The sequence below is a fragment of the Uranotaenia lowii genome, chromosome 3, assembly GCF_029784155.1.
Source record: "Uranotaenia lowii strain MFRU-FL chromosome 3, ASM2978415v1, whole genome shotgun sequence".
Lineage (NCBI taxonomy): Eukaryota > Metazoa > Arthropoda > Insecta > Diptera > Culicidae > Uranotaenia > Uranotaenia lowii.
The window spans coordinates 214,696,665-214,818,560 of record NC_073693.1 but is presented as its reverse complement, the minus strand read 5'-3'; the positions used below and the strand labels follow the sequence as shown (position 1 = coordinate 214,818,560).

At 34.8% G+C, this 121,896-nt stretch overlaps 1 protein-coding gene across 3 annotated transcripts; it reads left to right on the top strand.

The window, feature by feature from the left end:
* The first annotated feature begins 14,614 nt into the window (after positions 1 to 14,614).
* Positions 14,615 to 120,856, top strand: LOC129758595 (fructose-bisphosphate aldolase-like). 3 transcript variants are annotated; one of them, XM_055756142.1, is made up of 6 exons: positions 14,615 to 14,771; positions 48,733 to 48,901; positions 57,351 to 57,594; positions 71,443 to 71,633; positions 80,616 to 81,044; positions 120,006 to 120,856. In XM_055756142.1, exons 2-6 carry the CDS (start codon positions 48,767 to 48,769, stop codon positions 120,096 to 120,098), a joined length of 1,092 nt encoding a protein of 363 aa, XP_055612117.1. In that variant the 5' UTR covers positions 14,615 to 14,771; positions 48,733 to 48,766; the 3' UTR covers positions 120,099 to 120,856. The 3 variants fall into 3 exon arrangements, with proteins under 3 accessions (XP_055612117.1, XP_055612115.1, XP_055612116.1); XM_055756140.1 differs by lacking the exon at positions 120,006 to 120,856 and adding an exon at positions 91,657 to 92,360; XM_055756141.1 differs by lacking the exons at positions 14,615 to 14,771; positions 120,006 to 120,856 and adding exons at positions 38,489 to 38,625; positions 91,657 to 92,360.
* Positions 120,857 to 121,896: the final 1,040 nt, after the last annotated feature.

Sequence of the window (121,896 nt, the reverse complement as noted above, 5' to 3'; positions counted from 1 at the left end):
CGCGTTTGAAGTTTCTGCTCTTGCTTTCTTGCAGTATTAGATAGGAGGAGATAAAGGCCTATAATTTCTACAGTTTTGCTTCAATTGACTTGAAAATTTGACACAACATTCTTGAAATGTTTTACAATAAGAAAATAAAAAAATAAAAAAATCGATTTTTTGAAAGTGTTAGACCCTACCCCCTCCTTAAAACTCAATTCCTTAAAAACCCAATTTAATAAAATGTTAAAAATTATTTCTTTTGCAAAATCCAAGCTTTAAAAAGCTTCAAACTGGCGATCCAGAATTGAAAACTTGAATCATATTATTTTTATTTTGTATTCTCATTTTATTTTAAATTTGCAAGTCGTATGGAAGTTATAATAACAATAATAAATTCTGATTGAAATCCTAAACCATCAGAATTAAAATTATTGGTTCATGGTTGAGAGTCTTAAACAAATTCAAATTCACGCCTTGTAATGGAAATGCCGATTTGGAATCCAAATTCAGGAATAGTTTTATTATATATCAGAAATCGCATTGAAATTCGAAAACAACTCTAAAATTCAAATTCTGAGTTCAGGTGCCGAATGAAAATTTAGAATTAATACTCAAAGTGTTTATTCAGATTCAGCTCGTTAACGAGTTTTACAATCAAAATAACATAATCAAAATGACTATTACATTAAGGAATTTATCTTGTAAGAGATCGAATACTTATAGTTTTGATTGTTAATTTTAGATCATAATATCAAATTCTTCATCAAGTCATTTCGAAAACATAATTCAGCTACAAATAACAAATTTAATATAAAATTCGAGCTAGTTTTGTCTTTAGTTAAGGGGGGGGAGGGTAGGGTCTAACACTTTCAAAAAATCGATTTTTTTATTTTTTTTATTTTCTTATTGTAAAACATTTCAAGAATGTTTTGTCAAATTTTCAAGTCAATTGAAGCAAAACTGTAAAAATTATAGGCCTTTATCTCCTCCTATCTAATACTGCATCATTTTTAGAGCAGAAACTTCAAACGCGTTTTTCTCGAAAACACATTTTTAAAGTCCGTGGACTTCGTCATTTGAAAACTACTTATCCTATTCTTTTCCAATTTGGAACATATTTTCTCCATATAAAATACCAAACCCCAACGTTTTTCTTTTTTTTTTTTACTTTGGGGAGATTTTACAGATAAAAAATGGCAGATTTTTTCGTGAAAAATCGTAGTTTTTACTTCAAACAGCCACAAAAATTTAATAAAAAATTTTTTAAGTTAAATAAAAACGTTGGGGTCCAGAAAAACATCTATTAAAAATATTTTGCTCTGATTTTTTGACTTCAGATGATTCTGTGCTGAGATACAGTGTCCACCTCAAATCCTGTTTTCTAAAAGGCATCCTCGAAAGTGCTCCGTCACCGGCTCATTTTTCAATATTTTTCTACGAAAAAAATACTAAATGTTCTTTCAATAATGCTTTGTATAATGCAAAAAATTTGAATACATTTGTTTGAACGATAGCTCTAGAAAAAAAATCTTGAAAATGGTGTTTTTTTACCCGTTAGACCCTACCCCCCTCCCCCCCCTTAAGGAAAACCCGATTTTTATTTTTCTTAAAATTATCTACAGAGTTCTAATTGTGGAATTGATTTTCGATGAAAAATATTCTCTGTTATCATCCTGTAAATAAATCGCAGGGAATTCCATATTTTTGTGTGCTTCACAACATTGCAGTTGCAGTTTTTTCAAAAGCCAAATTTCAAGCTTAAATTTAAAACTTGGAATGTGTTAACCAGAATAACATTTGAAACAAAAATTTTTCATATATTACTTTAACTTTTGAAAATTTAATTTATTTTGAAAGGTTTCTCGAAATAAAAAAAATAGTGTTTTTAAGCCAATTTGAAGATTTAATGATGTATTTTTAAAATTTACTACTTAATACGAAAATCTGTTTATGTAAAGGACTTAAAATTGAATTATCAAACTGTATGAAAAGTTCTTTTTTATTTTTCTTATCCGTGCATTGAGCAAAAATATCGTTGTAAAAAATTGGTAACCACCCCCCACCCCCCATCCCCCATCCCCCCCCCATTTGAGTCGGTTCTTCCTACGGCCCTGGGTACTACTCTTATTTTGCACCCCTTTTTCACATTTTTGGTCCTCAACGCCAATTGGTAAGTTCAAAAAAAGTAAACTTATGCTTGATTTATCCATTAAGCAAATCAGAAAAAACTGTAAAAGAAAATTTTCGGGACTTTCAATCATTCATATTTTAACAAGCAAAAAACATAGTGGTACTATTCTTATTTCGCTCACTGTGTATTCAAGGTTTCCTGTTTTAGTGATTTAGTGATTTAGCAGTGAAATTTTTCTATCAGACATTTATCCCAAAAATTTAAAAAGTATCCATCATTAATCTGCATGACTGAGATAAACCCGTTGATCTCAGTGGGATATCTATCGAAAGGCCTTAACTGAGTACAATAAAGAAGTTCGAAAGTCGAAGCGAATGCATTGGAAAAACACATGCGAAACTATAGAAAACACATCAGAGGTAGCACGGCTACAAAAAGTTCTTTCAAAAGATCACAGTAATGTTTTAGGAAAAACGTAAAGATGGTACATATAGTGATAATGTAGAAGAGACCCTAAAAGTTTTGATGGAAACACACTTTCCAGATTCAATATTATGCTCTGATTATACTAAAAAAAGCTTGTTCAGAACTAAGGACAAACGAACATAATGAAATGGAAGAAACCTTACACAGTAAAACCTCAACGATAGAAACAATCGTTACTGAAGGCCGTCTGAAATGGGCCATTTCTACAATAGAACCATACAAATCTCCAGGAAAAGATGGAATTTTCCCAATTTTGCTCCAAAAAGGAGTACAATTTGTTATTCCAAGGCTAGTTAGTATTTTGAAAGTCAGTCTAACACTTGGGTATATTCCAAGGTCATGGCAAGAAGTAAAAGTTATTTTTATACCCAAAACTAATAAAAAGACAAAACATCACCTAAGTCGCTTAGACCAATAAGCCTTTCATCAGTATTTTTGAAAATAACTGAAAAATTGTTACATGTTTTTATTAAATTTAATTACTTAGCAGCATATCCTTTTAACAAATATCAATTGGCATATCAAGCAGGAAAATCGACAGTAACTGCTTTACACACTATTGTATCTAAAATAGGAAAGTCCGTGGAATCTAAGGAAATAGCTCTTGCCACGTTTCTTGACATAGAAGGAGCTTTCGATAATGCTTCTCATAATTCAATGCGAAGAACAATGCTTAATCGTTGTTTTGACTCTTTTTTCTTGTGCAATGGATTTGTACAATGCTGTCTGATCGAAAAATTACTGCCTGTTCAGGAAGCTCTTCATTATCAATTAAAACAACTAAAGGCTGTCCTCAAGGCGGGGTACTGTCACCGCTCTTTTGGTCGTTGATAGTAGACGATCTTTTATCGAGCCTAGTGAATCTGGGCTACGAAGTTATTGGCTTCGCAGATGATATAGTAATTCTTGTTCGCGAAGAATATCCTGAAATTTTAGTGAACAGAATGCAAGCAGCACTGAAATATGTGTCAAAGTGGTGTGATCGAGAAGGACTTATTGTGAACCCCGCAAAAACAACCGTTATACCATTTACAAGGAAAACCAAACTTAATTTGGGCACCCTAACACTGAATGAACAATCCCTAAGTTATAGTTCTGACACTAAATTTTTAGGCATTGTGCTTGACAAAAAGCTAAATTGGAATGCCCATATAAAACAAATAATGGATAAAGCTCTAAAGCCTTATGGATTAGTAAACAAACTTTTGGCAAAAAATCGGGTTTGAAACCAAGAATAATACATTGGATATACTCGGCCATTGTGAAACCAAGAATAACATATGCAGCTCTTGTGTGGTGGCCTAAAACCGAAGAAAAGACTACACAAAAACTTCTCGGAAAACTACATAGAACGGTTCTATTGTGCATAACTGGTGCTATGCGTAGTACCCCTGCAAAAACTATGGAAGCGATTCTTTGCATTCTTCCTATTCATCAATGTGTGCAGCTTGAAGCAAAGAAGCAAGCTCTGAGACTTGAAAACAATATATCACTTACAGGGAAAGCCAATAGTGGTCACCTAAAAATTCTCGACAAATTCAAAATCAATCCAATAATTTGTAGCAATAGAGATTGGGTCTTGGCTAAACCCATTTTCAAACATTCTTTCAATGTTCTAGAGCCTGATCGAATTACATGGAGCTCAGGTGGCCCCGAGGTACGATTGTAAAATCCTTGATCTGCACTACTGCACGTTCCTATCAAGACTCAGCCTCGCTCTCGTCCTTCCTCATTATTTATACTTCTCTATACTCGTGTGTCACTGCTCTCATTTATCTCATTATTTGAGATTGCCATATTCTTCAGGATACCACATCCTCCCTTTGCACCAAAAGCTTTATGATGGTATCTTTCTAATTCCAGGTATTCTTGATGCAAGATTCACCTAAAGCTTAAAACAACTCCTATAACTTCTTCACGATTGTTTTTTGCTAGCTATCTTTCGGACTTACTTCCTTCTCTTCCATCTTTTTTTTTTGTTTATCTCTTCCTTGCATATTCAACATGTTTCAACTGTATACTCTCTCTCCCTCGTTCCGTTTATTTCTTTTTCATCATCATAATAATGTTTTTTTTTTTCTATTTTCTTAGTGGATTTTTTTTATCCATACACTTTTTCTGCTTCCTGTTTATTTTCATCTCTCAACTTGGTTTTTCCGCTCTTCAGTTTTCTTTTCTTTGAACTAAACACTTTTAGGAAATCATTATAGTTAATCGATTTTCGTCTCTCAGCTCGTAAATTTTCATTTGATATTAATCTCATTTCGATATTCCACTTTTACTCTGTCTGGCCATGGCTACACTCTGACTCAGAATTGTTTTATTTCTTCTTTCTATTCTCCTTCACCTGACCTTGAGCTTATACTCGGATTCAGGACTCAATCCGTTTTCTCACTATTTTCTACTTCTGACCGGGATCTTATACTCTGGATCAGACAGTACCAAATTTTACCTGACCGTGAGCTTATACTCTGATTCAGGAGTTTTCCAAATGATTCTGACCATGAGCCAATACTCAGATTCCGGATTTTCCCACTGTTTAACCTGACCATGAGCCAATACTCAGATTCAGGATTTTTTCCACTGTTTAACCTGACCATGAGCCAATACTCAGATTCAGGATTTTTTTCACTGTTTAACCTGACCATGAGCCAATACTCAGATTCAGGGTTTAGTCAATTTATCCAGACCAAGAGCTTTTTCCTTTTCGGCCTCTATACAACTTTGTGAAATAGAGAAAATATCGATCGTCACACCAAATCACCTGGCATCCCTATTTGTTTGTTGTTAAAAATCTCTCTTCGTCGATTTCCTCCTCCCACGAATCTCTTCGAGCGAGATATTGTTTCGCCGACCGTACCAACGTCGGCCAGCTAGCAACTAAGTGCGGGCTGGCTGATCACAATCATTCGCGAGTACCGACATGTCCCGTACACCTTCTTCGTCCTGCCACCACCTTTGTCGTTGCACCATCGTCGTTCGGGCACCGCTGTTGAACTGGTCTAGCCTTGCCACCATCAGCATCCTAACACTGCCCCTCCCTCGAATCGAAAATGATTCACTATTCTTTTCTCGAGGAAAAGGCAGCGCTCCTGGCAGGATCGCCAATGTAAAATCCTTGATTTGCACTACTCCACGTTCCTATCAAGACTCAGCCTCGCTCTCGTCCTTCCTCATTATTTATACTTCTCTATACTATTTATACTTCTCTATACTCTATATCTCATTATGTGAGATTGCCATATTCTTCAGGATACCACAACGATCAGGATCTTTATTATTCTATACAGACCAAAATGGACAATGAAGCTAGTGCAGGGGTAACTGGTCCCGGCGCAAATATATCGTTATCAATGGGAAAGTGGGTGACAGTTTTTCAGGCCGAAATCTACGCTATTCTCGAATGCACAAACCTTTGTTTAAAAAGAAGATACAAACATGCAAATATTGAAATTTTTTCAGACAGCCAAGCTGCACTTAAGTCATTAAAATCACTTAAATGTACATCACAACTGGTATGGGAATGTATTGAGGCACTTGAAAATCTTGCACAGAACAATTAAGTTACATTGAAGGAGCAAGACAATCGAAGCGAATGATTGTTCCAAATATTTACAAATCGAAAAAGATTCGAACAATATCAAAAAAAAGATTTAGAAACTTTTACAGGATTGGTTACAGGACACTGTGAATGTCGATATCATCTAAAACTCATGGGAAGAAGTCAATCTGACATTTTGTCAGGCTGAGAAGGAAACATCGGAGCACCTTCTATGTGAACGCCCTTGTCTTATATCAAAAAGAACTAATCTACTCGGTAAAGGAATTTTAGATCCTTCTGATTTATTTTCTGTAGGTTCCAATAAAGTTGTTAACTTCATTCGTGTTGTTCTTCCAAATTGGGAAAATGCTGATCAACAGGAAAACGACACTACTGTATTCAATCAGAGTGATCTATCTTGAGAAGCTACAGTAAATAGGGGAAAAACCACAAAAAACTAATAACTGGTCGCAGTGGTGGGGACCCAACAAACAAAAAAAAACCCCGTTGATTCCGTTCATGAATCACCAGAAGTTGCATCGAACCTTTCATCAGAATAGTACAATTTTTCATCATCGCGCACATCTCTATAAGCGAGGCGTTACGCTTTTTTCACGTTTCCATCTGGTTCCGAAAGAATACGCCACTGGTACTGTGTTTTGCCTGCTTGATAAAGTAACTAGATATGCTGTTATTGAGCTACAATAAACAAGTCATAAAACCTCTAAATCACAACAAATGGAAATTTAAAAAATTAAACCGGAACAATTCAAACCGTTCAAAGCAGCTTTGAAAGAGATGAATATTTATTCCTTCAATACATGACTTTTTTAAAGTAATAATTATTGAGATAGAGAAATAATCACATTTTAATTCAAATAAATCAACTGAACAGGTTTTAAGCCGTTATCTTGAGTCTTTTCAGAGTTATGAACCATCATAGTTGAAAAATAATTTTTGAAGTTATTAATCTTTTTCGAACCATTTTGCAATTTTTTTTGACGTAGAATTACGTCTTACGGCAACACTATAGGGGGGCAAATTGAAATTCGCGAACGGACCGACCGTCACGAAAAACGCCTCTTTCAAAGACATCTTTTCCATACATCATTTTGGGTCGGCTATGTGTTGGTACACCAATACTAATTCAGCGCAAATACGAATGAAAAGGAAATCTTCCCCACGAAGTTATAAAAAGAAGTGCCTTTCACTGCCTCAAATTCCATTCGTGTTCCTGCTTTCAAGGTGGAAACATCGTGTACCAAGGATACCGGAGGAAAGTCTTCCCACAAGCAGCTGGCGACCACGGCTGCCCGAAAGTGTGCTCTAGTGGCTAGTCACCGGAGAAGTGAAGAATCCGCATCGTTTCCGGCCTGGAATCGTTGCCTTGCGTGAGATACGGCGTTTCCAGAAAAGCAGTTGATCCGCAAGCTGCCTTTCCAGCGTCTGGTAAATGAGATCGACGGAGAGACGGATCTGCAATTCAAAAGCTCATGGCACTGCATGAGGACACCAATCTTTTGGTCTTCCACATCAAGCGGGGGACTATCATGCCGGCCGAAGAATATTCAGCTGGTTCGTCGAATTCATGGAAATTTCTTCTCTTGCTTCATTCAACAAACGGCCCTTTTCAGGGCCACTAGTTTATGAAAGAGAGGCTGAAAAATGTCATCGCTGTGGATGCGTGTTGTTCCGTGTCGCGATTCTAGCTGCTGCTCCTCCAGTTACTACTAAAAACGGAGCACATCGAAGCAAAAGAACATTTAACACATTCGCCGGTCAACGCATGGTCCTGACGATGACCGCGTAAACTTTGAATGAATAGTCTTTGCCGGGTGACCTCCATTGAGAAGGCAGTGGTGACGAAGACTTCTAAGAACAAGAAGGCTAGAGCTTCGGGATCTGCATAGGAAGAAATAATCAGTTCAGTAGTACCTAAGGGGCTGTTCACATACCACGTGGTCAACTTAGGAGGAAATGGGGGGATGAAAATGTCCACGGAAAGGGGGGTATGACTTTGGGTCTTGTCCACGTGGACATACGTGGTATCTGAATGGCCTCAATTGGGTAGCCGTTTTTCTGTATCTCCAAGAAATACACTCGTCTTCGTCTCCCGAAAACGGGTGCAGTCACTGCAGTTTCGACAAACGGCAAATTTGAATCCATCCAAGGAAGCGTTGATTTTGGTACAACGAAGAATCAGAAAACCCAGGAAAAGCAACAAAAAAAACTCGCAGCGTTCCACAGGAAAAAAGTTCATAAAAAGGCGGCAAAAGCCCCATCAGCAGCTTATCATTTCTTCGCTCGACCGTTGAGCAGTTCAGTTCACTTTTCGTTGTCGTTGCGTTTCGATTGCTAGCTGGAGCCGAAATTAGAAAGAGTTGTTCTTTTCAGAACATTATTTCGTGCTTCAAGAGGCATTGTGAATCGTGGTTTTTTTTTCAAACCTGTAATTAAGTTGCGTTCCCCCGCCCGCCCAAGATGGGCAAAGGGAAAAACAGTAAGCGAAAAAAGGGGCCCGACCCTGATGGTGGCAAGCAGTCTTCGGGTCGCGCGTCACTTCAGAGCGAAGGCTCTCCAAAACGAAAATGCCCCCCAAGCCATGTTCGCTCGAGAAGCGACCGTTCATCACGCGGATCGGAGAGCATGGATTCCGCTAGTGTGACCAGTGCATCTGTTTCACACTACACTCCCAGCGTGGCGCAGCCGCGCTCTCCAGTTCCCAAGCCTGCCGGAAACCTGCCTACTCCAACCAAAATAAAGCTTCCGCCACTGGTGGTGAAGGATGTCCCCCTCAACAAGCTGGTCAGCACATTAGCATCAGTGAACGCCCACGCCGAGTACAAGCTTACGTCGATTGGCATAAAAGTTGTACTTTATGTCAAGGACGATTTCGTTCGAGCCACGAAGATTCTCAAGGATTCCAATATGGAGTTCTTTACCCACGACATCCCTGGTGAGAAACCATTCAAGGTGGTTATCCGGGGGCTTCCTAACATCAAAACCGACGTGATTGCGGCCGAAATCACAAACCGATACAAGCTGGTTCCCACTGGAGTTTTCCGCATAACGCGGAAAAATGAAAGCACCCGAAAACACCCGGATTGTCTTTTTCTGGTCCACTTCCAGAAGGGGACAGTCACCCTCAACGCTTTACAAGCTGTCCGTTCCCTCTTCTCCATCATCGTCCGGTGGGAGCCGTACCGTGGTGGTCATCGTGACGTCACACAGTGCCAACGGTGCCTAGGCTTCGGTCATGGCACTCGAAATTGTAACATCGCTCCAAGGTGCAGCATCTGTGCCCAAAATCATTCAACATCTACCTGTCCGGTGGCGGAAGCAGCGGTGTTTACATGCGCCAATTGCGGAGGTGCGCACCAAGGTTCGGATCGCCAATGCCCCAAACGCGAGGAGTTCAAACAGATCCGAAAACATGCATCAACCAACCATCAGCCTGGTCGAAACAGAAAACGAACCCCCCCGGCGTTCACTGAAGCTAATTTCCCTGCCCTCCAGACCCGCGGTCTGGACCCCAAACCATCAATCAACCCCCCTGTTGGCCAACAATCACCCCCCCCTGGCTTCCGATGGCAACCAACTCCCTCAAACAACAACTCCGATCTGTTCTCTGCGGACGAACTGATGGAAATCTTCGTCAACATGTCCGGCGCTTTACGCAAGTGTCGCAGCAAACCGGAGCAAATCCAAGTGCTCGGCAAATTCATCATCCAGTATGGCTGCTAAACCATTAATCATATTCACCTGGAACGCTCGCTCCATCAGAGCGAAAGCAATCGAGCTTGCTGATTTCCTCCGCAAGCACAGCATCGATGTGGGCCTCTTGACGGAAACCCACCTAAAATCAGGCGACAGCTTCTGGTTGCCAGACCACAACATCATCCGACTTGATCGCACCAGCTCCAGGGGGGGTGGTGTTGCGATCATCGTGAGAAAGGGTATCCGGTACCTTATCCTGCCACACTTCCGCTCTTCGGTGATAGAGTCCCTTGGTGTGGAAGTGCAAACATCATCTGGTAACATCCAAGCCATCGCTGTGTACTGTCCCCGACAGTGTACAGCCAGCAACGACCTAGCGGCCAAATTCAAGCGTGACCTGACGGCCATCACTCGCAACAGTTCCCGTTTCGTCGTGGGTGGCGATCTGAACGCTCGCCATGCAGCATGGCGCAATTATCAACAGAACCAAAACGGGCGCTTGCTGTTTGACCACTCCCAGCACGGACTGTATACGGTGCAGTTTCCAGACGATCCCACTTTCATCTCTCCGGCGGGAAATCCTTCCACGCTGGATTTCTTCTTGACGAACATCAGCGTTACCAAGCCGGTAGCGCACAACGACCTAAGCTCCGATCACCAACCGGTGGTGGCTGAAGTCGATGTCAACATAGCTCCAACCCCAAGATTCCAGCGGAAGGACTACCACCACGTGAACTGGGTGCATTTCGGTCGAGTGGTGGACGACAACATCAGCGATGACCCGACAATCAACTCTACAGAGGACATCGACGAAGCCATTCAAGAGTTCCAACGTGCCATAGCAGTGGCCGAAACGAGGTGCGTTCGACAAGTTCCTGTGAGGGGTAAGTTCATCACCTTAGATTCCCATACCCAGATTATGATCCGATTGAGAAACATCCGTAAACGCCAGTTTCAAAGATCTCGAAACCTTGAAATCAAACGTGAAGTAATCAATTTGAATAAGTGCATTGCATCCCGTATGGCTACTATCCGAAATGAAAACTTCGAAAAGCTTGTGCAAAGTCTCGATGAACGATCTAGACCATTTTGGAAAGTAGCGAAAATCTTGAAAACCCACCCTAAGCCCGTTCCACCTTTGAAAATAAATGATACTCTTCTCATCACTCCGAAGGAAAAAGCAAATGCGATTGGTGACCACATCTTGACTTCGCATCTTCTCGGTTCGAACATCCAAAGTCCACTCGAAAATCAATGCAATCAATGTATCCACCAACTAGAAACCACCCCTTGTGTCATATCAGATAGAGACAAAGTAACCACTGATCAGATTTCCTTTGCGCTGAAATACTCCAAAAATATGAAGGCTCCTGGCTATGATGGAATTTTCAACCTCATTCTCAAGAAACTCAACATCAAAGCCCACTCGTTTCTATGTGCTATTTTTAATAAATGTTTGGAGCTTCATTACTTCCCAAACACCTGGAAAGTAGCCAAAATCATCCCAATACAAAAACCTGGAAAGGACCCAACATCACCTTCAAGCTATCGACCCATTAGCCTCCTCTCATCGTTGAGCAAACTTTTTGAAAAGCTCATTCTTAATAGGCTTCTTAACTTTGTTGACGACCATAACATCCTGCTTTCCGAACAGTTTGGATTTAGGAAAGGCCATTCAACAACTCATCAACTGATTCGGGTGATGAATAACATCAAAAGTAACAAAGCTGTTTCCAAGTCGACGGGAATGGCCTTATTAGACATCGAAAAGGCATTCGACAATGTCTGGCATGATGGACTCATATACAAGCTTAGAAATTTCAACTTTCCACTTCACCTCATCAAGATCATCCAAAATTACCTTCAACAAAGGTCCTTCAGAGTATCCTTAAACGGTTGCTTATCGGACACGTTCACCATCCCAGCAGGAGTTCCACAAGGTAGTTTACTGGGCCCGATCCTATACAACGTCTACACATCCGACATTCCTCCTCTGGGTGATGACGGAGTACTCTTCCTTTTTGCTGATGATACAGCAATAACCGTCAAGGGTAGAATTCCTCGTGAGATCACGAACAAACTCCAAAGATGCCTCAATGCCTTCGTCGAATACACCAATACGTGGAAAATTAAAATAAACGCAGCCAAAACAAAAACAATAATGTTTCTACACCGACAATCTCCGAAACTAAGACCTCCGCCTACATGTACAGTGGTTATGAATGGCACAAGGGTCGACTGGTCCAGCGAGGTGACATACCTGGGAGTACTGTTTGATGAGAAGATGTTATTCCGCTCGCATATCGAAAGGGTTTTGATCAAATGCTCAAGTCTTGTTCGGTGCCTGTATCCTCTCATATGTCGAAGATCAAAGCTCTCACTTACCAACAAACTGGCGATCTATAAACAAATCTTCACACCGGCGATACACTACGCATCTGCGGTATGGGAATCCAGTGCCCAAACTCACAGGAACAAACTCCAAGTGGCGCAAAATAGGACCCTAAGAATGATCTTGAATCGTTCCCGCTACACCATGATTTCTCATCTACATGAAGAAGCAGACATTCAGTTAGTGGACCAGCGAATATCCGACACTAAAAACAGATTTGTACAAAAATGTAACACATCCGAACACACATTAATTCAAAATTTGTATATATTAGATTAGAGTGTAAATAGTATGATAGGTTGTAAATAGTAGTATTAGGTTCTGTACATAGTAGATATAAGTAGCTTTTTGAAAATTTCAAAACTGAACAATTCCACAAGATTGGACAAAACTTTTTGCAAATATTTAAAATTTTGTAAATATAGAACAATCTCAAAACAACATTTCCACTAAAGCTGAAAAGAAGATTCTGTATCACTTAAAATTGAATATGTAACCACACAAAAATCCCTGAATAAAGATTAATTTAAAGTCAAAAAAGCAGCTTATTTTGCGATTGAGTTCTGTACCACGCGGTAGCAATCCAGCGACCGACCCAAAAATGAATGAGGGTCCAGATTTAATTTCAGACTACTTGCCTGGTCTCTGCTCGACCTACGTACACTTTGAATTGTACTAGACGGTTTTTACACTGCACTTACACAATTCTAATTCCTTTTCCATTTGTAAAAACAATTATTCTTATAGCGATGCGAGAAGCTGTTAAGAGTTATTGTTTTTACAAATGAAAAAAACTCGAAAGTTGGGTGAAATTATATTAGCATTGCAATGCTTGCACACGTTCACAGCCAAGCCCAAATTAGCTGGCTTTCGTGAGAGGCCGAAGTCGTATTTTTCACTTTTTCGTTGGAAAAGTGCTACATTTAAAAAAAAAACTGGTATTATTTCTATATTTATTTATTTGATCATGGTGTTCCTCAAAATCTACAGTTTATCCTAGTTTACATCTTGGTTTCAGTGACATGCATTTGACCGTACTAAGGCAAATAAAATTTAACAGTGGATATTTCAATCCGTCAAAGCAAGCGTTGATTTTGGTAGAACGAGGGAGAATCAGAAAAACCCGGAGGAAGCAATAAAACATAAACTCGTGGAGTCCGCGGTGTAAAAAGTTGATAAAAAGGCGGCAATAGCTCCGTCAGCAGCTTATTCTATGAGTGCGTTTCAAACCATGCGGTCGAAATTAGACGACAGTGGTCTTATGATGATCTAAAAAGAGATTTCTCAGGATTAATTTTAGACTGCCCGCTTGACCTGCTTCATGCACTATGATGCAAAATTAAACGCCTATGCACTTCAAACGTATTAAACGATTTTTACGCTGAACAAACAGTTTCGATTTTATCCTTCCATCCACTGTTGGTGAAAGGCAGAGTTAGACTGATAATCACTTTGATATCTTGCAGAACATACTAGAATGTACGGCACCCTCGTTAACAATAACTGTCTTGTTCATCTATAAATTTTACACAAATTTACATAACAGACTAATCCATTTCTAAACCCCAGTTCAGTTTTCGATTTAATATAGATCTATATAGTGGAACAAAACAGAATATTGTAATTCTACGTAAACATTGCGGTCGTGTCGCGTACACAACCTCTTCTACTTTTTTCCAATCATTGTTTATTAGGTGCAAGAAGATGTTTGTAAAGCTTGAGATTAGAACGTTTGGTAAAACTTACAAATTTGAAGAGATAATAGCAATTTGAAAAAAAAAAAACAATTTTGAGTAAAAAACTTTTTCTGCATACATTCTTCGGTATCTCATACAGTCCTTAAAATATCGTGATGAAAATACTACGGGCTGATTTCTTTTATTCCTAAAAACATATGTTATGAATATATAACTCAGTTATTGCCACGCGTTTCCGTGATAGTTTTGTTTAGATAAGTGTGGTTTTGAATGAATTTACAGAATAATAAACTCTCAAAGTATTTAAAAAAAATTAAATGTGTATTTTTCAAAAAATTGAATGTGACACAATTAAAAAAAATCAGGTAATTTTGTTTTGAAAACTTATCAAAATTGAGTTTTATTATTTTTCCAACGGTTTTAAAAACATATGTGTTGTTGACATACTTCAACGTCAATATAACTATCCAATCACACCGAGTTCTTTTACCGAGGGGACACAATCAACTCAACCATACCCGAGCACGACGTAACACGTCTAGCGAGAGCTTACCATGGGTCGTGACGTTTCCCCACTGTCATTCAAGCTCGGCTGACAGCGCGGGCTAGTTCTCCCCGTTTTCCGCCAGATGGCAACCCGCGAACGACCTTCATATGACCCTTTGACGTCTCGCGGTGATACTCGGCACCGAAAACCTACTGGCCCGTGTTGGTCCTCCGATTCGAGCGATTATACCGTGTGTGCACGCCTTCCAGTAAAGGTCGTCTCTTCTCGCCAACGAGTTTAGTGCAATCTTTGTGCCGAGTCTCTTCGCTGTGTCAGTGGTGCGTATAGAATCTTTTTTTTCTCTACTTCTTCCTTGCTCTGGTGGTGAGTGATAAGAATTATATTTGGCGATCTTTTCGGATTTTTGTAAGCTGGATAATAGGCAGCTGATGGGTTTTTGCAATTGTTTTATAAGGAATTAGAGGGGGATTTTTTCAGTGTTATCTAACTAAAGAGAGTGCAATTTAACCGGTTGGTGGCGTAATTGGTCGCAATTGAAAAAATTTTGGAGAACTGTTGAGTTTATCTAGGAAGAAAAGTGCTAATATGTTTTATTGATGGTTTTAAACGTCTTTGAGGGTTGTTTTGGGAAGAAAAAGGTAACCAAAGAATTTTATCAGCCGAAAATTCGTCATTGGGTTAACCTTGGAAGAAACTGAAAGTGTCTGGGGAGGAGAAAAGTGATTCAAAACCAGACAGAAGGTGAGTGGAAGAGAAAAGTGGACGTTCTTTTCACTTCCAGTGCGGTTGGAAGAGTCATTGCTCTCATATCTTTCAAATGACCTCTAGCTCTAGGCAATCGATGCGGGTGAAAAATTGTCCGCCGAAGGGATCGTCAAATCTGGATTTCACAACTGACCGAGACTTCACTTTGAAGTTGCTCAGAAGTCGAACAAGCAAACCTGAGCGATCGTTCTAGTGTGATAAATATAGCATGAACCGAATCGTAATTCCATCCCAGGCAAAACCAAAAGCAGCTTCTGCGCATCCCACAGCCTAAAATCGATTGCTCGAAGACTCACTCTCGATTTCTAAAATTCTTCCTATCAGTTTTGATATGTTTCTTAAATGTTTGTCTAAATGACTAGTATAGATTGTGATCATGTTGAAGATTGTTTGCAGAACTTATTTACTAGTACTTGAAACACTGAAGCACGTGTCAGAGCAAACTGACATTGTTTCTTATCTCTGTCGTTAAATTAAACAACGGAAAATTTCAATCATTGAATTTCAATTTTGAAAACAAAATCAAACAATTTCCAAAAACCGATAACAACTCCCCCCGGAGACCGAAAGCCAAACTTTCGATTTCTTTGACATATGTACATGTTGGGAAGTACGTACCCAGATGACGACCGTACGTAATCGTTACAAACATAAACGTTATTCGCTGATAGCATGTTGACCTTCGGGGCCCTGGGATCGGGTCAAGTTCAGTGCGGTTACCTACAAATGAGTAGGAAACGACACCGAATGTGAGCCGAACGCTGACTGCCGACTCGAGTCGGGTCCTACTCGTGCCTATTTGGCAGCCGGCAGCGCTTCGAACTAATTGTTGTTGTGGTGGCTGATCGCCATCGCGTACCTACATTGAGTAATAACACACGAGCAGACAGACCGATAAGGCAAAACTATTTTCAAACCGGAGATCAAGTTCGCTCCTAAACAGGTTCAATGCAAAGGTTGTTATCTATTTTGCTTCCGTCAAAACAAAAGAACCGATTGTTTACGGATGGATCGAGTTAAAATAGAAAATTAGAACTCTTTGAATGTCATATGAATATACCTTGCAATGTTTATCATAAGGGTGTAATATACGCTTAAGGGATTAAAGGCGTCTACAGGCCTCGAAATGACGATTGTTGAAAAATTAAAATTGCCAATCATTTGTTGTGCATCATTTGTTCAAAAACAAATTGAAGAATTGTATGGATTTTCTAATACCTTCTTTGTTTTACAGATTGAACTTTTCAAACTATACGTACAGATTTACTGAACATTAATGTTAGTAGATTTTGTTTCTATTTCAATTGAAAATAAAAAAAATAAATCAACAATTTTTGTTATAAAAGGTATATTTAGAGCAAATTCACTCGTGTTGGGAAAAGTGGTGGAAATGTTGACACTTGTGGCACATTTTGAAAACTTTACCATGCAAAAACATTCTCAAGCTCTGCGGCCGGCCAGGATAGCTAGATTCTTTAGGTATGCTACTCCGTTGCTTGCATATGTATTAGTAGGCCAACCAAAAAATAGTAATAGAAATTCCACAAAAATGTATGGAATTTTTTTTAAACTATTGGATTTCTAAAAAAAAACTACTAGTTTTAAAATTCTGCAAAAAATATAAAAATGTTAACCAATGTATTTACAATTCATTTAACACTTATGCGGTTGAAAAACATAATTTTACGTGGATTTTTTATTGAGTTAAAAAAAATTGCTTTTTGCTAAATTCCTTATAACTGATTGTTTTTAAATTGTGTTGGACCTAAAATAAAGTAGCATTCATTACAAGTTGCAACAAGTCATTATTTAGCATATCTTTACAACTATATTTGCAAAAATGCTTTCCAAAATTCGAATGTTTTGCACAAATACTGCTTAATTTCCAAAAAAAAACTGTCTCGTAGTCAGAATATTGAAAGCATTAGAATAAAAACTTTACTAATTTCAACACATGTTATTTCAAAGAATTCGACTGTATATATATTTGAACAAAAAGACCTCGCAATTTTCCATAAATTGTAATTTTGTTTCAAATCCCATACATATCGTTCGAAATTCCGTAACTATTTTTGAACCTGCGTTTACACGGCTCCGTCGATTGAGGTTAAGCGCAATGTTTTACCTTCTTCTCTACCTATCTTGGCGGCCGTCAAGTTTTTTTTTACAACACGTGTTCTATTCTAGCATGCTGTGATGCAAAAATATTTCGATTTCTACCATATACGGCTGAAAAAGACACATTGTTGTAAAAACTTACAGCGGATTAAGATCTATAAAACATTTTACCATGGTAAAATTTTCAAAATGTGCTACACGTGTTGAAATCTGTCTCTTATTCCTAAGAGCAAGTTCACTGGTGTTGGGGGAAATTGGTAGAAATTTTGACACTTGTAGCACATTTAGAAAATTTTATCATGCAAAAATATATTCAATATCTTTAAAAGTTGTATTTTTTTTTAACAATACTGTTTCTTTTCCAGTAGAAATATTGCTATTTTTACATCACAGCATGCGAGACAACACGTGTTGTAAAAACTCTTGAAATTCACACATTTTGAAATGTTTTCGCATGCTTAGGCCGGTCCCAACGGTGTATGGAAAACATGGTTTTGGACCATGCTAAAACAGTTCGCCAGGCACCGGGGGCGTAAATTGCTGTTTTAGCACAGTTTTAAAATTCCCAACCGTTAAACGCCTTTGTTCCAAATTCATGCAAATTTGAAACAGGATTCTAAAAAATACGACTGATCGATTTTGCCGTTTGGGGTTCACGGTGAGAAAATTTTAACCAATGATGATTATTTTCACACATGTTTGGGTAAGATTGAGTGTGATAGTTGTTTCTTTTTGAGATTAGTATTTTTTTTATTCCCGCTTCAACTAGCCTATAGGAACATAAATTGAGAAAAGAGGGTAATGAAAATTTTATCAAATATAAAAAATCTATTTCACATATTCTTGACTAAGGACTGGCTTTTGCCTGGCACTGGCATTTGGGTTCAACGAAATAGTGAGCCCAGTCAGCCATTATCAAGCTCATACAGAAAATGAATAAGATAAAAAAACAGCAGAAATATCTTAGTGAAAAAAAACGCAACACAAACACAAAACTTTAAAAAAATTATATATAAATAAAAAAAATCAGTGAAAGGCTATTTATCTCAAAAGTTGAAATCGATTTTATCCATTTTTGTCGCTGAATCTCTAAACTGGAGTCAATTTCAGCGGTGGCGATATTCACTGGTGACATTTTATGTTGACCAGACATCTAGCAATCATCTTCCAAATGTTAGACTAGTACAACAGTAAGGTTGGCCGATTGCAAAGTTCATACAGTTATCAGACATTATATGACATTTTTCATCATCGCTGGTTTGCAGGGTCGCCGATCATTAACATGAAAGCTTCGGATTGCAATTGCATAGGCAAAATTTATTATAACGAAATTTCACGATTTTCGACATTGCAAACAACTGTTGAGCTAATAATTTGACAAAAAAAAACTTAAGAGATCTCTGTGATTAAAGTAACATGTTCGTCAATCTGCACACAGGGGTAAATGCACCTATTTAATAAGCGATCAAAATTATTTGCGGACGAACGGTAAACGGTAGACATTTGATGTCTTCGCAACATTTTTATATTTTTAGATGATCTATCAAATTCTTGAAAGAAAAAAGTAATTTTTCAACCTGGAAGAGAGGTAAAAAAAGTATTTCTTGAAACAATTAGTTTCGAGACTTGATGTCTCCACAAAAGTTGTACATCTTATTATTTTAAGCAACTTTGTTGAAGACACCATCAAGATCGCATGAAAAGCAAAAAAGTTACGAGCATTTTAAAAATAACGAGCATTTTAACAAGTAATTTTGAGTTTTTATTTAATATCTTTTTTAGTATTCGATTTACAAACTTGGTATATTTGAAAAAGTTGTTCAAATTGTTGAAACACAATTTTGTAGAACATTTCAACTACATATTTCAACTAAGAAAGGAGATATACTCCAAAATATTCAAAATAATGCCTTTTTCAGTAAGTTATAACTTAAGAGTTCGGACGAGTTTGGATAATTTTTTGAGTGGGTTTTGTAGGTCAAGTTATTAGCTTTCCATTGATATATAAATTTAACATTAGCTTTGGATAGATTTTTTGCAAACTAGCAATCAAAAATGCGCTTTTTCCTCTAGAAACACTTAAAATTCGAAGAAAAACAACCCCAATTTTTCCCGTTTTTAGAGGAAAAAGCGCGTTTTTGATTGCTAGTTTGCAAAAAATCTATCCAAAGCTAATGTTAAATTTATATATCAATAGAAAGCCAATAACTTGACCTACAAAACCCACTCAAAAAATTATCCAAACTCGTCCGAACTCTTAAGTTATAACTTACTGAAAAAGGCATTATTTTGAATATTTTGGAGTATATCTCCTTTCTTAGTTGAAATATGTAGTTGAAATGTTCCACAAAATTGTGTTTCAACAATTTGAACAACTTTTTCAAATATACCAAGTTTGTAAATCGAATACTAAAAAAGATATTAAATAAAAACTCAAAATTACTTGTTAAAATGCTCGTTATTTTTAAAATGCTCGTAACTTTTTTGCTTTTCATGCGATCTTGATGGTGTCTTCAACAAAGTTGCTTAAAATAATAAGATGTACAACTTTTGTGGAGACATCAAGTCTCGAAACTAATTGTTTCAAGAAATACTTTTTTTACCTCCCTTCCAGGTGGAAAAATTACTTTTTTCTTTCAAGAATTTGATAGATCATCTAAAAATATAAAAATGTTTCGAAGACATCAAATGTCTACCGTTTACCGTTCGTCCGCAAATAATTTTGATCGCTTATTAGGTGCATTTACCCCTGTGTGATCTGTTTGGTCCGTTCGAATACTCATATTTTTCATCTTAAACATTAACATTAACTTTTTGAATAATTTTTTTTCCAATGTTTTTGGGTTGAAAATGTCACATTTCCTTTATCAAGTCATCAATAAATTGAAAAGAGATCAAGGCCGTGTGAATGGGGGGGGGGGGGTTTAGGGGTTTAACCCCCCCACCCCATGGAGATTTTTTCAATTCAAATTTTCAGTACAAAAAATGAATTTACCGAGAAATCAGTTGATCCCAAAAGGTGTTTAAAAATAATTGTTAACAAACATGTCAGAAAATTGGCTAGCCTCCGGCGGAATTCAGTCTTAAATCTAGTATCGTTGACTTTATAACACATTACTTTGATTCCTTAAAAATGGTAAAAGTAATCTCAAATTTTAAGCTGGTATGAAATATTTCTCAAGAAACCAATTTTATCCTCAATTGTATTTCCTGTTTCTCATTTTTCTGAATCCATAACTTCATATTCAAAATAGATTTTATGAATTACTCAAGGCCTCAAATTTCACATTTTTCCCAGGTGCAAATAATTTAAAAGCTTTTTTTGATTAATTAATAAAAATTAATCCTTTGAATCCAAATATGCAAATAGGTTTTTGTCAAACAGCTTTGGTTTTTGAAATCACTTTTGAAAATAAATTAAAATCATTTAAGTAGTTTCTTTTTTAACAAAACTTCAAAACATAAAAAAAAGTCTTCAAATCAATTATCAAATTTCCCCAAGTTCGCAAGTAATTTTCGATTCGGCGGAAAAAGTTTAAGCAGTCTCCTACTTGTTCACTTTACTTCATTTATTTTTTTTATTAAATATTTTACCACTTTTATCATAAAGTCCGGAAAAATCCGGGCATTTTATTTCAAAATTGTCGTCCAAAATCCGGGCATTATCCGAGCAAATTTTGTCAAAACCTACTTATCAAAAATCAAGGAAGAAAACTTTTTAATTTTTTTTATCTAAATTAATCAGCAGATTTTGATTCGTATTTAAGATTTTCAAAAAACTTTTCATACGTATATTTTTGTAACTTGCTCAATTTTTTTTTCATAATTTTCACATAAATTTAATTATTTTAATGGCAAACCACTTTTAATTTATTTAAATCAATTTAATATGTTTCCCATTGTTTTTAAATTATGATTTTTTTTGTGTTCTGAAGAAAATAAAAACGTAGTTTTACTCTTTGAAACATTTTTAAAGCTGAGAACTGGAAGAATTTTAATATAAAAAATGATTTTTTAACTGATTTCAATCACTGGAACTCCTGAAATTTATATTTAATCATCAAGTAGGTAAATGTTTTGAATAAATTCTATCGAATAAATGTTTTGAATCTTTGATTTAGATTCTCTTTAAATGTGGGTGATTGTTTTTTAATTGTATTTCTATGATTCTTTTGTCCGAAACTTGAAATTCTGGTTTTTAATAAAAATTTTAAATCGCATTCGTTTTCTGTGATTTCGGAAAAACTGAAGTTATATTTAAAAACTTGACTTCTTAGTTTTTATTTTCAAGCAAATGTCTAGTTCAGGATAAGGAACATCATTTTAAATACATTATTGATGACTTGCCTGAAAAAGGAATGATTCTTAACTTTGAAAATCTGAATTCTGAATTTTGAAACCCCGCTCCCCCCCCATGAACGAGTCCTTCGCTGATTCAAAGAAATTTGAATTTAATAAATCACTCAATTCATGGCATTGATAAACTGTGTACGATAATTTCAAATTTTATTTTACATTGGCGGTCAGGGCAAGATTTTCTCACGCAATTCAATGCACTTGCTGTAAATTTTCTGTACAATGATCAACTTTGAGTCAAATAAAAAGATTTCCAAATGGATTGATCTTGTATCGGTGTGAATCGTTGAATATTTGGCATTTTTTATAACAGACCATTTGTTTTGTTATTCATAGTCAAATTGACAGAAGTTTGTGTACAAATTTAAGTAAAGCATATTTTTTTGGTTATCATCGTGAAGTGAAACGACACCTGTTTTTAAAATTTTTAAAAACCGGCAATAACATTTTTGATAATTTTGGACTGTTTTCTTAAATTGAAAATATTTTCGATCAACAAGAGGCGTAGAGAGCTCCACACCAAATAATTTTCAAACCGTTTATCACAGTAAAAAAACTGTCTAAAAATTTTGAATAAGCTTGATCATATTTTGAAAGAAGTAAGTGGAATTCAAAAAATCTGTCAAAATGTATTGATAAGAGAAAATTTTTGTTGTTCCACTTCATAAATTATTCATCCTATTTACTTTCAGTCATCTGTATGGGCATCAGTTGTATCTTGAATAAATTTGCAAATTAGTCGATGCAATAGGGATCATACTTAGAGAAACCAGCAGGCCTTGTTGGGACTATCATATTCATTAATAGGATAACTTTAATACCAATTGCTGCCAAAAATGCCTCCGAGATTAAAATAGTAGTTTCCTTAAGAAATATAGAGAAGCATAGGAGGTGTAGGGAAAACCAAAAAGATCACACCATTTTCCAAAGTGGGTCCTGCCTTTCTTGATTAACAAAACGCCCTTCCTTAGGTACTTAAATATAGATTCGCAGGCATCCCACCAAACATGAAATCGTATTAGAAATGATAACTTATTCTTTACAATGGTGCTGCGAATCACAATTCTAACTATATAGTGAAAAGATCGTTTAAAATGTCGTGTAAAGTCAGTTCAAATCGGATACGACGGAAGTTCGCCATGTTGGTGAATTTCGAAATGAATTTGCTCCCGCGTGGGCTTCGAGTGAGAAAATCATGGGTATGTTCTCTTTGAAACCAGCAGTGCATCCAGATGACTTAAAATCATATGGGAATTAAGTAATATAAACCAATAAGAGAACTAATATTGTCGCTGGCAAAGATTTGAAGGCAATGAGAGCAAAATCTTGCACTCTCTTCCATTCTTCCGATAGGTACGAATAAGGTGTTGGATAACGCTCAATTGGTGTAGCTTTCGTCGCTTAAGAAAGAAATGATATTTATGTATGTACCTATATTTCTTCCACTTTGGTAGGTTCATAAATGCTGTTTTTATAAACTTTCATGCAATCTTTCCCTAATGTATGTGGAACGATTTTCAAAACAGCATAACATATTGCTACAAAAATATTTACTGGAGTATAGACGGTTTCTATAGTTGGTGATACTGACTAAACACTGCTTCACAGTTTTTCAAAATAGCTTTTGAGAAACACTGGACTGGAAGGTTGATTGTTGATCCTAAAAAATGTCTAATTTCCTCCATCCCTCATAAAATATTAGAACGTGGCTGGTGCCTTTATTGTTTTCTTTTTAATATTGCTAGCGAAACTTGAATTTTGCAAAAAAAAAACATTGATTGGCGCATCCAGCCCACACGTTCTAAAAATTGGCTAGTGACTTGATTTGTTTAACATTCGGTTTCTCAAAAACAGTAAAAGATTTGAACATCAATATGACTCTAAAACATCTTTTTTTAAAAAAAAATCTGTTATTTTTCTACTGTGGTTGGTTTTTAAAAACCGCTTCTTTTAGGCTCCACTCAAATATTACGTAACGCAAATTTCGACTCCCCCTCCCCAATATAACCAATCCTAATTAAATTTTCTATTTGAAATCCACAGAACACACTGTTATACCACCTCCGCTCACTACACGCGTTACGTAATATCTGAATGGTTCTTAATTATAATGTTTATTTAAATTCATGAATGGTAGTAATTTTCGGTTGCTTTCTGATAAGTAAAACATTGTCAACGTGTTGATCGAATAATTTGCAACTTTGTTAGCGTGTTATCTATTTAATGATGATTAAAAATGTTAAATCGGTAAATAGGTAAATGCCTCAGTGTCACATTAGACTGAGTCGATTTGAAGTCATTTTCGAATTTCTCAAATTCTGGGGTCTCAAAAACACTATATTGATTCAAAATTTATCCATGATTTTTTGCAGAATTTTTAAGCAACGTTTACATGAGTAAATTTGAAGTTTTAGGTTTGAATGAGGAACATGGCAATTTTGTACTGAAAAATCCACATCTTTTTTGTTTCTTCTTTGGAACCGAACAGCTGACGAATTTTTTGCCAATTTATAAATTCTCTAAGGGAAATTCTCTGCTAAAAACTTTGTCGAAGACATTAGCTTCTTTTCTAATCAAGGAAAAAAGTTATTAGCTGTTTATCAGTGGTATGTCTTTCAGCATTGAAAAACTTTAAATTCAATTGACATCACTGCTGATGCCTTGCGAAGCATTGCATGAAAAGTAGTCATGCAATACTTCGCTAGGCACCCAGCAGTGATGTCAATCGAGTTTATTGTACTTCGGTGACAAAACAGATGCCTCCATTAACATCTAATAACTGTTTTGAAGTTATGGTCTTCGACAAAATTGTTCAACGGAAAATTTCCTTTAGATATAAATTCTCACATATAATCCATTGACAGGCTCAGTTCCACTAAATAAACAAAAAGGATGTTCCATTTTCAGTACTAAATATTCAATTTTTCCATACAAACCTAAAACTTCAAATTAACTCATGTGAACTCATTGAAAATTCTACAAATAAAAATCGTGAAAGAGTTTTAAACCAATACAAAGCTTTTAAGACCCCAGGGTTCAAGAAATTTAAAAATGATCCCAAATGGACTCAGTCTATCGCAAAGTTGCTGAAATCACAGAAAAATCTATGATTTCACAGAATTTTGAGCCAATTTTCGTCACAGAACACAGAATTTTGAGAATACTCACAGATTTCACAGAATTTTTAAATTAGAAACGTTTTTTCAACATTCAATTTTTCGTGTCAATATAAATAAAGTATATTTATCTTTGAATTGAAAAAATATTATAAAACTGGTAAAGTTAAATGATTTTCTTAAGTAAAATGTTAAAAATACGCATGTTGACTTGACTTTTGAATGAAATTAATGGATAAGGCATCACAGAAAACCGTCACAGAATTTTTGGGTAAAATTATAGAAAGTCAGAATTTTTTTTCTTCGAAACACAGATTTTTTTCGACAACCTTGGTCTATCGTCACATGCTCTGGTTTGAATAACTTATAATTTCTCTATTCAACAGTTGTGAAGGTAACCTCCCAGAGTACAGACAACCCAGAATTCCCATATTTACCATAAGTGCAATACTGTTTTTGAAGGCATGGACCAATAAAATGAAAAAGTTCTTAGCACATCAATTATTTGGTGATGATATTTTTTGGTTTCGAAAATACCACTTCTACAAATATTCTTATTTTATGAAGCTAAATTAAGCAAAGGACTTTTAAAGTGCCCTGAGCAAAAATTTTTAGTCAGTGATAATAATGAATAACGAAGTGAAGGTGTGAATAAAAGGTGCATTATTTACTAGAAAATGTGAAGATTTAAAAAAAAATGCTTTGACGAAAACTTGAATAATATAAATTGAACCCCCATATAAATATTAATATTTAAAAACTTACAAATTCTGGTATTTCCCATTTAATTAAAAATGCTAAATCGAAATTCTTCTAATTTTGCATTTATCATGAAAGCGAAATTACACCACAAAAAAAGCATAAATAATCGCTCATAATGAACCAATATTTCGATGGAATAGTTTGCAACTTTTTGCAACATATTGTTCAATCTTATCGTCTTTAAAGGTTATTAAAAATGCTATCATTAAAATTCAAATTAGTACCATCATTGTTTCGTTTCGTATAAATATCAACTGATTTCGATGAATCGACACCAGTTGCCTTCGACAAGTTTCTCGCAACTTACAAACAGTTCAATTTCAAGCCCTTTCAAGATGATGAAGGTGGTAGGATTTTTGCTTCTTTTACTTGTTTTCAGTAAGTGAATGCCTTGCTGTCTTTTGGTCTGACAAATTTAACAAATAATTTTTATTTTCATAAAAGTTGTTCAGGCAGCTCCAAACGGATTCACAGATATTCCAGAGACATCAACCGGAGCCGTTCCGTACTCAGATTGTTTTCTATTTCCATTCTGTGGGCTTGTGATATAGCTCAGTTGGCAAGTCTGTTGTCTCGTGAGCCGATGTCCGCACGTTCGAGCCCAAGCGTAAACATCGAACACAGTTGTACCGGAGAAGTTTTTCAATAACGATTCGGCAACTGCAACGTTGATAAAGTCGCGAATGCCATAAAGATGGTAAAACGACTATAATTAAAACAAAAAAAAATCCCTTATGTATTTTTAAAAAAAATGAAAAATTGCACACACAAATGTTTTTTATACAATAAGACAGAACACAAATTGAATTACTAAAATAAATAGCATCAAACTAAAAAGCGAATGTTTTACTAGCGACACTTTTTACTAGCGAGACTCCTGTCATTCACAGGTTTGTTATTTTTTTCTTGGGTCTAGTAGGCTTGTTTTGTTTTTTGTTTTTCTGGGATTTTAACACTCTCGTGTTATTCATCCCCTCTCCTCCGTGTCAAGTGAAGTACTGGTTGCCAGTTATATTTGTGATAACAATTTGCTTTTTTCAAAGAAATCCAAAATTTTCTTTTCTTCGTCCGGACAGTTTGATAGAACCTGACGCAGGTTGATTCCAATGTTGCTTTCTATGCGGGCTTGATGGTATATCGGGCAAGATAGTATTATGTGCTTTATACTTTGGGGAACTTGACAGGCTACACATAAGGTAGGATCGTTTTTGTCCATTAAATACTCGTGGGTCAGTCTGGTGTGTCCAATGCGAAGGCGTGTAAATAACCGTCTTTCGTGAAACGATAAACGGTCAGTCCAAGTTTCGGTGGAATTCTTAATTTCTCTCAACTTATTGTTGGTGATATTGTTCCACTCCTGGGACCAATATTGGCTGATGTGTCGTTTTATCCATTTCACAGCATCGGTAGAAGGAACGGCCTGTTCTGGAGGGTCCAGTCGCCCGCCAGCTACAGCAAGTTGGTCTGCTTTCTCGTTGCCTGGGATCTGTGAGTGTCCGGGGATCCAACACAGAATAATACCTTTTTGGACGGCAATTTGGGAAATTTCGGCAATCCAGGGATGTTTGGTATTTCCTGCAGCAATTGCATTCAATACACTGGCCGAGTCGGAGAATATCACTGAGCCTGGGGGACATACATTTTGAGCCGCTGATAGTATGGCATAAGCTTCGGAGCTGAAGACCGAGCAAATGCCTGGAAGGGAGAGTGAAATGTTGATGTTCTCACTGTGAATGCCATAGCCAACACGGCCGTCAGAAGTTTTCGATCCGTCGGTGTAAAATTTGGGGATGCCTCTGTATTTTGTGCTAATAAGGTGGTAGAATTGTGGCAGCACTATAGACGGGTTCAGCCCCGCTTTCAGTTTTGAGAGTAGAGAAAGGTCGGTTTCAGGAATTTGCAGATTCCATTTGTGCAATCTGGGTTCTGTGCGAGAGCAGATAGGTGGAATTGTAGTTTGTATGTCGCTCAACAGTTTTACAGCTCGTAAAACCAGTGGGGCTTCTGTACAGCGGTCGAATGAGAGCCATCTGATTGCCTTAGTTGAGATATTCTTGGCTAAAATAAACTTAAATGGCAGCTGGCCGCTTTCAGCCATAAGAGATGGTATTGGACTGCTCCTGAATGCTCCACTAATGGTTCGGATTGCTTGGTTGTAAGCAGGTTCTAGTTTTTTTAAGGTAAAATCGTAACCACGGCCGAACAGACCGATGCCATGAAGCATCGTGGGTAGCAGCCAGCCATGGAGGAAGAGTAGAAGTGATGAACGGGATCCAGCCCCGTTGGGGGTACACAGTTTCTTCAATATGTTAAGTTTGTTGTTTGCTATCATTCGAACCCGGTTGATGTGATTGGTAAACTTGAGTTGGTCATCAATCCACACTCCAAGTATTCGGGCGGTCCGGACTAGTGGTATAGTTTTATTTTGCAGGGTAAGTGGGGGTATTTTACGCAGTCTTTTTCTGTTGGGTCCAAAGTGCAACAATTTGGATTTGTCAGGGGCGAAGGTGAATCCAACTGAGGGCGCCCAATCTTCTAATTTGTTCACAGCGTGCTGTAAATTCTTTCGGGCGAGTCGAGAGTAAGGAGATGTAGCTAAGAGAATGAGGTCGTCAGCATACGCCAGTGTTTCGATTTGATCCGGTATGACTTCAAAAACTGATTGCAGGCCAATTAGGAAAAGGGTGGGAGCTATGACCGAACCTTGGGGTACCCCGTTGTGTATCACACAAGGAGACGAGTAGACTCCGTCAATGAATACTCTAGCAGTTCTGCCTGTGAGGAAGCTTTGAATGTAGCTTCCCATTCTTCCCAAGATTCCCCAATTTTTAATCGTTTGGAGGATTTTGGTTCGACTGACCCGATCAAAGGCTTTTGAAATGTCTAAGGAGAGACATCCGACATGGTATCTTTTGGAGAGAGCATCTTCCAGGAAGTTTTCTAGGTGTGCTAAATGGTCATCGGTAGAAAAGCCTGGTCGGAAACCGAATTGTCGAGGGTCAAGGCGATTATCTGCTTCAATGATAGATACAAGCCGACGCTTGACCATCCGTTCTAGGATTTTCCCTGTGCAATCCAATAGCGTAATTGGTCGGTAGTTGTTAAGTTGGTGTAAGTCTTGTTTCGGTTTAGGTATAGGGATGACAAGCCCTTCTTTCCACTGTGTAGGTATGGTTCCATTCTGCCAAATCTGATTAAGGATGTTCAGAAGAAGAGTCTTTCCAAGTGGTGGGAGATTTTTCAACAGTGGATAACCTATTTCGTCCATTCCGGCTGAACGACCTTTCACTTTTTGGAGGGCCTTCTCAAGTTCAAGCAGATTGAAATCAATGTTGTATTCTAGGTGTTGTTGAGTGGAAAAGTCTATGGTTAGGAGTTGGGAAGAGTTTGGTTCGGGAGAGGATATAGTGGAGAAGAAATTGCAGAAGGAATTGGCTAGTAGGGAAGGGTTGTTGGAATAATGTTGATTGAGCAGCAGGTGGAATTGACTGGATCTGTTTGAGCCGTTCAGGCGTTTAATTTTGTCCCATAATTTGGTGGATGGGGTTGAGGGGTTGATTTCTTCAACAAACTGTTTCCAACAGTCTTTCTTAGCTTGTTTTATAGTAGAGCGGGCTGAGGAGCGTGCTGATTTGAAATCGGCTAGAGCAATTTCTTTACGAGGATCGTTGTTGGGGAGCCGTTTCAAGGAACGAAGCTTTTTTCGGCGAAGCTTTACTGCATCCCGAACTTCTGGGTTCCACCAGGGGACCGATGGTTTTCCCGCAGTACCGCTTGTTCTAGGGATATGCTTTTTGGCTGTGTCAAACAGTAGTTTGGAGAAGGATTCGATGTTGTGGTTAGGTTCATTGTGTAAATTTCTCTCAATATCAATTTGATACCCAATCCAATCGCCTTCATCGTATTTCCACCTAGGTCTCGTTGTGGCTTGGGGGGTGGATGCCTCTAGAAAGATTGAGATGGGAAAGTGGTCGCTTCCGTATGTGTCGTCCAGCACTTTCCACCTAATTTTTGAGCTTAAATTCCATGAAACAATAGTGAGGTCTAGGGCTGACGTGTTTCCGGTTGAGGGACAGACTCGGGTGGGCAGTGAGTCATTAAGGATAATGAAGTTTTTGTTTTCAACGAGACTTTCAATGAAAGATCCTTTTCTGTCGGTTTGTGTTGCACCCCATAATGTGGAATGCGCATTGAAGTCACCCATAATTAAAACCGGTTCTGGGAGTTGGGTTATAATATTCTCTAATTCCTCGCAAAACTCTGCGAATGGCTGTTTTGGGGAAATGTAGACCGAGACTGCGGTGATTTCGACGGGAGATCTTAGACGGATTGCCACTATATTAAGGTTAGAACTAACCGCTAGAGGAGTATAAGGGAATCCAATTTTTACTGCTAGCCCGGTGCCTTGCAGGCCCGGAAGACGATGGAGATGTAGATGGTAGCCTTTAATTAAATCTTTTGGGATCTGATGTGGTTGAGCCATAGTTTCTTGGAGGGCAATAACAATCGGAGAGTAATGGGTGGAAAGGATTTGTAGTTCGGAGGTACGTGCTCGTAGGCCGAGAAGATTCCATTGGATAGCTAAACATTGTTTGTTTTTTCTGGTGGGGCAGTTAATTGGTCTATTGTTGTTGGAAGAGCTATTGCTGTCAGGCGTGATTATGTTGTGGGTGTGGGAGTTCATATTGTACATGTATGGAGCCATTAGGAGTTATTTATTGGAACGGACTTACCGTTCTGTTGTTGGTTGTAGGGACGAGTATTCTGGGGGTTGGAAGGGCCTGATTTGGGGTCTGGTTCGAAGCACTGTTTCTTGGGGGTTGAGTTGGGTTTGGTAGATTGGTCATCATTGGACTTGGGGCTGCGTCGGCCGCGCTTTGATGGTTTTGAGTTGGCTTGGCTGCTGACTGTGATAGTGGTGTTTTCCGATTGATCCGAGTTTTCCGTTTCAGATGAAGATTCTAATTCCGGGCTCGCTAAAAGTAGCTGAAGTTGTGTGGTGAGTTGGGCCACTCGCTGTTCCAGTTCTTGAATCCGACGGTCTTTGGCGTTTTCCTGATTTGATGATGTGGTAAGGCGTTGCTGAATTTGGCTGATGTTTTGAGCTGCTTTTTGGCGGTTTCGGTACTCTCTTACTGCTGCACCCTGGGAAATCCCGGAATCAACTCGGATTTTGACGATTTCTTGTTCCTCCAGCTGGACGGGACAAGAGCGGCTCATGGCCGAATGAGACCCATCACAGTTAAGGCAATGTGGATCCTTGGAGCAATCAGTATGTGCGGGAGATTCTCCACAAATAAGGCATTTTTCTTGTTGTTGACATCTGTTCTTCGAGTGCCCGAATTTGCCGCAGTTCCTGCAGAAGAGAGGCCTCGGGTAGTATGGTCGGGTAGGTATACGGATGAAACCGAAGTAAATATAATCCGGAGCAACAGTTCCACTAATCGTCAGGACCATAGAATTCGTTGGCACTGATTTTCCATCCACCTTCTTGATGAAACGGTACACCTTGGTAACGCCTTGATCCGCCAGATTTTCCTGGATCTCCTCGTCAGACAGTCCTTGAACTTCTCTGCAGGATACCACTCGCTGGCAGGTGTTAAGTGATGGATGTGGCGCGATGTTGATTATTGTTCCATCTATCAGTTCCGAAAGTTGTTGCAGTTGGTTGAATTGGTCGATGCTTCGAATTTTCAATAGATAGGCCTCTCCGTTGTTGATAGGGTTTGCCCCATCAATTCTACCAACGGCACGGTCGATGGACTTAGCAACAACAAATGGATTGTTTGGAAGCTTGTTGTTCTCTCCAGCTCGCAGTACAAGAAATTGAATATCGCCATGAAGTCCTTTTGGGTCCATCCATGACGGAAGCGTCCGTCTGTAATTTAGCTTGGAATTCTGGGTCCGGTTGGCCCAAGGTGGATTAGGATCCACCATCCTTTGGGAAAGATATCCTAGAGTTGCCTCTATTTGAAGTCACTTTCAATTTTCACTTTGTGGGAACTATCACCAGAAACGAGATGTTATTTGGATGTCCGTGATAGTGACACCAGGCAAGGAAAAACACGTGTGCGGTGTGGAGCAAAATTAAAACCGTCCGAACCCGATGACTATCGCCGAGTGAATGTGGGTCTAGTAGGCGATTTCAATGTAGTACACAAACATTGTTTACGTTATTTACTGTTCATTTTCCTTAGACCAGGGATTTTCAGATCGTGCTCCGCGGAGCACTTGGTGCTCCGCGAAGCTTTTGAAAGTGCTCCGCGACGTACGCAACGAAAATCATAAACCAACTTTGAAAAATTCTGAAATTTTTATCGAAGCATGAGAGAAAAAAAATATTTACAGAGCATATAGTACGAACGATTTTTTTTTCACTGGCGGCTAAATCCATGTTGGCAAAGAATGGTAGATTGTCAAAATTCACTGCTTTGATCGAACAACGTTGTGTTGCAGGACTGAGCGTGCAAAATACTCAATGAAAAGTCTGTTCTTGCGCCGTACTTAGTGAGCTACCGATTGGAAAAGCTGGAGAAGCGCATACTATTGCTGAAAACTTAATCAAACCTTGCATTCAAGAAGTCGTCCGTATCATACATAGTTGATAATAAAACAGTGGAACTGATAAATTCGTTTTCCATGTCTGACAATACGGTTTCTCGGCGAATCTGTGACAGGGCTGAAGATGTTGAAAGCATTTTAGTGAGAACTTCAGAATTCGACATGCACAGATCCACAGATGTAGTATGACTAGATATTCTGATAATATTTGTTCGCTATCAAGGTTCTTGATGTTTCGAAGAAGATTTATTCCTTTGCTAACCATTGCCAACTTCCACGACGGGGGCTGAAATTTTCAAGCTAATTGATGTTTACTTTACGGACAACAATATTCCATGCCCAAGCAACCAAAAGTCTCATATCTACTTAAACACGTGCCTCCAAAGTTCGAATTTCGCTGACTAAAGGTTCCAAAGGGAATTGGTACCAAATTTTCTCAAATGTGAGCATGAAAGTTACAAAAGGTTCCTCAAATAGTCTTCTATGGACTTGAAATTCCAAAAAGTTCCTTAAATAACTTTTTTTGTGACATCCACACAGTATGAAAGTTACAAATTAGGTCTCAAAAAGCCTTCTGTGAACTTCAAGCTCCAAGAAGTTTCTCAAATAGCCTTCTGTAAACTTCAAGTTCCAAGAAGTTCCTCTTATAAAATTGGTTATGCTGATTAAGCTGTGTTCGACCTTTTTAACGAGACTTTTGGTTGCTTGGGTGAGGATTTCCGGACGGTGTGAAAGCTATAGTTGGAAATACTGCTGGAGTCGTTGCCAAGATCAAAGTAAAAGACCAAAAGTTGCGGTAGTAGTCATTACATCCTTCATCGACATGCACTCGCTATGAAGAATTGGCATTGGGGGGAAGACTGAATCAGTGGCTCGTCAGGTTGGTTTATTTGGCTGACTTTTTTTTATAAAATGAATGATTTCAGTCTTTCAATGCAATGTAAAGGAATAACAATGTTCGATTAAAACGGCAAAACCATGACCATCAAGAGAAAAATCAAATTTTGGGCAGAATCGCTCAAAAAAGCGAAACCTGGACAGCTTTTCAAATTTGAGAAGCATTCAATCAGAAATAATCTTGATGTTCTCACCCAAAAATTTCCAAGAATTATGCCAATCACAACACTTTTCGTTGATAAATTTATCCTTGTATTCCTTGGTGTAAACCTACACTAACAGGCACACGTGTCTAATGAAGTCATTCACAATTACAATTACAATGTTTTGCCGCATAATTTGTTTAACAGCTTTCAGCAAAGCTCCCCGAAAATATCATAAAATTATCAAAAGTTCGAAGACTTCAAATGTGTGGAACAGCCTTTTTTATGTCAAATAAACTAGAATCATTAACATGCCTGATAGATATGACATTCAACTGAAAAATGAATTTCTAATTTCGTTTGATAAAGCAAAACTTATTCATTTGCCGTTTTCAACAACTTATCTATGCGAGTCTCAACGAAAACAAAATACCGATCCCGACAAAAGTCGGAACCAGACGTCAGGCTACAACTGACACAAATCTAACCAAAATTGTTACAGCTTGAAAAATCGAAGAAGCGTATTTGTTCTATTAAAAAGGCATTTAAAATCAATAATTTTTGATGACACATACTTTTACATACATTCATACATCCATACAAGACTATTTTATTACTGATTTTATTGACTACGATTACAAGACACATGTTATTTAAACGATAAATACCATCAAGTTTTCAAAACTCGGGTTTTCATTCTTTCAAAAATGTAGATGCTCCGCCAAAATTTTTGGTTTTAAAAAGTGCTCCGCCGAGCTAATGATTTGTAAACCCCTGCCTTAGACCATCAATCACATGTTTCAAGTCTCCTAGAAAACTCGCGATCCATCGTTGCGATTTTCAACGTCGCGACGTATGCGACGTGTCGGTAGTTTGCAAAGATGCTATGATTATTAGCGCTCCTATTTTGGGTTATGTTGAAACTTACAGTTTCTTCTGGCACAGCAGCAAGCAGCAACTTCTGCTGCCACGAGCAGAACGGAAACATTGTTTGTTTTGGTTCCTCTTGCTATGTTCAAGTAACAATCATGAACAATTGATCAATGATTGTTGATGAAAGGGGATGATGATAAACACGGTACAAATGTTTACAGCATCACACGGTTAGGCGAGAATACTCAAGTTGGGTTTGTGGTATGGAAACACAACAGTGTTGCCAGATATTCTGGGTAAGAGTATCAAAGTAGTTTTAGAATGAGTACTTTCCCGGTTAGGGATTACGAGAAGTAGATAGTGGCAATTAGCTATCGCTAATTAATTTAGTTGTATCCTGATGACCTCACAGACTAAACAAGAATAAAGATATGTAACTCTATTCCATAACTGAAACCTGCGTTTTCAACAGTTTTTATATCTTTTTATATAAAAAGCAATTTCTGTATGTTTGTTTGTTTTTTTGTCTTCTATAGACTCAGCCGTCTTTAGAGCTTGTAAGACTGGCTATTAGCCAATCGGTAGATTTGCGGTGAACCCCTATTAATCCCTAGGGTTGGCAAGCTTACACTCTACTAAGTTGCAGGGAAATTCGGGAGAGCTAGCATAGATTCTAGACTAGAAATGTAAAATTAGTAATATTTAATTTCAAGAATCACATATTGAGGACTTCAGATTTGAATTTTTTACATATCAATATTCAAATTTTAAGTTTTACTACCAACTTTTTATTACCAGTTAATAAACTCAATTCAAATTTACAACTTTGGATTTCAGATTCAAGGTCTATGATTTCAAAATGATTATTTAGGCTTTAGGATTTCTAGTTCAGGTTTTTGATCTCATGATATTTGATCTTAACACATCCAAGTTGGGAAAAACTGAAATTCCGCATACTAGGTATATCTCAGAAACCACAGGACCAAATTCTACAAGTTTGGTATATTTTAGTTACCAAAAGTGGTGTGTTTAATTAAGTTGAATTCAGTTTCATTATTAAAATTAAAACATTTGAGTTTTACTTCTAAATTAAGGTTGCAGCAAGTATCCGGGCTATTTTGCCTTAAAAATCTGGCAAAATCCGGACAAATTTGGTCTAACCCTGGGAATTACTCATCAAATATTTAAAAAAAACTTATTGTGCATCAAAATTTATCACCAGATTTTAAAAAGTATTTAAGCATTAAAAAAAACTTTTATGATTATTCTTATGAAAGTTGCTAGAAAAAATTGTTTAAAACTAGTTATTAACAAAATTTGACAACATAATTTGTATTTTTAAGTTTTAGAATGAGGATGAAAATAAACCCGGGAAAAATTTAGGCTTTCCCTATGAAAATTGGGCAGCCGTGCCGAAAATGACATTTTCTAAATTTTTAATCATTTCCGGTCAATTCCATTGTGAACTAGATAGATATAGATTGAATGCTTATTTTTGAGTGCATTTGACTGATTTAAGCCCTTTTTTGCTTAATTTCAGATCTAAATGTTGAGAAATCGTTCTGTATCGTTACAAACAACCTGCGTCCAAATAAATGTTATGTAATTCTTCTGAAATTGGATTTTAAATTTCCTTGAAACTTTAACTCAATTTTCTTAATGTATTGATAACATGGCCGTGGGAAAGTGGACGGGGGGTTTGGGGGTAACCCTCCCCCCCTCCCATGAGGTTCTTTAAATTTCAAGCAAAATGTTCTTTATGAGACAAAAAATTCCACATTCCAAAGCAAATTCTGATGAACAACTTAAATAATTTAAGAGTAACAATTTCGACTCAGAACCTTGATCTCTTATCTCAGGTTAATAATTCTACTACAATTATTTAAAAAAAATTCTAACTTGTTGATAAGAATTCAGTCCCGAATGTCAAGTTCCAGTAAGTTTGCCCAAACTTTGCCCAAATGTTTGCACTTTGTTCGCAAAATCAAACAAAAAAAATAAATTTAGACATTTTAATTATGTATTTTGCACCTATATTTTTTGAGTAAATTTGATCAATATTAATGTGAACGATTTTTTCAAAGCTTTAAATAAAATTTAAAATTGACTGATGTATTTGTATAAACAAAAGATAAATGTTTTCTTCATTATTTTTATTAATTAATATTTGAATTGGTGATTATTTATAAAAATATACCGGATTTTCCCGGCCTGTATAATATCTAAAAGCTTAGATTAGAATAATTCCTGATTTTGTGTTTTCAAATTTGCTTATAATCATTAACATTCGATTTTGTATCCAGTTTTTTGTTACTAACTTCAGTTTGGATTTCAAATTATTATGTTTTAAAATCATCCTTCCGGAATATGTGAAGAAAATATTTAAAATTCCAATTTGAAATATTGTCTTTCAATTCTAATATGCAGAAGTGAAGCTGAAGAAAGTTTCATGGTGATCCAGATTCACAAGATGAATTTCGAACGAATTACTAAAAAAATAATTCACATTGAAATTCAACAATTCAGAATTCAAATATGAGTTTCCTGGTTGAGAAATCAGATCCAAATTTCGCTTTTTGGCTCATAACAAGTAAGAATTATTTTCTGGAACTTCGATTCAAAAGTCGTTTTCAAATTCGATCTCAGGTTCAAAAGGCAGTATAAAAATATCAAAGTGAGAATTTTTAATTTTTTTTTATTCTGGATAGACACTAAAATTTTATATTCAATCAGAGATAGTTTGGAATCAGCAGACGAAATCACAAATACTAAATAAAAATTTTATTTCAGAGAAAACTAGATTTTTGTTTTAAATACAACTTGATACATATTTTACGGTTTTTTAGGATTTCTTACATTGCAGATTTATCTTTTAAAAAAACTTTAATTTTATTCGAGTTTTAAATAAACTATAAATCTGTTCGGCCCTGATTGATAATAATGTTATTTTCAATTTGATTTATGTTTCTACTTGGTAAAAAGTTGCCCTACTTTGAACCCTTAAAACGGTGGTTTTTAAATAATCGTATTTTTTTCTTAAACTGAATGAAGGTTATGGTTATTAAGGAAATTTATTATATTTTCCGGGTTTTCCATTGATTTTTATAAATTTTAGGAAAAATAGGTCATTATTGTTCATATTTTCATAATGTTAGTAATTTCTTTTAAAAATTTAGATTGGAAAATAAAACGTGATTTTTCCTCATTCACTTTAATTTCTCAACACGGGCCCACTAATTGAGCTGTCTGATTTACCTCTGATGAGGGGTTATATTTTTTAAACATTAAAGATGTTTTCAGAAAGACTTTTGATGACATAAAACATAAAACGGTATGGTAGGATTCAGGAAGAATATCCTATGCTAGCAAAATGAATTATTTACAATTAACAGCATTATAGGACTAAAGTAGGCTCTAGACAAAGTAGGGGCACTCATCCCACTTGAATGTATATTCTGTTTTTAAGAATTAAAAAAAATGATCGGAAAAACTATCAAAATTCGAAAATAAGAAAAAAAAAAAAAAGACAGTAGTAGATTTCAAACAAAAATATTTAAGATTGGATCTGTAATTCGAAATGAACAAAAACAACATTGATGCATCATAAATGACACTCCACGAGAAGTTCTCTTGGTGTCACATTTTCTGTTTTCTGTTGATAAACAATTTACTATCTTGGTGTTATAGGACAGTTGAAGGCAATTTGGTATCATTTTCAGCAAAAAATAATTTCTCTGATATGTCAATTACGGCTAAATGAAAGCTGTCACCTTTAAGAAATTGGTAAATTAAATAATTGTAATTCAGAAATTCGATGACCTCGGAAACATGTTAACACCACCCTATCGATAATCGTCTAAAAATCAACTTGATCCATTAACAATTCGGATTGTGCTCACATTACTACCAAGGTTGCCGAAAAAACTTCTGTGTTTTTGAGAAAAAAAATTCTGACTTTCTGTGATTTTACCCAAAAATTCTGTGATGGATTTCTGTGATGCTATTTCCTGGAATTTCATAGAAAATTCATAATAAATGGGGTCTTTTTCACATTTTAGTTTGGTAAAATGAATTACCATTACCAATCTTATCATACCTTTCTAATTCAAAGTAAGAAATCTGAATTTGATATTGTCCAAAAAAAATATATTTTCGGAAATTCATTCAAAATTCAAAAATTCTGTGAAATCTGTGAAAATTTCAAAATTCTGTGTTCTGTGACACAGATTCTGTGATGAAAATTTGCTCAAAATTCTGTGAAATTACAGATTTTTCTGTGATTTCGGCAACCTTGATTACTACTGGTTCGATTTCGAGTCGATGAGTTCTTTCCCTTCTCAGCTGATTTGGCTCGCTCTACTGCGCAAATGCCGGTCCAAAACATTTTGTTCTATTTTTTTTTCTTATTTCCCGTTTCTGCCTTAATCCATTTCGTTTGACTTTTTGACATTCGAAAGAAGCCGGTCGAATACTTTCGGACTAACAACAGTCCTCCAACGACAGTCACTCACTCAGTCAGTAGTACATTGACCTCCTCGGTGTGTGGTTCAGCGCTCAATCTTTTTCTTCATCTATTCCGGGTAAGACAAAAAGTTAACATCTCACCAAAATGAAAGAACAAAATTGGAAGAATGTCAAGATTTATTCTCCTACAACAACAGAGTGTGATTGTGATGTAACGATACGGTAGAAGAATCGTGAATGAAAATACCATTTTCGTTTTATATTTATTGTTAGGCCCGCAGTACATTTGTTTGACGTTTTTCACTGATGCTCGTGACCGCGAGTGAAATTGTGCCCATCGTCACCAGATTGTTTCGAATTAACGTTCGGTTTCGTTTTATCGAGACGTTACTATTCTAAAAATAGAATCCCTAATTGTTTTCGCACCCTGCATGTGACCAGACCGTATTGCACTTGAACTTGCAGTTGAGTGTAATTTATATGAATAACGTTGAACGAAATTTCGTTTTCTGTTTATGTTTATTTTAAGTTGTCAAAATCGTTTTTGAAGCGACTCTTCAAAAATACCTTCAAGATAAAGTGCCATGAACATTTGACCTTCAAATGGCATTGCTATGAAATTTTCTTAATGTTCTTCTTTATGTCTAAAGTTTACAATTTAGGAAGTTTTCATGAGTTTTCAAATTTTTCAAAACAAATTTGATATTTATTTGTTATTGCACAAAGGTTTTTTGTGATATTAAATCTGCCGTTTACAAGAATGACTAGAAATAAAGCTTAGTTCTTTTAGAAATGGGACACTTTCATTTGCTAATAGCTCGTTAACTAGTTATTGGATATTAAAAATTTGAACAGCATTTTGTTGCCTGTAAAAAGTACTATTCGACCTATTTTTTTCAAAATTTAAAATTTACGCGTTTTTGAGATATGTACGATGCTTGAGAAAAAGAAAAAAAAATGTTTGCACAGATTCCTTTAAAATTCGTCATTTTCAAATTAATAGCTGAAAAAACCGTTGATTATTCAAAGAATTACTGAGTTTATGTGGTGGATAAGTATGCAAACACTGTCAATAATGTCCACAAAGTTCAAATCAAGCATTGGAGTGAAGCAGATGATCGGCAACAACGGTTAAGGATCATCAAGGAATGCAAGTCTCATACCAGCATTTTTAATTTTCAATAAACGAAAAGCTAAGGGTAGATCGCTGAAATGTCCAAAACAATTTTCTCCGATAAGCTGAAAGTGTTGCCTAGTGATGACTCATTGAAATCCAACCTCAAACAGCCATTTTTTGATAGTTCCAAAGCTCTTAAGCTGTAAAACCGGTACCGAAAAAAAACGTTAAAAAATGTGATAAAAAATAACCAAATTTGTTCATTTCGAAACAACTGTATCCACTAAAATGCTTCCAGTTTCCAGTTTCCAGAGAAGTATTGGACCAAAAAGTATCAGAAATTGAAGAAGGAAGGTGAAGCCACCTAAAATATAGATTTTACAAAGTATAAGTTGGAGAAACTGATCAATACCATGACAGAAAAAAGTGTGCGCCGGCCAATGGGAGACACCAAGAATAAAGTAGAAATTTCTTTTACAAAAAACGGTAAATATTTTTTTTCAAATTTTTTCATGAAATATCATAACATTGCCTACTTTTCCTTCATAGAAAGTATTTCGTTCAAACGAATGGTTTTTGAGATACATGCATTTGTAACTGTCCCATTTCTAAAAGAACTAAGCTTTATTTCTCTTGAATAACATTTTATTTTTCGTGAACCGTGGAAAATAACCGTTTTTATGGCAAAAACCGTGTAAATAGCAAAATTAATCCGCTTAAAAGAAAATCTTAGTGTACCTTCTGTGAATAACTTTGGCTGGTATACGTACAAGTTTGGCAATGCAATTAAGCTTATTTAAGAGTTTCTTAAATGTCCCGCTTTTTTGTCGTGAAATTTTCCGCTTTTTTCTAAAAGTATCTGGCAAGCCTATGATAAGATGTTTTAATTGCAAATGATAAAAATGATTTGGAAAATATCAAGGAAACCTAAGGGAAGATTGTCAAAATCACAGAAAAGTCTGTATTTTCATAGAATTTTTAGAAAAAAAAAATCACCGCATAATCTGTATCAGAGAATTACTAGAAAAAATCACAGAATTACTTGAAAATATCACAGCATTTTGTGAAAACTTTCCATGATTTTGAAGTCAAGTACTCACATCAAACGTCATTGAGATGAAATCTAAAATGGAATCAATGCTTAACACAATTGGAGATAAACATAGTCTTCTGTTTATCTCCACTGTTTCTTGTGCGTATCAAGGCCGACCAATTCCGGAAAATGTTTTTCAAACCTCGGAAATTTTATGTAAGTTCGTCCATTTCAAAAACTGGGAGAATTGGAGCAAAATCCAAGCATTTTTGAAAAAAAAAAACATGAAAAAACCTAAAATTTGGATTTTTCGTCGAAACCTATCAGCAGTGTTCAAATCAAATAAAAATTTAAATTATTATTAATTTCGTAATTACAATTTTTTTTTCAAATTTAAAACTCATGAAAGATTTTTTTATCCGGGTGGTGAAAAAATCATATGAAATGCTTTCATAATTTTTTGTTGTTCATTTTCATGCAAATAACTCTGAAAAATTAGTTTTTTGACCAAAAAATCACATCTTTCCACGACTAAATTTGAGTGGTTTTTCGCTTAATTTTGCAAATAATGTGAAAACAAGAATAACCTGCATCAGTTAAGAAAGTTTAAGAGGTAACCTATTTGAGTCTATTTTTTATTAAGAAAAAAATTATGCCCGAGAGAAATGTGCCAGTAGAACTGCAAGTGGATGGAGTGGATTTCTAGGCACTTTTTGTGTTGTTTTTCGTAAAGGATTATGCTGACGAAATTGAACTTAAGAAATAAAAATTCACAGAATTCGACAACTATTTTTTTTCAAAAGCACACTTTTTATGCTTAAATCGGAATGTTTGGACTGCGAGCTTTGAAAACCATTGGCAGCTTCACTTTGAATCTATCCTTAGATGGGTTAAGAAGAAACAAAATGCCAATAGTTAGAAGTTTATTGACTAGATCTTCGTCTTGTATTATAAAGCTTGAAAGCCCTTCACAAACACAGGTATTTTCTAATCGTTACCAGAATTAGGTCAACAGCCTTGAATGCTTAAATCATCGTTCTCAAAATATATAGATAAATATCGAAAGATCCCTACTTAGTTAAAGTTTTTATTGGATATATTGATGCTCTCCATTCCATCAGAAGTTTTCTTTGAAGAAAATCAATTTCGTTAGTTTTTTTTTGTATGACATGTTTGCTCAAACAATGCGTGAATTAAACAAATTTCAATTTCTTATTATTTTTAAATACCATTTATCAGAGAAGCGTCAGCAGACGATAAAGAAAAAGCAAAGAAAGTGTTAAAGCTTAGTTCTTTTAGAAATGGGACACTTTCATTTGCTAATAGCTCGTTAACTAGTTATTGGATATTAAAAATTTGAACAGCATTTTGTTGCCTGTAAAAAGTACTATTCGACCTTTTTTTTTCAAAATTTAAAATTTACGCGTTTTTGAGATATGTACGATGCTTGAGAAAAAGAAAAAAAAATGTTTGCACAGATTCCTTTAAAATTCGTCATTTTCAAATTAATAGCTGAAAAAACCGTTGATTATTCAAAGAATTACTGAGTTTATGTGGTGGATAAGTATGCAAACACTGTCAATAATGTCCACAAAGTTCAAATCAAGCATTGGAGTGAAGCAGATGATCGGCAACAACGGTTAAGGATCATCAAGGAATGCAAGTCTCATACCAGCATTTTTAATTTTCAATAAACGAAAAGCTAAGGGTAGATCGCTGAAATGTCCAAAACAATTTTCTCCGATAAGCTGAAAGTGTTGCCTAGTGATGACTCATTGAAATCCAACCTCAAACAGCCATTTTTTGATAGTTCCAAAGCTCTTAAGCTGTAAAACCGGTACCGAAAAAAAACGTTAAAAAATGTGATAAAAAATAACCAAATTTGTTCATTTCGAAACAACTGTATCCACTAAAATGCTTCCAGTTTCCAGTTTCCAGAGAAGTATTGGACCAAAAAGTATCAGAAATTGAAGAAGGAAGGTGAAGCCACCTAAAATATAGATTTTACAAAGTATAAGTTGGAGAAACTGATCAATACCATGACAGAAAAAAGTGTGCGCCGGCCAATGGGAGACACCAAGAATAAAGTAGAAATTTCTTTTACAAAAAACGGTAAATATTTTTTTTCAAATTTTTTCATGAAATATCATAACATTGCCTACTTTTCCTTCATAGAAAGTATTTCGTTCAAACGAATGGTTTTTGAGATACATGCATTTGTAACTGTCCCATTTCTAAAAGAACTAAGCTTTAGAATTCCTACGATAGAATCTGAAACAACCTTTTTATTACAAAATATATTAATGGACCTGAATGTAAAAAAAGGTCTTTAATAAACAAAAAAAACTATTTGATTATTCATTCAACAGTTCGATTTTCTAAATAAAATGAAACTTGTTTTGGGTGTTAAAAAGAAACTTTTGAAAGCACATCCTAAAATCTTTCAAATGATGAGGATTTATATAAATAATCAATTAGCACCAAAAAAGGAAAATTATTTTCATCTATGTTTGAAATCTTAACTTTGCATAAAAAAAATGGTGAACTTAGCTTAAAACTGTCAGACGTTCTACCCAAACGCATCCGGGCCGGAGAATTCCGGGTTATTTTATCAGAAACCTGGCAAAATTCGGACATTTTTTTTCCAAATTTTCAAACCAAAATCTGGTCAATATTCAGGGAAATTTACAAAAATCTAAGAACGGTTAAACAAAAATCAAGTGAAATTTAATTTAATAATCAAAATTCTTTAAAAAAATTTAATAATTCTTTTTCACCGAAAAACATAACCAGATTTTAAATCATATTTCAATTCACTTAAAAATTGTTTATATTTAAATTCTTAAATCAAGCTTATAATATTTCATTTTTGGGCAACAAAATTCAAAAATATAATGATGCAGTTTATTTTTTTTTCTTTTTCCATATGAATAAATCCAGACAAAAAGAGGTTTTTTTTAATCAAAATTTGGACGGCCGAACTTTTGCCTATTTTTTAAATAAAATTTCCGTACAAGTCCAGGTAAAACCGGAAAATCTGGACAGCTTAATTTTAAAGAACGCCTTCAATTTCGAAAGAAAATCAAAAAAAAATTAATCCATTTTTCAAAGATATAAGTCATAGATTTAAATTTTGCAGTACAAATCGGATTTATGCAAACTCGATTTGAATTAAAGGTTGAAGTTTGTAATTTGGTTCTTGAAAATACTGCATTAAAAAAAATGTTGAACAATAATCCAAATCATATCAAATTTCCGAAAATTTCTTGAAGAGAGATAAATGTTTCTTTATCAACAATTAATTTTCATTAAGGATTGATTTCTGTTGATAGTTTTTTTTTGCAAAATGAGCTCTAACTCTACTATTTTTTTGTAGTTTTCAGCTGAACTGTACAAACGAATTGACTTTGGTTTAACTCTTAAATCGAACTAACATTAAGAATTATCATTCTGCAATCTCTTGCAATTTTGTTCATAAGCAAAATAATCATCTCGATTATTTTATTTTGATTCTAGGACTCATTTACGAGCTGCATCTGAATTTTTAACATGAATTTAAAATTTGAAAATCTGTTTCGGAATTTCAGTACGATTTCTTAAATGTACATAAAAACGGTTTCTGAATTTAGAAATATGAGCCAAGAAATGAAAACAGTTTCAGAGCCCTCAATCACGAATCCATAATAATAATTGGATTGGGTTTCAATGATTATTCTTTATTTCAAGAAGGACGTTTTTCCAATCCGACTTACAATTCCGACTTACAATTACAAAAAAAGTTCATGAACTTCGAATCTGAATCTCTTTTTTTTCATATTCGTAAAATCATTAAATAAATGTAAAAAAACGTATGAGTTTCGAAAACCATGTATCAAGTTTGGAAAGAAAATATTAAACCTAATCAAAACGAGGATTTCCAACACTGCTTTTAATTTTAATTTTTCATGATGATTCGAACCGAAAGCAAGAATCCTAAACTGAATAATTAACCCGAAATTTGAAAACACAAATAAAATTTCGATTTTGATTTTAAGGAACCAGAATAAAACTTGGTATTAAAAAATGAATAACTATCTACAAGTGAGAAAATTTTGAAAACGTGTAGCTGACTTCTGAACCTGAGATTAGTTTTCGAGGTTTTGAAGTCGGGTTTGAGTCAAGATAATAAAAATTTGATTTAAAGTTCAAAATGTTGAGTAGAATACCACGCTTGCTTTTGATGGCCCTTCATTGAGGGGGGGGGGGTTTCACCCCCAAATCACCCCCCCCCTCCCCCCGTTCCTACGGCCATGCTTCATATGTCAAATCATACTAATAAAATAGTGTTGTACGTGCAAAATAGTTTTCTAAGCTAGTTTCAAAGAAATACCCATGAAAGATTTTTCGGAAGCCTTAAAGACGATTTTAAATCTTCTGATGGGTTTTTATGAAAACAATTTTTTCAAGCTTTTTTTTCTTGATTTTTGTTGAGTAATTTCTGAGTTTTGACCAACTTTTCCCGGATATAGCCTAAGATTTTGGTCAACAATTTTAAATCAAATTCCCTGATTATACCAGGTTTTTATTAAGATAAAAAAAAAGCCCGGATTTGTCCAGCTCAGATGCGTGTTGAAAAAATTCTGCAACCTTAAGGCTATGATCATTTAGTATCCGGGCAGTTACAAACGTGTGTATTTTGAAAACGATTCATTTTATTGAAAAACTTTCTATGGAGGAAATGAAGGTGTTAATATGACATTTAATGTAAAAATATAAAACAAAATGTTTATCGATGATTTCAAGAAATACTTTGACATTTCCATAAAATCTTCTTTTTATCTTTGCACACTTTTTTCAGTCATGTATTGATTCAATTTTTTTATCACAGAAGCAAAACCTTTGCAAAATCATGATATTTTACACAAATTCACCTAGAAAAACTAATTGGAATCCGGTTCGAACCTTTTCATGAGTAGGCATCTCGAAGAATTCGACCTCTTAAATTCGGTTATATCATAAATTTCTTTGCCCTTCAGAACACATCTGTCACATTGCGTAAAAACCGGTTGCACAGATTGTGATCCATGGAACTGCTCATTATAAGTTATTTGCTGGGTGTCTACTAGTCAGGCAACACTTTTTGCCAGTTAAAAAACGGATTTACTGCATAGTTAAGTGGTCTACTTTTAGTTATTCTTAATAACCATAGTCTATTTACCCATATTTGAGATCAAGGGTCCCACTCCGATGCTTGGTTTGAACTTCGTGAACATCCTTAAGTGGCTCCTTATACTTTTTAACCGTTTGAGCCAAAAAAAAATAGAAAAAAATCAACAGTTTATGAGTTTTCAAGTCGACAATGAAGAATTTTCGAAAAGCAAAATGCGTAAAAGGAGCAAATTTGTGCAAAATTATTTTTACCATGTCTTTTTGCATCGTAAATATCTCAAACACACGTTAGTTTAAAAATCTATCAAAAATAGGCAAGATAGTCCTTTTCATAACTAACACAACGCTACTAAAATTTTGCATATCCGAGCTCTAGTAACGTAGCTATCACCGAAATAAAGTGCCCGGATACTAAATGATCATAGCCTTAGTTTATGGGTTTCTTCTAGTTTAAAACATATTAAAATCATTATAATTGACTTTCTCACCAAATCCTGATAAAGATGTGGTGCTGGTTTGGATATTCAAAGCTAGTTTAACTGCTTGTCAGGAACAAACGTATTTTCGCTTCAACCGATATTATGAATTATAAGAATTATAACCGATTATAAGAATATTGAGTTCTTGATTTCTCGTCTGAAGCATCAATAAGCTCTGAAGGCTTCAAGGAAAAGCCTAAAAAAGTCTGTTTAGATTTAGTTAAGACAAGAATGGCTTTGAAGTTATCAGTAATATGAAAAAAATGTATTTTTTAAATTAAAAATTTATAATTTTGTTAAATTGATTTGAAGTTAACTATAAAAACTAATTAGATATAAACAATTGAAAGGATCGTAAAATTATAACTTTTGAAATTGATTCACCACATAGGGTATATAAATAAGGGACTCAAAAAAGTATATGGAAGCGATTTAAAAAATATTGAAGTTTTAAGTGCAAAAATAATACTTAGATGGATCATCTAAATTCCAGTGTATGCAAATTGAATTTTTTTTATAAGAAGCCAGTTGGAAGGAACAAAAATTTGATTGAGACTTGGGATATAGCTCAGTTGGCAAGTCAGTTGCCTCCTAAGCCGACGTCCGTAAGTTCGAGCCCAATAGTAAACATCGATCACAGTTGCACCTTATAAGTATTTCAAAAACTATCCGCCAACTGCATCGTTGATTTAAGTCGCGAATGCCATAAAGATGTTAAAATGACTATAATCGAAATAAAAAAATGTATTTTGTATTGTGCATTGTGTAATGAAACCTTTGTAAGAATATGGAGTACTCATATTTCTTGTCTGAAGCAACAATTGATCTCTGAGGGCCTCAAGGAAAAGCTTTAAAATAATCTATTAAGATTTGATTAAGGCAAGCATGGCTTAGAAGTAGTCCATCAGTTGGAAAAATCTGTAGTTATTTTTAAATAGAAAAAAAAAACTTTGAATTTTGCTCAACACTAATGAGTAAATTGAAAGAAAAGTTCTGCGAACAATGCATTTTAAGTTAAATAAATAAAAATCTATACACAAACAAGTAAAAAGGTAAATTTCAAATTTTAAAAACTGTACCGCCATAGAGGGTGTATAAATAACTCAAAAAAGTGCATCGAAGCCTTTAAAAAAAATTAAGCTTTATGTGTAAAACCTACACTTGGATGAAGTGTATAAATTCAGAACATTTTTTTTTCAAGCCAGTTGAATGAAAAGTAAAAAAAAAGTTAGATGGATCAATTTTCCAACATCTCAGATCGTGCCTAAGACCAATGCTCTCTTTGTAAGGAAAGTATCTTATTTTTAGATTTTAACATCGTTTTTCAATTAGTTTAACAGTAAAAAAAATGTTAGATTTTTGAAGCGATCCATTAAGTCTTGAATGAGAGCAACGAGTTTTTTTTGCAAATGAATTGACTTGGGAAAACAAAACATTTCATTTCAAAATCACCAGAGATGTAGATAAACTATAAATCTGATACCATATTTTATTGTCTCAATCAAATTCCATAAAAAAGAACAAAAGCATCAGAATCAGCTTCTTTTCTCCATACTATCACTGAATCGAAATTCAAAGAGTATCGAAACACGTCTGGGAGCCAAAAGTCATTCCTTTCATCGTTCAGTTTATTGGACATCGTGTCCTTGAACTTGCCCTTATGGTTTCATTCCAATACTCAATTTGTTCAAATCAAATATAGAGTGTTGGAATTTTCACTGAGTACAAAAATAATTCGTAATCAAGCCCAGTTACTAGACCAAAACGAGTTAGAAACACACCTCCAAAGACTTGTAAACGGAACCAGTACAAAAAGATCAGAGCTCTTTCATATTCCAAAAAACAGGTTCCGAATAACAAATTACGTGGGCATCAATTTTTGATCATCGTTTCGCTTCATCTTTCCTGCATGAATTTTGATGACGCTGCAGGTTATCGAAAGAAACCGAACCCGTTTGACGACAGCAGGTTTTTGTTTTTGTTTTTTTTTATTCCTAGTCTTGGAAACAAATATCTCGCATGGCTTCGCCATGCACCGTTTTAATTCATGGCGTATGAGCTGATAACATTTTTATGAGCCACAAGTTCAAAGATCAACATTATCGAAGATTGCTCTACGAGCCAATCCTCTTTTTGAAATATTTCACATGACGTCTTCGAACGAACGAAGGAACGACGTCATTCAAGCTGACACGACGCATGCGCCTCAACGGCTGTCCGACACGTGGTGGGTGTGTCTTGGGAAGCTTTTCCTCTCAAAGTCAAAGCATGAAACGATGAAACATCACGCACAGGGAAAGATGCTTTAGGGTGAAGCAGCCTCTGGTGGCAAAAAAATGAACTAATTTTTAGAACAGTATTTCTCAAAATCACAGAAACACCATCAAAGCGGGCGAAACGATTTTAAAACAGTTCAGTTACTAATTTTCATTTTTTTCCATTTTAGGTTACCGACAGTTTATTAAAAAACCAACATCAACATGACTACCTACTTCAACTACCCACCCCAGGAAATCCAGGATGAGCTGGCCCGCATTGCCAAGCAAATTGTTGCCCCCGGCAAGGGAATTCTGGCCGCTGATGAGTCCACCGCCACCTGTGGCAAGCGATTCGCCGTAAGTAGTTTTCATTCTTAAAGTATTTCCTTATATGTTAAATACTGAGTAATGAAGTAACAGTTTAGTTGGCAATTTTTTTCAATTATACAATGATCTGATTTCTTCAGTAAAAGAACGAAACGAAATTGTTTCGTTTTACTGCAATAGATTGAATTTTCCGTCCATCTTAAAAAAGAGATTTATGCAACAAGTTGAAAAAATTGCATTTTTCAGCACGTGTTGCAATTTTATCCATCGAGGCTTGCCTTGTAGGATAAATATCGCGAGTACTGGAAAAATCAATTTCTGCCACAAGTTGCATGAAATTTTTTTTTGCAACATCGCAAAATACCCTTAAGAATCAAGTTTTTAAACTTGAAGAAACACATTGTGGATTTTTCTTTCAAATCAAACAGTATCGAATAAAATCACTTTTTCACACTGTTTTGCAAACTGTATCGAAAAGTTCTACTATTCGACACTGTTATTTTTCGGTAGAAAAAGCAGGTGGTTTCAAAACCAAACTTCGTAAATAAAAACAAAAACTTGCAAAAAATGCTATTTCAGAGTTCCGGAGTTGCAAAAAATGCTATTTCAAATCTTACTTAGGTTACTAAAGGCCAGCTGTAGTATTTTTGTATGCTGTTTTCAAAACGATTTGTTTCGATTTTTTAGAAAAATACTACTATCTGTTTTTTCCAAGACTTAAAAACTTGATTCTGATGGTTGTTTTTTTTTGGTATTACAAAAAACTGTGTATGCAACTCGTTTCGAAACTTCGACTTTATCATCACTCGTCTTAATAATCATACTTGGTAAGCCTCAGTGCCACCTTTTATGAAATACACTTGGTCAATTTTATTTAGAATAACTAATTATTGAAGACTAATAGAGAATTGACAAAATTGTGCACAAACAAATAGTTAATATTGGACCGAATTTTAAGAAGGTCCTTAATAATCAAAAAAAAATTGTTAATTGTGCAATAAGAAAACCGATTTACAATCGTACAAAAATGAGAAAAACTTGGTTCAAAATTAAAATGTTTTAAAACATATAAATCACTAGATTACTCTTAAATTTTGAATTTAATTTCTCAACTTTAAGAAACAAACTCGAAGAAAAATAAAAAGTTTCCAATCTCGAACAAATTTATATTTTGTAAATAGAAAAAGCTTTTCAGAAATTTTGTAAATATGATATAAAATAAAATTTTGAACATTATTATTTCCAAGCCAAATAATAATTGTTTCGATAATTTTAGAAATTTTCAAATATTTTCATTTCAAGACAGCGAAGGATTATGTAGTTTTAACGAAAAAGAACACTTTTATCGAAATTATAAAATAATCAAGATCTTCTGTAACTACACTTAACACATTGAGGGTCACAAAGAAATCTTAGCTGAGAAACACCCAAATTCGGCATTTTATACCTCAAAAACCGTTCGACAAAATCAAACGAATTTAGTATATTTGAGTTATTTTAACTGTTGTGCTTAATTTAAGGAATGAAATTATAGTAACATCATTAAATTTATAACATTTGAATTATACTTGTGAGTGTTGCCTATTCACGGTGAGTGAAAAAACGAGTTATCTCGTTTTAGGTCCGCCATGTGTTAATAAATAGATGAATATTGTTTTTCAAAATAGTTAAAATAAAAAACACAAGAAAAGCCATTTCAGTGGTAAAAAGTGAACGAAGGAGTCGTATATGATGATTGGTTATTGAAGATCTGAAAATCATTTAGTTGAATGTCATTAACACTAAATATTTAGAAATTTAAAATCGATATTGACTGAATTTTTAAAATCAAATTTGATAGTTAAAGTTTTAAATTACAAATGCAATCCTTAGTCCGGAATAAAATTTGAAGATCTATTTTCAATGATTTTAAATCGAATCATTGATGTACATTAATCTCATAGATTTTTTGAATTCTCATACAACATACATTTAATTCCTTTTTGACATTTTTTCATTTAAATAAAAATTTTAGTTTAAAAATTCATTCAAAATCCCTGTAACAAAATTCGATAAGGATTCATTGGATTTGATTTTTCAAATACTACCTTAAAAACTAGCAATGAAAATGGGAAAAAATCATATAATGATTAATTTACAAAACTGTTTATTTTTATACAGTTCTCAAGTGTCCAAAAAATATTCTCAAAATATTATAATGAACATTTCAAATTTTTTAATTAAAATTTGGATTCCATACCCATTTGCTATGAATATGACTTGATGTTGAAGGGTTATTATAGTTATAGATTTTGATATCTAAGCTTTAAGACTAATTATTAGAGCTCTAACACTTTCGAATGTATATTCAGATCAAATGAGTTTTAATTTTAATTTTAATACCAGATATTCGATGTTGTGCGGATATATCGTGATCCAATTTTTCATGTAATGAAAAATACGAAATAAAACAATTTTTGACAAAATTTCTAATTGTCCTTTATTTATAAAATCTTATTCATGTTCAAATTTATTAGCTTTCATCGTGTGGTATCTTTTTTCTACGTTTATGATAATAAACAAGACTTCAAATTCCAAATGATTTTGAAAACAAAATAAATTAGAAGTTCAAAATTCAGAAAATAATCCAATTGTTATGTATATCAAAGAATTCTAAACGCAAATTCGAATTCAGAAAATTGCAACTTTTGGAACAACGAGTTTTGAACGAGAATAAGTAATAATTTGTAATAAAATTTGAGACCAAAAATATTAGAACTTTAAAGGTCATACTATTTGCGAAGGTTAACACATTAGGAACCGCAAAAAATCTAAACGCGGAAAACCTGTTATTCGAAATTTCGCATTTTGACATCCAATGATTAGTTCACCTTTGCCAAATGTGATACTTTCAAGCTATTTAGTATGGCTTGTCCGATTTTGTAGAATAGAGTTTCGTGGTTAAATTTACAACTCATTAGTTTTACTTCTGAGAGTTGGACACTCGTGGAAAGCCAGCAACAAGATATATATTGAATTTGGTCTCAAAAGTGTTAAACTTAAATTTAAATTTTCATATCGAATAACATCAAAGCTCAAAAACCAAAAGATAAATTGTTTAAAAAACCTATTGGATTAATGAAACTGTGATTTTAAAGTCTGTGAATTCAATGGAATTCATCGATTTTCTTCATCCCGGAAAAAAGAAAACAACAACATCGATTTTCTTTGAAATCCGAAGATTTTTTTTAATTGTTTGGATTTCCTCAAAAGGAAAGCCAAATATGAACTGGAGCTCAATGCTAAAAAGCGATCAAAATTATTTGCGGACAAACGGTAGTTGTTAGACAATTGATGTCTTCGCAATATTTTCAAATTTTTTTTTTTTGATGATCTATCAAATTCTTAACAGTAAAAAGTGAATTTTCCACCTGGAAGGGAAATAAAATTATTTTTTTGAAAAATAATTAGTTTAGAGAATTGATGTCTTCATAGAAGTTGTAGATCGTATGTAGATTGTTGATAAAAATTTAGTCCCGAATATCGAATTTCAATATGATTAAACTAATCTTGCCAGATAGTCGAGATTTTGCCTATTTTTATCGCTTTATTTCAGAATCAAACAAAATTGTAACTTATTCATTAGAATAAGTTATTTCGCATTTTTCGGCAAAATTGACATGAACGATTTAGTGGAAGCATAAAATATGATTTCAAATTTACTGATATCTTTCGATAAAAAAAAACCATTTGTGTTTTCTTCCATGATTTAAAAAAAAATGATATCGATTTTGACGGATGTTGGGGAGAATAGTTCATTTTTCCACTGTAAGAATTATTCTTGATTTTGTGTTTAAAAATTTCTTATAAACATCAAAATTCGATGTCTGTGATGAGATTTCGGATTCTGCATTCAGTTTATTGTTCTTGATTTTCAGTTTGGATTACCATTGGGAGAATGTTCTGATTCGAATCTAGGTTTCAAACTTAAACTAGATGCATTTTCTATATTCGAAACACACCATTTGGGAACTTGAAAAGATAATATTTAAAATAACAAAGCATTTCTAAGATTTGGATTTGAATTTTTTTCTATTAGTTCTTCTGCAGAACAGAAACATAAGATTGGAAAATTCCATTGTGTAACAGTTTCATCATTTGCAAATTTTTCATCTCAATTCACAAGTTGAATTTCGAATAAATAATTGAATTACAAATTGATTATGAAAACCAAAAATTCCGAATTTAAATACGAGATTTCTGATTCAGTACTCTGGTACAAACTTCTCTTTTTTCCAAAATTAATAGGAATTATTATCTGAAAATAAGTTTAATAAAACGTTTTAAAATTCAGAATTCAGATTTTAAGCTCAGGTTCGATAGCAAGGATTCAGATTCGGAGTATAAAATTAAAAATTCAGTTTTAGATTCAGCTTGAAGATAAAATCTATAATCAAAATAAAAAAATCAATTTGAGAATTTCACTGAGAAATATTAAATTATGTTTTTTAATCTGAATTGTTGGAAGTACAAAATGTATGTATGTATGTATGTATATCTACCACCCAGCAGAGGTCGGCATTAAAACGCTATTCGCTAGTTAGTCCGCTAGATTTTTGTTTTAATATTTATTTTTTAACTTTATTTCTAGAGAACTTACGGCTTTAAAAACTGCATCACTTTATAGAAAATAAAATTTATCAGCATTCCTGCTTGAATAATTGCACCTAGTAATGTTTTTTTTATCATTTTTTTCTACAGAAATCCCGTGAGAAAATAAATTTGTCGACAAAAAAGTAGCGGACTAATTAGCGATTAGCGATTTAACGCCAGACACTTGAAAAAAGCATGTATCAGCATTCTTCTTTGACTGATTTCTTGTAGTGACGTTTGTCTATCTGCTAGTACAAAATTTTGGTGAATAAATGAATGAAAACGATAATTATCTAACAAAAATGGAGCAGACAAATTAGCGATTAGCGCTTTAATGCCGAACACTGCCACCCAGCTAGCAAGGCGCAGCCAGTAGCAGCGAGCAACTCTTTCTTTATAACTTGTTCAAGATTCAGAGACCAAATGATCCAAAATGCCTTTGAATGGACTGTTCCAAAGGAAAAGAAGTACAATCAGAGGCACTTGAACTTCTAGGTAGGGAATCAGTTGGAAATACAAAACAGCCGAAATCAGAAATATAAAATAAAATTTGGATTCCTTTAAAAGATTTCTTTCTTTGAAAAAATCTAGTTTTGTAATTGTTTTAAAAAATTCTCAGAATTAATATTATGAAATAAATCAGAAATGTTAAATTTTTTTTGGTTTAAGAACTTGTACTTCAACTCAAGTGAAAATTCTGCTGGAAATATATTTTTTGCTTTGTTGTTCAACACAATTTATATTACATATTAGAGTACCCCAAATGACCCGACATTTGAAAAAATTATGCGCTGCAGGCTTAAATTGATCCTAGGCCTAGTACAAGGTCTCATGCCAAATTTGGGCCAGATCGAATCCTGAAGGGGTCTACCAGCCTAAAATATGTATGGGATTTTTGAACATTTTGTTCGGAAGAAACACAAAAATCCAGTTTTTCATGAAAAACTTTCGCCCCCTTAAGCCGATTTCTTTTGAAAACAGTTTTTGTCATACTATACTATGACAAATATTTCAACCGAAGACTGCATTTCTATTCAAGTTAAGACAAAACAGTTATTAAGCTAAAAAAATAGTTAACATTTTTAAAGATGACATTCATCACTGTTAATGAGAGACACTGCTTCGAACATTTTGACGCAACATTAACAGTGATGAATATCACCCTGAAAAAAGTTAGCCCATTTTTTAAGTTTAATAACCTTTTTTATCATAAGTCGCATTGAAATGCAGTTTTCGGATTTGTCATAGCTTAGGCTTTAAGAAAACCCGTTTTCAAAAAAAAATCGGCCTAAGGGGGCCAAAGTTAAGCATAAAAAACTAAATTCTCGTGTTTATCCCGAACAAAATGTCTCAGAATCCCATACAAACTTTAGGCTTCTTGAGCAACCCTTTCTCGTGATCCGATTTGGCCCAAATTTGACATGAGACCTTGTACTAGGTCTAGGATCAATTTTAGCCTGCTGCGCAAAACATTTCACAGGCTTGAAATTTCTCATACTAATTTGGAGCAGTCTATTGCATATTCTTCAAAAACATAGCTTGTAAACTAAAATCTTAAATTTGAATCGAATTAACAAGAGTACAAAATAAATCTGATTTGAATAGCAAACCTTATTTCTGAATATTCGATAAATTTTCACCAATACTTAAAATGCTTTTGCTTGTCGTTGTTAAGAATTACTTACCATTACGCAGTTCTTTTGTGCTAAATTTAAATTCTCATGTCTTTGCTAACGATATCGAAAAATGAAGTTTGTTAGCGATCGTTTTTTGCACATTTGTTTTTGAATCTGGGGAATTTGAATGCACTTTTTTGCAAATTTATTGATTTGAAGATCTAAAGTTCAATTTTTTTAAGAGCAATTATGGCTGTTGCAAGAATCTGCCATGAGTTGCATAGAAAACATTGTAAACAATTAAGGTTTAGTCAATTTAACTCATATAAACATTACTGAAAAATTCAGCCAAAAATCATGGATGGGTTCTGGAACGAAATGAAGCTTTTTACACCCCACGGTATGAGAAATGCAAAAATGATCCAAAATCGACTCAGTCTAATACGACATTGTTGACGAAGTTTGATTTCGTGGTGATGGACGACGACACCTACACCAAGGCAGACTTCAGATAGCTTCCTAGACAAGAGTATATTATACAGCAACTGGAAGGGGAAAGGTGTTAGAAATTTTCAAGCATATTAATTTATTAAAGTTTGCTAAGAAATATCTCGTTAGGCAAGGATGTGGCACCCTGTCATTATGGAAAAAGGCCATGCAGTGATATGCCGCTAACAACATTCAAATTGTGCCCAAGGCTAAGAATCCTCCCAACACACCAGAACTTGACCCAATTGAAACATATCCCAGTCAACATGAATCGGCAGAGAGGTAACTCAAATCGTCAGAGGGATCGTAACGATCTCTCTTGCGATTTTGCATCATCTAATCGGCAGAAAGGAACACACCATACGCGTGCATTGAATGAGTGACACGAAATAATCTAAGACACGCCCTCCAGAAAAAACACACGAAAACAATCCGTATCGTATGTTTCCGTTTGTCGACTGCTACGACTGCACCGTAAAGCATACACGGGGCACGGGGATAAAATGCGAGCACACCGTACGAGTGTACGATTCAAACTGATCTCGCATGTACACATTCGTATTCGTTGCCTCTTAGGTATCTTGGCAGGACAAACCGAATGCGTTCTTGGAGTGTCGCCGAAATTAGCCGTTTTATTCTAAGTTCGGTGACTCAACTCTCAATTTTTCGCATGATCTGTCGATTTTTGAGAGGACGCGCTCACTGGGATTTTGCGATAATTAATCAGAACCTTAAGAAGACCCTAAAATACTGGCGTTCTGCGGGAAAGAAAGTGGATGAGGTCGACCGGAGTCTTAACTGAGTATTTTTTTGTCTTTTATACATATTGAACTTTAAAATGAAAGGTACTTTGGTTTAAAAAAAACGATCAACATGCAATTCAGGTAGACCATTTTTTGATCCGAACATTGTTTATGTTGTGCCTTGGGGCCTTCATTTCGAATTAGTGTTTTTCTTAAGGGGGGGGTAGGGTCTAACACTTTCAAAAAATCGATTTTTTAATTTTTTTATTTTCTTATCGTAAAACATTTCAAGAATGTTGTGTCAAATTTTCAAGTCAATTGAAGCAAAACTGTAGAAATTATAGGCCTTTATCTCCTCCTATCTTAGACTGCAAGAAAGCAAGAGCAGAAACTTCAAACGCGTTTTTCTCGAAAGCACATTTTTAAAGTCCGTGGACATCGTCATTTGAAAACTGCTTATCCGATTCTTTTCAAATTTGGAACATGTTTTCTACATATAAAATACCAGACCCCAACGTTTTTGTTTTTTGTTTTTTTTTACTTTGGGGTGATTTTACAGGTGAAAAATGGCGGATTTTTTCGTGAAAAATCGTAGTTTTCACTTCAAACAGCCACAAAAATTTCATAAAATTTTTTTTAAGTTAAATAAAAACGTTGGGGTCCAGAAAAACATCTATTTAAAATATTTTGCTCTGATTTTTTGACTTCAGATGATTCTGTGCTGAGATACAGTGTCCACCGCAAATCCTGTTTTTTAAAAAGCATCCTCGAAAGTGCTCCGTCACCGGCTCATTTTTCAATATTTTTCTACGAAAAAAATACTAAATGTTCTTTTAACAATGCTTTGTATAATGCAAAAAAATTGAATACATTTTTTTGAACGATAGCTCTAGAAAAAAATCGTGAAAATTGTGTTGTCTTTATAGCCGTTAGACCCTACCCCCCCCTTAACAGATCTCTTTGACAATTTCCGTATTTTTACTTATATTCTCCTTGCAGGACATCGGCGTCGAGAACAACGAAGACAACCGTCGCCAGTACCGTCAGCTGTTGTTCACCGCCGACGATAAGCTTTCGGAGAACATCTCCGGTGTGATCCTGTTCCACGAGACTCTCTACCAGAAGGCCGACGATGGCACTCCCCTGGTTGAGCTCCTCAAGAAGAAGAACATCCTGGCCGGCATCAAGGTCGACAAGGGCGTCGTCGATCTGATGGGATCGGAGGGCGAATGCACCACCCAGGGTAAGTTTCCTTAGAAAAAATGATGTTCAATTTTCTCCTAAATTTTCTAAAGTTTGCAACAAGTTTAATGGACTCTAAATTGAAATGACTTTTCCATTTCTATCGGAAAATCTAATGAAGATAACAGCAGTGGGAGGGAAGTGTCTGACATTTGCTGCTGAACCAGTTGTGTATTTCCAGCTCATTTATGCGTTTCCTTTTGAAGCCAGGATTCAGGTCATGGCACAGTGAACGGAAAAATAAGTGAATTTACCCCTTCCCGGTTTCAGACTGTCTGTTAGTTAGCCAGTGATAGGCTACAGGAAGGAGGAAACACAGAAACTCAACTCAATAAATGTAGGTTAATTAAAGTCCATTACTTCCATTTTGCTGCTGCTGACGCTGTTTCTTCCGTCTTATGCAATTTTCGCTTTAACATCATAACAGCTTGGAAAAAGGTCAAAGATGTTGGCTCCCTAGAGCGATTTTTTTTTTCAAATAAAAAAAATATGTCATTGGGAAGTGTACAAAAATTAATTACAACAAAAATAACCAAAATTTCAAAAATCAAAAAAAAAAAATCTAGAACGACACAAAAATGAGAAGAAAATGCATAAAGTGAAAAATTTTATACCAACAAAAAACAAAAAAAAAGACAGATATGGCAAGTATGCCATAATGACCAAAATGACAAATATGACATAAACGACAAAAATTACTAAAAATACAAAAGTGACAATACAGTCGAATGAAAAAAAAAGACAAAAATGACAAAAATGACAAAAATGACAAAAATGACAAAAATGACAAAAATGACAAAAATGACAAAAATGACAAAAATGACAAAAATGACAAAAATGACAAAAATGACAAAAATGACAAAAATGACAAAAATGACAGAAATGACAAAAATGACAAAAATGACAAAAATGACAAAAATTACAAAAATTACAAAAATTACAAAAATGACAAGAATGACAAAAATGACAAAAATGACAAAAATGACAAAAATGACAAAAATGACAAAAATGACAAAAATGACAAAAATGACAAAAATGACAAAAATGACAAAAATGACAAAAATGACAAAAATGACAAAAATGACAAAAATAACAAAAATGACAAAAATGACAAAAATGACAAAAATGACAAAAATGACAAAAATGACAAAAATGACAAAAATGACAAAAATGACAAAAATGACAAAAATGACAAAAATGACAAAAATGACAAAAATGACAAAAATGACAAAAATGACAAAAATGACAAAAATGACAAAAATGACAAAAATGACAAAAATGACAAAAATGACAAAAATGACAAAAATGACAAAAATGACAGAAATGACAAAAATAAAAAATTGAAAAATTGAAAAATAAAATTGACAAAATTGTTAGAAATGACAAAAATGACAAAAATGACAAAAATGCCAAAAATGACACAAAAAATGACACAAAAAATGACACAAAAAATGACACAAAAATGACACAAAAAATGACACAAAAAATGACACAAAACTGACTCAAAAATGACACAAAAAATGACACAAAAAATGACACAAAAAATGACACAAATATGACACAAAAAATGACACAAAAAATGACACAAAAAATGACACAAAGAATGTCACAAAGAATGTCACATAAAATGACACATAAAATTACACAAAAAATGACACAAAAACGACACAAAAAATTACACAAAAACAGATACAAAAAATGACATTAAAAATGACACCAAAAATGACACAAAAATGACACAAAAAAAAACACGAAAAATGACACAAAAAAATTACACATAAAATGACACAAAATATTACACGAAAAATGACACAAAAAATGACACACAAAATGAAACACAAAATGACACACAAAATAACACACAAAATGACACAAAAAATTACACAAAAAATCACAAAAAAAGTAAAAAAAGACACAAAAATGACACAAGAAAAAGCACAAAAAATGACACAAAAAATGACATAAAAAATTACACAAAAAATAACAGAAAAATAACACAAAATATGACACAAAAAATACATAAAAATTGACTAATAAAAATTCACAAAAACTTACACAAAAATTGACAAAAAAATGACACCAAAAATTTCACACAAAATGACACAATAATTGACAAAAAATGACAAAAAAAAGACACAAAAATAACACAAAACTTGACACAAAAAATTACACGAAAAATGACACAAAAAATGACACACAAAATAACATACAAAATGACACAAAATATGACACAAAAAATAACACAAAAAATGACAAAAAAAATGTAAAAAAAAAGAAACAAAAATGACACAAAAAAATGGCACCAAAAATGACACAAAAAATGACACAAACAATGACACAAAAAATGACACAAGAAATAGCACAAAAAATGACACTAAAAATGACAAAAAAAAAATGGCACAATAATGACACAATAATGACACAAGAATGACACAAAAAATTATTCAAAACATGACACAAAAAATGACACGAGAAATGACACAAAAAATGACACACAAAATGACACACAAATTGACACAAAAAATTATACAAAAAATTACACAAAAAATTACACAAAAAATGACAAAAAAAAAGTCAAAAAAAAAGACACAAAAATGACACAAAAAATGACCCAAAAAAGGACGCAAAAATGACAAAAACAATGACACAAAAAATGACACAAGAAAAAGCACAAAAAATGACACAAAAAATGACATAAAAAATGACACAAAAAATAACAGAAAAATAACACAAAATATGGCACAAAAAAATACATTAAAAATTAACTAAAAAACATTCACAAAAACTAACACAAAAATTGACAAAAAAAATGCCACAAGAAATTACACACAAAATGACACAAAAATTGACAAAAAATGACAAAAAAAAGGACACAAAAATAACACAAAACTTGACACAAAAAATTACACGAAAAATGACACAAAAAATGACACACAAAATGACATACAAAATTACACAAAATATGACACAAAAAATAACACAAAAAATGACAAAAAAATATAAAAAAAGACACAAAAATGACACAAAAAATGGCATAAAATGACACAAAAAATTACACAAACAATGACACAAAAAATGACACAAGAAATAGCACAAAAAATGACACAAAAAATGACATAAAAATAACACAATTATGACACAATAATGACTTAAGAATGACACAAGAATGACACAAAAAATTATACAAAACATGACACAAAAAATAACACGAAAAATGACACAAAAAATGACACACAAAATGACACAAAAAATTACACAAAAAATTACACAAAAAATGACAAAAAAAGACAAAAAAAGACACAAAAATGACACAAAAAATGGCACCAAAAATGACAAAACAATGACACAAAAAATGACACAAGAAATAGCACAAAAATGACACAAAAAATGACATAAAAAATGACACAAAAAATAACAGCAAAATAACACAAAAAATGACACAAAAAATACATAAAAATTGACACAAAAAATGACACAAAAAATGACACAAAAAATACATAAAAATTGGCTTAAAAAAATTTCACAAAAACTTACACAAAAAATTGACAAAAAAATGACACACGAAATGACACAAAAAATGTACACACAAAATGACACAAAAATTGACAAAAAAAATGACACAAAAAATGATACAAACATTAACAAAAAAATGACAAAAAAAGGACACAAAATATGACACAAAAAATAACACAAAAATTGACACAAAAATTAAACACAAAATGACACTAGTAATGAAACACAAAATGACAAACTTAACACTAAAAATGATACAAATGTGACACAAAAAAATATACAAAAAATTATACAAAAAATTACACAAAAAATTTGCACAAAAAATGGCACAAAAAACGCAAAAATTTACACAAAAAGACGCACAAAATGGACAATTTAAATGAAACAAAAAATTACAAAAAAAATTACACAAAATAGAAAACACAAAATGACACAAAAACTGACACAAAAAAGACAGAAAAAAGGATACAAAAAAGTGACAAAATTAATGACAATAAAAGTGACAAAATTAATGACAAAAATGACACAAAAAATGACACAGAAAATGACACAAAAAATGACACAAAAATTGACACAAAAAATAACAGAAAAAATAACACAAAAAATGACACAAAAAACACAAAAAATGATACAAAAAAGTAACAAAAAAAAAGTTACAAAATAAATGTCACAAAATATTACACAAAAATTGACACAAAAAATTACACAAAGAAATGAAACAAAAAAGATAAAAAGATTTACACAAAAAATGACACAAATAATGACACATGAAATGACACAAAAAATCACACAAAAATGACACACAAAATGACAAAAAAAATTAAATAAAAAATGACACAAAAAACAAAAAAAAAATACAAAAAAATTGACTCATTAAATGATACATTAAAAGATAAAAAGAATTAAAATTTAATGAAACAAAAAATGACACACAAAATGACAAAAAAAAAAAATACAAAAACTAACACAAAAAATTACCCAAAAAATGACACAAAAAATTACACGCAAAATGACAAAAAAAATGATATATAAAATGACACAAAAAATTACACAAAAAATTACTCTCAAAAATTGACACCGAAAATGACAGAGAAGTGACACAAAAATGGAATAAAAATCAAACAAAAATGACACAATAATGACTTAAAAATGACACAAAAAATGACACAAAAATGACACACAAAATGACACACAAAATGTCACAAAAACGACAAAAGTATGTCAAAAAAATGACACAAAAATGACGCAAAAAATTACACAAAAAATCGCACAAAAAATGACACGAAAATGACATCAAAAATGACATAAAAACACAAAATATGACAAAAAATTAAACACAAGATATAACACAAAAATTGACACAAAAAATGGCACAAAAAAGACATAAAAAAATACATAAAAAATGACGCAATAAATGACACAACAAATAACACAAAAAAATAACACAAAAAAATAACACAAAAAATGACATTAAAATGACACAAAAAATTACACTAATGATGACACAAAAAATGACACAAAAAAATATCAAAAAAAAATTTTCACAAAAATTAGCAAAAAAAATTACAGAGAAATTATACAGAAATGATACAGAATGGGCACAGAAATGGTACAAAAACGGCACAAAACTTGCACCAAAAATGACACAAAAATAACATAATAATGACAGAAAAATGACACAGAAATATCACACCAATTACACAAAAATGATACAAAAATAACACAAAAATGACAAAAAAAGGATACAAATAAACACAAAATGGACCCATAAACAACCCAAAAATGATGCCAAGTTATTCAAAAATTACACTGAAATGACAAAAAAAGACAAAAAATTAACAAAAAGTGAGAAAAAATCACTCGAAAATGACGCAAAATTGAAACAGAAATGACAACCAATGACAATAATCGTTATGCTTTATTGAAAAATCCAATTCCTTCTCTGTGATAAACAGGTCTTTTTTCTCTGGTTATTTTTTTTAATTTACAGAATTCCAGATTGGAAAACTGCTTTAAATTTTATGTTTTGCCAACGAACATCAACAGGCTGGAAAATAGCATCATTAAACTGTGGTCCACTGAAAAAAAAAAGTGCGGCAGGATAAAAATGAACGATCGGCACCATACATTCAGTTAGTCAAGCATTTTACGAGCTTCAAGCTTCAGCCAACCCCTTATCGGTGATTCATCCATGTTGTTGGTTGGGGTCTGCCGGGTTTGCTTCGGAACAGATGAAAAATAAGATGCCGTCGGTCTTAGTCCCTAAGTGCATCTCATAATAATTTATGGGTTCATTTGAGCCGAGTGGTGGAACCCAAAGAGAGCTCCAGCTACATTACGACAACCGGCGCTTGACGACGACGCCTTGCCCGGTGCAGTCTTCCTGAGTTGGGTTTTCCTGAGACGTTCGAAGCTACTTTAAAAAAACAGAAGAAAAAAGAATCCGGTTGGTGTTTGTTTGCTTCGAAATATAGGAGCAAAATACGCTGACTTGAAGCTCCATCATTTGAAGAATGTATTTCTACTAAAATTCAAGGCTTCTTTGAAAAACAGCTGATTTTTTCAAGCAAGCTGAGTAATTTTAAATAAACATTAAATTTTTCCTTTATGAAAGTTTTTCTTAAATTCAATCACAAAATTAAAAAAACAACGATACAAAAAGTCAATTTTCATCCATTCCAAAAATGGGAAAAATTGGAAAACGTGGAATTTTTACACACAGTAAACATTTCAATGAAATCTGGTTGACGTTAACGTGTTTTTGTGCACTGATCGGGAAAAACGATGCGACATTTCCTCCTTCCATCGGAGTCGCAAATAGCGGATGTACGAACTTCCACGTGTGTTGTCATTTTGCCGACAATCGTTCCTCCCTCCACAAATGGCTGGCTAACTGGTGAATGGATTCAGTGGAATTCCTAGCAACCCGAATGGAAAAGTTAGTTGCTTGATAGAAATAATCAGTAATAAGGTTTGCTCCTTCAGTACCAAAAGCTTTTATTTTGTAGACAACTTCGTTTGTAAAACATTTTGTTTTCCTGACGTTGGAGATTTGTACGTCCAAGATATTTTTGATTTTGAAAATTGTTAAAAAAATTTAATGGTGAAAACTCGTGAACCTGTTTTATTAACTCCTTCAAAACATGTTCACAGCTGTATCATGTGTCTCGAAAGTTCGGTTAAAAAAATAAAATCCAGCTGAAGAACTTCCAAGTTTTGAAAAGACTTTTTTAAGTGTCATGCCATATAAAACCTTATCTAAATTTACTAACTTCCCTGGGCTTTTAATTTGCTTCCTCAGTTTTTCACGTATGTCGCAAATCAAATGCATCTTTCTGATTAATCTCACAATTTGAGACGTTGATCATACAATACAATTTTAACAAATTACCTTAATTCTTAAATGCTTTACTATTTTTTCAAAAATCATTTGCAAGTAGAGGATAATGCCTCCGTTATTGCATTTATCCTTGATTTGGCAGGATTTTTTCAGCAACTGTCCAAGTCCGAAAAATCCGAGCTATTTTATCTAGAAAACTGGGGAAAACCGGACATTTTGATTTCAAAATCATCAATCAAATATCCGTGGAAAAATAGGGCAAACTTGGTCAAAACCCGAAAGTTTTTTCTAAAAAAATCTAGAAAAAAAATTTGAAAATTATTTTTTATCTATATTTATCAGCAGATTTCAAATCGAATTTTGGACCTGTATAAAACATTTCGTGAGTATTATTGTAAAAGTTGCTCAAAAAATCGTTTTGGACGCATAATTGAATGAAATTTGTGACAAAATTTCATTTTTATGCTCGATTTGGAATTGGCAAAAAAGGTAAAAAAAAATCCGGACAAACCCTGGATTTTTCTAGGAAATCCGGGAAACCGGACTTTACCCAAACATAGTTTTAAATATACAGACAAACCTGGATAAATCCGGGAAACCTGGCAATCTTAATCTATAGAAATTTATCCTTTCAAGGAAACTTAACGGTGTATGTTTTCCCATAAATTGGCCGTCCATTATTTATGAGTTTTTCACAAAAACATACTTCATTCAATTGCAGCAGCTGCAATATAGAAGACATTAAATTAATAGAACGAAGAGTTTTTTAGAGTACCGTAAAATATTTGAAATCCTAGGGCTCCCATGTCAAATTTGGGTCAGATAGGACCACGGGAAGGGGTCGGTCAAGCATGAAGTTTGTATCAGATTTTGAAACATTTTTGGGAAGAACATGAAAAATCAGTATTTCTAAATGTTGGTATTTTTTGGCCAATTACTTTGGAATTTTGTTCTATTTAAACCTAAAATTATGAAGAATATATCCTCCAAAAACAACGTTTCGATTAGATTTCAGCTTGAAAATTCATTAGGCTTCTGTATTGGGCTGAATTGGTTTTGAATTTTAAAATATTTGGCTTTGAACATTTGTTCAACGAAAATCGTTTTCGTTGAAGAAATTTTGTCAGCGTTTTTTTTCAAAATTTCATAACCACAGGGGCTAGTTTTATATACTTCCACCATTTTTTTCCTAAATTTGAATAAATTTTTTGACTGACGCATGCTTAATCAGCCAAAGAGGATTAATGTTATTCATCGAGTTCTGAGTGTTATTTATAAAATACGTATCTTCAAATTGATTTCAAAGATCCATAAAAAAAACTTCATAAAACTGAATAAAAATGCTATTGTTGTGGTCGTCTTAACCTGATTGGATATTTAGAGCTTTTTTAAATCAAAATAAAAGGACATACCGAATTGATGTTTGAGTGATTGATTTTTTTTGTGTGTCACATTTGAAATTAAAAAAAAAAATTTCGAGATGGTTTAACGAGTTCATGGAAAAGTTAAATTGATGATATAAAAGAATTTAAAAGAACACATTCAATAGTAAAAATTACCCATTCGCCTAGAGATGTCGTTTTTAAGTGCGGCTTTAAAAGCTGGTCCTATTTACGAAGATATTTTTTGCGTTTGCCAAATTTCGAGCTGTACTGATTTATTATTTGGTTAATCGAAGCTTGATTACACTTTATTTAAAATCGTTCGTTTTATCAATTGACAGAAGTTTCAAATTGATTTATTATGATACCAGCTTTTCAAAAATGTGAAAAAAATAATAATCTTCAAGCGCTTTTTTCGTAGGTTTTTCATGTCTTTATGTATTTTTGTAAAGTTTTCTTTGATATTTAGATTATCGTTTATTCCAGATTTCGTTTGGAAATATTTGAGTTTGCCGAAAAATTTGAGGTGTTCATGATATTAGACCAAAATGCACAAAAAAAATTAAAAAAAAAATCTTTTGCTTTCCTCTTGTATGGTTTGGAATACAGTAGTTTTTCGATTTTATTATCTTCAATTTTTTCAATACTTACTGCATTCACGCTTGTTTTAAATCATTCAGAAACCGTTTCCAGTACCATAATATTTATTCAAAAGTTTAGATCGTCTTTGCTCATGATATTTTCATGGTTAATGTAATCGTATATAAGTATTATATAATATTAAAATTTAATTAAACTGCTTACTTTAGATGCATAGTTTTTAAAATCGTCATTTGGATTTTAAAAACGTTTGTAATAATCGACATTGGTATTTAAACGTCACGCCAATGCTAGTGTTGTTATTTGTGCTTTGTAAGCCACTCCAAAATAGTAAAAATTTTTGGTTATGCAAATCATAAAAAGATGTGACTGAATTTAAGCGCTTTGGAAAAGAGATGAGTGTAATCTGTTTTTTTTTTAATTTTTTAATTTGAAAGAATGCTATGCGAAATCCCGATAGGGCAGCCTTTAGTATTGTCTGAATGGATAATTTTGGATGATCAAAATGAAAATCTTCTAGTTCTGTCTCAAAACATTTAAAAAGGACTCAGATATATGTTTTCATTTTCATTTTTAGGGAAATTGTGATTTATTTTTTGATATGTATTTTTCTTATCGAAGAATTTTGAAAAAATCAATATTTTTTCTAAAAATAAAATAGTTTTTCCAAATTCTCTGATGAACAACATTTGTGTAGGAGTTTTAATTTTCGAGCTTAAAATGTTTATACAATTTTGCCTGAAAAGTTTGGCCTTTTCGAATGTTAGCCTAAATAATGTTTGGGAAATGTAAGTATGCCAAGTTTTTTTTACTAGGTAAACTTTATACCCACAAAGTTTCGTTGAATTTGGAGAGGGTTCTGCCAACTTCGCGTCCATTTGGCGTGAAATCCATCAATATTCAACCGTATATTCAGCCGAACTACTATACGGTACATTTCTAAAAAGTGAAAAAATGAGTCAAAAGTAACACAAAATTGTTCAATTGAAAATGTTTCCAATACAATCGAAGAAACTTGTAATTGTATGAAACTTTTACACCTCAAATTCTTTTTTTTTTCAATTTTTATAACAATGCATAAAGTTGCATTTTTTTTAGGTTAGAAAAAATCTAAGGGGGCGTTCAAGAAAATAAATACAGAACCCGACGCTCTTCGTGATTTGAAAAACAAATCCTTTTGCTTTTTGAATAAGTTTCTGGTACCGTAAATTTAAAACTAAATTTTAATATGTACACCTTGAGGGTTGATATGAAAAAAATAATTTATATCTTGAATTTCTTCAAACGAAAGCTGAACCTCAAAAAGTATGAATTATATGATTTCCCATGAGCATTGAACATTGGAATGTGTTTTCTTTAAGGACTTTTTCAACAGGAAAGTTGTGTGTCACATTTTTTGCTAAGGATACTTAATTTCTAAATAAAATTCAATCTTGCCAACTTTCTTTTCTAGATATGAGGGAAAACTCTAAACTTCATGAATATATTTCCCCAATATTGGTTGTACATGTTAAAAGCTTAAACAACTAAATATTTAAAAAAAAAAAATAACTTCTTCCAAAGGTTCATTCGTAAAAAAAGTTAGTATTTTAATTTTTAGGTACATTTATGATTGTGTGAATTATAAATCGAAATTTCTAATTTTTAGACGTTGTGAGAAACTGTTGTTTTATATTTTATTTTGAATTTGAGCATTTTTTTCCATCGAAAAAGTGATAAAATTTGGTTTTATAAAAATCTGATATTTTCACCAGTTTTATTTTTAGATAAGAAGAGAAATAGGCGTATGCCAAACAACTGTGATTACGCGTTTTTTCTGCTTCGCAAATTTTATACCTACTAATAATATGTATAAAAAATTTTTTCTACAACCATATTCAAATTAAGTGTAATGAGTTTGACTTTTGAAGAAGTTCGTGCTACAGTCAACGAAATTCTTAAGATTGATGAAGTTCGTTAGAAATGTCATCGCAGCTGGGATAAGGATTAATTTTCGGGACTTTAAGAAAATAACACAGATGGCATTAATCATCATATTTGTAACTGCACCAAGCTCCGGTAGGTTTTAAAGAGGTCAATCCATATTTTTTTTCCTTTTCTTTTTACCTTTTTAACTAAGTACTGTGTACAGAAAACTGGAGGAACATTGATTACTTTTTTTTATTCATATTCGAATATTTTGGAAGGGGTTGCTTTTTTGTAACACTAAAAAGTTTTAAAATACTTACCGAGTGTAAAGCATTTTCATTAACAGCAGAATATTCAAATGACATTAGTGCCTATGAATAAATGTTTGTTATAAAACCTGATTGCATGTTTTGGGGTAACTTTGATAACTATGGTTTCAACGTATCCTTTTTGTTTTGATGCCAATTAGCACTGTAGGCATGAAACATCATACACAGTAATTTTCGTTGGGACTCAATTGAATTTTTTACGTTTTCTTTAAAAAACAAATATACTCAAAAGAAGGACAATGTTGCTGCATACATTTAGGGGCAAAAATTATAAACATTTCTCAATATTTTGGCCTCAAAAACTGCTATCATTTTATCAGGAGAAGTGTTTATTTATGAGTCTTCGAAAAAACAAATATTTTAAAACTTTAAAACATTTTGGGAAACCCTAATTATGACACATAAAAAAGATTTATCTTATGTTACAAGAATAAATAAATTCATATACAAATACAAAATATAAAAAAAATCTTCAACTACAACCAAAACTTAGTCTATTTGAAACTCAATTTCTAGGCTTTCAAACGTTTTAAATATTTTAACTTCAGACTTAGGTAAAGATGATTATCTGCAAAAATTTCATGTTGATCAATGTTACCCCGGTGATCAAAGTTCCCCCAGTTTACGGTAATCATTAATAAATATTGACATCCATTGAAGCGTTTGGCAGAGAACTCCACTCTTCATTCCTTCCCTTGATGTTTTATCTTCACGGGTTTCATCTGATAACGGTTTTCATAACGAACTTCAAAGTTGCTTGAAGAACGTTAATTTCGGCTGATTATAGCATTCTCTTCAGACAGATACGAGAGCTGATTAAGCTTCTATGTACCCTTTTTAAGAGAATATTGGTTGCTTGCGTTGCATGGTTGGCCTGGTCATAGTTGTATCTGCAATGCATTCAATATGTAACAGATACAACGTTGAAAAGAAAAATGAAGGACACAAGTTATCGTATCCAAGATGTTTCCAATTTTAGGCCATGTTGATATAAGGAAAAGAAGAAAAAACTGATTTAGACTAAGATAAAAATATAATCGATGGTTTTTTGCACTTAATTCTCTGTGATTCTGAGGGCTTCATTTAGATTTTAATTCTTCCTAACGAACGAGCCACAAAAAAGAGTTATGACGAGAAGCCTGATAATTTTTGAGTAGGACTTCCAACATCTGTGCCAAAAATAACAGGCATTTGAATTGTTTCAAATCTCTCACAGATTTTTTTTATGATTTGAGCATATTTGAGACATCTTAATTTGTTTCATGTTATTGCAAAGTTTGAATAACTTATTAAAAATTCAGATTTGTTTCACACTTTAAATGATTTCTAACAAGTGAAACGTCAGTTCATTTTTGTTCAACTCACAGAATGACTGACTTTATTTCCGGCAACTTTGGCCAAATGTTCTGTTCCAAGGTGGCTACCGTTTATGAATACATACTTGGACCAAATGTTCTGTTGCAAAAAATAATATGAATTGAAAATGATTGATGAGTTTTGGAATTCAAACAGCCTGAATAAAATTTCAGGATTGAGATTACCAAAAGGCTTAAACTTTTGACAAAACAGAAACACAATTGAAATCCAGGTTTAAAAGACAATATAAGAAGTATGGATTCAATTTAGATTCCTTTTTGCAGGTTGAGAATATTTAGTTTTATTCACAACCAAAAGTAGTAAACTTTTCGGAACAAACTTCTAGTTCACGTGACTGAATTTGGAATTTGAAGTGATGTATCGAGAGGGTTTGAATCTTCAAGAAATAAAAGAATGCATTTTTTGATCAAATGTAAAATCCAATTCCTCACAAGATGTACGAAAAAATATGATTTAAAATTTACCTAATTAAGAAAAAAACTAAATTAAACATAAAATTATTAAGAATCGTAATACTCTCAGAAAACTTCTTATATTAAAAATAAGATTTTTTTCAATAGTTTGAACTTTGAAGCACCACCACTTTATTCGGGTTATTCAATTTCTTGACTGATTTTTGATAAGGCTGTATAAATTATTTCAATTCTACTGTATTGAGAAGTAAAAAATTGGAATTAGTTATGACTCAATAAACAAAATTTTGATAAAATCACAAACAAAGGATAATTTTTACCCTTAATTGAAAAAAAAGTATAAAATGAACAATTTTTTACATATCATTCTAAAACTACTCCAGAAAACTCCACAATGTTTATGAACTGTGTAAAGGTGACGGAAATTGGTTTCCTGGTTTCACCTCCCTACACGGTCCACCATTTAGAGGGCATCCCTCCTCCCCTTTTTGAGGGCGGGACTGTTTATTGTGTTGTCTGCTCCATTGCATTGGGAGGGGTGAAACCATCGGCAAGGTAAATGGTTGTTGTGGTGTTTTAATTATGTTCGTTGATAATGTTTGATACGTAGAAAATTTATTTATCCACGTCTGTCTGGTGGTTGGCTGACTGGAAACGAACTCCCCCAATCTGAATCGTTGCTTGGGGGAGGAGGATTTTGTCGAGATGGGTACGGCGTCATTTTTTTTTTGCGCGTTGCCATTTGATGCTACAGGAGATTATGGGAGCACATTTTTAAAGTAATTGGCAACGTATTCTTAATGGTTTGTCGCAGTGGTGTTCGAAATCGATCGATCCGTTTTAATTGATTCCCGGAAGTTCATCGAAGGGATGTTCATTGAACTATTCAACTTTTGGGATAGGATATTAATTTGTGTTATATCTCGGAAACACTTTTAGCAAAAATAATTAATTTAATTTTTTTTAATTTCTGTTCTTCATCAACAGGTCTCGACGATTTGGGTGCCCGCTGTGCCCAGTACAAGAAGGATGGCTGTGACTTCGCCAAGTGGCGTTGCGTGCTGAAGATCGGCAAGAACACCCCCAGCTACCAGTCCATCCTGGAGAACGCCAACGTGCTGGCTCGTTATGCCTCGATCTGCCAGTCGCAGCGCATCGTCCCAATTGTGGAGCCTGAGGTGAGTTTGAATTTACACATTGCGATCAAAATAAATCAGCGGTTGTACCTTAACTCGATCAGTCAAAATAATAGTAGGATATGATGATAAAAAAAAACTTAAATATCACCTGCACTTATACAAGCTCCAATTGGTTAGGAGATATTTACAAGCTTGACCGGTGCGATTCTGCTTGAAATTGAGACATTTTACGTGTCCACCGAAAAAAAAATTAAAATTAAATTTATTTTAACCATTTTCAACGAGGAGAATGACCCAAATTGGTTTAAACCAAAACTGACATTTAAAACATCTGAATTCAGGATTCAGATTTTTTTTTATTAAACCCTAGTTTTAGGGATGCAATGCTTCTCTTGTTAGTTCCAAAGATTTAATGCTTTGATGAAATTTATGAAAGCTTTAATATAAAATGTCTTGACAATTCCTCATATTAGAATGTTTTGAGTTATGGATATTTAAGATCTGAAATTTCTCCATGTCAAATATTATGTATAAATATCCAAGGTATTCGTTTTAAATATCTGTTTCAAAACCTCTAACTTCTTTCAAAAACATGCGGTGAATTTGAATTTTCTCTATGAAATCTTTGTTTTAATAGGCTTTCGAAGCCAAAGAATTTCTGAAATTTGTCGTTTTCGTTCGACCAAAAATGTTTGAAGGACGAAATTTAAATAATCTGAAAATTTCAACAAACACAGTTTGAAACATGTAGAATTGTTTGGCGTTATAAACACAAAATTGACCATTAATGTACTTACACCCATTTCTCTCTGTATATTTCCTTGTTTTGAAACCTTGGTTTACAACTTTTACTTTGATTGTTTGGATAAGGTTTCTCGAAACCTTCTTCCAAATTAATTTTTTTTTCCTTGGATTATGAGAAACTAACTCTATTTTTCTTGGAGTTTTTTTGACTTGCAGTGTTGTTTTTAGCAAAAACGACGTATTGATAAACGTTTCCAACGTTTCGTTCCTTATTGGATCTTCTTCAGGGAATAAAATAGTATTTATCTAGTTAGTTCTGCTAATCATAATTTATGTTTTCTTACCGAAAAGATGCCGTTTTCCTCTGAGGGTCGACTCGGCTGGTCGTTTATAGCTGTCTTTTGATCTGTATACCAGATAATTTAATTTAATTCGTGTTTTTGGATATAAGATGTAGTGTATGGACTTACTGCGTTCAGATGTTTGCGGATAAAAATCCATTTGTCTAGTGTTTTTGGGGATAATTTTACACAGCATCGAAAATTAATCCAAAGAACTCTAGGTTTTTATTCCCAAACATCTGTACGCAGTAAGTCGATACACTACATCTTATATCTCAAAAAAACGAATTAAATTAAATTATCCGGTAAACAAATCAAAAGATAGCTATAAACGACCAGCCGAGTCGACACTCTCAAGAAAACGGCATCTTTTCGGTAAGAAAGCATAAAATATGATCAGCAAAACTTACTAGATAAACACTATTTTGGTCCCTGAAGAGCTGTCTAATAAGGATCGAAACGTTCGAAACGTAAATCAATACGTCGTTTCAGCTAAAAACATGACTGCAAGGCGAAAAAACTCCCCGAAAAAATATATTTCCAGTCGAATTTTTCTACCACAAAAAGAGATCCTGATTAATAAGGCAAAAATTAAAATGATACTGGGGCTCGAATTTTTTACCAATCATTCAAAAAATCCTTCCTTTTGATGATATTTTTGTTTTTGAAAAATTACAATAGACTCGAAAATTTTTGAAATATCACATTTAAAATGATTTGTAACTCGTATGCAAGACCGGCATTTCTTTATAAAACTTTAGAATCTCGTTAAGCTGCTGGTTAGTTGAGTTAAGTTTATTCCAGATTTGTCTTGAAAAACAGTATCCAGTCACTTTAAAAAGCTTCTAATTTGGCAAGAAACGAAAGTTAATTAATACAAATTTGATGTATGTTTATGTATTCGGTCTTTTACTAAACCATGTAAAAAATGTTTGATGAGGTTATCATTGTATGGCTTATTTTGGAATCCTAATCATTTTTTACTCCTGGATGTTTGCGCCAGGAGGCGCCACCGTAAAAACGTTCTCAATAATAAGCATGTTTTTATGAATGATTTAACGAAAAGTTCTGTCGAGCTGGTTCCTCTTATTGAAAATTATAATAAGAGTCATACATTTGAAGATTTTCAAAGCGAATATGTTCTTAAACTTATTGAGATAAAAGATTTGCAGTTCTATAAAAAAGGATATTCTGGTAAATGATTCAAACTAGGCATTTTAATAAAGAACATACTATATTGATCATCAGAATTTTCTTCAATTTTCCTCTTTTGATAAAATTTTCAAAAGTTCAAAACACTTTTATTCGATAAAAATATAATTGATCCGACTCATTGTTACTAAAATTTAACCTAAATGAGATATATTACTCTTCATGGAAAATATTAACGAATTAACAATTGAAAATCAAATCAATTACAAAAAAATTCAAAATTTCAGCTCCATACATCAATGACATGATCTCATAAGAAAATTTCCTGGCTACAACGTTGTCCAATACTTCAAAGAGATAATAATTGAGAGAAAAGAGTTGATATGTCGCAAGCAGAGTGATCAATATTTTATTGGAACGTCCAATAAATCTTCTCATCGATGTTTGTACCAAGACCAGAAATCCCAACGACTAAGTTATTGATTATATAGTGTTTTAATGCTCAGGATTGTTAATTTACATTAAAAAATCTTTAGATCTTTTACATAAAAGTTCATTGGGAATAATTATATAAAAGCAAACATCTCCTGCTTTTTTTTGTACATTTTATTAGTCATTTCACATTTTGTGCTTTCCAGATAATGTTATAATTTTTATGGTAAAATATTTGGAACTATTATATACCAGTTATACTTTCCCCTTTCATTCAAGCCCAAATTATAAATAATCCTCCTGGATAGCCAAACAACATATCTTTGTTGATAATCTTTCTTCCTTTTTGATGATTTTTGAAAGATTTCTTACTTTTCACTGTTAATTGATTGTTCAACCTTAGACTCGGGTACCACAAGGATAGTAAAAAGTAATACATAAAACCTAAAATTGTTCAACCTTTTGATCATGTTTGACTGCATAATTAAGCGTTTTGGAGGCATTCGTGTATGTAAAAATTTGGTCGAAATTTATAAATTTGAGTTGCATTAAAATCCTTATTCTTTACTTCTCAAAACACAGTGGAAAAATTGTGCAAAAATTTAAGAATGTACTTTTAAATATTAAAATAGACATTTAAGCTATGGTCCAAAAGCTTGGGATTACCCCTTGGTATGGTGAATCAGCCTTAACTTTGGGATCATTCCTTCAAAAACATACAAATTTATCTCATTCGTATCATTTTCATCAAACATTGTATTGCAGATCTGAAGGGTTCATATGAAAGCTTAAGAATTGTTGTTTTTTCATAAATACATTCAAAAATTATATTTTGAAGTGATAATCATAAAAAATTCAGATTCATAAGTTGAACTTTCATAAAACAATCAATTTCAGGTAAAACTTTTATGATTACACTGAGTAACAAAAAAAGATTTTTTGAAAATAGTCCTGGGTTTTCCCACTGAATTAGACTAATATTGACGCCCTGAGTCCGAAAATGACCATGGTTTTGTTCAATCAGGTCAGGATATTAGAATACATAAATTTTTAAAAGTCGATTTTTCGCCAAAAAAGTTGACCTGATACAGCAAAATCAATGTGATATTCTAACTCAGGACACAAAAATTATTCTAAATCAGCTGAGAAACCCCACACTATTTTTTGGCTGTCACCCAGTGTTATCAATTTAAAATAAAACTTTTAAATGAGTTTTGGAAGAAAACGACAATTCCTAAGCTTCCAAATGAATCCTTCAGATCTGCAATACAACGTTATATGAAAAGATATGAATTAGATAAATTTGCATGCTTTTAAAAGAATGATCCCAAACTTTTGGACGATAACTTAAGTGTCTATTTTATTAATTAAAAGTACATTCTTAAATTTTTGCACAAAACTTTTTGATTGTGTTTCGAGATGTATAGAATACGGATTCTAATGTAACTCAAATTTTGAAATTTGGTCCACATTATCCCGCCTTTGAAGATTGACTATTTCCTAAGACGGCTGAGATATAAACGATCAAAATTTGCATGTTTTTAGCTGGTGATCATAAACTTTTGGCTGGCAGTGTACATCAATATCAGATTTTTTACATATTAAAAATGTTAATTTTCTCAAAATTTAAAATTAGTGACAACATTTTCAAGTTAAGCAGGAGCCATATGTTTTTCCTAATAAAACTCCAAGAATGCACTATACTTCAGAAAACCTGATCAAATTTACGAAAAAAGATTGATTTTCCAATGTTAATTGACCATCCTGAACATTTTAAAAGTCTTTAATATATAACTGAGTCGAAGGAATACTGTTTCTGGTCTTAGTACAATTAGCGATGAGAAGTTTTATTAGATTTCTTTTATTATGTTTGCGACATTTCAACATTTTCTCTCCACAATTATCACTTAAATAACCTCGACTTAATCACTTTAATGTCTTCGACAAAGTTTTAGTCAGGGAATTTTCCTATTAGATAATGCATATGGAGTTAAAATAACGCTAAAGGTAAGACAAATGTAATATTTTTCTATCTTTGGCACTTTAGTATTTTAAGACGATATTTTATTTAATCCAACGTTTCAAGACTGGTTAGTCTCATCTTCAGGGAAACTTAAAAAATTGAGAAAATTTAAATAAAAAAAAACGCTACATTGACCTTTGTCCTACTTACAATTTTGTCATCTTTTCTGTCACTTTTATTAAGTTTAATGTCTGGGAATTGTTCACTATTTTTATTGCTTCTAAGTTAAGTAGGATAATGTTTGAATAGAGATTTTTCATTTTGAATATGTTATTATGGGTCTTTTCAAATAAATATGATTAAATCTACACAGTGAATCCCTTTTTCCATATTTTTCAAATTCACTGTGTAGATTTCAATCATATTTATTTGGTAAGACCCAGTATAAAAAATTCGAAAGCGATAATCTCTTTTAAAACACAATTTCAATTTACTTAGAAACAACAAAAATAGTGAACAATCCAACAAGACATGAAACTTAACAAAAGTGACAGAAAAGATGACAATATTGTAAGAAGGATAAAGATTATACTTAGATCAATGTTGCTTTTCTTTATTTAAATACTCATAATTTTTTTCTTTGAAGATGATTCTTTACAGACTTGAAACGTTGGATTAAATAAAATATTTTCTTAAAAATAAAACACTGAAATACCGGAGATAAAATATGTAACATAGAAATACCAGTCGATCGGAAAACTTTTGTATCACAAATATTTTACAGTGATTCGTATGATTTTGTTTTTGTAAAAAAAGAAAAAAAAATAAAAAACATAACATTTTCTAGACCTTCCGATGGGTTATTTCAAATTTGGCCCCATTAAAAGCGGAAAGTCGTTGCTTTCGAATGGTGCAAAAATAGCAATGCTAATTTTCGAAAAATCAAGGTATCTCCCAAAGGCATCGTACAGCACCCTGAGCAGCAGTAAGGTTGCCAAATCTCCGTCTAAAAAATAACAGATTTGCTGGAATTTTTTTGGGACATATCACAGTTTATTTTTGAAAAATATGACAAGTTTCATAGGTTTTATTTTTTTTAAGAACCTGGTGAATTGAGCAGTTTTTGTGCTCAGTTGTTCGTCAACAATCATTTGTTTTTTTTTTTCAATTTTTATTGGATCCCAATAAAATATTTGACTTTTCTTAATTTAAATTACTGATGATAGGTTCTTAAATTAAAATATGCACTTGTGTTTTAGTTATTTACATTTTAGTTTGTAACTGTTTTCATGATTTTGAAATGCTTTGATTTATACAAGCAATTCGGAGATGCTCATATACATTTTACCTTGCAAACAATAAAGTATAAATGTGCTTCTTGATAACTAAAATTGAATGTCGTAGGTATAGAATGGTTCTAGATAAACGTTTATACAATCTCAATTTTTTCAAACTTTAGGCAAATTAATATGATCGAGGATATGCAGAGAAATCTGTTCTTTAAGAACAACGCAATGCAACAAAATTCACATTTTCTAAGATGTAAAGAATTTAAGATCAAATTAAAAATAATTTGGGGGCGCTGATTTAAAGATGCAAATAGTTTTTTTTAACAGCTTTTTATCTCAAGCTTTCCCTCGAAAATAGGATATAGTTAATTTTTTAATGAACTTGTGTACGTTTTTTGGTAAAACTAAAAAACACCACAAAGATTTTGAAAACAAAGGTTATATTCAAACTAATCGTTTAGGTTTATCAGTTTATCAGTATCCAAAGATCGATTTAACTAAAGATTATCAATTTTAAAACTTCCACACGCCATATCACCAAAACAAGAGGTGTTAGACTAAATCTAAGGAACGATTTGTTTTCAAGACGCCGAAATCTTCTCGAATCAGTTATGAAAACATGGACGCTATGAACATGGAGATTTGGAGGCTTTTTTATTGCATTTTAAGCTTTAAAATAAGGTCAATAAAAATATAAAGAGTCTCGTCTATTTGTAAATATTTGTGCAAATCATTTGCGGTGAAAATATTTCGTTAATCCTTCTATAAATAAAGCGTACAAAAAATTGCGGTAAATCGTTAAGTACCGCTATTTTATATAATTTTTAATTGTCCTTTAAAAATTAAAAATGAAGAGAGTATTTATTTTTAATTTTTGTGATTGTATCTTTTTTTTTGCAAAATATGTGATTTTTATAAATTTTTTTTTAATTTTATTTTAAACGACCCACCATACTCTCTCATACCGAAAGGCTCATTGGAGCCCCCTGGAAATGGACACTTATCTGCTTATCCGATTATCGCTTACTAGTCCACTATTTTTCTTCGTGTTGCAGATTTTTGACTCTTTTATTCAGTGAATTTATTTCTCGCTAAAATTTTAGTGTTTTTGCGGATAAATAAGTTACACAAATAATTGCTTTCGCTTACTGCAAACACCCCCAGACAACCAGAAGTCGTATTTTCTTTTACAGATTACATCGTATAGAATGTTATTTATACTCATTTTCGTATATCTGCACCTACAATGTGCGGTCCATGCATATTCTTTATCGTATTTAAAAGCATTGCATGATTTTATTACGACAAGAAGAGAAACTCGTATTTATGTACATATGAACTCGACCTTTGTGTACGACAATTCGCAAAAAATCCTTGAAACGACCGATATACAGTGATCAGCCGTGACTGAGAGATTTTGTCGTGCTATGCATGAAATAATACGAAATAAAAAACGTATAAAACTGCATTGATTCGTAATAATGTGCATGCAATCGTATACCTTTGCAAATTAATTCACATGTCTGATTTTCGTAAAACGTATTAGCTGGCAATCGTAAAAGAATACAAAAAAGTTCAATAATATCGTTTATGATAATGGGATATCGATGATTGGAATCGTATTAAAGGAGGCTTCAAAATGTTGGTCTATTTTTAGATCATCGATAACGTGTTCTACGATTTAAAAGATTCAAGTTATAGAAATATACGATTTGCTTTTGGTTTAATGCCTTTGAAGCAAATCCCCTTGAATTTATATATTCCAGATAGTTTCGAGGAACCATCATGAGCTGCAGATCGTATGGTCAGGGGATCAAGTCCAGGTACTGACAATAACTTCATGAACGTTGAAAAAAAATCAGCAATCAGGCAAACAATAAATTTGTACGATAAAAATAAATTTGTACGATATAAATGAAATAATCTTATTTTTATTATTTTTGGGGACGAATAAACCAATTGGTTTAAAGTACAAAAAAAAAATCTTATTTTTATTCAATTGACGGAAAATGAGAGCCCTGCACTCAAGTCGCAAAAGACGACCAAATAAGTCGTCAAACTTCCCATATTGTTACGAAAAATGTCGTACCTCAATCATCTATATGATGATGTAAATTGTCATAGTATATTCCAAAAAGAATCAGGGTATTCGTAAATGATGCGCATGACAAGTCGTGCAAATCGTAATTTAATACAATCCAAATCAAGAATATGTTTGCTAATGTACCTATATGGCCTCCAAAATGATACGTATATACTGGTTTTGCTACATTATATACGATATGTTTACACGTATTTGCACGTATATTTGCGTTGCAAATTCGAAATACCCACCAAATGGTTGTCTGGGACCAAATCTTTCAGTGCTGGACGAAATAGACCATCACTTTGGTCAAATTCCGGTTCAAAACCTAATGATAGATAAGGAAATTTTTTTGAAAATTGTTTTTTAAAAATTCATTTAGGGATCATCGAATGAAGTGTAGATTTTTTTTTTAATTTACCCGTAGATCCAGGCATTGCTTTGCTCAAGGAAAACTGATCATAGATGTAAGAAAATATGGAAAAAAATTGAACAAGACGGTATCCATAGAAATGCCAATTTTTGGCTCCTCTTCTCCCGTGTATAACAAATTGTCACGCTGCGACGTACCTCCCCTATGAAAATTACTCAACATGGGAAAAAAACTTCTTCTCCTTCCTCGATTTTCGAATTATCATTTTTAAACGTTTGAAAATAAATACCTGCTCATAATGTTCGACGTAATCGTTCTTCAAAGCATATTTGACATTCCATCGCTTGCGATGTAATAAATGAATAAATGATTAACAATTTCAATTTCGATTTATTGGCAACAAAAATAAACTTCAATACTTTAATGTTTTTGTCAAGTTATGAAGAATAGTGATCTTCTCAATTTGTTTCTCATACTGTCATAGTCTTGAACATTCGTTTGTTATGCAATTGACGCAGATTTGAAGGGTTGTAAATTTTTTGATAGAGTTGAGGTGAAATTGTCTAAATTTATTGTGATATGTATGCTGTACCATCGCAACAAAATGCTAATCGATGTCAACTCTCTTTCTTTCACTCCAACAGATCCTCCCCGATGGTGATCACGATCTGGACCGGTGCCAGAAGGTCACTGAAACCGTGCTGGCCGCCGTCTACAAGGCCCTGAACGACCATCACGTCTTCCTGGAGGGAACTCTGCTGAAGCCCAACATGGTCACCGCTGGCCAGAGCTGCCCCAAGAAGCCATCGGCTGCCGAAATTGGGCTGGCCACCGTTCGGGCTCTGCGTCGCACCGTTCCGGCTGCCGTTCCCGGAGTCACCTTCCTGTCCGGTGGCCAATCGGAGGAAGAGGCCTCCGTCAACCTGAACGCCATCAACCAGGTGCCGCTGCTGAGACCCTGGGCTCTGACCTTCTCGTACGGTCGTGCCCTGCAGGCCTCGGTTCTGCGTGCCTGGGGCGGCAAGAAGGAGAACATCAAGGCTGGCCAGGAAGAGCTGATCAAGCGCGCCAAGGTAAGTGCACTCCTACTTGAGCTAATGAATCGAACATTGTCCGGGGGAAGTCTGCATGACATCGATAATGATGAGCTGGAAGAGGATACAGCAGCACATCAATTAATTGCGTTCCTTCAACGCGTTTAGTGACCTTTTTGTTGTCGGTTCCCGTCTGGCTTCTGTCCATCTGTCCGTAGGAGGATGAACCTTCTTCGATTGACTAGTGGTGACTGGATAGAAATGTGTCCTGTCCAGCCCACCCTCGCAAATCCGTGGGAGGGCCGGATGGATGAATCAAATAAAGGCTGGTACGGAACCACCCGTCGTCGTAGGTGCCAATCATCATCAGCAGCCACCTACTTTTATTTTCTTTTATCCCTTTTGTTTCCGAAATCGATAATGAATTTATGGACTGAAGGGTGGTTCATGTATTTTTCATTTATTATTTTTCTTAGCATCATAACTTTAATAATCATGGCATATTTAATGTTCATTGTTTCATCTTGTAAATAATATGTGTTTTGTAAAAGTTGAAACGAAAAAACTCATTCAACCAAATTCCAAACCATTTTTTAACAAAAAACTTCCATCTGAATAACTTTTTTTTTTCTGTCAAGTAATTTTTTTTCAACTGTTCTTTTGAATTTTCTTCACCCACATCTTCTGGTTTAATTTGTATTATCAAAAAGAGTTTAGAGTTTTAGTCTTTTTTTTTAAACTAGGGCCATTTCCGTTTTTAAATGAAGTTATTTTTATTTCAAAAAATATATTAGTTAACATGAGTTTACTAAACGATTAAAATTAAAAATTTAAACAATCCGGTTCCATAACAGTGAACGCTCCTAATAATCATAAATTGTGAGAAGGCGCATTAAGTGTTTTGTTTTTTTTTTCTCCGGGAAATGAAAAACAGATGTCTGTTGTCCTGTCAAAGTTTTTCCCCTGGCACACAGATACTTCAATTAAATTTAGTATGACTGCAACGCCAATGCTATAAATTCCAATTAAGCTTTGAAAAAAACACGAGTAGGTAACAGGTACTAGTATTTGAATCATTAAAAATCATTCATTCTTACCTAAACCGATCGGAAATACGAATTCTTTCCAAAAGCGATCGGTATTCAAACTCAAAGTTCCGACTCAAAATTCCGACTCCGAATTCCGACTCAGAATTCAGACTACGAATTCCGACTCAGGATTCCAACTCCGAATTCCTACTCAGAAATAAGACTCAGAATTCCTACTGAGAATTCCGACTTATAACTCCGACTCAGAATTCTGACTCAAAATTCCGACTCAGAATCCTGACTCAGAATTCCGACTCAGAACTCAGTCTCAGAATTCCGATTCAGAATTCCGACTCAGAATTTTGATTTTGAATTTCGACTCAAAATTCCTATTTAGAACGCCGATTTAAAAATTCCAACTAAAAATTTCAAAACAGTATTCTGACTCTGAATTCCGGCTTTGAATTCCGACAGAGAACTTCGATTCAGAATTCCCAACCAGAATATTGACTCAGTATAGTGATAGATTTGAAACTTTTTTTTGTTACTTTGAGTGGAGATTTTTTTCGAAAATTTTGATCCCGATCGTTAGAGATATATTTCTTTTCCAATAATGTGCTGTTACCTGGATGTGTGAAATTTTCCTTATTTTTTTAATTTTTCTTTCTTCCTTTATTTTGACAAACACGCAATGTTCAACACCTTAAAATTAGTTTCATAACCACCCACTTAAAACATTCCCAGACCACTTTTCCCGCGTGAGAATTGACCAGATGTATCCACTTAGCCATGGCCCGTTGATCCGGAAGCCGTACGCCTCAAGCTTCCTGATCTAGCGTCTCAACAATTTGCCAGCTAACCAGTGAAACGAAAGAAATTATTATTATTGACAAACGGTATTGCCAATTTGAGTTTTAATGTTCCCTTACGGGCAAGGTGCCAGATGTCATTAATCATCATCGGCTTTAACGCGTCGCGATGTTAGTTGCCTTGGAAGAATTCAGTAAACGATCCGTTACTTTCGCCTGCCTTGCTGCCGGGGCCATAAAGTGGTGGTCCTGTAATTAAAACTAATTTTGAGCTGTTAAAGTAAGGATGGAAAAAGCAAGGTGGAAATTGGCCCCATTGATGGGTGGATGTCACCAGAAGCTATAAATTTTGTGAAAAGTGGTTCACTTTTTTCCGAAATGACACCTTAAAGTTTTTTGAGGAAAATTGTCGGCTGAACCTTTCAAGGATTGTAATAAATTTTCAAATTTATCTCTAGAACAGCAAATTCACGCCTCGAATAAGGGTAGTTTCATGTCAGAAATTCACTTCACAAGGTGCGTTGCTATAACTGTTTCTCATCGGAGCAGCAGAAATATTTCTAGAAGCAGGCGAACGTAGAAATGGCTTTCAAGAATGTGGCGCTCCGGCGAAGTAGTTATGATGAGGTGACAATATTACTCGGGAAATGCATTTTCCTTATACTTTTTGTGCTAGTAACAACTGGCAATCGACATCTGGAACCGGGTGACATATGAATGGGGGCGATGGTGAAAGATCACGCCAGGAGAATTGCGTGAATCGGACATTTTGAAGTGTTTGCGAAGGGATTCAATTCGAAAACTGACACAGACAAAATTGAATTTATTGAACCTGAATGATAAAAAAGATCCCTAATAAATTAAAAAAAATAAATGCATTGAGGGTCTTGAAATTGTTTACTCTCCCATGAATTACATGAAATCTTGCACGAAATGTTGACTTTAACTTGGTTTTATAAAATTTCATTAAATTTTTTTGAGGCTGAAGATCTTTACGAAATTTGGTTCAATTGTATCTTTTGTAAAAAAAATCGTTAAATTTCCTTAAAATCAATCAAAGCAAAAACTCTTAAAAATAAGTATTCCGCTAGATACGCATCTACAATTGTCAATAACTTTTACACAACCCAGACAAAAAACCAATATATTGCCAGAACAAAGTGGTTGTTGCAAAAATCAGTGCTCAATTTTGTAGTCATATATAAAATAATTTAAATTTAATTGAAATTTATTTGTAAAACAATAATTATATTCGGCAACACTGATGGAAAATAAAATGTAATAAACTTCCGTGCCAACGTTTCATGTTTTGGCAACACTAGGCAAAACAAACCATACAAAGTCAGTCATTGGTCTATTCTTGTGAGTGACAGACGTTTTTGAGTGAATTTCTGAATTGAGATTCCTAAAAATCGAAAAATCAAGTCCAATGGCAATGACGTAGTTGATAGTATAAGCACAAAGAGCGCACATTGTTAAGACTTAAGACTGCTGCTACAAAAAATTGGTTTCTGGTTCGGCCTTCGGTAGCAAGACATTTAAGAAGCGCAGATTTAAAAGCAGATAAGCTTAGGAAGCACAGATTTAATGCTGCTGATTGTTTGTTTTGATTTGGCCTTCCGGTGGAAAATGGCGGAATTGGCTTGGGAAGCGCAGATTTTAAGGCAATTGCTGCTAGGCATGATCAAATCGCGAGTCTACATACTCGCACATTGCCTTATTTGCAGATTGATTTTATTTCGTGAAACTCAATCTGCAATGATGCTATCGGTAGGTTCAACTCGGAGAGCATCAGTAAGTGAGCTTGGGAAAAACTCAAACGAGTTTACTGCAATCAAAGGAAACATCAGCAAAACGAACGTACAGTTCTGCGAATTCAAAATTCAAACTCGTCTTTCGGCAGCCGAACACATCAATCGGACAACGAAGCGGGGCGTGGCTAAAAGTGGTAGGGCCAAGGGAACGGGAAATGAGCGAGAGGATGGTGCGAGGTATTGTTGGCTCGGTTTTCGGGCCACGATCGTTCATGCGCATTTTATGTTCGCTAAGCTTCGTTCTGTTGTTTCGTTGTGTGATTTAATGTCTGCCATGCTTCGAAATCATCAATGCTGAACTGTTCTCTTCGTTTTGTATGCATTTACGTAATGATTGGAACGAAGATACAATCAATCGGCACATAACACGTGAAACTCGGAAGAAATCAGTAGAACATTTTTTTCCGAAGCGAGTTTACACATGTCTGATTGCAGCTAATTGTGGGTTTTGATTTAACCTATCGGTGGAAAAGACGGATTAGCTTAGGAATCGCCCATGTTTAAGCCAGCCACTGCTGGTTGTTTGTTTTGATTTGGCCTTCCGGTGGAAAAAAGGTTTATTGGCTTAGGGAGCGCAGATTTTAAGCATGCTTCTGCTTATTATTTGTTTTGATTTGGCTTTCCGTTAAGAAGAGGCGGATTAGCTAAGGAAGCGTAGATTTCCAAGGTTTCAAAATCAACGACAAATCTATCATTTCGTTCAATGTAGTGGCTGATAACCTCAGCATGCGAATGTACAGCATAACGCTTTCTCGAACGTTGTGTTCTGGTAACTCCAGAAAAACAACCTCTTTCCGCTTTCTTCGCGTTCCCTCTCGAAGCCTCCCTCGTTTCATGATGACTTCGAAAAAATGCACTCTCGAAAGGAATCCGTAGCCAGAACTGGTTCACTGCGCTATCGACTAACTCTTGCCCAAACCACCTCGTTCAAAGAACCCAGAACAGTTTCAACCGTTGAAGACGAGCTTACGCATGTTAACCACATGCGCAACACAACTCGAAAACACGAGAATAATCCTCTCGGCTTGCAGCTTTATAGACTGCCCAGTTTCTCTAACGCTTTTATTGCTCTGAAGAGCCAAAAGGAAACCTTCAGCAGCATGCGCCCAAACTGACTTTGATGCTCTGCTGAAAGTTACGGGCAGCTAACCGTCGTCGCCCAAAATATCTCCAAATCCACAGGAAAAAAAACTGCTGGCTTGGATCAGCTCACGCTTGTTAACTGCAGCGTAGCTCCACAGCCCGAGAAAAACCCTCTCTACAAGATACAGATTCCTCCAAACTCCGTTCCGGGATAATCCTCCACCAGGAGTATTCGAACCTGACCAATCCTGGTTGTAGATCCCGAGAGTCTTCCTCCCAGTCGTTGGATATAAACTCAATGCATCGAGAGTAACACTCTCGAAACCCGATTTTGTGGCCTCGAACTCCAGTGGCACCCTCTGGCTGACCAGGAGCATATCGTGGTCTCTGCGCTGACGATCCTCCAGCGCGGTATTCCGTTGTGTCTGGATCAGCACTTGCTTGCTGATTACAGCGTAAAATCAAAGCACGAGAGTAACCCTCTCGGCTTTCAGCTCCACTCAATGAATCCGGTGTGGACCTACTGACCATCGCACAGCCCGGTTGTGGATCCAAGGACTCCTCCTGGCCGTCGGTCGTGACGGCATCGAGAGTAACCTTCTCGGTCCACGAACCTCCCCGGACTCGATCTATGGTGGAAACTCCGTGCTGACCTGGGTCATCTCGCTGGCTCGTGTTTGCGCTGGTGGTCTTCCGACAGCTGGCATGCGCTCTGCAATTGTCCTCTGGCTCCTCGACCCTGGCTGGTCCTTCTGCGCTGGCTGCTGGAGCACTTGCTAACCGCAAGCCTAATATACTTGAGAGTGCCCCTCTCACTAACTCATAATTTTCCAATCCAGCCGTATCTGGTCCCATAACCTGTTGAAAACGCAGGTTCAGTGATTGGAATAGAGTTATATTTATTTATGTTTCGTCATTCTAGTCATTACATAACTACACAATACATTAGCGATTGCTATTGTCTCGCTCTCCACCTATCAACTTCCCTAACCGGGAAAGTACTCATTTCTGAATGAGAAATTACTCGATTCTGTGCGAATATTCTGAGATATCCACTCAGAATATCTGGCAACATTGCTGAGTTATCACGAACTCAGTTTGAGTAGTTCGACTTAACCATGTGATGATGTAAACATTTATACTGCCATCCTCATTACTATCCTATTGTTCGGCAATCACCAATTGCGATTTGCCCGAAACAAGAAAAGAGCCAAAACAAATATTGTTTTGGTTCTACTGCAATCAGCAGCAATGTGGAATCGGCGGATCGAAATGATCCAATATTTTGCTAAATAAGGACTCGAAATACTCCGAAACCGTAAGTATCAACAGAAACAAATATAAATATGGGAGTTGGCGGTCTCCAATTAGCGGAATCAAAAAATAGTGGAGCTATTTAATTCGCCAGCCCTTTGAAAATTTTACTGGAAAACCTCTAACATAAAATTTGCAGATTATTAGCGATTAGAGGATTAGCGCTTTTGTGCCGACCACTGCCAATAACTATCTAGGTACTGACTTCAAGAGCATTTTATTTGGCGTTATTGAATTTTTTACTGCAGTTTTTTAGTAAAAAAAAAATTTTACAGCTTTCAGCAAATTTTGATTTTGCATTTCCAAAAGTTTGCAATTTTTAATACTCTGAATAACTTAGACTGAATAACGCAAGTCTGAATACTTAGAAAAAATCGACAAAATCTTCAAATTTGTTCATGTGGTTCCTACACCCAGAGGAGTGGTTGCAAAAATCCAATGTTTATTAAGCAAATCTCTGTGCCGAAAACTGTGATGTACCAAAGATGATATGATAGTAAAAGCACTACTGGCATGAAAACTCGAACTCCCAAGCTTAATTATGCATGACCCCTACATTGTTATAGGAATGTCATCCTACTGGATAATTCATCCCAAAAAAAAATTTAGTGAGAATCGAACTCACTGCTACATCTCATCTCGGCTTGTAAGTCCGATACCTTAGCCAGTGCACCATCTGAGTCGGTTAGTAAAAGAAAGTTTTTTGAAATAGTCTTTCTGCTACTACTGATACTCATTACCGAAAAATGCAGTGCGTTGCCCGACTGACGTTTGGTCGGTGTTTGTTTATCCTCCTTTGTCTTTGATGAGAAAGAGATGAGGGGATGAAAAGGGAATGGGGTAAGAACGAGACACTAGAAACTGTTTTCTGTCGCCGGCCGGTTTCCATACACTGACACAGCTCATCTTGGTTGGTGGTTATTGGTTATTTGCCGTCGGTTGGAAACAAAGAATGTTTTTTTTTCTAAAGCCAGTTTACATACGCATACAGCACTGGATACATCGTTAGACAATATCCTTCCTGAATGATTGTTTATATCCTGATTTGTCTTGTGATAGGATGTGGGATATGTTTTATTTAGTTCTTTTGACATATGCAATGCGGTTTCGCTGGAAGGACAATGCCAGTAATGCCAGTTATAAGAAAGCTTGTTAATGCCAGTCTGGCACAGAACCTTATACCGATTATTCCACCTCCAAACAATTTCATTATTGGAGAAGAGTCTGATTTGCGTAGTAGTTGGCCCATGCGATGATATGAAAAAAAAACACAAAAATTCAATTTTTTATACATTTATTTTGTTTTGGGAAACATTCTTTTGATTATCAATTTAAAAAAATCTCATTTCTGGATGCAAATAAATAAAAAAAAAAAACAAGCGTATAATCTGAGTGTTTTGCCCTCTTGTCTGTGGCCAGCGATTTTCAATAGTCAATCGGAGTGAAAACCTCGAACTAGATACCTACCTACCTAGCTAGCTACAGAAATAACCTTGACTGAGGCATCTGAGGCCGCTAAAGGCGATGTTTATGGGGCCTCGCTGGAGCAGCAGCAACGGGAAGGCAAAAGGAAAAACCGGTGTGAGCTCACCTTGAAACGTGTGTCTCAATAATATAATTCCGAACCCGTTGTCGCGTCGTTGTCGCCATTTTCGTAGCAGAGCCATCGACGAATAAATACGACCAAGACCAAGTCTCTCTCTCTCTCTGTCGCTGGTTCGTAATAATAACACTTTAGAGCATTTGCCCGTGTGTTTACTCAAGCCGCGCGATCTGTGAATCCACGGAATCCACAGACACTGCAGCAGCAGCAGCAACGGAATCGTGATAATTGTGATTGCGAGCGCGGGAAATAAAACTGTTTTCATTTCATTTGTCACTTTATACTGTCATTCCGAGGCGCGCGAACGATGGATTGTTTATCCTCCTCAGCCCGAATGATTAAGCGTAGTCTCTAAAGCTCTTAAACTGCTCCTACGCGGCACTCTCTTCTAGACATAGTCGTATCAGCTTCGATGGGGTTTTACTCCTTAAAACAAACAAATTATTGGAACAAAAAGAAATGAAACACTTGGATAAATCAATTGGTTGTTTTTTATCATCACGCAACCTTTGCTGGAAGTGGTTATCTAGTATTTACACGCAGAAATTAAATTTACTCGGAATTGATTCAATTTTTGAGGAACGGTACAACTTGAAACAATACTTTCAAAATGATTAATTGGACAGTGCCAAGAAGTGGCGATGATACACAAACCCTGTAGTCTTTATCGTGGACTAATTGAAAAAATTGTGCTGTTTTTATATATATTCCATATACACTATAAAATGATCGTATGAAAGTTGAAAAAAACATAATTTACCTACCAAAGTGAAGGCAATATACATACATAAATTTTGTTCTTTCTTAAGCGACGAAAACTACACCAATTGGGCGCTATCCGATACCTTATTCGTACCTATCGAAAGAATGGAAGAGAGCGCAAGATTTTAATCGCATAGCCTTCAAATCGATGCCAGCAAAAAAAAATTCCCGTTCTCTTATCGGTTAATACGTTCGTCGCCACTCTTATTTTGGTAGTTTTACTAGCCGGGCCCAAAGAAATTTTCAGAGAGAGAAAGCAAAGAGGGAGAACTCCCATATTTGAAACGTGGGGCGAAGCTGAGCGGTAAACTCAAGTAAAAGATCGTCACACGCTTTTTGATGTGACGGTGCCCCCCAGGAAATACACCCGTCACCCGAATATGGGTGCCGTGTCGACGAACGTGTTAATATTACTCAATTTCACTCTGATTTTTAGCCATCTGGATGTACTGCTGGTTAAAGAGAGAACATGACGATAATTTTCTCACTTGAAACCCGCGCGGGAACAAAATCATTTCATAATTTACATACCTGGAGGACTTTCTATCATATCCGATTTAAACTGACTTAAGACGACATTTTATACGATCTTTTCACTATGCAGTTGGAATTGCGGTTCGCAACACCATTGTAAACGACTTAAGTTATCATTTCTGATACAATTTCATGTTTACTGGGCTTGAACTTGAAGAATGTTTTCAAACTGAGTTTAAACAAGTTCAATCCATGATGAAGTTGAATTTGAAAACAAAAACTTTTATCAAGTTTCCATGATTTGGGAAATTCGCCAAACGTCTAAAACATTCAAAAAAAAATTTTAAATACAAGTTTTAGGTTTTAACTTTGCTATTTCTTTTATCAGAAACCCAGAGATAATTTTTCCTAGAACTTCTTCCATCAAGCATTGCAACCTTGAATGTAAAACACGAGCCCTGTAATTGAGAATAACGAAAAAGAACATTCCGATGAATGAATTTTCTCCCACGAGCGACAGCATACATTCATATGTAGAAGGAAGAAATTACTACCCGCCACGATTCCTCATTACAAGTAACATCAAGACCCTTTGCATGCAAAAACAAAAAATCTCGTTTATCAACCCGTGTTGATCGAATCAGTAAATAGTTACTTTGACAGTCAGTCGTTGCAGTGTGGGGGAAACTTGACTTGGTTAAATAATATCGAGCGAACAAATCTCGGTCAATGTCGAGCGATTCAACTGGCACTAGCAGCCTCTTCCTGGCTTCGATTCGATTCGAATCGAGTGGGAAGTTGCAACAAACTACTGCACTCCGGATCAAGAGTGGGAATGCTGACATAATCCCGCACAATCATTACAGCTGATCGGCAAGGTTGCAAAGAGCAATTGTGGGTCTAGGTTTTTAAAGTGGCTTATCTACTTTTTTAAATTTTATCTGAGAATGAAGTTATCTTGCAGAAGAAAATAAAACATTCGTCCCAATGAAAATGATCTTCGGAAACGAAGAATTCCTTCATTCTGGAGAAAAAAACATGACCTGACGTCACCCATCTTGGCATAAGGGAGGGAAGAATGCGTTGGTGCAGATAGATTAATGATGCCACCAATGTTAACAGATGTCGGATGTGGCAGATGTCGCCAATCTCGGAGTCGAGATCGGAATTCCGAGGCATTAGCACAATTGCATGTCTACATTTCCGCAAAGTCCAAGATGGTACCAACATTTTATGGGAGGCGGAAGTTCAAGGGAAATGTTGATGTTCAGACAGACAGTGGTATTTGATTTTGAAACGTGGAAATGATAATTTTTTTTGTGATTAAATTCTAAGAAGTATCGAATTCATAAATTATATTTACCTAGGGGACTTGAAAAAGCGTTTAAAATTCAATTTAATTTTCTTTTGTCGAAAGCTGAAAATCAATCACTATAGCGGCATAATGAAAATCTCCCTGGGGCAGTATAAGCACCATTAATCGGGGCACGATGAGCATTTCCTGCCGTAGAAACTAGCAGCGAATTTAATTGGATTTAGTTGATAAAATTTTAGAGCTGAAGCTTGATTTGTTATGCACTCATCTCTCCTAGTTTTTGTTAAAGCATGTCTGCATTTATCGTTTCATTATTGTATCCAATGTTTTTGTGATTCACCTATGTGTTTTATTTACGTTTACATTTAATTTTATTTTTGTTGTGTATGTAACCTGCATGTAACCCGCTTAACCCAATCAATCAATTCCTCTACCAAAATTTGTTCCAGGCTAACGGATTGGCTTGCCAAGCAAAATACGTCGCAGGTTCGATTCCCTCGTACGCCGCCAACGCAAGTTTGTTTGTGAAATCGCACGCCTACTAAGACCACCAACAGCGAGGAGCAAAGCAGAACTACCACCACAACACAAACACTCAACAACAACAACAACAACCTACACTCACTATATCCGTAAAGAATTTAGCTATCAAGAGACTGCACGCACGCATACACTCTTTCTCGTAAATGTCGAATGCACGCACACCAGCAGCAAAAGTACCACAGAGCATTTATTTACCAATTTCTTATTTGCTTTCTATTGTTTCGCACAGTACTTTACACTTAAGCACGATAATTCAAAGTTTAACGTAAGCAGCACACTTAACAGTACCTTGAGAAAAAGAATGAAAATAATCTAAAAAGACTGTGACGCGTTTAGTATAACAATAGAGGAGAAACACATAACAGCGAGGATACGCAAACAAACAAACATCGACTGAATATTATCGTTGAAAAAAAGAGGGAAACTCGAACCGAATCTGAACAACCCATCTGCCTAATGTTTTTTTTTTATTTTAATTTTTCCGTTAGAGGTGATAGCTCCATACATTCCTAGTTTTCTTTGGTTCAAAACAGATCATCGGATTAAATTGGCTGACAGTGTGAATAATTGACAAAAGTTTCGAAAAAAAGCTCTCACTATTCCTGTAGAACCATTAGTTATTTATGTTGTGTTGTGAAATAAATGAAAGAAAACTGAACAGATCTTATAGAATTGGTAATATGCAAACATCAACTAAAATTACAAAAAAAAAACAGGGTCGTATATCACAAAGTTGATCAATAAAAATATTTTATTAAATTTACCGGAAAAAAAAACAATTAAAAACAAAAAAACTTTTGCATGTGTTTTATTTTTTAGTTTCTTTATTTTCTGCTTTAAGTGTGAATGTGTTTGTAACCTTTTGTAAATAACTTTCACCATTTCCCTGCTCTATTTCGATGCTCAATTTTAGCACTTTTCGGGTAGTGTCGAATATCACAGCTCTTACGGTTTGCAGCACAAATCAATATCACAAAATGAACTAGGTGTTTAGAGTCCTACGTCTAATTGGCACTTTTCTCTAACAGCATTATTATTTTTTTCCGTTTAACCAGAATACAAATGGCAAAAAGTTCCATGTTAAAAATTTTTATCATACAGTAAGCGTAACTGATTGGGAGGCTTAAAATTTTCAAAAATCATTTATCTACATCAAATTTTCTATTTTTTGAAACAATTTGCTAAGCAATACCTTAAGTTTTAAGTTATCAAATTGAGCCTCAATTTTGATGCATTAGGCGAAATCAAGTTCTTCAAAATTGTGCATTACGGATTAAGAATATTTTTTATCGTTGAAAGAGTTAAAAAAAGCTTTGTAAAATGCATTTAATTTATTGCCTGACTGGCTTTATAGAATAATTTCAAATTTAAGGGTCTAAAGGCCTTATTTATTACCTTATTTATTATCCAACGTTTTTGAAAGTGATGCTAGTGAACAAAACTACACTCGTTTTCTCCATGCAACGAAAAGAAAACAGCATCAGCATTATCTAGCAAACAAAATGGAAGCACTTATTCGAGAAATTCGTGTAATAGCGTGTATTCTGTAAACGACTTAGCCAGGGATGACAATTATACTAATTTTTTTTTTCATTCTCATCCCTGCATCAAAAATTTAAAAACTTGAATAAATAAAATGATAAACATACATATGTTTTAAGAAAAATTTGCTTTTTGTTCGAAAATATCTACCCACAAAATGTGGTCCAGAGCAATTGATTTCGATCAATTTCTATGAGGTTCTATTGTAAATTACCATTTGATTTGAATATTTCGCTTGCCACAATATTTTATTTTCGTATCAAATGATTTTTAATTTACTTGCCCTGGATAAAAAAAACTTCATATTTTTGCATATATTCTTTAAAACAAACAGTTCAGAAACAATATTATTAATTTATTCTGTTGCCATATTTAACACAAAACGTATTGCCACTTTTCTATACAAGAAGAAGGATGAGTTATTTTAGTTAAACTCAAGTTTGTTTATTTTAACCAAAAAAGCCTATTGTGGTCCATAGTTAATTAAAAATTAAAAAGGTATGTATTGGTAAGAAATATATACAAAATATACTTATGAAGAACAATTTACTTATTATTGAGAAATAGAATTCTGAATTAATATACGCATATTTACATATGGCTTTAAATTAACAAATCATTAAGACATTATTGTCAGATGGTTTTATTTTTAAAAACAAACCATTAATGGGTTTTTGAACGATTTTAGATCAAAATCTGATGTTATTTTAATCATGTTTCTCTTGTTAGATTCTAGAAATTTAAAAAAAAAGGCTTATCATCAAAATACGAGTTTTGTTGTTAGTGTTCAGGTTTCAAAACCTGGTTCAGGTTTAAAAATTCTATTTTTAGAAATGATTGCCTAAGAAAAAACCTTAGAAAAGGCTTAGAATCATACATCAAAGAGGCAAATTTGCAGCATATTTTTTGAAGAACGTTATTGTACCATAAAATCAAATTAAAGCGATTCTGACTAACGCTAAATTATTTAAACATAAATCCATCGATTACTATTTTTTTGTCTTATATCAAATGACAAACCTAAAGTAGTTTCAACTAATGAATATTTGGAGTTAAATCAGATTTAATCAAATTTAATAAAAAAAAATTATCATTGTACCAAAACTTATAAAAAAAAAAGTGATGAAAATTTATTCGGACGGCATCCCTGATCAAACAGGATTTGATTTATTTTTCAGAACATCACTAGCTTACATAAACAAAGCATGAACAAGTGATGTAGACGCCTTAATATATGTAATAAAAGTGAGTGTCTTTTTGGCTGGTATGCAGTGATTATCGAAAAACACCATTCAAATATCAATTGAACCGAAAATTACCATCGGTTAAATGGGTTAAACTATTTTAAAGCAGATTTGTTCGATGTTCTGATAACTTCTCTTCGCATTCAATACAAATACATTTTTTTTTAATCTGGATAATTCAAGACTTTTCAAAAACCATGTTTTCAAAAATCAGGACAATTCGAGAGTTTTTCAAAACGGTTCACGAAAATCAGGACAAATTCTGAAAAATCAAAACAAACTGGCATCTTTGACCAATGTTCCGAAAAAAATCACAGTGTCCGTTCCTTCCATTTCTGTCTCCCGTTTTGGCGTTAAGTGTATATCGGTTAAAATATTTCTGTTGTAATGATAATGATAGAATTTATTCAAGAATTTTTAACCTCAGAGGTCATATTGGTCTGAATCGGTTATATTGTTAACAGGCATTTGTTCATGCACATTATGAGATATTGTATAGAAAAAAAAAGCTATTTTCCTTGAAAAAACTTGTTGGATCTTAATTGATTAAAGAAACTTGTTAAGTTACAATATAAAAAAATATTCTGATATCAACCCTTAGTCAAACCAATACAATATTATAATAGTCTTAAACTTGTTTGAATAAACTGTATCAAAGTGCCTTTAAATCTATACATAAAAATATTTTTATCAGTCTGTCTGTCTGTCTATTCCCTATAGAATAGGGGAAAAGGGGTATCCAGAACAAAAAAGATATGATTGGATCCTGAAAATGGGACCAAATAAGACTTGGGAATGTATCCGGGTACGAGGAATAATTCTATGATTGTTTGGTACCCCTCACTTCTTCCAGTGGAGAGGAAGTGGGAGGGGGCTCCTATATATTTTATCCATTTCTCGAAATCGAATCGTTTCTATGATATTTTGAGACCACACCTCGCTTCAAGTGGTTGATTTCAAAAGGGTAATGAGGCTGTGCAATGTTTTTCGCATAACTCGAGAATTTATCAAGCAAATGGAATGTAATTTGTCATTATAGGTTATTTTTGTTCGATATATGTTTATGAGATTGTTTGGTCCCCCTCTTTCCTTGCAGTTGAAAGATAGGAAGAATATAGGGTGCTCCCATCATTTTTTGCATAACTTGAAAACTTAAACTGCAAAGGGAATCTATCCCCCTTCTGAAGACGATTTCGCTCAATTTGTTCTCTAGCGTGGGCTTCAAGTGAGAGAACTGCCTTGTAGTTCTCTCTGTGACTAGCAGTGGAATCCGACTGCCAAAAATAAAATCGGTAGTAAATTTTGAAAAGGGCGAATGCGCCAAATGTAAACAAACCGAGTTATCAGTAGGGTAAAAATGTACGTTCTAAGACCTATATTTCGGTTGTACAAATGTATCTGAAGGAAATTTTGTTTCCGAGAAATAACGAAAACAAAATAATATTTTTGCTGGGAGCTTATGGAGCTGTCAATCTTTGAACGCGTTTTTCTCGAAACAGTGGTGTTGGCGCATTCGCCGTATTCAAAATTCGATACCGAAATGGTGTTTTTTTTAAGAATTGTCCAATGGGAGAACCAGCAAATATTGCCGCTGGCAACGATTCGTATGTGTGTTGAAAGCAAAAACTTGTACTCTCTAGCATATCGGGAGAGATCTCTTCTCGGATATATCAGAATGAGGGAGAGGTAAAATTTTAATGAGAGAAAGCTAAAGGTTTTGGAGAAAAGTAGATCGTACTTGGTACCGGAAAAGAAGTCAGTTTAGGAACGAATTTCGCGAGATTCGTATCGCATTGATGCTCGTCTACCAAATAATTCTTAATGCAAATGCAGAGAAAATGGCAAAAGTTTCGGTCGGTCTCCACACTATGGTTATTTGATATCATCCTATTCTTCCACCCCGCAAACATAAAATCGCATAAGAAATGATAGCTCAAGTCGTTAAAAACGCTACAACGAATCGCAATTCCTACCAAACAAGTAAAAGATCGTAACAATGAATATTTGAAGTCGGTTTTAGTCGGATATGATAAAAAGTTCGCCATGTTGGAAGATTCTGAAGACGGATGACTAAGATGGAGATAGATGATACGCCAATGATCACTCAGCCAACGATACAAATTGTGGTAAATTTTGTCTTGTTGTGCGGAAAAATAAGTAAATTTGAGTAAAAATTAGAGAAACCAGTGCTCAGAGAGAAAGAAATTGGGCGAATTGTTTTAAATTGTACGATAATTGCGGAATTTTAATAAAGAACATTCCAAAAGCAAAGAATTCTCTCTCTATTGCTATCTTCCGTCTGAAGACGATTTCGCCCAATTTGTTCTCCATTGTTGGTCTCCATTCATTGGCTTTAAGTAAGAGAACATCCTCCATCTGCTGCTCTATCCAGTGCAGTGTAACCATACTGCCAAAAACTTTTCTTAAATAATTGTCCAATGGGAGGAGCAGTAAATATTGCCGCTGGCATCTTTTCGCATGTGTTGAGAGCAAAAGATTGTGCTGTCTTGCATTCTTTCAGTATGTACGAAAATGGAGTCGAATATGTGGGACTGAAATAAAGAGATAAAAGATCACACACATTGTGCTGCCTAAGAATGAAATTGTGGTAAATTGTGGAAAGTTGTGCGGGAAAATGAGTGAATTGCATTAAAATAAGAGAAACCAGCGATCAGAGAGAGGGAGAGAGAGAGAAAATGTGCGAATGGTTGAAAATTGTGGCAAGTTTAGAGGCATTTATGGAATTTTGATGATTACCATTCCAAATGCAAAGAATTCTCTACCTATTGAATCCCCCGGTCAAATTTTGTCCAATTCGTATACTTTCTTTGCTTTAGCCAAAAGTTAAAAATATCCACTTTGGTACGTGAATGCTGGTTTTTCGATGATTTTATAATGAATACGTATAACGAAGTTTTTGAAAAATATACCGACAAAAATGTTTGTTTGGCAATGAGAAATAGGGATATATAATATTTTTAACCGTGATTCAAGTCTCGAGAGCTTTTCAAGCCATTGAAATCAAATTTTGTGGTGGAGGGATTTAAAAGGGAGGAATGTTTCCATGATTAATTGATTAATTAAATCCGTATTCCAGTGGAGAAAAGGGAAAAAGAAAAGAAGAAATACATACAATTTTTTTTGCATAGTTCAAAAACTTTTCAATCAAATGAAACCAAATTTACTGAAGGAATACTTGATTACGTTAAATGTTTCTGTGATTATTCGAAATCCCGTTCTCATTCCAGTAGAGAGATTTGAAAAGGAAGGGGGGTAGGACATCAGTTGTTTGTTATAACTCGAAAACTTGTCATGCAAATTTGAGATAACTGTGCTAAACGTTGTTATCAAGGAGTGGAAAACAGAAAAAAAAAACAAAAAAGCGCGCAAATGCCAAATTGATCAGATTAAATCACCGACCAGTTAGTAGGTATCCAATTTTGTTTCATTAGAATGATCATTCTTAAAACTTTTTTTAAGTCTTTGAGAGAGTTTAGCATTGGATATGTTCACAAGAAACAATAGATTTGTTGATTTGTTTTGTTCCGGCACGAGTTTTTATCATAAACGATTGTCGAAAAGTAAAAAAAATGCTGCCTGACCTACGTTGTTATAAGTTTACGAAAAATGTTTTTATGCAGTTCGAGACCACCCCTCCCCACAGAATAAAAAAAAAATCAAAAAATTTCGTTCATTTTTTGAAAGTGTAGCAAAGAACACTGAGTCAGCTATTATGGGAGAGTGGGGAATCATGGGCCACTTTTTTTCGTTGTTCCATAACTTCTTTATTTTGAAAGATAAAATGAAAATAAAAAATGGTATGGTTTTCTATTTTTTTAAATTTTTAATAAATTATTTTCCCCTAAATTCTGACTGTTTGAAAAAAAGCAATACTTTTGGATTTTGAAAAACGGTAGGGAATCGTGGGCCACCAAATCCAAATTGACCAAATAACATACAAAGTTTATGAGTTGACCCAAAACTGTGATTTCTTAATTCATTTCGTTATTTTAAAGCAATTTCAGATGATGAAATAAAAAAGAGAGCTGTGTATGATCGCATAGATTCCAAAACCTGGCTCGCGAACGTTTTGGCAAAATTTCTTATAAGGATAGACAAAATATTTTTCATAACTCTTCATTTGGCATAAGAAAACTTTACAGATAGATAAAACGTATTTTAAGTTCTGAATGTGTATAAAAACATAAAAATATAGGTGATTAAAGATGTGTGGCCCACGATTCCCCACAAGCTATGATTTGCAAAAGTTGGTTGCGGTTGCGGTTGATGTTTTATCAAAAATTCCTTCTCCACGTGAAAGATCATGACAAAACTAAGATCATAAGCGTATGAGCATATTTTTGTTATGCACTTTAGGTTCCCCTTCGATGAAATTAGCGGGTGTTTTTTTTAATTATGCAAGTAAATTTTTGTAACTTTTTTTAGCTTGATAAATAAAAGAAGCATATGATGCGTATTACAGACAACAACATATAGGAATATATGCTCACGCAAAGCGACGACGATGACAGTTGGTTTGAGATTTTTATCTCAACACACATCTGAGATATTAAAAGTGGCTCACGTTTCCCCATAGGCCACGATACCCCACTCTTCCCTATATAATTTTTGATTGAGTTATTTAAAAAAATATTAGATTATTACTGAGGTCGGCAGATTGCCCGGGTTTATCCGGGTTTACTCGGATATTAAATACAAATTTGGGAACAGTCCGTTCTGGTTGCAGGATTCATAGAAAAAAGCCCGGAATTATTCACTTTATTTTGAAAACCAAACAAAAAATTCAAATTGCTATTGCTTTCGGCAAAAGTTGAATTCGATCATTTTTACCAACAAAAATTATTTTATTTTAATTTACTCGGTAAATATTTTTTTTACAATTTTAATTACTTCAAACAACCCAAATACTGCTTATTTACTTGCTACTTATAAACATCCTCAGTGAGCCATTTTTTTCTATAAAAACGAACTCAGTGTTCTAATCTTTGTAACTTTTGAAACCCTTTAATGATGTTCTCAAGTAAAACTCAATTTTATATAAAGTTCTGTATCTTTTGATCATCTTTTTTTTTTATTTGCTTGATAAAAAATACATCCATTACTGCTAATAGAGCAGCTTACTTCAAGATCTATGCTTAAGTTTGATTATCAAATTTATGAAGCAAATCATGCCAATGATATATTTTCAACTGTTAACTAGCTGTCTGTCAACTAATATTTCATATCGGAACGTTTGCTTGAATTTGACTGTAAAATTGTGATCTTCCTCGTATTTTTCCCCTTTCAAATAAACGAATTTCAAATCAAAATCATATTTTTTTCTGTTTCCCAAGACTCTACTTCAAGTTTAAAAAAAGTCCGTTTGAATCAGAGTAAATAAACCTCGTGCATCAGACATTTTCAAAAAATATTTGGAATTATACATTTGAAAATGATGAAAAATTTAATAAACATACACGTATTATTTCGTATTGTTATCATGGAAAAGTTTATGAATTTCCGATCTTGCTGAAATTTCAACATGTTTGATTCTGTTTGTTTTTGCAACTGGATCGATTCTAACAACCGATTCTGAGTCAATAAAATACGCAAAAACCACAGGCCGGCAACTAATAACTCAGAACCTAGACATATGATAATCTTATAATTTGGCTCAGTTTCAAAACAGAGCGTCGAATGACCAGATGGCCTTCCGATTCCATCATCGGACGTTGACGCTCTCGTGGCAAAGTGAAATTATTCACCCATAGTTTTTCAACCACGTCAATCAACCTGTTTAGAGAATCCTTGATTCATCTTCGAATAGCAAAACAAAATTTACTGTGAAAGAATGAGTTGTGGGAATATCAGAATTACTTTATTTGAAATGATTTTTTTTGGAAATTTATAATTTTGAGCTCTTGTGCATGATAAAAATTTTAATATTACATTCTATAAATAAAACAAATTAAGACCAAAATTTAATAAAAACAATAACTTTGTAACCCACTGTTCAAGGTTGTTTACCGAACTTCGACTTGATTCGACAGTTTCAAGTAAAATCGCCTCCACAATTTCGCTCGGCGGCAGTCCGATGCATTTCAAAATACATCAAAAATCGCCATCCCTTCCGTTAATGTGATTCAATGTGGTTTATTGGTTATCTAGACCTACAAACATCTCGTCGGCATCAAATCGAAAGAATGTTGGATAAACCCAATCGGCCAATTTGTATAAGTTGGCACAGATCATTCAACTTCTCCCCCAAACCGGGTTCAATGAATTCCCACCACTACGACCGAGACTGCGACGAGATGATTCATTTCCTCCGGGGGATTCAAATTCCCGGATACTATATCGGGGATGATGTGATGGGTTATTGAAATACACACCTTCCAGCTTAATATTGAGACGGGGGCAGATTTAGACCGAATCGATGGATTGATGTGGCGTTAATTGATATTCCTATCGAACACTCTGGATGTTTGTGGTCGAAGGCATAGGTTGGTACTTACAAGGAGGGCGGCATTATTCAACCAGATTTGCATTAGGTTCCTCACCCAGCAATATCCATCAAAGGGAAGAAGAAGTCGGGGGATGTGGTGCAGAAGGTAATCAATCTAATCGTTTCTAACCACAAAGTTACAGGAAGCACTATGGGAGGCTTGTGGGTATTGAACTATGCAGATACGTACCCTTCTATAGGTTTGGGGGGCACATCAAGTGATGGAGTGCATCGGTTTCAATGCAAAACCATTTCCGTTCATCAGGAAGATAGATTAAGTGCCTAGTGCGGTTGAGGCGCAAAGTTCAACGCTCACAGTCCGGAATTGAGTTGAACTGTTTTGAATTGAATAATTTGATTATGATTGTTTGTAACCAATGTAACAAGGATTTTGAGATTTTTTTAACAGTGGTTTTGGATGGAAGCTTTTGTGTTTATCTTCACACAAAGAAAAGGTTGCAAATTGTCAATGCCGTTAGGCTCCAACTCTGAACATTTTATGGGATTTTCATCCGATCATGGTAAAAAAAAGTATAGTTTCATCAACAATATTCCGCCTACATTCAACTTTATTGATGATTGATTCTTGACCAACTGTATTTATTGAATATTACAAAATATTTTTGTGATTAGTTTTATACATTTAACTATAAATATAATAGATTCAACTGCAATTGTATGATTGATTTAATCATAAGTATAATAAATTCAACTATAATTTATTGATTGATTTTGGGCATTCAACGTTACATATTTTAGATTCAACTACAGTGCTATGGTTGATTCAACTGTATTTATGATTGAATCAATACTTCTATGATTTATTTGATGCGTTCAAATATATATTTAGAGTTGCTTTTCCGCATTTTTCTTTCATTAATTTTTATATTTTGGTTTAATACATATTTTGTTTATTTGTTATCATTTGAAAGCACAAACAAGATTAACAATGAAATTATCATTTTGTTAGCAATCAGCACATCGATGGTTTAGCAATTGTTTAGCCCATTGGTGGTCAAACTGAGGCCCATGGGCCAAATTTGGCCCGCGAACGCGAATTTGTGGCCCGCGAAACATTGATCATCTTCAGTGTTATGTAATGAGAATTAAACTAACGAATTAGAGCAAAGTCAAAATATTTGTTAACTCCTTGTTGAATCACTATTTTTAAAAAAAATTCTTCGTTTTTTTTTTCAAAATTTCGCTTTTTGAAATTTTGATCAAATAATGATTTGTAATTTTGGAGGCAGTAAAAAGTCGCTTCGTTGGTCTTGAAAATCCTAACTCCATTGAACAGACTAGAAGTCTAGTAGAAACGGGTCGAAACAAGAAGATATGGATTGACAGTTGATCATCTGTCTCTTTTCAATTGACTTCAACCGATTTGTACCAAGTCGAAACTAATCCTACTGCCGAGCTGGATTGGTTCCGATTAGTTTCAACTTGCTCCATTGAATAACGACCTGACTAGTTTCGACCAAAACATTGGCTCGTTGAACATGTATCAATTGACAGAAACCAGTTGAAACCGATTTTTACCAACGGTTGAACAAAGCTAAACAAAACAAAGTCAGTCATTGATCTATTCTTGTGAGCGACAGATGTGTCCAAGTGAATCTCTGAAATGAGGTTCGTAGAATCACGTCAATGGCGTGGTTGGTAGAATAAGCACAATAAGCGAAGATATTTAAGGCTGCTGCTGATTGTTTTGATTTGGTCTTCCAGTGGAATAAGACGGTATTGGCGTTTGAAGCACAGATTTTTAAGGCTGCTGCTTCTGATTTTTTAATTTGATTTGGATTTTTAAGGCTACTGCTGATGATTGTTTGTTTTGAATAAGCCTTCTGGTTGGGTAGGCTGTTTCTAAGAATACTATCGAATTATTCCGGCTCTGATAAACAGAGACAGAGTGACAAATAAAAGCACAGTTCTGAAAGATGTTGCTAAAGCCTAGTCCACACTAGGCAACTCGGACTGCGATTTCGGTTGCTGAGACTTTGTTTTTGTTTACATTTGATGATGTCTCGTCTCAAGTCTCCCGACAGATATGGGAGACCTTCAGCAACCAAGATGTAAACATAAACAAGTCTCAGCAACCAGAATCGCAGTTCAAGTTGCCGAGTGTGGACTAGGCTTAAGAATGTTTTTTTTTGCGGATTGTTCCGGCTCTGGTAAACAAAGGCAGAGCGACAGGAAAAGCACAAATTGGGAAGGCTTTCGTGAAGAATTTTTTCGGATGGGATGAAGAGTATGGATAAGCAGAAATTAAATAAAATTTGTAGGTTGGAGAATAAAAATGTGGAATATGGAATAAAAATTAAGGATATTTGGAAAATGAATTTCGACAAAAAACAAAAGTCGACGCGAAAAAAGTTTTAACTGAGAATAGAGAATAGAGAATAGAGAATGTAGGGATTACATGAAGGATATGCAGAAAATAAATCAAATTGATTAAAAATAAAATCAAATAATAATTTTATTTGACAACACTGAAGATAAATAAAACAAAATAAATTTCTATGGATGGCAACGTTTGCTATTTTGGCAACACTAGGCAAACAAATAAAACAAAGTCAGTCATTGATCTATTCTTGTGAGCGACAGACGTGTCCCAGTGAATCTCTGAATTGAGGTTCGTAAAATCACGACAATCGCCTGCTTTTTTATAACTTACAACAATATTTTCCGTCAACGTAAGCTTTTTGGAAGGATTAATACAAATACAGTTAATCCTCTGAAAGCCAAGCTTTTTTGCGCTGAAAAATTAAAGGGCAAGGTTGCCAAAATCACAGAAAAATCTGTAATTTCACAGAATTTTGAGCAAATTTTAATATCATAATCTGTTGCTCAGAACACAGAATTTTGCTAAAATTCACGAATTTCACAGATTTTTATAAATTCTGTACGTTTTTCCGAAATTTGAATTTTGAATTTTGGTTGATAATATAAAGTTCAGATTTCTTAGTTAAGATTTGAAAAATATGATAAGATTAGTAAGGTTCATAGATTTTGCTCAAGTAAACTTTTGAAAAGACCCATTTTTCCGGAATTTTCAATTGAACTTTGAGAAATAGCGTCACCGAAAACCATCACAGAATTTTGGGTAAAATCACAGAAAGTCAGAATTTTTATTCATCAAAACACATTTTTTTAGGTTATCTCGCCACAGGGGCTAAGAATCTTTACTTTCAGTGCTTCTGCGATTGTAGTTTTTCCACAATTCAAACAATTTTTCGTAAATTAAAAAAAATACAACTGATTTGTAGCTTTATTTTTATAAGTTTTTGTAAAAAATATACCATAAATATCTGAGATATCCTAACAGAAACAACTTAAAATAACACATTATTCGTTTTTTTTGTTTTTCTTTCCTAATCCTACATGTAGACGGGGTATGTGAACTCACAGAAAAATCTAAATTTTCATAGAATTTTGAGCCAATTTTCATCACAGAACATAGAATTTTAAAAATATTCAAAAATTTCCAATATTTTATCTCAATATAAATTTTGAATAATTATTCTTGAATTTAAAAAAATATGATAAAATGAGTAATATTAATTGATTATTACTAAGTAAAATGTAAAAAAAATAATTATCTTGACATGACCTTTGATTAAAAATAAAGGAAAAAGCATTACTGAATACCGTCACAGAAGTTTTGGGTTCAATTACAGAAAGCCAGATTTTTTTGCCAAACCACAGACTTTTTTTGGCAATATTGCTCTTGAGGTGTCGTTCATAAGTGCAAGAGCAAAGCTTCACAAAGAGTTGTGAAACCCGCACTCAAGGTTGCCGAAAAAAAACCTAGTTTTTGACAAAAAAAAATCTGATATTCTGTGATTTGACTCCTGTCAAATGATAAGTCTGTGATAAGATTTTGTGATGTTTATACGATTTTCACTGGAAAAAAAATGTCAAATATACCTATTTTTACAAAAAATATGAAAGAAATCCATAAACAGTACTAACTTTATAACATTTCCTTGAATTTGGGTCAGGAATCCATAGTAACTATGGACATAGAAATTTAATAATTTTAAAATGTGTACAAAATTTCAAAAATTGGTGATTTATGTGAAAAACTTCAAATTTCTGCGTTCTGCGAAACAGATACTGTGACGAAAATATGTTCAAAATTCTGTGAAATTGTAGAATATTCTGTGATTTTGGCAACCTTGCCTACACTCTTGTAAGCGGCGAACCGCACACCAAAGTTGCCAAAATCCCAGAAAAATCTGGAATTTTACAGAATTTTGAGCTATTTTTCATCACAGAGTTTGTGTTACAGAACACAGAATTTTGAAAAATTCACAGATTTCACACATTTTTTGAGTTTTGAAAGGTTATAATTTTTTGGTCAAAATACAATTAAGTTATCTAACTTTGAATTTGAAAAGTATGATAAGATTGGTAATGTGTATAGATTCGTCACAACTAATGTTTAAAAATCGATTTATCATGAATTTTCAATTAAATTAAAGAAAATTGCATCGTAGAAAACTATCACAGGTTAAACCACAGATAGTCAGAACATTGTTCTCAAAAACACAGATTTTTTTTCGGCAACCTTGGGCATAAATATATTGCGTTCTTTCTACTTAACTTAGGATCAAATTTTTCAAAAGAAAAAACCAATCTAGGATGCCAATAATTTTTTAATGATCATAATCATTTTGCTCATCTTTTTTTAATCCAATAACACATGAACCAAAAATTTCTAAGGTTATCAAAATGATAATTAAAAAAAAATCCACTTTCAGTTTTCTCATGTTCTTAAGGTTTTTTTAGCTGTATTTTTTGAAAACTGCTTGTTAAGCGAATTACATCAATATACATAATTTGAAACACTTTACGTAAGTCACAATCATAATTGGTTTAATATCGATTTTATTAATTCTCGTCTAAAGACTTGGTTAAGTTTAATAGGGTTGATGGAAAAAGTCATCTGGAAGAGTTTTATAACACATACAGAATGCCCCATCAAAATGTAAGCTAATTTTCAGTCGTTTTCCAAAAATAAATAAGCTTTTTCAGAATATTCTTTGCTTATTATTCCAAACCAGATTTAGAATACAAAGGTGATTAGATGACCACCCCGTTTTGATAAGCAAAAAGTAGCTTTTTCGCAGGCATTCTGGATACAATTGGCCAACATTTCGGGCTTTATATTGGTTATTTGAGATCGTGGAATAGCTTGAAGTTCGTCAATGTTTTTATTGTGCTAAAATATATTTACAGGAAAAAAGTGTGGTACCGTTAAATTCTGAGAATGAGGAGGACAGTTTGAATCACAAGTTTTTTATCTAATGATTTTAACGGTAAGCACCCACAGGTTTCACAACTGTACAATCGTTTCAAAGCAAATCACTAGAATTTCAGGCGAATTTTTTGACATTCAAATAGGATTGAAACGAACAAATTTAGAGCTCATCAAAGTTTAAACATAATTTTTGCTATTGCTCAATAAACTGTATAAATTTTTTTAACTAATCATAGCTAATTGAGAGCTGGAGGATGTTGTTAGATTACAAAATTTCTAGGATGTATATCGATTTTCCAAAAAATATTTTTTTCAGAAAAAAAAGATTTGTTTTGTTTATAAATTTTTCTGCATATCTACTCTGATATTTTAAGCATACATTGGAATAATCTAATAAAAATACCATTGGGCTTTTTAAAATCTAGGATAATTTAACATTTTATGAATGTGATTTCATAATTTTAATGAAAAAAATATTTAAATAAAATATTAATAAAAAAAAATTTGCTTAAAATTTTTTTGGGCCGCAAAAAAATCTCATTTCTCAAATTTGGCCCGCTAGCGCCAAACGTTGGCCACCCATGATCTAGCCATTTCTGCTTTCCGATGAAACGCCAATTTGGTGCCACCAGCGATGGAAATGAAATGAATATGATGCGATAAAGGTTTTATCCTGAACTGTACACTTCGCGATCTGTACAAGTAGCGAACAAACTTGGTTCCTCTCAATCCATAACAAAATGTTGGTACGGTTGTCACTCGGAGATAACGAATACATTGTTAGACAACATATAGCTCTGACAAGTGAGTAACTTTCTTTGCTCGATGTGTACTCAAATCGCAAGCTGAAATGCTGCACGGAGAATGAGTGTCGATAACATTTTTGACTTGTGACAGTCGAAGATTCTGTTGGTCCTCTGACTATCGGAATGACATTTTTGAATTTTTGATTCCGTGACTGTCATGGAAAAATTTAAAAAAAATGTCATGATGCGACACATGAATAGAAAGCTCTTGACCTGTACATGATGGGAATGGATAGGAAAAGTGGTTCGGGGCCATCTGGTCCTGGCCACGGCCAATCTGGCCGGTTCCGGAATCCGAAAAATAAAAATGATCAGATTTCAACTTGCGACACATAAATAGAAAGCTCTTAACCTGAACATGATGGAAATTGATAGCGAAAGTGGTTCGGGGCCATCTGGTCCTGGCCACGGCAAATCTGGCCGGTCCCGGAATATGAAAAATCAAAATAATCAGATTTCAACTTGCGACACATCAATTGAAAGCTCTTGACCTGTACATGATGGGAATTGATAGGAAAAGTGGTTCGGGGCCATCTTGTCCTGGCCACGGCCAAACTGGCCGGTTCCGTAATCCGAAAAATCAAAATGATCAGATTTTTACTTGCGACACATCAATAGAAAGCTCTTGACCTGTACATGATGGGAATTGATAGCGAAAGTAGTTCGGGGCCATCTGGTCCTGGCCACGGCCAAACTGGCCGGTTCCGGAATCCGAAAAATCAAAATGATCAGATTTTTATTTGCGACACATCAATAGAAAGCTCTTAACCTGTACATGATAGGAATTGATAGCGAAAGTGGTTCGGAGCCATCTGGGCTTGGCCACGGTCAATCTGGCCGGTCCCGGAATCAGAAAAATCAAAATGATCAGAATTTAACTTACGACACATGAATAGAAATGGAACAATGATTATATGGAAAGTAAAAATTGAAACATCAAATGTTTTATAACATGTTCATTGTGTTTTAATAAACTTTATATATTTTGGAAAAAAAATCATTTACTATTGCAAAACTTATCGAAAATTTCGCTTTTCAAAATACACTTTTTTATATCCTTTTAGGTAAAACGCTTTCATGTAGGCAACGAAATTCAATTTCTTGAATTTTTCGAATCAATTATTGGTGCACCTTTTAAACTTGGAAAAGGACGAAATTTAGTATAATTATGCATTCTTATTGTAATTTGGGAACCATAAACTTTTCTCAAGCATTCTAAATTTGAGCGAAAACCACGTGGTCTGGCAGGCATTCTGCCTCAATTTTGATTGATTTTAGATAAATTTGTGGGAAGTTAATAAAATACATTGAAACATTTATAGTCTTCCGAAAGTGCATACGAGTGTAAAAACGCTAAGCTGTAGTTTCATCAGACTTCGCAGGCAGGTTTACCATATATTACCATATATATATTAACCATGCAAAACTCAAGAGCTTTCTATTCATGTGTCGCAAGTTAAAATCTGATCATTAAGATTTTTTGGATTCCGGAACCGGCCAGATTGGTCGTGGCCAGGACCAGATGGCCCAGAACAACTTTTCCTATCAATTCCCATCATGTACAGGTTAAGAGCTTTCTATTGATGTGTCGCAATTTAAAATCTGATCATTTTGATTTTTCGGATTCCGGAACCGGCCAGATTGGCCGTGGCCAGGCCCAGATGGCCCGAACCACTTTTCCCATAAATTCCCATCATGTACAGAGCAAGAGCTTCCTATTGATGTGTCGCAAGTTAAATCTGTTCATTTTGATTTTTTGGATTCCGGAACCGGCCAGATTGGCCGTGGCCAGAACCAGATGGCTCCGAACAACTTTTCCTATCAATTCCCATCATTTGCAGGGCAAAAGCTTTCAATTGATGTGTCGCAAGTTAAAATCTGATCGTTCTGATTTATCGGATTCCGGAACTGGCCAGATTTGCCGTGGCCAGGACCAGATGGCCCCGTACCACTTTTCCTATCAATTCTCATTATGTACAGGTCAAAAGCTTTCTAATCAAGTGTCGCAAGTTAAAATCTGATCATTTTGATTTTTCGGATTTCGGAACCGGCCAGATTGGCCGTGACCAGGACCAGATGGCTCCGAACCACTTTTCCCATAAATTCCCATCATGTACAGAGCTTTCTATTGATGTGTCGCAAGTTAAAATCTGACCATTTTGACAGTCGTTTTCGTACTGATGAATGTCGCTCTAGGCATCCCTGCTTGTTAGTAAGAAAATCATCATCTTTGACGAAATGATTATGATAGGATCGCTTCTGTTCGTCAGATGTACATTTTCCGATAAACTCTTTATACCCAGTTGTGCACTTTGAGATCCACATCTTGTGGTCAGCGCACACTACAAGAGAAATATGGTAAGAAGGAGAGCGTAAAGTCTGAACCAACACGGATAGTATTTAGATGGTGCTATTTTGAGATACTCGTAACTCGTTTCTCACAGAGGTCTGTTTGCAATTGTGAGAGGAGTATGTGAGTGTCGTCGACAGGCAACGATGTCAATGCATCGTAGACGAGGTTTGTATGTATTCAATTATCGCTAGAAGCGATTTTTTTCCATCGCTGGGTGCCACCCAACCGGGATGTCCAACGATTAAGTTGCTGCCGCAACTGGCTTTAATTGATCTAAAGCGGGGAAAATTTGGTCACAAGTTTATTAAAACAAGCAAATGCATGCTTTTCAATTATACCTTTATTACCTTCTGTTTTTGCCATTGGTGAACACCAGATGCTTGTTGGTTAAGGTGAACTAGCTTAAATTATATAAATACCTGTTGTTTTAGGATATGTATGTGTTTGTTCAAGTATCACACAATTAATCATAAAAATATTGTTGAGTTTACTGTATTTATAGTTCAATACCTAGAATCAATCATACATTTGTAGTTAAATCTATCATATTAGCAGTTAAATCAATAATACCACAACACTTGAATATATCATATTTATAGTTAGATGTTACAGGTCAATCAGAAATGTATAGCTGAATCTATTATATTTATAGTTGAATGCCAAATCAATCAAACATTTGTAGTTGTACCATATTAAAAATTGAATCAATTTTATCATTATAGTCGAATCCATCATTTTATTTATAGTTGATTTCGTGAGGTCAATCATCAGTTTGTAGTTGAGTTTATTATATTGTATAGTTAAATATTATATTGTATAATTAAATCTACTACGTTTTGATGATTGGTATAACCAGCTTAAATATTTAGAACAACAATCGTCTTATTTCTCCATGATTGAATAATTTATCCCAAAATAAAAAAAAAAATTAAGTGAGAATCGAACCCAACGCAATATTCCTATTTCGACTTGTCAATCTGCCAATTCAACCAGTGCACCAATTGAGTCAGTTAGCAAATGAAGGTTTATTGTCGTGAATAGTACACGCACGATCATCAAAACAACGCACTGCGTTGGCCGTCTGCCGTTTGGCCGGTGGGTTTTTTTTTCGCTCCCCGTTTTCTTTGATGAGAAATGAGATGGGAATGGGAAGGGGAATGGGGATAAGAATCGGAAAGGGAATGGGAAAGGAAATGGGAATGGGAATGGGAATGGGAATGGGAATGGGAATGGGAATGGGAATGGGAATGGGAATGGGAATGGGAATGGGAATGGGAATGGGAATGGGAATGGGAATGGGAATGGGAATGGGAATGGGAATGGGAATGGGAATGGGAATGGGAATGGGAATGGGAATGGGAATGGGAATGGGAATGGGAATGGGAATGGGAATGGGAATGGGAATGGGAATGGGAATGGGAATGGGAATGGGAATGGGAATGGGAATGGGAATGGGAATGGGAATGGGAATGGGAATGGGAATGGGAATGGGAATGGGAATGGGAATGGGAATGGGAATGGGAATGGGAATGGGAATGGGAATGGGAATGGGAATGGGAATGGGAATGGGAATGGGAATGGGAATGGGAATGGGAATGGGAATGGGAATGGGAATGGGAATGGGAATGGGAATGGGAATGGGAATGGGAATGGGAATGGGAATGGGAATGGGAATGGGAATGGGAATGGGAATGGGAATGGGAATGGGAATGGGAATGGGAATGGGAATGGGAATGGGAATGGGAATGGGAATGGGAATGGGAATGGGAATGGGAATGAGATGTGAACGGAATTTTGATGAGAAACGAGAAGATGTTTTCCATTGCCGGTTTACACTCACACGCACAGTTATCCGGCGCGGTGGTTGTTTGCCGGGGTTTGAAAACAATAAATGTTTTTTTAAAGTTTTGACTCTACTATCGTCACCTCACGCGCAGTGCAGAAAAGGGCCAATATCTCTGCTGGCGAGCTTTATCCTGCCTTAGGATATGGGATATGTTTTATTTGGTTTCTTTCAGACACATACAATGCTGTTGCACTGTTGGGACAAAGCCAGCGACGAGAAAACTTGTTAGTATCTGTCCGGCTTTGAAACTTATGCCAATAATTCCACCTCCAAGGATGGTCATTATTGGAGTAGAGTCTGATTTTTTTTTGAGGAGATTCAAATAAAAGTGCCTTATTTAATTTCCATATTTATGTACATATCAATGCATAGATTAACTACTGTTAAAATCTACGGTACTTCGGGTTTGATCAAAATGTGGACAAACATTGTGCATCTGTAATTTAAATTTTAAAAGAACCTTTATGGATGTGCACAGCTTTATAGCTCAGAGCATAGAAAGATTACAGAAATATGCTGGTTTAGAATTTATAAAGAGATCTCCTGGTTAGTAAACTTTTCACTAGTTTAGAAAAACTGTGTCATCCTTCTCTCTTCATTAAGCAGAATCATGAGAGTCATGACGCCTTTCTCTAATAAGTAATTATTCCATTTCTATTCGGAATCAAAACTGTTGACTTTGTTAAGCTTATGGCAAATCTCAATTTAGAACCATTCACCTGGTTCCACCACAAGAATATGTGATTTACTGGGAACTGAGTTTGATGCAAGAAACCTTCTCAATCATCTTCCAAGCTGGTGAATCTCGTGATGAATCAACACAAATCTGTCCACCAGCACCAGCTATCGGTATCGGTTAAATCCAGGTCACTTCCCTTTTCATTCCTGGCTGAAGGTACATTATTGGGTTCACTATGTATTTATGCATGTCGTGATTGGATATTGGCAAAATCTCGGATGCACCCTGGCAAACGCGAATTCATTCCAGACGTCACCGATTCCAGGCGACTCTCTACTTACGCGCGGGAGGGAAGCCGGCGATGATTTGTGGATGCAAATCACGCTCCTGCTGCGAGATCTCGCAATGCATACCAATTTACTCGGCTCCATCCCGAAACCGGTGTGGGTGATAAACTGAAGCCGAAAGCGGATTGCCTGACTGATGAAGCTTACTTCCCCGTTGATTGAGAGTTCCTCGGTTAGGGTGGGCACTTTTTTAAAAGTTTTTAACTATCGATTAGCAAAAATTTCTACAAACAAATATCCAATTTTTTTTAAACATTTCTTTAAGTTACGACTTCAAACAGTTGTTTTTTTTTTCAAATATTAAAATTTAAATAATAGTGTCCTCAACAATCCAAGACCAACTCTACCGGCCGCCTAGGTATCACTCGAATTACCACCCATCCCAAATCCGGTGGAAAGTTCGAGAATCGTCAACCAGCAGCCAAGCAAGGAAGCGATTAGAATTTTAATTGCATTCAACGACTTCGATGATGATGATGATCGAGATGAGAAGTTCCTTCGGGATCGATCCCACATTGTTTCCTGTTTCGTTCTTCGGTATGGGTTGCAAATTTTGACATTTCAAACTTCTGAATCCGAATAAATTGTTGCCGAGCTTAATCTTCGATGCCAATGAATATTCAGGCCGCATCAGTTGGTTGTTGATGTTTGGTGAAATTTGGGATTTATTTTTGTGATAAAAGGTTTTGGAATACTAACTTTTCATCAAACTATTGACGAAAATTTTGATTTTCGGTTAAGATTTTGGTTGTTCTAAGATTTGATTAGCTAACATCAGTAAACTATCTTACATTTTAAGACATGCTCGAAGTCAAAAATAAAAATTTAGCCATATTGTGCCCAGAGTATTGTTGTGTTGACTGAACAAAAAAGTCCTCCAGTAAATTATTCGGGGCAGGGTATTTGACAGTTGTAAAACATTTTGTGTATACTTAGGATACCACATTTTTCCTATGATAATTTTGATTAAATTTGTTCAGAAAAAATCCTTTTTAGACAAGAAAAAATAAAAAAAAAACGTGAAAATCAAAATAAAAAGGAACCACACCTATTCTTGTTTTGTTGAGTTTGCAAATGAAGTCAACGAATCCGGGTTTTTCTCCACAAAATCCTGGAAACCGAGCCGGACCGGATCTTTGAAAAACGCAAGCTTAGTATAAACAGACTCCGTTTGATTTTTGGCAACACGATCAAACACCTCATGTTGCCAAAATTTAGCGATTTTATCTCAACTTTTTTTATTTATTAGTTTGTCAAATTCCAGGGCTGGAAAACACAAAAAAAATTAAGAAAAATATCGCTCAAATGTCAAATTCGTCTGACTAAATCACTGACTAGTTAGTGGATAGCAAATTTTGTTTCTTGAAAATGTTAATTATGTTATCTTTTTTTTAGGTCTTTGAGAAAGTTTTCCATTGAATAGGTTTGCAAATTTCATCAAGATGAGCAAGCCTTATACAAAGCATAGGGGAGAGGCGGGTTATATGCGCATATTAAGGAAAACACTCATTTTCTCCCATATTCCGATAGATAGGAGCCTGAAAACTATATGCACATGAGCGGACATCTGTTTTCTATACGTAAGAGCAATTTTTCTGTTAAAATCTTTTACAGTTTTTGTGAAAATAATTTTATAATAAAAGAAGTCAAAATAGCCGATTTCCGAAACCGGCGGGCTAAATGCGCATATTTATGTTTTAAGCTATATTTCATTTACACTCGCAAAATTTTGAAATTATTTAATTGCAAATGGTAGAAACGGATGTTAGGCATACGTCAAGGCTGAAATTTTGGTGAAATTTTTTACATTACTAGTTCTTTTGCATGAAACATAGTTAAGTATGCCATATGGCCATATTTCGTGGTAATATTTTGTTCATATTGTATTTTTATCGGATCAGTATGAAGTTCTTCCTTTTTCGCTGTAAGATCGTGATTTGAGCGTAGATTTAATGTTTAAATGATAGGAAGTAAAAAATTTATAAGAATAGTCTATTTTTCTTGATATAGGCATTTAACCTGCCTTGATATGGGCATTCAGAACCTGTCTCGCATTCCAATATCTTATCATCTACAACTTTGCCAAAAGCTTCAATTTGTTGAATTTCCGATTTCCAGATGAATAAGAAAGAAAAACCATTAAAATTTTTGTTCACAGAATCTGTACGCACGATATTTAAAATTCAATATATTATATCAAAACTGACAAAAATCTTGTTTGAATTTTTAAATTTTTTTGACTTTATATAACAATTTAATTTTTTCATGCCATGTGTTAAAAGCGTACTACCCTCAAACTGCACTGATTAGATATGATGAATCTCTAGCCATATCGTCAATCGGCTGTATGCGCATATTACCTAACATGCGCATTTAGGAACACTTCCCCCTAATAGTTTTGTTGATTTCAGCATAAATATTTAGAACAAATGATTACAACTCTTTCAGAAACTGCTCAGTTTGTTGTCGAAAAGTGAAAAAAATGCTGAAAAAATGCTGCAGCGAATTTCAATTTGCCTCATCTAGTTCAAAATAACCCGAATGTTCTGTCATAAAGGCCATTATTCGTCAATTTCTGACAATTTATAGGTTCATTAAAACCTGGATAAATCGTAGCATTTCCAAATGTTTAACCCAAAATCCGGGCAATATACGGGCAAATTTGGTCAAAACCATGGAAATATTCAGTTAAAATCAAGATCAAGAAATCACTTGAAATTTTTTTTTTTTCATCAAATCACGTCCGCAGATTTCAAACCTTATTTTGGGTTTCCTAAACAAAAGTCATGATAATTTGGATAAAACTTGCCATCTAAAAATCCTTTCAGAACGTAAAAATGAAAAATTATAACAACTCAACTTAAGTTTTTTGTTAGATTTAACAAATAAAGAGAATAAATTGAGAGAAAATCCAGGCTTAGTCCAACGAAATCCGGCAAATCGGGTCGGACTGGACTTTCCTTAAATTTTGTGTCAAATATCCGGGCAAGTCGGGATAAATCCGGGTAATGTGGAAACATTTGTAAAAATGTCTAATTTTGTTTTCAAATTTGTAATTTTTGTTATTTTTAATTAATTTTTTTATTATGTTTTTTTTTATTTTATGAAGTTTTTTTTATGTGTTTTCTTGTTAGGTTTTATAAACATGTGAGAAATTTAAACCCATTGATGATGTTGGTCTGAAATATATTGGTAATGTAAAAGCGGAAAATTTTAAGTTATATTGTTTATAAAAAAAAAACTGTGTCAAAATCGAACCCTGGTGGCATCTACAAAAAGGTCTGTGCTTCTTTTCATGAAAAATCTGGTATTTCAGAAGACTTTATCAACACAATTGAGGATCTCTGAGCCAAATGGGTATAAGAAACTTATTGGTCGATTTTGAATTCATGATGCCAGACGCATTTCTATGTTTCGAATTATATTTGATGATCTTTTCGGATTTTAGAATTTTATTCAACTACATACTTCCACAGTCAAAAGAAAAATCAAAAAATCAAAAAATCAAAAAACACTCTGTTCTGATTCCAGTGATGGCGAGTCTTTCGTTAGACGCGTGACAGGAGATTTTGAACAGTTACCTTATCCAAACAATCAGCAGCAGCAGACTTAAAAGTTGGCACTTAGTAATCCAATCCGTCTTTTCTCAACGGAAGGCCAAATCAAAACAAATAATCAGCAGCATCCTTAAAAATCTGTACTTTTGAAGCCAATCCGTTTTTCCCACCGGAAGCCGAATCAGAATCATTTTGTTTTCCTTGCAGCAGCCTTATATATCTGCACTCCCTGTGCCAATCTGTCTTTCTACCGGAGGCCAAATCACACATTTTTAAAAACAGCAGTCTCATGAATCTGCGCACAGTCAATCCTTCTTTCTACCGGAGGCTGAAAAAAATTATTCCTGGCAGCAGCCTTATAAATCTGCACTCTTTTTTTTTCTTTTTGATAGGAGTCTAACCCGTTAAGGTCATTCTTCCTCAATCTGCACTCCCTGTGCCAATCCGTCTTTCCACCGGAGGCCAAATCAGAAACTATGTTTTCCTAGCAGTAGCCTTGGAAATCTGCGCTCCTTGTGCCAATGTGCCAATCCGTCTTTCTACCGGAGGTCGAATCAGCAAGTTTTTTTTAACAGCAGCCTTATAAATCTGCGCTCCCTGTGCCAATCCTTCTTTCTATCAGAGGCCGAATCACAACCATTTTGTTTTCCTAGCAGCAGCCTTATAAATTTGCGCTCCCTGTGCCAATCCGTCCTTCTAGATCAGAAATAAAATTTCCCTAGCAGCAGCTTTACAAATCTGCGCTCCCTGTGCCAATCCGTCTTTCTGCTGGAGGCCGATTCAGAAACAAATTTTTCCAAGCAGCAGCCTTATGAATCTACGCTCCATGGACCAATCGTTCTTTCTACCGGAGGCCGAATCAGAAACAATTTTTTCCTAGCAGCAGCTTCAAAAATCTGGTGCTCTCAGTTCCAATCCGTGTTTCTACCGGAGGCCGAATAAGAAACATTTTGTTAACCCAGCAGCCTTATAAATCTGCATTCCTTGTGCCAATCCTTTTTTTCTACCAATTGCCGAATCAGAAACTTTTGTTTCCTAACAGTAGCCTTATGAATCTGCGCTCCATTTGCCAATCCGTCTATCTACCAGAGACTGAATCCGAAACTTTTTTTCACAGCAGCCTTATAAATCTGCGCTCCCTGTGCCAATCCTTCTTTCCACCGGAGGCCGAATCGGAAACTTTTTTTCCCTTATAAAACTGCGCCCCTGTGCCAATTCGTCTTTTTACGCTAGGCCGAATCAGAAACATTTTGTTTCCGAGCAGCAGCCTAATAAATTTGCGCTCCCTTCTTTCTACCGGAGGTCAAATCAAAAACTTTTTTTCCAAGCAGCAGCCTTACAAATCTGCGCTCACTGCGCCAATTCGTCTTTCTACCGGAGGCTGAATCAGAAACATTTTGTTTTCTTAGAAGTAGCCTTATAAATCTGCGGTCCCTGTGCCAATCGGTCTTTTAATCCGAGGCCATATCAGAACCTTTTTTTCTAACAGTAGCCTTATAAATCTGCGCTCCCTGTGCCAATCCGTCTTTCTAACGGAGGCCGAATCAGAAACTTTTTGTTTTCCTAACAGCATCCTCATAAATTTGCGCTCCATGTGTCAATCCGTCTTTCTACTGGAAGCCAAATCAGAAACTTTTTTTCCTAGCTGCAGCCTAATAAATCTGCGCTCCCTGTGCCAATTTATCTTTTTACCGGAGGCTGAATCAGAAACAGTTTGTTTTCTTAAAAGTAGCCTTATAAATCTGCGGTCCCTGAGCCAATCCGTCTTTCTACCGGAGTCCGAATCAGAAACTTTTTTTTTCCTAATAGTAGCCTTATAATTCTACGCTTCCTTAGTCGAACTGTCTTTTTACCGGAGGCACCAGAGACCAGAGACATTTTGTTTTCCTAGCAGCAGCCTTATAAATCTGCGGTCCCTATGCCCCTCCTTCTTTCTATCAGAGGCCGTATCAGACACTTTTTTTCCCAGCAGCAGCCTTATGAATCTGCGTTCCCTGTGCCAATACGAATTATTTTGTTCTCCTAGCAGCAGCCTTATAAATCTGCGCTCTCTGTGCCAATTTTTCTTCTTACCGGATGCCGAATCAAAAACTTTTTTCTAGCGGCAGCCTTATAAACCTGCGCTCTCTGTGCCAATCCGTCTTTCTACCGAATTCCAAATCAGAAACATATTTTTTCCTTACAGCTGCCAAATAAATCTGCGCTCTCCGTGCCAATCCGTATCTCTACTGAAGGCCAAATCATGAAAACAAATTCTAGAAGCAGCTTTATAAATTGGCGCACCCTGTGCCAAACCGCCTTTCTACCGCAGGCCGAATCAGAAACATTTTGTTATCCTAGCAGCAGCCTTATAAATATGCGCTCCCTGTGCCAATCCGTCTTCCTACCGGAGGACGAATCGGAAACATTTTTTTTGCCTAGCAGCAGCCTTATAAATCTGCGCTCCCTGTGCCAATTCGTCTTCCTACCAAAGGACGAATCAGAATCATTTTGTTTTCCTAGCAGCAGCCTTATCAATTTGTGCTCCTTGTGCCAATCGTTCTTTGTACCGGATGACGAATCAGAAACTTTTTTTTCTAGCAGCAGCCTTATTAATCTGAGATCTCTGTGCCACATCATTTCACTTTGTAGTTTGGATTTTCACGACGCATGTTTTCATTTTTTATTGGTAACTTCTCTTGCTTGGACGCCATTTCGATAACTAAAGATCAAATGTCAAAATCTAATTAGAAGTAGGTTTTCGTATGAATGAGAAAACAGGGGAATTTAAATGGACCACTTTTTGATCCGAACACCCTTTATTGTAGGCACTCTCTGTCTACTAACCAAAATGCTTCAAAGTTTTTAATACTTTTACGTGCATCCCAAAAATACTTTCTACCTCTTCCCGAAAATCCTATCTGCCAAAATCCTTCGACAAATTTGTGTCCGACGTTTCACACATACATTCATATTTTATTCGTACCTCACAGCATGTTCCGTCATAAACATCCGGCGCGGACAAGCATCTTCTCCCGGCTTGGATCCTATCCCGTAAGCTTCGTCTTTCCATCCGGACAAGATTGATGGCGTTGTTTTCGTCGTTTAAACGCAGCCGGATTCCCTGCCTGGTTACGATACATGCCAGGACACGGACAACTGCAACCCCAGAATAGAAACATACCTCTATGTAGCTACCGACATTCCATTCCGCATTGACGACCTTGAATGCGTTCAATCTACTCCACATGTATGGAAGCTTCCTAGCAAACGCACTCCCCCGCAATCCATCCCCCATTCAAGCTGGCTGATGTAATTAGAAACTTGGTGGCACCGACACCCTCTGAATGATGGCTCCAGCTCCAGGGCGGGGGTGTTTTCTTTCAACTTTACACATTCGGGGAACACTTTTCGAATGTTGGCTACCTCAATCGAGCGCTGTCCAGGAAAACTTTTCCCTCCAACCGGCAACTTTGCGAACTCAATTTTCAAATGTGATTTCACATTCAAGTCACAAACACGCACCTTCTCTATGTCCTGTATGTGGGTAAGCAAGCTGGACGTCTCTCGAATCTACTTCTCCCGAATGAATGGGCATGGACGTAGGCGGATGGGTGGCTTATTGGATGGGAATTTGAGGTTTACTTCCATTCCCCCTGGAGACAGAAAAAGCGGATCAAAACAACTTTACGGCACCAATCTTTTTGCAAGGGAGCCTGATGTATAGCAGCACGCCATATAATTTATACTGGTATTCATCCTTCTGTGCCGTCCCGTGTCGTCGGAAGGCTGCTGTCATCTTTGCGACGGTCGTCGTCTTCGTCGGGATGCATCGTTGAGTGAAAGTCCAGCTTGGAAAGATGAGATTTAATGAGAGGGCGCTCGGTAAATTATGCAGTTTTATTCAAACCAAACGAAATATGAATAAATTTGTATGGAAGCATGCAAGTGGCTTTTCAACGTAAATTAAGCTGTTGTTTCCAAGTGGTAATTTAAATTTCAAATTTCAAGTGAATGGGTAAACAATATTTTTTTGAATGTCGTGTCATGCAGATTCTTCCATGTTGAAATTAAATCCTTCCAAAATCTTTACATTAAACTAATAAATACTCTTTTTCTCCATTTTCTTCACAGGCCAACGGTGAGGCTTCCCTGGGCAAGTACGGTGGTGGCGTCGTCGGTGCCGCTGGAGCCGGAAGCTTATTCGTCGCTAACCACGCCTATTAAGCGACTGCACTCACAAATATTAAGTATCACACAACAACCCCACAAAATCCACTCAAAGAGAAGACGCAAAACCAAAAAAATAGAGTTGCATGTACGCGTCCTAGTAATGTTACAGCTACAAATTATACCGCGGGATCGCTGGCCTATGGAAAGACCTAGAATGGTTCGATTCCGAACCGGGTGGACGCTCTAGGGCCAGAACTGACCGATACTAACCTCAGCATATATAAATTTGAAAAAAAACACAAAGAATAAAATCAATAATGATTGTTAGAGTACTATTGAATCATATGCAAGTCAGGACGCAAACAACATCTTGATCGTGTACGGGGTGTAAAAGGCCCCGGATCCAAGAATGACATTGAAAGAATCGATCGCATCACAAATTATAGCTGTAGTTGAAATTATAAAATAGAGAAAAAGAAATTGTTAAATGATGGAGTATTTCGAATGCTTATTCCAGATAAGTGTGCTTAGGATAACAAGGATCTGTTTTGTTTGGAAAAATAAAAATAGTCAGCATGAAAATTTGTTTCAGTCAACCAGGATCTTCAATTGAATTTTCAAAACAACAACATCAACTCGAGAATTCACTTTACAAATCAAATCCAATATCCGTGTCAATGGATGTGCGATTACTAGTTTTTAGTTGAATTTTCCTATCTTAAGTTTGAACTATTTTAAGCCACCGCACTGGTTGTTACCGAGTAAACAGTCAATAAACTTATGAAAAAAAAGTAAACGGTAATGATTTGAAATTATATTGGTGATTAGTTATCCGAAAAAACTTCCGTGCTGTGCCCATTTTTATCCCTTTGACTAGTTGTTATATACAATTCGAAATCTTCCCAGGCGACTTCGACACAATTATTGGCTCCGAGCCTGAGAGTTGCACGTGCCCAACGGTGCGAGGAAAAAGTCAGGTATCGATACGACATCCGCCGCTTGGAGAATCCAGAGGTGAAAAGGGCATACGTTGAACAGCTTGAATCCCGAGCCTCGGAGCTGCCGACAGACGGAAAAGTCAAAGAACAGTGAAGTGGAATCAAGAATGCCTTCATCACGACAAGCCATGGTACTCTCGGATGTCGGATAAAATTGAGAGGATGGTAGAAGATCGGAGAAAGGCGAAAGTCGGAGTTGAGCAATTGAGCCTGGACAAACTCCCTAGCCGAAGAGGGAGGAAGAGCCGCCGCCAATGGAGATATCCGATTACTTTATGACATTTCTCTCCGCCTTAGTGGTGCAAGGACTAATGCTAGAATGCCACTGAAAGACCAAGCAGGTCAGTTATTGACCGATCGCACAGATCAGGGGTGAAATTATGAATCCTATTCGATTCGAGATACTCGTTTCGAATTTTAACTCGAATCGCAGTAGAATCGGTATAACGTATCTCGTTCGAGTTCTAAATAGTATGTTAAACTAGATTTCGAGTAAACCGGGCAGTAGATCATCTCGAAACGTTCCATTCGAATCGAGCTCGTTCATGATCGGTAATACCAAAGTCGGTCGAATCGAACGAAACTCGATTGTTTCGAGTTCCATAATCCCGCCCCAGCTCAAACGATACACTTCGAACAACTCTTCCGAGTCACGAATAGTGATGGCCAACAGAACCCGCAGCTCGAAGCGCCAACAGTAAGTCGCATTAATGGCGTCAACTCGGAAGCGCCCTTGCTGGCTGGTATAGAAGCGGCAACCAAAGACATGAAATCCAACAAAGCACATGGGATCGATTGTATCCCTGCTGAAATACTGAAAGCCTTGCCTGCACAAATGTTGCACCGTCTTTTTG

What these genes read in the sequence shown, in the direction of transcription:
- LOC129758595 (XM_055756140.1), top strand. Translation starts at nt 48,767, where the DNA reads ATGACTACCTACTTCAACTACCCACCCCAGGAAATCCAGGATGAGCTG. An exon ending in TCCCAATTGTGGAGCCTGAG is followed by an intron (nt 71,634 to 80,615) that starts GTGAGTTTGAAT and finishes TCACTCCAACAG; the next exon opens with ATCCTCCCCGATGGTGATCA. An exon ending in AGCTGATCAAGCGCGCCAAG is followed by an intron (nt 81,045 to 91,656) that starts GTAAGTGCACTC and finishes AATTTGTTCCAG; the next exon opens with GCTAACGGATTGGCTTGCCA.